We start from the raw sequence: 144,179 nt of genomic DNA, 5'->3' as shown, positions 1-144,179 counted from the left end.
GGATAGACAAAGCACTTTTTGTAAGTCGCTCTGGATAAGAGCGTCTGCTAAATGATGTAAATGTAAATGTAAATGTAAATGATTGTCCAATAGGAAAACAGGTAAGAGACATTACATTTGGACAGTCCTCACTTTTGGCTTATCCAGCTTGCTGAGAATTTCTGCATTTTGAAATATCCCTCAGGTCTTACTTGTCCTCTAGTTTGTGAACAAAACCTGCAACCTTGGACATAAAGATGTCAAAAGGGATATTTGGAGCAAAGAGCTATGTGTTCCCTAAAAAAGCTTTTTTGTATCTGAGATGTGCAAGTGTGCAAAAACCTTTAATGTTTTACCAGTTATACCAGTTAAGACATTTAGGAGTGTAGTCTATACTCTGGACTTTATATGAATCCAAACACTTGTAATAGTTGTGAAGATAGTATTAGCATTACAAAGCACTGGCCTGATTTACTCTGGTGAACGAACCCAGTTCAAATGTATTTTCCTGAAAATATAACACAGTCACGGTTAGAAAGTAATAACTTCTTAGCCCTCTGAGGTAAACAATGTAGTCTGAGGACAAAGTGGCCTGGTCTCATACACAGGAGGTCCAGCAGCGCTGCTGTATGCAAGACAGAACAGCACGAAGAGCCCAGAGGAAGAGCTGCACAATAAAACTCAGAGGAGAGCTCAATAAATCACAGCCTAACTGATCCACCACCTGTATGTGTGTGCGCAAATGAGTCCACCCTTTTCCCAGAAACACTCGCCTTGCTGCTCTAAGACATGAGTGCTGGAAATAGGTCTTCCAAATCTTAACCCTTTAAACCCTGTAGCTACATAGGCCCACAATTTATTTCCTCACTCTTATATCCACATAACTTGGTTTCATACAAGTTACTGAATAATTCATACTAAATCACAAGAATTAACACCTAAATATATTCTTAACATGTTAAGTATTTAATGTGTCCACCGTTTGCTTTTTACTACAGCTTGCATTGTTTTTGATTTGCTTTTAGTTTTTCAAACAAATTGCAGCAATATTTTCCAACAGTGCCAACGTTCAGTTTTAGAAGTTGGAAGGTTGCATTTTCTGCTTCTCATGATGCAAGTAATCCCAAACACATTCAGTGGTGTTGAGATCTGGACTCTGGGACGGTTAGTCCATTGTTCTGAGAACACCGGCAGCTTCTTTGTTGGATTTTTTTCTATTTTCTCTTTTCAGTCACAGCTTCTTGACAGCTACACATCCTTTCAGACCTACAGCATTGAGTTTTTGTTTCACAGTGGAAGGATGGACAGCAACACCTGTTTGTTTGCGTGGTTGTTAGGTGATCTGTTTTCTCTCTTTTAATCAAGTTTTGGAAACTCCTGTTGTTTTTCACTTACTTTCCTTTGACCCTACCCTTCCTTATGCAAGGGGATTATCTTATATATATAATCTTGAATTATTTCCTGAAAATTAATAACTTGTACCTATTTACTTTTACTTTAGTTTTTACTGGAAATTACACAAATGAAGGGTGTTCTCTGAGTTTTGCACAGTACTGTACTTTCAAAATTAAATATGGATATTCTGGTTTTAAAAATCAGTAGTGCCATGTAACCAAAAGAATTTAACATGAAAACGTTTTAGCCATACTGTTTAATCAGTTTTTTTTCTTTTACATTAGTGATCTTGACTTGAGAAATATCTCCTAAGAAAGGAAAAAAACTTGTACTTAATGGCTGTTTCAATTGGAAATTAAATAAATAAAGTGTGGTATCTGACTTTTACAAAGTACTGTATCCATTCTAAACAACAGACACAAAAACCTGTGAATAATGCATGTTGACATTAGCTGCAGTTACAAATTATGAAAAGTAACAAAGTCTGTAGATGCAGCCTCTACTGTATATGGTTAAATTGAAATTATAATTTTACTTTATTTAAACGTAAATTATGTTCATATAACTGTTTTGTTTTTTTTGAGTGTATGTGCCATAGGTTGTTGCAAGACAAAAGTCGACAGTCATGTGATGAAAGTTGACTATTCACTAATGATGTCATAACTAATACCACAGGAGAAGGGAATGTTTTGCGCTAAGCGACTTTAAAAATCTGTGATAAAGCCAAACTCCTCAGGTCAGTAGGAGCGCGATGTGCCCTTTCCAACAAGCCTTGCTATACTTTGCAAGCCTTCAGGGAACCGGGAATACGGACCCTGGAATCTCACAAATTTGTATCTGATTTAGGCGCACCCTAGGTGGCCTTGCCGAGGCACTGATGCCCTATCACACTGCTAGCCTTCAGGAAACTGGAGATATGGACACCGAAATCATCAAGCTCCTCACCTGATGTCTTCTCTGAGGCGTTCATGTTGTCATAGTGTCATAATCACATGATCAGCATCTATTCAACATCAAGCTTAAAGTGTCATCACCGAGCAGTAAAGCAATACTCTGCACAATCCCAAACATGCTACACACACATTGTAATGGATGTGACCCATCTCGGTGTCTTATTATTTACAGTAAAGCTGGTAATCCGGTCCAGGTGTGCCGACATCTTCCCATGAGCCAAAACTTTCCATAATCCATTACAGCTTTGACTGGAATCGAGAGTTATAATGAGTTATGGTGCGCTCCCCTTTTTGTCGCATTGCCAGTAAAAGGCATATCTGTAGTGGATAAGCGTGTTGGGGTGGGTGTATAGGGGTTGACTGGGTGTTTGTTTACTTGGGCGAAGGTTCAAAAAAGTTCTGCTGGCCGACCTCACTTCCTGTGCCTCTGCCGAGTGGACTGGATCATCTAGTCAACCATCCCAGGCTGACATACAGACGCCACGGTAAAATTATTATTACTGCAGTTCACAACCCACAGTGGACAGTGGAGAACACAGCAAGGCCCCAGAGATGGATTTTATTAATAAAAAACTTTCTTTGCCCTTACCTCTCCCCACTTGCTCTCTCTCTCTCTCTCTCTCTCTCTCTCTCTCTGTTCCCTATCTCTCTTCAAATCAAGGCCAGACCAACTACACAAAGAGTGAGTCACATTCTCAGGAAACACTCTGCCTGTCGTCTATTGGCTCTCACTCACAAAGATCTGCGGGTGAACAGCAGTAGACAACGTGTCAGGGTTATCAGTAAAAGATGCATTATGTAACCGTGGCTCATTCTCTGACTCTGAATAATGTTTAATTGGTTTCTCAGTGGCAGAAAGCTCAATAGAGCCTGCAAACACCCAGTTATTACTTATCATCAGCCTTATCTAAAGCCTTACTTTAGCTTAAATTTGTTTATATATTGTGTATGTCATGTATTACGTGTTTTGCATAGTGTCCGTGAAGTGTTACTGTAACTGTACCACACTGCCTTTGTGAAGTGACCTGGGATTTAAGAAAAACAAAAAAAAAAAAAGATTTATTTATTTATTGTCATGATGTCCTTCTCACTTTTTGACATTACACAAGATATTTTGGGAGTTGTATATAAGAGTTCCTCTAATAACACTTCTTACATAGTTGTCATTTATATTTTAAAAATTTATTTTGTTTAGTGTTCAGTAACAATTAATGATCACATATTTATCATTATTGGAGTATTTTGCTAAAATCTTTATAATGTAGATCAGACTAAGAATTTTAGTGACACAACGAAACAAAAAAATGCCAGGAATTTGCCATGATATTAATTTATGGTATTCCTATTATTTATTGTTATTTTATTAAATATTGAGATATTCATATATATATATATATATATATATTATATATATATATATATATATATAGATTGATACATGACATCAATATGATAAGTGTAAATAAACAGTTTAATTCTAAAATGCTGTATATAATGCTGTATATACAGCTGACACAATGGAAAACAAATATTTTTCTAATAAAGGTGATATTAATCATAATATAGCATTGATATTTCTTATATTAGAAAAGCCTACTCCCAGCAACACATATCTTGAAAAAACTCTTGAAAATTGTCTATAATACATTTTTGTTTGCACAGTTAAACATTTGAAATTGCTGTTTATAATCTAAAGCAGATTGCAGAAACTCTTATCAATAGAGACAGTATGAGAGAAAACCAAACGTAGTGCTGAGTTTTTCCCAAGACAGTCGAAAGTACTAATGTTACAATGTTGAACCCCAATCTGCAGCGCACATGGCTATGATGGTGCCCCCCCTTATTATGTGGCAATGAGTTATAATTCATGGCTCCACAGAGTCATGCCCAAATCCCTGTTTTTTATAATAACAAAAGCTTTGCTTTCAAGTTATCATTGTTTAATGTGAATATTATGCTGAATATTATTAAGTTGTTTTTCAAAATACTACATTATGCAATGTGCCATTTTCTTAAAGAGATTATCAGCGCTTTATAAGCGGGATTTCCAGCTAAGACTAAGGTGAAATCTCCACAGGCAGTCGGGACTGCATTAAAGGAAGCGCCCAAGAGCAGCGTAACTGGTGGAACCTGAACTGATCCACCAGCTGTATTTCCAAAGAAGGCTGAGTCTTGTCTCGCTGAAGTAGACCTTAAAAAATAGCGGCAATCATATAAAATACAATTATACATGCCAATCAGGAGGGCACCTGTACAGTTAGAGGGCAAAAGTGCAAACATTGAACATCTTTCACTCCAAAGGTGATTTACACACATTTAAACATCACAGAGTGAAAATGAGGGACATCACTTCGCTAATAACTGTGTGGGTATGGCATTATTCCCAAGGCAGCAGTGTCACAAACTATTTTCCTTAAAATAAAATTGTTTAGCGTTTAGTGTGTTAAGGTACTGTAAACAGACAAAAAACATGCTCATTTGTACTAAAAACATTTTAAAACGCTGGGTGTCCCTAGCTATTACACATCAGCTACTATGTAGCTCATAATAAGAAGCACTGGTTGGTGATAGATGACCTACTCTCCCAGAAAAAACATCACATTCCCCCATGACATAAGAAAACAGTATGCTACTTTTCAACAAATGCAAATGTTAGTAGCTGTTTTCATGAGGACTTGCGTAGGTGGAGGCTTGGGTCACGTTCCATTGTGTTATACTTCTTACCCAGTTACCGTGGGGGTAAAGGTCTGTTAAGCGGCACATGATCTAAGGCCATAGACCTGTAGTGTGTGTGCACCAGAAAGTGGATGAGTTCCCCTGATTTACACTGCTGAAAGCGTAGCAGCTTCCTGGACAGTGAGCTGGGCCTCCCCCTGGGCGCCAGGCAGCTGGGGCAATATCTGATACAAGCTAGGAAGAGTTATGGAGATCAGATTGGAGGGAAAAACCTCTCCACTGTGCCCTCCAGCTTTGATTTAGCTGGAAGAAAAAAAACATGGCATAAAAAAACAGAGGAAGGCTGTCTTGAAATGCACACCTTGGTGAAAGCTGCTGGTGTATAATGTATCGGAGGTAGGCCCCTCTCTGGACTGCTGCCAAGCCTGTGGCCACTATTGGCCATCTCATTAATCCAGAGCAAGAATAATAGCAGGAGAGGAGGGGCAGGGGCTGAAACATTACCTGACAATTACAGGGGAATGGTGGGGAGATGGGGCGAATAGGGGAAATGCACAACATATGGAAGGCAACGCAAGTTTGGACACCTGACCTGTGCTCCCATTATATTCACTCACGGCAATGCTAAAAGGCTACAGCAAGACCGTGGCTGGCTGTGGTCTTACATAATTTTGCTCATTAAACCCCCTCTGCCTCCACTATGTAGCACTATGCAGAACCCCTTTCCACAGCCCTGAACCACAGCCGGCTATACACACAGCCAACATACACACCGCAAACGCTCCAACTGATTGGAAAAGCTGAGAGGCGAGAAGTATTCTTTAACACATTGCTGACAGGCCACTTGACAATGTTCTGACTTGGAGCATGGAGAGGAAGACATGAACAGATTACATTACTGAATGTACAGTTGTGACAACGGTACAACTAACTGGTTCAAGAGGTGTGCGGCAACAGATGTAAAGCAATAGTTTGGTCAAAAGCCTAATTTACACAATTTTCCCCATTTTCAAGTGCAGCCAACCAGCCAAGAGCATGTTTGGTGTCTGAAGGTTACTTCTTTAGTTTTCCACCTGAGCCATGAGGCTAATCTAGCTAACAAGCAAATAAAGGGAAGGGTTATGGAAATCAGATTGGAGGGAAAAACCTCTCCACTGTGCCCACTGTTTGCTCTATGCTAGCTGATGGCTCTATGCATCCATTACTTGTTAGCTTACAAAACGCTTTAGCTTACAAAGTTGTTAGCCTTGTAGCTCCAGTACAATTCTAAACAAGACCCCGAACATGTCTTGATGAACTGACTACATTTAGGGTAAGGGGAAACTGTGCAACTTTGGTTTTTGTCCAAATTACTGCTTTTTCTTTTTATGTGCTGATGACCTGCAGACCTGCCATTCCTCATGATAAAAGCTGCTACATGGTTGTGAGTCTGCAAGCTAGGTCAACCAATAAACCTCTTACTTGTCTAGGCACTGATGTGGAGGTCTAATCTCTTACTGGCTATATTTTCCACTGGGCTAGTGCTTGCTCCAGCCGTTAGGATACAGAGGTGAGGGGAGACGGCTGGTTGGAAAGAGAACAGTAGAACTGAGGTTTCTCATTTATTGAGTGTTCCCACGCTCAGCATAAAACTTAAGAGAGTGGAGACAAATCTGCTGAACTCTCTTTTAATGCACTTAACATCTTGCTCTGACCTTGGCCATTTAGGCAAAGGGGAAACCATGAAAAACACATAAATACAGAAAAGCTGGTTAAGTGTTGTCTTATGCAGTTCATCTCTTGACCTGCTCCACAGAGAAGTGAGTTTGAGGAGGGAAAAACAGGCACCGAATGGGAAAGCCAGAGAGAGGAGGGAGGGCTGCTGATGAAAGCAGAACGGAGGGAATATAAACTGGAGTTGCGGCAGCTGTGTCCAGGGCTGCAGGGACGACTCTGCCGGCCAAGTTCCATGTCCGCTCTGATTATGGGTCTGGAACAATGCATCCCATTGTAGGCCTGCACTCGCGCTGCTCAAAAGAGGAGTCCCTCATCCCCAGCCCCCCAGTATAAACCCCCTGCCACTCACACACACACACACAAACACACATCGTTACCATTATTTGAAAGTTTCGATTTTTCATTTTATACTTTATGCTATTTGAAAACTCCAGCTGTCTTTCACATTGTATAAACATTACATTAATAATGGACCAATACAAATGGTCCAGATTGATTTTAAATGTCACTGTATTAGCATACAGTAAAGTAGAAAACTTTCCTTTCTCCTATAAAATGACCTTTTCTGAAATAACCTTTTGGGTTTTGTTTTGACAGCGACAATATACATCTTTACCTTCCATCTCACACAAAGATGCATTTCAATATATGAAGCAAAACTTACATATAGAATATTTCAATGAAAAAAGAACATAATAACTTTATTTATAGAGCACTTTCCATACTAATAATAATATTTTTACAATGATAAAAAGCTACTTCAGTGACTGCGATTACAAATTGTCCTTGTATTAAATGTTGTTACATTAGGATACATTAAAGTAAAAAACTTTCCCCTCCTTTCTCCTATAGTTACCTTTTCTGATTTACTCTTTTGGCTTTTGTTTTGACAGTGAAAATATACATAAATACACCGTCCATCTCACAACGATACACACGAATTTATCAAACAAAAATTACATATCTAACTATTTTAATGGAAAAAGAAGCTATTACTTTTTTTGAAAACACAGAAAGCAGGTGAAAAGCTGAGTTACAAAATGTGGGGAATGTAATGAGAGCACTGATTAGAGAGAAAGAAGTTAAAGGAACACCCTATTATTCTTTATATGGGGTGAATCAGCCTCTTCAAGGTGAGTCAGTCAAAACCTGTTTTAACTATCAGCTAACACCCAGAGAGAGAAAAAAGGAGAGAGAACCCAGACAAAACCAGAGAAGCCCACAGAACCCCTTGTGCTATCAGTCTACACTTGCACTAAACCCTTACAGAATTAATTTGGTGAAAAATCTCATTTTAATTAGAAGTCATCAATCAGCCAAGACATGGGCAGTGTCAGAGGTTTGTTCGATATCTGAAGCTTTTTTTTAGTTTTGCACTGGAGCTGTGAGGCTAATGTAAATGACAAACAATGGAAATCATTACATATGTGCATCAAGTTTTCCAGCGCAAAACTAAATAAGCAAACTGTGGGCATCAAACATGTGTTGGCTGACTGACTACATTTTAGGGTCTGAGGAAAACTGTGGTAACTCTAACGCATGTCAGTGCTACAGCAAGCCCTTCCACAGCTTGCTTTGTTGCAATGCTTAGCTTAACAGGGTTAGCATGTCAGTCCTAGTGCACATACTGGGGTCTAGAAAGTTATTCTCTTTTTTCAGTGCTTTCCCCATTCTTGATGCACATTTTCTTGTGAAAAGGCCAAAATGAGCAGTGTTGATAATCGAGTTGTTAGGCTAGGTGTGCTCCCGTAATGCATCTACTTATTCCGTAACCTGAAGAAAAGGCCACAAAGGGCTCACTATGGTCCTTTAGCAGAGGTCCTGTACCAGACACCAAACCCCAGGTCTAATTGCATAATGCGCACTAAGTCTTGCATAACTTGTGTTATGAGGGGTGGCTGAGGTTGTACACCTCAGCGCTTTAAGATGGATTAAATCAGGGTGGCTGCCTCAACCTATTTCAGAGCGTAACTTTGTTACAGTGTACACATAATTGGGCCAGGCCTTTGTGATCTTTGTTAACTTAGTTTAAACAGTAATAGAAGACCAAACCACCTTTGACACTGTAGGTACAGAATTAGCCCTGCTGGCTCTAAGGTAAGAGACCACCCCTTCCGTCCATGCGCCCACCAACCTTTAAAATGGCCCACGAGAAAAATCACACAGGAGCCTAATGAGGCTGAACTCCAAGGAAACCAGGTCACAACACTCTAATGATCATTAATCGGTCCACATCCTTCCTGAAATACTGCGACACAACAATGTATGTACTATAAAAGGTAAAATGTACAAACGTATAGATACTTTATTAATCTCAGAGGGAAAGTTTGTCGTTACAGCAGCAATGCAAAATACAACAAAGTTATCAGACACTACAAACAAAAAAGTAAACAGAATACAGTCTGGTGCAAATTAATAAGTATAGATAAGTCAATTGGATAAAAAATGAATAAATACAAACACAAATAGCTATCCAGTAGGCCTAGCATTTTACATTGTCCAGAAATGTAGTATATTGCATACTATATGACTAAAAGTATGTGAACAACTGACCATCACACCTATATGAGACCTTATTGGACATCCCATTCCAAAACCGTGGGTGTAAATATGGCCCCAGCTTTGTGGGTATAGCAGCCTCCACACCTCTGGGAAGGCTTTCCACAAAATTTTGGAATGTGTCTATAAGAATTTGTGCCCATTCGGTCAAAAGAGCATTTGTGAGGTCAAGCAGAAGAAGAAGATCCCAAAGGTGTTCAGTGGGGTTGAGGTCAGGGCTCTGTGCAGGCCACTGGACTTCCTCCACACCAAACCCATCAAACCACGTCTTTATGGACCTCGCTTCGTATATCCATAATCATCTATCTACCTGCCTAATAGTGAAATGTGATCCATCTCTCCAGAGAACACTTTCCACTTCTCCGAAGTCCTGCAGCGGCATCCTTTCACCACCCCAGCCGACGCCTGACGGTATGCATAGAGATCTTAGATGTGTATGCAGCTGCTTGTCCATGGACATCCATTTCATGAAGCTCCAGATGCACAGTTCTTGTGCTGATGCTGCTTCCAGAGGCAGTTTGGAACTATGTAAGTGAATAATGCAAAAGAGGCTAGGTGATTTTTTACGCCCTGCACTTCAGCATTAGGCAGCCCTGCTTTGTAAGTTTGTGTGGCCTACCGCTTCGTGGCTGAGCTGTTGTTGTTCTTGGGCGCTTACGTTTCACAATAATAGCACCTGCAGTTGACTGGAGCAGATCAAACAAGGCAGAAATGCCACAAACCTACTTGAAGCAAAGGGGGCATCCTATGACAGTGTCACATTTTGCTACAAGTCACTGTTTGTCAATGAAGATTGCATGTCTGTCTAAGTATTTTCCAATATGATAATAGGGTCTCTTTGTACAATGTCTATAAGAACATTTCTGACATGATTTGACATTTGAGTTTTTAAGCATTACTGGTGGAGCTGCTTCACATTTGGGGTGCTGCAATGCGATTGGATGCATTTGTAGGAGAAACCCAGAGCACCATGGGAAGTGAGAGCACATCTGGATTCTAAGCATGGTGTGTGTGTGTGTGTCATCACGTTTTTGCAAGTAGGCCAAGAGCGTCCTTGAAATGCATGAAGTGAAGTGTCTGTGCCTGTGCTCATTCATACACAAGCACCATGATTACACAGTTTAAAGTTTTACCCTGATCTTTGCCCTCTGTCTGTGAGAATTTGACTGTATGTGGCTATAAATAGACCAGCCATGTGCATCATGTGTCTCTCTACTAACTCATTAATCATCAAGCTAGAAACTTCCAGAATGAATGGCTGGTGTTTCCATTTCACCACTTTTGTGTCTCATTACAAAAATAAGGTGTGATAATGAGCAAGAATGTATCAAAGTATCTGAATCAAACTGAATCATGGAGAAATTTGAATATGGTTTCCAAAAGAATCATTATCAAAATGAACTGTTGTGAGGTCACAGCTTTAGACCCCTAGTAATGAAGCTGTGTAGTCTGCCTGAAAGTTGCAAAATAAATATGAGGGCCTTACAGCTCTAATGAACGTACCAGGTTAGCATGAAAACAGCCAAGAATACGTCTAGAGACCCATTGTGATCGGACCCGTCAGAGTGTCTGGTTCTTGGGTTGTTGACAAGTCTCCACAGGTTTCTAACCATATGACTGTACAGCCGGGTGAACTCTAGGTGTGAAATAATCATTTCACACAAGGGGAGGCCTGTGGAAGAATGCTGCAGGCTGGCAGCATTACAGAGGACACAGCTTTTTTGTGTGTCAGCTTCAGATTGTGCAAGACCTTCCAGCATCAAGAACCTGAAATAGCTTTGATAAGACATAAAACATGATAGACAGGATTTCTCGCCTCAAGTCCACAGAGCAGTTCATTTCAAAATAGACAGGATAAGGCATGTCTGAGGTTGCCAAAGCAAGTTTTACAGTGAAAGATTACTGTTGGTGGCACAATGGATATAACTGCAATACCGGCAAGTAGAGGAATATACACTAATGGATAAACACAAAGAATATAGTGCACAACAGAAAAGTGGATGATTAATGAATATACTAAAAGATTGTGAAATGAGTGTGATCACGAGGTTTGTGTCTGTTGATCTTGTGCACACTTATTCTTGGGAGAATGGCAGAGCTAAATCTTGCTAAACCTTGAAAAAGTAACAGAGCAAAAGAAAGAACATAGCCCTCCTCCCATTCCCATTCCAGCTTATTAAATGTGTGGTTAACCTAAAATAGCCGTCGGTGGGGGGAAGAGAAGTTGAGAATTCTTTTGCTCTGGGTTCAGTGGTGGATCTGGAGGATATGCTGAGACTGATTTCTTGGCTCGAGCTCTCACCATGGCAAATAAATAATGCTGGAGTGTGAGAAGTGTGTGCGGGGAGCAGATGGACAAAACAAAAAAGAAACAAAGTCCAAGGTCTTGGAGAATGGTATGGTTCCAAGGTGGAAAATTAAAATAAATAATGTTAGAAACAAAGATATTAGGAGAGAGTTTAGGAGGACATTAGGAGAGAGTGAAAGAGATACACAATGACAAAAAAATGAGGCAAGTACAGCAGGAGAAAAGGAAAGAGAGACAGCACTACAGAGAGAGGGAAAGAAAGAGAGTCAGGTGGAGGCAAAAAAAGAGAAAAAGAGAACAATTTAAGTTGTAGTCAAACTGTGCGACGAGAAGACAGTAAAGAGAAACTGTGCAACAGAGAGAGAGAACAAAAGAGACAAAAGAGAGGAGGAAAGAGAGAGAGAGAGAGAAAGAGAGAGAGAGAGAGAGGTACATAACGATATATATATATAAAAAATTAAGTGTACTGTAGTGTAGCTAGTGCAGCTAAAGAGCGCAACAGGAAGAAAGGAAAGAGAGGCAGCTCAACAGAGAGAGAGGGAAAGAAAGAAAGAAAAAGGGGGGGGAGAGGGAGTGACGGAGCATTGCTTTTCAAGAGCAGGCAGAACAAAGAGGGCTTTGTGTGGAGTGCTGAGAGACTGGATTGGAGCCAGGGTTTAGGGAGTGTTCAGCAGTGTGCACTAACTGCATTCCTGCACTGGGATTACAAGACTCTTCTCATTTAGACTGCTCCAGGAAACGCACTTAACCCTCTCCTTCCCTCTGTCTTTCTTTTCTCTCTCACTCACACTCTCATTCCCCTTCTTCATCTCTCTCAACCTCACTTTTTCTTTTTTCTTTCTCTCCTTCACTCTTCCCTCTCTCTCTCTCTCAATTCCACACTGTCCTTTCCTCATTCTCTCTATCTTTACTCTCTTTCTCTCTCTCTCTTGCTCCCACTCTTCCTCCTTTATTCTTTTTTTAACCTCTTTTACTCCTGGTTGGTCCATTCTGTTCCCTTCCTCCTCCTTTGAGATGACTTGACATGTTTTCTCTCCAAATACTAACTTCCCCGTATGACCGTATGAGTTCATGTTCGTAGGGATTTTGGACACTGGCTGTGTTGTCAGGCCACTTGTCCATAGTCTGTATATTCACCCACAGCACACACACAGAGGTCATTAAACTAATAAACATCTTTCTGGTTCAGTTTTGTAGCCCATCGGAAGGATCTAGGTGCACTAGATTAACCAAAACTGCTTCAAATTTTCAAATTTCTACATTCTTCAAAACTAAGCTGGCAAAGGCACATAAAGTGTTCTTTGTAGGGAAACACAACTTTTGGTTCCCCAAGACGATGAAACTGATGATTGTGAGCTGAAAGAGCATTCAAAGAGAACTCAGTTAAAACATGTCTTCCAAGGAAGTGAATTTTTTATCATATTTTCATCAGTGTTATGCTGATTTTGCAACTGAGGTCTAAACATTGAGCCGGACTTTCTTTTTGAGCCTGTTCGTGTGGCGTTAATATGTAAAGACGTATGATATGGTCCGAAAAACTCTCGCAAAATCCAACCTGATACCTCTGACAGCGCATACACAACATATTTTACTGTGTTTCTTACAAATCAGTCATGCTGCTGCTTTTATTTGTATATAAATAACAAAACTATATAAATAATATATAGTGCAGCTTTAAATAATTATTTTTGTAAAATAGATGTGCGATTGTGAAGAACCCCAACATAATAAGAGTGAACCAAATATTATCTCAGAATTATAGAAAAGCTAGAGATCCTAATATATATGCCTCATGCTTATCCAAGAAGATAGCCAAATCTTTTGTACTGATTCGGCAGATACTGCGGTACTATTTGGAAACGATTACACTGGCTCTATGAAAATAGCTTTAAACCATTTGAATTGGTAGCACCTTTGCTGTAATTCTCTAGGGGAAGATGTAGTGAGAGCTAGCTTTATGATGGTATAACTGAGATCATCATTGATATCATTTTAAATAGCATCGTTATGAGCATTTGTTACTTTCGTAAATGAGGGCTTTCATGTAGTGTAATCCCAGCATCAGCTCTTTGCTTATAAAGCCAAGAGAAATAAGCTGGTAAATGTAGTCCCCCTCTCTTTTTCCTCTGTTGTAGCTGGCTGAAACCTCACACACTGCGCCATTGTCCCACAAGTAGAGCGCTTCAAAATATCACGGACAGCCCTCGCTATCTAATTTGGCAAATAAAATTTGGGCGAACAGCATCTGACATTGCTTGGCTCTGAGCAAAAGAGAGAGAGACAGAGATAGAGAGAGAGAAAGGCAAAGGAGGAGAGGTAGGCCAGTCACCTCTGGCCCTTCGCAAAGCCAACATAAAAAGTGTCTGGAAGTCATCAGTACAGTGTACAATCCAGAGGAAACATCTGACACAGGAACATTTCATACTCCCACATTGCTTCAGCCTTCAACTTGAGTCTGGCCCTGTAACTTCAAACTTATATAACAGCAAACAGGCCACTCGCTTCCCCACTGTTTTTCCACCGCGTTTAGTGATCCATGAAAAGTGGTTTAATTCATGTCCGCTCTTTATGTCATAACAAAAACACTGTTACAAGGCTTTTCATGGGCTTGCCTCATATTTCTTCAGCTTTTTTACTCCACAGCTGTTTTGCACAGAAAAAAAACTGCACGACCGTGTCTCTTCCTGTTTGCCAAGTCCAAATCCAGGCCTGACCACGTAATCAGACTCAGAAAGATGAAAAAACGGGCCAAACCTCACAGGCCACCCTACTGAGAGGGAAAGCAGGTAAGAAAGAGAGCAGAAAATGAAAGGCACCAAGAAAGAAAAGGCCTGAAATGCTATTCAAGAGAATGCCCCCCTTCAAAGAAGACAGAATGGAGGCAGTTTCCAGAAAGACAGGAAGAAATGTAATTAGTCCTTCACCCCAACCCCCCCCCACACACACACACTTTCAGTCCCCAGTTTCTACTCTCACTTCTTTTTATCTCTCCTTTTAATTCCTCCACTCAGCACTTTCTAAACCCTCTTGTTCCTCCTCACCAATGCAATGCTCGCTCGCTCTTTGAAAGTCTGCTCTCAGGAGGGTACAGAGACGGAGACAGAGGATGAAAAGCATGTGGAGTTTTTAGGTGGTGTGTATGTGTGCTGTGTGCAAGTTGAATTTCAAGCACGGTGTCTTTAGTGCTTTCCCATTTGTACACAGAGACAGAGAAGCAGTTGGACTGGGGCCTAATCACTGCCTCTCTCTAACACACACCAGTTTGTTTTTATACCTTGTCAGGACGTGGTCTCATACATACAGCCGTATGCAAAAGTTTGAACACCCCTGGTGAAATGACATGCAAAAATGCATCCTCTACAGAGAACAGGAACCTAAATATATATATTTTCTGCAAATTTTAGAGGACAATTTCTATTTATATGCTGAACTTACCATAGTAACATTATAATCCATAAAATATAAAATGTGAAAAAACTTTTGCACAGGACATATTTTATGTTTTATTTTTTTTCCAACATGCTAAATTCAGTAAATAAACAGTAATTGCGCATTAAAATGTAAAGAAGTGTGCTCACTGTAGAGGATGTGTTAACTTATTTTCAATTGGAAAATCAACAAAATGTGATTTGACTGGGGCTTTTGCACACAACTGTATGTCCTATATGTGTTTTACGTATATGCATCTATTAGGGTTATAAATGACAAACCAATAAACTGTAAACAAAAAAAAATAAACAATTGTTCTACCAATGTTCAATCAGAAGCAAAAAACAATTTCATTTTATTTCATTTCCAATAAACAACAGTTCCTATTTGAATAGGAAGCTAAGGAACGTTTTTTAAACTGTATGCATGAGGGTGCGATAGGCAATTTGTTTGATAGTCCTACTAAAACCAAAGCATGAAGCTTAAAATAGTATTTGGGATCACTTTTCAAGAAGGCAACAGCACAAATATGACGAATCGAAAGCAAACATACATAAGACAGACACAGACTATCTGGTCTATGTTCTCCAAAAGAAAGTGTGATGCATGGTGGTGTGAGGAAATCACATATGGGTGTGTAAAGTTATAGAGATAGCAGTTTTAGAGAGCTACTGAGATGCACTGAGCCAATACTAACCCCTGTCATGGCATTTATGTTAATTTGGGCAGTAATGAGTGGTATATATAACTTTAGAAATTGAGAATATAGAGTTCGGTCCATCATATTCCAGTCATTTTGTCAACTTTACAGTTTTTGCTCATATAATCATGAACATGTTATTTGTCTGCCCCTTGATTAAAGTAAGTTTAACACAATTTCAGGCCTTTTACTTCATATATAGGCTTATGCCCGGCCCTTCCTATCAGTACGACGTGCCACATACAAGAAACATTTTTTAATATCTCGGTACATTAATACAGAATTCAGTTGATGTGTGTGCTCCTAAGTGTGCATACATCAAGTATTTTATAATGGTTTTGAATAGTGCTCAGCCAATTCTGGAAACTGAACTGTTTTTTAACTGATATCTTGATGGGCTGTGTTTTTTAGGCTTGCCCATTAACAATTAATTGCAGTCCAACAGCAGATGGTTATCAGTCAGAAGAGTTTGCCAAAATGTGCATCCATAGTATTTACCTATATATAACTATTAAACTTAGCATAACTCTATCCTAACCTAACCCTAATCTTAACCTTAGTAAGAAAATTTGCTAAATATGCTTTTTTCACTTTTAATTAAAAAAAATGAAGCTTTTATAGAAAGAACTTAACAAAGTCAGGACCATTCTGACACTGTAGGTTAGCTGTTTCTTTTTCATTTTTTCAGGACAAGTTAGTTCTAAAAATGTACAAAAACTATTACACACATGCATACACACACACACACAAACACAAATGAATTGCAGCTCAGTGGGGGTCCTTTAATCGAGACATTAAAAACCCACGTCTGTTCAAAAATAACTTCTAAGTTTTTTTCTCTCTATTGTTAGCATTAGCCTCCCACTCTTCACCTCACAAAACCCAATGTCAGCTGCACAGACGGGTGGATGGATTTTGTCAGTTGGAGGCCAGTGCGAAGTGGTTTGGTGGGTGGAGAGGGGGCTGTTGTAGATTTGGTGAAAGTTGGGCCATATGAAAGTCCCTCTTTCGTTCACATCAAAGTGCAGGCTGCCAGTTTGATTCAGCTGGCCGATCTGCATTCCCATAGGCTCCCCTGGTTTCCTGCCCCCACAGCCTCACTTTGCCCAACCCCCCGGCTCCCTCTGACCACACTCGTCTCAAACAGGACCACCATTGTCCTCTGCTCCCCTTGTGCCCTGTGGGTTACCGTTCAGACCCCCCCTCCTCCACCCCCACTATGCCGAACTCCATGTCCAAGCCCTCAAACCCTCTCCCTGCCCCTATCAGAGATACAGGGACAGAGGCTAGCACTGACAAGTGACCGTTACTCGCTGAATAAGAGAGTGTGGAGCGCAGAATCGCAGCATTCTCCACTGCTGTAGCTTCCTCCCAGTGTTTCTCTTTGTGTGTGATCTGTGAGAGATGTGAGGCCTGGTGAGAACAAGAGGGACCTGTGATACTGCAGAGGTCAGGAGATACAGGGGGGTACAGTAGGATTCTCATTGTCAGCAAAAACTAAACTAACGTGGAAATATAGGCTATTTGTACTCAAATAACTTATACTTGGCTTTACTATAAGTAAAGCCTATACTTTACTTGAGCTAATTTCTAACAAAATATTCAGGCTTACCTACATTGGTTAAGCTTGTTTATAACCATTAAAAAAAGTTTGGTAAGAGTTTGAAAAAAAAAAATCTCCAATCCATGGAAGAAATACTCTGGCTAACTAATCTTAGCAAAATGCCTACTGTGTTGTTTTACTATACACTTTTATTTTAGCATATTAGAATAACAAGCACGGCAGCTCTTTGATAAACTATTGCTTATGTATTCTTTTAAACGTTCCTGTTAGCTAGTATTTTAATTTTGCTAATACAAGCTAACATTAACGACAATTCAACGGGCCAATAAATCTAGTAAGTATTGGATCTTCTTTCTGTAAGATGAATATTAATTTAAAGCACACACATTATCTATGCTACTCATCCTCCTGGGTTGTGGGGGCTGCTGGTGCCTGTCCCAGCGCTCATTAGGTGTAAGGCAGAAAACACCCTGGATGGGTGCCAGTGCAACACAGGGTAGACACACAGATATATACCCTCTCACCTGGGGCAATTTAGCATCTACAATTTACCAAACAGCATGTCGTTGGACTATGGGAGGTAATCCATACAGACATGGGGAGAACATGCAAACTCCACGCAGAGAGGACCCTGGTCACCTGGCTGGGAAATCGAACCAGGCCCTTCTTGCTGTGAGCCGACAGCACTACCCACTGTGGCGCCCTAACTTAAAGCAATGCACCGTAATTACTTGAGTTGTTTCACTACAGTTATCACTACAGCAGCAGTAGCCTACTCTACCTTAAGCAGAGATTTTCATTCCTTTTTCCACTCCTGAAACTTACTTCGAAAAATAAAGAGAGACTGAAACGTTAGTTCACTAGTATACATGGACCTGTCTGAAAGATTTTGTCTGAAAGACATGTCAAGGAATAAGTCAAGCACAAGAACAGCCTGCATACACACATTAGTGCAAAAGGCCCAACACGATCTACCAATCTCTCCTGCTTGGTATAAAAGTCTGCTAAAGTTGAGTCAAAGACAGAGCCAACCTCAGCATTTTAAATGTCAAACTAAAAGAGCAGAATGCTTCGGATTCCAAATTACACTTCAAGGTTCTCCTGCAGATTTCCCAGTTGCTGGGTAACATTAATGAGAAGCAGGAACCATAGTGAACTCAGGAGGGGCTGGAAGGGTCTTATGGTCAGGCAAAACCGGGTAAGCTGGATGAACAGAGAGAAAGAGAAAAAGAAAAAGATGGTAAAATGAACCGTAATGACAGATTCACATCTTATTAGCTTGTTTTCCAAATAAAATTGAACGAGCCTTTGAGCTCAAAATCGTGTGAAAAAAACACTGTTGACCTCAAAGTACTGAGTCCAATAAGTTCAAAAGGCAGCTCGGACAAAAGCTCTAAAATCTAATACAATCCCTTTTAAGTCAGGCTTAACACTGTGCCTTAACACACGCTGCGGTGCGCGCACACACACACACACACACACACACACGCTCACACACACGCGCACACACACACACACACACACACAGTTCCTCTACTTTTCTGTTTATTGTGACAATAGAGGGATTTGGGGATCAGGGTGCACTTGCCTGGATTTCATGCTCCCTTACTCAAAGAGGGCTTTACTTTACCAACCCCAGCGTTGACACTGCGTTCAATCAACACGGCCCCCGATCATGTGTGATAGGACCTGCTGAGTGTGGCCCTCTCTTGCCCCTGACTTTCTCTCTCTCTCTCTGTTTTCTCCTTCTTTTCTTTCTTGTACCATTCTGTATTAGGACAGGGCAAGAGGCACAGTCCTGGACAGTAGCACATGGCTAAGGTTGCCATAGCACCTCATCGTCATGACAGCCAAAGTCCCTCAGCCAAAGTGTGCATACTGGCACGCTGACATTTACATTCTCTCTCTAAATATCCTACAAGGCTTGTCAATATCCCTATTTTAAAAAGACCATCAGTCTGTGCTTTACCTGTCAGCAAGTGGGGAAAAGGCAACATAGAGAAATAAATCTGCTTGTTTAAAAGTCTCCAGCTTCTCCTTATCTTTTTCAGACAGCTGTCGCAATGCACATCTCCCATCTTTCAATGTCTGATCGTTTTTGGTATCCAACATACCAGATGGTATTTCATTGGTGACATGTCGAAGCTTCATGTCATTCTTTTTTTTTCTCTGTTATTTTATTAGAAAACACTGGCTGTCTTATGTACTTAGTGAGAATTTCCAGAATGGACCAGTAGAAATGGTCCAAAGGTATTTTAGAAAAATCTCAGTCTATTAACTTACATTACAGTTAAAAGCATTTTTTTGCTTCTCCTATTAAGTTACCTTTATTGGGATACCAGGTTTACAATGACACTGTTGATAACCTTATCTTGAAAAATGGTTGTTTGAGTATATTTCAGTAATATGTAAAAGGTGGCTTAACATTTCCACCTCCAAGAATGTTCACAACATTCTAAAATGTGAGTCATGACTGTTCCTTGTTTTTGCATGAAGAGTCAAATTGCAGACAGAAAGATTAACCTGAATATTCTAATAATTGGTCACTTCCAAGAAGACGTCATGTCTAAACTGGCTTATTTATAGCCCTGAGATCGAATAGTGCATTCTGCGAAGGAGTGTGTGGTTTTAGTGTTGAAAGAGCTGTCAGTCTTTGGTATCATATGGGCAGAGCTGGAATGAAACAGGTCTGGTTACTCCACGGACACACAGCATTTCAGTGCAATCCTTTAACAACAGACCTAACCCAGTTACATAAACCCACGAGTGAATGAGTATGTATGTATATGTGTGTGTAAATATATATAAATACACACACACATACATATATATATATATATATATATATATATATATATATATATATATATATATATGCACTATATTGCTAACAGTATTTGCTTGTCTGCCTTCACACGCATATGAACTTGAGTGACATCCCATTCTTAATCCATAGGGTTTAATATGATGTCGGCCCACCCTTTGCAGCTATAACAGCTTCATCTCTTCTGGGAAGGCTTTCCACAAGGTTTAGGAGTGTGTTTATGGGAATTTTTGACCATTCTTCCAGAAACGCATTTGTGAGGTCAGACACTGATGTTGGACGAGAAGGCCTGGCTCACAGTCTTCGCTCTAATTCATCCCAAAGGTGTTCTATTGGGTTTAGGTCAGGACTCTGTGCAGGGCAGTCAAGTTCTTCCACACCAAACTCGCTCATCCATGTCTTTATGGACCTTGCTTTGTGCACTGGTGCGCAGTCATGTTGGAACAGGAAGCGTCCATCCTCAAACTGTTCCCACAAAGTTGGGAGCATGAAATCGTCCAAAATCTCTTGGTCTGCTGAAGCATTAAGGGTTCCTTTCACTGGAACTAAGGGGCTGAGCACAACTCCTGAAAAACAACGGCCCCACTGTGACTTTGCGTAGCTTAGTTGTTGCTGCTAGAAGGTTCCATTTCACAATAATAGCACTTACAGTTGAAAGGGGCAGATCTAGCAGGGCAGAAATTTAATGTACTGACTTGAAGCTCAGGTGGCATCCTATGACAGTGCCATGTTCAAAGTCAATGAGTTCTTTGGTACAACTCATTCTACTGCCAACGTTTGCCTATGGATATTGCATGGCTATATGATTTTGATTTTATACAGTTGTTAACAATGGCTATGTCTGAAACACTTGAACTCAATAATAAGTGTCCACATACTTTTTGCCATATAATGTATATGAATCACAATAAAAGCAATTAATTTACCTTACTTAAACTCTGTAATTTTATGATTGAATGATTTGTCATTCTGAATTTAACCAATCAAGTCTCTGATGCTTGGCCAAACACACAATCCGTGTTCAATGTGCCAAAATCAAGAAGTCAAATAATAAAACAGGCAGATTATGCGTCAAAATGGACCAAACTAAAGAAAAAGGCAGGTCCGCTTGGTGGGTGTGAAAGTCCCCTTAGTAAGGTGTTGGTCCACCACAAGCCACCAGTTTCAATAGGCCTTGGCAAAGACTCTACTGTACTCTCTGGAACTGTCATCAAGACATGGAACACTACTCTTCCAAAAGATATTCCTTCAGTTTATTTTGATTATGGTGGCGGAGAGCGCTGTCTAACACCTAATCTCCTATAGGTGTTCAACTGGGTTGAGATCTGGTGAGTGTGAAGCCCCTAGCCTATGATTTCCTTAATTTTCTCACTTATTAAGAAAATCCGGTGACCCCTCGTACCCTGATGATGGTCATCCTGAAAGAGATCACTCCCATCAAGATATAAATGTATCTTCTTAGCGTAAAGATGGTAAGCATAAATAAGTTTGCATTGCTCTAAGGGGACAATTGAACCCAAACCATGCTAACAAAATGCAATGCATAACAGAGCTATCGGTCCACCTCACTGTAGGGGTCAAGCATTCAGATCTGTACTGTTCTCTTGGTGTACGCCACCGATGCATTCCTCTTTGTAATGAGGGGTTTATGCACCATACTACTAGTAAAATATCCCTCTCTGTGTAGTTGTCTACATTATTTTCCTAAATTTCACCCTAATGCACGAGCATCATGATCACTGAACGTGTGCTTTCAACCATAATTTCCAGCCCTACTTACTGATGTCTTTCCCTGAAGCTCCTGTTATCTGTGCCCTGTTAGTGAACTCTCATGCTGAAACAGGAGAATGAAGACTATGAGAGCCAATACATACTGTAACTTCTTTCTACATTGAACAAGACTAATATTCACAGTATCACCTGAGTAAGCAACATAACCTATTATTAGGTACTATGTTATATAATATAATAATAATTATATAATTATTTAATCACATACTATAAGTAATATGGGTACATAGTAACACCTAATACATGTAGCAAACTTAACTACTTTGTTTAGTAAGAAGTGACTACCACAAACAGTGTATGAGGAAAGAAGTCTCAATGCACAGTACAGAGGGTGGAGGGGTTTGTTTACCTCTAATTTATGAGCCAACAACAAGGGCTGAACAAATAACACACAATAGAAACAAAGTAGCACACACACACTACAGGTGTCCATCATCTCCTCACCCCGAGCTAGCCAACGGCCAGACATCTCCTAGCACTTATGTTTACACATACTACCCAGCATAGCACATGGTCACTTGAGTAGAGCTACAAAGCAAAAAGCCTCAACATGAAATACTATGAAAGCAAAAGAGCTGACTAACAATGGTGCTTGAGTCCGATGTTTAATTCATGCAGTTGGCTGTATAATATGACCGGATCAGAGACAGGATGTCGGATAAATAAACATTCCTCTGTGGCACCGTGAGGCTGCAGCAGACGGTGGTGACTCTGAAGCCAAACCTGTGACAGTTCCAGTGGGAGTCATAGAAGAAGAGAAGGAAAGCAAAAACCACAAGTGTTTTGGAATATTGATGCGTAATGTGTAATGATAGGAAAGGAATATCAATTCTCTTCTCCTGCCTCATAATTCTGACCTTTCCTCTCTCGCTCTCTCTCTCTCCATCTCTCTCTATGTCTTTCTCATTCTCTCTTCTGTCTTATTCTTTCTCTCCCATTCACTCTCTGTGTTTTTGTCTCTCTTTGTTTCCCAATCTCTATTTCTCTGTCTTACCCTCTGTTTTTTTGTCTCTCTTTCTCTGTCTATCTATTTCTCTCTATAAATAGTCCCCCGTCTCTCTATTTCTGTTTCTCTCTCTCTCTCTCTCTCGAGGTGATCTGTGAAGAGTTGTAATGCTACATTACCGTGTGCACTCGAGCACATGTGCTATGTGAAGCTGTGTGTGTGTGTGTGTGTGTGTGTGTGCGCGCATGCCTATGTGTGTGTGTGTGTGTGTGTGTAACCACCTCACCTGGCAGTAATTTGAGATTGCTCTGATGACTGAGTAGGGAGGGACTGAGATGAATACAGTAAAATTACAGGAATTATAGGAGACTAGAGCTCAGGGCTGATCTGTAGTCACACTGTTTTTTTCCCAGTATGCATCCAGCTCTGACCCGGTGACCCCCGACACACATTGCTCAGGGGTCAGCAGTGTGAAACAGGCGCTTTAACGGCTAACTCAGGCTTTAGAGGCCCTCAGCCCTCCCACTGGGCTGCAGTGTTCACAGCTCTGAGGCCTATTCTCTGATCATTACTGCAGTTTGCACACACACACACACACACACACACACACACACACACACACACACACACACACACACAAAATCTCTCTCTCTCTTGGACATGGGATCATACATATGTCAAATATGTATTATATCTAACTTCTAAGTGCATTATATATATATATACACCGTACATTCCAAAGGCTTGGAATCACTTGTATTACTAATAAAATTTATTAACAATTTCTGTTATTTTATTCTGTAATAACTGAAATACTATAAGCTAGCATTTTAAAAATATGTCTCAATCAATATTTCTTTTGAGAACACTGAGAATTTATCAAATGATAGATAATACACTTTAAATAGGTATTATTTATTTATAGTGTTTTTTTTTTGAAGATATTTGATCACAACATTTCAAACTGAGATTGAGATTTGATCAACACATTTCAAACACAAGCCATTCTGGATGTTCATCATTCTAACTTCATTTTAATGTTATACAGCTTATTCAGTCATTACAGAATTATCTACAGCTATGTACAACACTCTAGACAGATCTAAAGTTCTGTCTTCTTTTTTTTTACATAAATTAGTTTTATACTATACACATTTTATAAACATGTATCATGAACAAAAACTGTGACTGAACTAATTCCAATCTTCGAAACAGCAATGCTTAACTTTTGAAAGGTAGTGTATGTAACTACTACATCTACAGCTTTAAACTCTAAGTCCTTAAAATCCTCTAAACATTTTATCCTCAGTAACCAAAAAGAAATGTTTCTGCCATTTAATTCTTTTAAAAAATGAAATGTGCAGTTTTTGTGAAGAAAAAAAACATATTACAAAGTCTGGAGCAATGTGTTGATTTCAGCACTGCCTGTATTTTCTCTGGTTATGACGTACTTGTCCTGAAAATGTACAAAAACAAACACAAACACACACAAATAGGGATGCAGACATCACCCCTCCCAGCTCAGACACACTGACACATACATGACACAAACACATTCACAGACACAAACATGCGGATCAACACACTTATGCACATATACACACTCACTTGCACATGCTTATACAGAGTACGCAGTAGGAGTGTCCATGCTGAACCAGGTGGATGTTTTTTTCTCTCACGTCTCATGCCGTTCCCTAAACTGGGACAAACTCCAGCGACACTTCAAGAAGTATTCTCGCCCAGGCCACACTGGAGCAAGCTGCAGACTTTTATAAAATCAGCAGCAGCCTGAAGAGGGGGACACTGAAGAAATCACAAAGCCTTAAGGCTCTCCAGGAGATGGGGCTGCAAATAGGCCTTTACAGTGCATAATTTTAGCAGCTTCATAACAGCATAGTTAACAACTAATCATTACAAAGTGTGTGTCCCTTAGATTTTGCGGCTTTTCCTCAGCGGGCAGTGCGAGACTGCATTGCCAGAGCCTGTGTAGGATTGTGTGTTGCTGATCAATAATGCTATTAAAGCCTAATTCATTCAGCGGGAGGCAAACTCAATTTAATACAGCAGCCTTGTTAAGAGGCAGGAAGCAGCAGCACATCAAAGGACGGCTTTGTGGAGAGAATCTCCAAATAGGGCCACTGACGCAGAGAGGAGGGAGGACCATTCAACACACACACATACACACACACACACACACACACACACAACACATCCCAGAGAACTGATAAACTCAATCACCATTCACTTTCCTCTCATTCACTTTCAGCACGTAGACATGACTGAAAAAGACAGCTTTTGGATTTCTCTCAAGGCAAATGTGGAAAAATTGTGCAGCTACAATGATTTGGCCAAAAGATTAATGGTAGTCCGGTTCACCACTAACATGTGCAGCATGGTACGATGCTGGATATTTCCTTCACAATTGTATGATGATGTTTGGGTTTCAGAAAACACATGCCAGACCAACTCATTTTAGTCAAGGATGAACCCTTGGATGAATGAATGTGCTTAGGAAATCCTCAATGATGCAGGCATTGTAAAAGGAAAATATATTCTATTTTCTTAGCATTTTCAAAAGCAAATAAATGTATTTATTCACTTCACTTGCACAACACAATATGAAAACATTCAATTTCCCTTCATTATGTTTAAGTATTTTTCCTTTCATCTAGTTCAGTATGCTGTTGAGTTACACTGTATTATTTACACTGTGTCCTTTTATATTTATATTTCATTTGGCAGATGGTTTTCTTTAAAGTAAGGCAAGTACAATTCAAGCATTTTATCAACAGTGTCTTTGTAAAGCAAATGAGCAAATGCTGAAAACACTTCTTAACAGACAGTCTGGGTCTATGTTTAGAGTTAGCAACTTAAAAGCATTTAATTTGATTAGAAATGAATCGCTGTCAGCTCAAACCAAAAGTAAACTAAACCAGTCCTCATATAGTGGCTGGCGATGTTAACTTCCCAGGTCTGATGGAAATGTAGACCCAAATGTGTAAACCTCCAAACAAAAAACATTCTATACCACCTTTCCCTCAACCATAATCCCCTGCTCCCCCTCATTCACATAGCCCTGTTACTTTACGATGCTCTGCTTCCTAATAAACTTTTGTGGTGTTTGGAATCCATTAGGAGCAATATCCCACTTTTCAAAACATCCTGGCGCATTCGTGGGAGGGGAGCGGGGGGGACGCAGACTGGGAGGGGCAGAGAGGGGCCGACTGCGGCCATTTCCACATCTATTAAACACACACACACACACACACACACACGCACGCACACTCTCACACACACACACATATAATAAACCTGAGCCAGAGAGAGAAAGAGAGAGACAGACAGAAAGGCAGAAGGAGAGACCGAGATAGAGAGAGATAAAGACATACATAAAGTGAGAGAGAAAGATAGTAAGAAAGAAAGAAAAAAAGAAAGAAACAAATAAAGAAAGAGAGAGAGAAAGAAAGAGCAAGAAAGAACAAGAGATGAAGAGAGAGACAGAAAGAAGAGAGAAAGTCAGTGGAATAAATGGAGAAAGAACTGAGACATGGGGGGGTGGAGGCTGAGAGATGGGGGGATGAAAAAGAGAGACAGAAAGGAAAGAGAAAGACAGAGTGAGGGAGAGACAGAGAGAAACATATTTAGAGAGTGAAAAAGACAAAGCAAGAGAGCAAAAGAGAAGGAGAAAGGGGGACAGACAAAGAGGAGGGGGAGAGATAAAGAGAAAAAGAGAGAGAGAGAGAAGGTTGAGGAGAATGAGACAGAGAGAGAGGCTTTTATAGATTGAAGCTGCAATAAATCATTGACACGATTGTTGAAAATACTCTTTCTAGAGTAATATCAGTGTCTAGGTTACGGACAGCTGGAGTAAGAAAATATATTAGGAAAGATATGAAAACATATGCAGGCCAGAGGAATGAGCTTACTAACTGAACGGGCACCAGACGTGCTTTCATAGAGTGCTCAGCCAGCGTCTGCACTGTTAACACAGGCCCTACGGTAGTGTGTGTCTGAAGGTGGTGTGCAGGCCCACACAAACTTCAAACAGCTTTGCACACAGAAGGCACTCGTCTGTCCCGCCAATTGTTCCCAGAGTGTAAGAGATGGGCTCTATCTGCCCTAACACTGGAGCTTTAAGACAAATAGCTGGCAGGGTGCCTGGGGAGTCAGGGAGGAGAGAGGCGTAAGATTACACACAAAGCTGGAGTAAAGGCTGCTTTAAGGAAAAAAATGAAAAGGAAAAGAAAAAAAACACAGTGCAGCACTTTCAACAATGCTGCTTCCCGCCAGAGAACACCAACAAAGACACTTCCTCTCTGCGTGCCCCTCGCATGCGTCCTCTCTTCCTGTTTTAGAGCGGGGCCAACGCTCAGCCATGTGCCTGACGCACACACTTCACCCTGCCACACACACACATGCTTGTACACCCATACACACTATGCACGACCCTCACTTAACCCTCGACCACCTGACATACAGAACATCCCACAACACAGTAAAACTCCCATGAGATACACACTTCCTTAAACAGCCCCCATTATATATGAAAAAAAAAAAAACACTGCACAGCCTTAATATAAATTAGTCCAAGTTTTAACTGTCCAAGTTAACATGTTAATAATTTATTAACGTCATTAACTGTTTAAATGCTGATATGTATCTTCCTAGTTTGACCCTTCTCACCTGTAGTAGTACAGCTGAAGCCCAAATGCTTGCACGCTGTATGTGGCTAATATGGAGTCCAAGGCTGTAGTCCTCTCGTTCAAATACAACTTTTAAATGGCTTTTAAAATGATATCTTCAGCATCTTCAGCAGACTAAGTTGGACAGTGTTCACTGGAGACCTATGGATAAATCAACAAGCAGCAAACTAACAGAAGCAATAGCAAAGCGGAAAAATACAGCACCCTGAAAGCATCCACTCTAACAATAATACAGAAATTATGTGGCCAAAGTGGCAGAGTAGTTGGAACCATTGTATATATAATATACACTCATTTTTCATTAGGAGAAACTATACTAATACTGGGTAGGGCCTCCCGGTATCAGTATTAGTATTAGTCCCGTTCTCAAAACAGCCTCAATTCCTTGTGGCAAAGATTCCACAAGATGTTTGAAACATTCCTTTGAGTTTCTGGTCCACTTTGGCATAATTGCATCATGCAGTTCCTGCAGAGTTCTCAGGTGCACTTTCATGCTGCGAATCTCCCGTTGTACTACATCTCAAAGGTGTTCGGTTGGAGTCAGATCCAGTGACTGGAAAGGCTACTGAAGAACATTAAACTAACCTTCATGTTCATGAAACCAGTTTGAGATGACTTTTCCTTTGTGACATCGTGCATTAACATGCTCGAAGTAGCCATTAGAAAGAGGCGTGATACGCCCCTTTTGAATGTAACTAGGGGTAAAGGGGATGTAACATGGAGTATGTGATGAGGGATGGAAGGGAAAGACACAGACAACAGCAGTACCACTTTAGACACTTTCCAGAAAAGAGTGTATAATACAATATTGTGCAACGTTTACCATACATGGGATTCAGTGGAGAGTGGAAAGTGGTATTAATGAGCCATTACACCACCTCCACCAGTCTGGACTGTTGACACATTGCAGGCTGGGTCCATGGATTCATGCTGTTCGTGCCAAAATTTTTCCAAAGTCTTCAACTGTACAGTTTTGGTAAGCCTGTGTTGACTGCAGCCTTAGCTTTCTGTTCTTGGCTGGCAGAGGTGGAACCTGATGTGGTCTTCTGCTGTTGTAGCCCATCCGCATCAAGGTTGTGCATTCTGAGATGCTTTTCTATTCACCACAATTTTACAAAGTGGTTATCTGAGTTACTGTAGCCTTTCTGTCACTTCGAACCAGTCTGTCCATTTTCCGATGACTTCTCTGATCAAAAAGGCTTTTCAGTTCGCAGAACCGCCGCTGACTGGATGTTTTTTCTTTATTGTATCTTTCTGAGTAAACTTTTAAGACTGATGTGCGTGTAAATCTCAGGGGATCAGCAGTTACTAACAACTAACTCAGGTGGCCTAAGACGTTTGCACACTACTGTATACTGTAGACCATAAAAGATACTGAAGGATACAGTGTTAATAACAACTGTTGCCAAACTCATTTTTTTCAGTTTTATAGACCATTACATCATGTAAATATCACATGTACTTTCCTACTTTCCTTCTGGGGCTAAAGAGTAAGACATCGCTTAATTATTGAGGGAAAGAAAAACAATTATATATATATTGTTTATGTTGTGTCAAAATTTCATGATGAATGGACCAACAGAAAATAAATTTCTCCATTTCTCCAAAATATCCCCCTCAGTTATTTACATTAAGCATTACAAGCATTTTTCCTTGTCTTCCTGTCTTTTGGAGATATGAGGTTTTGTTCAGACAACAGCACACACACACACACACACACACACATACATATGTATATACGAAGTGTTGTTGTGTATATATATATATATATATATATATATATATATACGACAACACTTCATGGAGAGCTTTCCAGGCAACAGAACTTAATGGAGGAGGGGGGCTCTTTGGCTCATAAAAATAAAAGAGAAAAGGAGAACACTCGGACTTGTGGGTAATTATGGCACAGGCGAATCAGAACATTTGAGAGTGCGTTGGAGGGCCAGATGTGTGAGGAATGTTTGTGGGCTGGGGCTGGAAGGGGGTTTAAAAGAACAGCCGAATCGCACCGCCTGCAGATCGTTAAAGAGCTGACGAGCCTCCAGCGGTCTACTGTGCATTTTATACTGTTTCACTGAAGGCCACCGGCTCCACAGCCATTATACACTTTGGAACTAAGAGCTATTTGCGAAGCTGTTGATTCCAAATCTAAAGTACAGGGGTTTTTCTAAAGCTGCCTGATAGCTGGCTAATGGACACAACAGAGCACTGACAGAAAATCGTCTGAACTACTTTGCGGCTTCTTAAAAATATATTTTAAAAATTAAGCCTAGATAAGGGTAATATTCTCAGGTTGAAGTTCAAATTCCAAAAACATGGCCATGGCCCAGAGGCTTTATTGCGATTGTCTGGCACTCACATGAAAAGGTTTCACTGAGAGAGGATTTCATTTTCTCCAAACACAAAGTAATGGATGAACCCAATGAATCCATAAGCCTTATCTTAAAAATCAGACACCTGCCTGACCCCATCGAAGCCCAATGTAACTGATCAGCCAAGACATGTTTGGTGTCCAAACTCTGATTCTTAAGTTTTGCACTGGAGCTACAAGGCAAATGTCGCTAACAAGTAATGGAATTCCTCTCCTGCTAGCATTGTGCAAACTGCATGCCTAAATCATCAGACACTTGCCTTAAACCATGTTGCATCATCAAAAAGTACGTTGCATAGCTAAAAACACTAGCAGCTATCTTGCAGCCTGAATTTTGCCTATGCCTTTGTCCCTTTCTTTAGGAAAAAACAGTTTGTCATGAAACACCGTTCTATGGAAAAAGCAGTATGTCATAAAGTGTCAGAAACCACATAAACACGTCTGTTTGAGATGAATTAACTACTTGATTTGGTTTTATCTCCTCCAAACACAAATCCAAGAGCCTTATCTTAAAAAATACAGTCCAGTACCTTGGACCCCCACATCCCCCCTAGCTGAACCCCCCTCTACAGGCCCATCAGTTATGAGATGCTATGCTGAGCACCACTCCAGAACTCTGTGTTTGTTCAGCTGTTTCAGGGCCTGCCACAGAAGCCCTGGGAGGCCGGACAGAATTCATAACCCCTACTCGTCACATGAAAGAAAAGAGAGAAATGCAGAGAAAGAGAAGAACAAGACACAGATGGAGAAGGGAGCAAGTTGAATGAGGGATAAAGATACAAAGTTTTAATGTTTTTTTTTTTAAATGGCAGACCAGGAGTTGTTACAGAAAAAAAGCAGAAAAATGCTTGGGATATATACAGTCTTTATATAGAAGACAAAACACTCTACAAGGACTTTACAGCTTGAGTTAGTGCTGTTAGAATTCACAGTGTCTAAGTTAACAATCAGACTTTTACTGCCTCTGATGAAATAGCATTTATTAACTGGAACTAGAGCAGACCTGGTTTTATAATGTTTTATTAAAGCAATAAGCCATGAGAGGCTGTGTGTTAGATTGACTGTGCCACGGTTAAGGAGCACTGTCACACACAATTCATAACTCCATTTAACCATGATAAACTCATTGCACTGCACTGTTTTGAGTGACTTATTGTTGGGTCTACAAACTGCCACACCTACTTCACACGAAGTTTGATCCAGTCATGGACTGCTTTAAAAAAAGGATCCTCCCTTAGAGTGGTATGGCACCACTGATGAAGGAATAAGTGCTCTGTACTGCTTTTTCGAGCGATGATGACAGATACACGTTTTCATAAGTGCTTAAAAGGCAATCTGAGTTCCACTGTGCAAGGCAAAATATGAGTCAATGTACCCATTGAGCGGTAGATTTTATAGGCTCCCAAACCTCTGAACCTTTCCCCAGTCACCCTGAAGGGCAATCCACATACTCTTTCTCCATCCTGTTGTTTTCCATCCTTGAAGCGAGGAGCGCAGCCTTACATAAGTGTCTTGTCAGCAGCACACACTTCCCAAAAACATTTCCTTGTGCAAACATGATGGGATGGCAGACCCTGGACGAAAACACCTGGGGTCAGACAATAAAACTCATCCCTGGGCATCTACTGAGTTCTCAGACCAGCTTGGCCTGCATTACAAACCAGCCAACCAGGTGGGGCAGTTTATACAGCCATGGACCATTTTGAGCCTAATATATTTACATAAGCACATCATGTGCTATTAAGTTAGACCTGTGGGTCTTCCAGAGTAATGGAAATGGAAAAAAAAGAAAAACATGAAAAAAGGCGGGAAACCCCACATTGTTTTTTCAAGAGCCAAATTGTTTATAGGCCTTGATTTGCAAAAAGGCTGAAATTTCAGCCTCACTTGAGTGGAGAAACTCGAACCCTCGGTCCAGCTGTCCGCATACTGCTATCCCTCAGAGCCTGACCATTCTGTTCACTCTTTCACTCCATTCATGCCTCCATCCATCCATCCTCATCGCTCCCCCTTATCAAGTCAGGTGATCGATTGGAAGACCTACCCAAACATAACATGGCCCTGAGTGTCCAGCAGTTTGCCCAGGTCCTCAGAGTTTCCCTCAACTCTTTTTGAATGTGCAGTTGTCACAAGCTGTATCCACCAAACAAATCTGTCACTGTGGAGAAGAGCTACAGTAGATTCCCCCAATACACAGTAAATCTAAATATACAGTAACATCAGGTTTATTTGCGCTGCATTATAGAAAATAAGCCACATGGTTCTCAATGTTCAGAGTTCTTCTGACTGGAATCCTGAACATAACCATAGGAAGGCATACAGATATCATACTCTCAACCTCTTACCATTGAAACTCTTCAAAAAATTCAAATATATAGGGGTGTCACAATGATGAATTTTTGTTGTCACGTAAAATAATTGTGATTAAAGCTGCAGTAGGTAGGATTGTGAAGAGAGTAGAGCTTGAAAATTTGAACGAGTATAACTTCCAGGTCCCTCCCACTCCCTCTTCGCTGTGTTACAGCCCTGCCTCAAAAGCCCATCCACACAGAGGAGACTGCCGTGCACACACAGGCCAGCAACTATGATAACTGAAAAGGGCCAGGTAAACAGAACAGCCAAAAGAGCCTGATTTTTTCACAGATTATCTGTCTCATGTACTACTGTCAGGACACAGAGAGCATGTTTTAGCAAATATGACAAAAAGTTATTTTTATAGGGGTTATCTGGATTTTCTTGTTCAACTACTAAAATACAAGGCTGAAATTGGCTGATTAGCCAGCTTACTAGCTATGTTTACCCACTAGCTAACACCGGTTGTACGTTTGAATCAATATTTCACACACAATGTTGTGCACACACACATAAATGTCTACAGTTACACAGAATTAAATATAGAGTAAAGCAAAGCTACATGTTCTTCACAAGAGTGAAAAAATAAGCAAAAAAAAAATTCATTCTGTCAGCATACATGCTAGAAACATTACAATTAGCTACATAGATAATAAATAAACATTTACTCAGTGCTGCCTTCTCAACATGTGAGAGCACGAAGTTAGAAGTTAACTTTTTGTTTTCTGAAGCCCCATGATGTGTCTCCATGAATTTCATTTACTTTAATGCTTTCTTTTGTTTACATTTATTTTCCTCAATCCAGCACATCCAATTCACATGTTGTTTGTTGCAGCACAATATGATCTAACGACTACGGAAAATTATTGCAGTTATGAACGAATTGAAATTAAGAATGAATTTAGAACCAGCTGCCTCCAAATAAGATCTTCATGAATAAAATGCAAAGCTTACAGAGCATGTAGTAGGACCTACAGTGGTAGTCAGGTTTTCGCTTCTTTGATGACAAGGTTTCACCTCAGTTGCTTTCTATTGGGCTAAATAATAGGTATGATCGTCCATTTGTCAAAATTTGGGTTCTACAACTTCTCACAATACAAAATGGTTAGCTAACACTGGCAGCAGCCACTGATTCTTCTCCTTTTTACGTCTTCCAAACAGTGCTATAGCTCCACCAAATTCAAGCTGCCGTTTAAAGGTAAGGGTGTTTCATTTGTCTGTTCTGAGCTACTGTAGAAACATTGCAGCACAATGTGGTGGCCTCTACTGGAAGAGGACCTGTAGATATGACTCATCATAAGCTAATGAAACACAACGCTTCGTAGTTTGATAGTGATTACACTAATGAAAAAATTACAGTACATTACACTAACGAAAAAATGCAATAATCTCAAACAACTGTGATTACAGACATACAAATATACACCGCCTTACTCCAAATGTAGTTGAGCAGCCAAGACATAAATCTTAGTTTTGCACTGGAGCTATGAGGCTAATGTAACTAGTAAGTAATGTAACCTTATATGTCAAACTGAGTTGAGTTGTTAAGTAATCTCAAATAGACTTGCTTATGCGGTTTCTGAAAGTTATCTATAAAAATGGACAAAAGTATGGACAGAAAGAACTTTTCAAGATGGCAGCTACTATTGTTTTTAGTTATGTGCCATTTTGTACATTTTCACAGACAACAATAAGCCTATTTGAGGTTACTTAAATACTTGGAACAGTGTGTGAAGCAGTTCGCACACTGCATATTAGGGAGTATAAGCCTCCGTTACATATTAGCTAAATCAGCCTTGTAGTTTCGATGCAAAATTAAAGAAGTGAACGTGTCTTTAATGATCCTTTGCATTTGGGTTAAGAGTGTGCAAGCTTGACATCTGGTTGAATTTCTTCCAGTCCCACACAAAATGGATGTGCGAACAGGGATCAGCTCCATGTGATGTACAGAAGCATATTGCACAGAGAATACAAGGCTAAAAGTCAAACACAAGTTCTCTATGCATTCGTCAGTAGTAGAGTTTCGGTTTTGAGTCAGATGAGAGGTTGGTACACAGTGACTCATAGCTGATGTCACCAGTCACACTGATGTTATTATAGCAGCAAAATGCTCAATTTAAACAAATAGTGTGCTTTATATAGGAAAACACAGCTCAGCAGAAGTCAAGGGTGAGCAACAAAATACTGCAAGTGTGGCAGAGAAGTAGGAAGAACTGTGTGCGAAAGAGAAGACGGAGAGAAACTGTGTATACAGGTTTATCAAATTCGAGTGACTTTTTGTCATCTGCAGAAGCTGTTACAGCAAGTTTAACGCGCACACATCTGTGCCTCTGCATCCGTTTCCTCTTGTGTGCAGTGTTGTGTGTATATAGCATGTGGTATCAAGTGTAACAGAACACACTACGGCATAGTTAAAATATCACATATGAAACTGTTTGGTCTCGTCTATGGTTTATGAATGTAGCCTTATATTCTCTCATTTTATCCTATGTAGCGTTAAAGAATAGTCTAGTATTTTCAACATATTCTCAATCACTAAGGACAGGCTTTCTCCACACAAAAAGTCTACTTTCAGTTTGATACTGAAGTAAGGGTGCAATCTGGTAAATTGTTTGACTGATAACTATCATTAGTCACAAAAACTTTTAACTGATGAGCCTAAAATCAACACTGGAACCCATCAAAACATCAATTATAAAACAATAACTTCCAGCACTAAAAGCAAACTGGCTAAGCTATGTTCCAAACCATCATAAAATAGTTAATATATGTACACTTATGACTACACATCATCTGAATTCTATTAAGCACCTAGACATTAAAAAATGTTTATTAGAGACAGGCATGTACATGAAGTAAATGGCCCAAAACTGTAATAAACATACCTTACATGTAACCCAGTTTTGTTTACACTGAGGGACTGACAACTATAATGTGTACAAGATTGTAAGACTAAAGTTCTAAAGTTCTAAAGCTGTATTCACTCATTACTAGCCCACGTTAAAAAGAACATTAATTTCATGACTAATGTCAGGGGATAGTGTCAGCTCACAATCTTATCGCTTGTAGATGTTTGCTTTCGATATGGTACACAGCTGTAGTTGTGCTTTCATCCTCACAAACACCACTATTTTTAGCTGCACACTTAATTTTTTAGTGGGTCCATCTAGTTGTACCAATTGTCTGTCACAAATACATTTTTTATTGACAGAACTGATCAAAGAATTGTTTTTTTTTATTATTTTACTTCCTTAGCTAAAAGTGCTTTTCTAACAAATATACTGTTAAACATATTATGAAATAACTTGAAGAACTTCATTAAAGGGCCCATATCTAATATGTTTTCTGTATTTAATTTCACAGTTCAGTCATAATTCATTTTTTCATGACCATTTCCCAATCTTTCTTTATCCCTTAGATTTAAACAGGCTGTTTTTGTTACTCTGCCTTTAAGTCTGATATATTTAAATGTTATGTTCTAACTGGCTGCATTGTACCATGCTTTTTTCAAAAAGTAGTCTAGGCTGAAACACTCCTGGTAACTTCAGCATAAATGTGGGGCTAAACTGCTATAGGCTAAAAAGGCATATAGGATGTTTTTACACCTGATTTTCAAATATGGACTGTATGGACTGAAGAGTGAACTGTACATTTTTGAAGCTTTAATGGTGCTTACATATTAACAACTTCAAAAAATGTCTAAAAAGCAAGGAAACTTTGCTTTTTCCATTATATGAGCCCTTTAAACATTAACAATGGTTAAATGGATAAAGTGTCCAATTACATTTTGAGGCCACTGTATGGGCAGATGGGCATCGGTTCCTATTATAAGTGTGTGAATCAATGGGTTTATCTGATCTCTTTTGAGCACAGGGAAAATCACTGAAATGACTGTCTGTGCTAATAGATGATACAATGTAGATGCAGGAGATTACGTGGAAAATTACTGGAGTACTACTTCGACTGTGGCAGAAAAGAGTGCAGCTACAAAGAAACCAAGATGCTGGTATATATGGAAACCTTCTGTACTTCTCAGAAATACACTCTCCCTCCTTTCTTTCTTCTTTGTATCGAACTCTAGACTATGAATGGCAAACAGTAGTTGCGTTATCAGGCAGTTAACTGGATGCCCATTTTACCCTCCCCTCCGTCACACACAGTGAATTAGGGACCTTGAGCCGGACAATGAGGAATTGTCTCAGAAGATTTATAATTGTCCTCAAAACAACCCCCGCCAGCAAATCTCAGCTGAGAGGCGAGAGCAGACGTATAAAGTATGGGAGAGCAGTGCTGATAGAAAAGCCTTATCTAATCTGTGTGTGTGCCTGTGTTTGGGTATGTGTGTGTGTGTGTACGTGACAGAGGCCCAACTTATTATTTCATCTGTTTAGCATGATGACTAAGCTGTTACAGGCATGAATAACTCTACTTTCAACCTCTCTCTCTCTCTTTCCTTCTGTCAGAGTAAGGGCACTTTCACATGGTGGCCGGCTTTGTGTGATGACAGACTGGCAGAGCTACAAGTGGTAGAGGGAGTGTTTGGAGGAGAAGAAAAGATGGAGACCAGCAGATGTTTCAGCTTTAGGTTTTTTGGCTGGAAAGGCCAATTATGAGCGACTCTTTAATGACACTGGCAGCCGCCCCATAAACCTGGTTCAGTGGAAGAGCTCCTCATTAGGGTGACCTATGAAGAAAAAAAAAAACACAGAAACCTGCCCAACTCCTCCACCCCTCCCTCAACGTCATGGCAATAGGACGTGCTGGTCCCGTGGAAGCTCAGAACATACAAATCCTTGTTACTGTAAGTATGTGTGCCTGTGTATGAGAGAGAGAGAGAGAGAGAGAGAGAGAGAGAGAGAGAGTGTTTGTGTGTGTGTGTGAATTAGTGGGGGTCTGATGTAACACTGGAGCTCTTTTGACTGAGAGCGAGTATGTGGTATGATTATGATGCAGCTTTTCCATTCTGGAAGTCTGTGCACAGGGATATTGGGAGCTGGCAGACCAACCTAAAGCAAGAGACATGGGAGAGTGAGAGAGAGAAAAAGAGAGAGAGAAAGAGAGAGAGAGAGAGAGACGAAGGGAAAGTGGCTTAAGGCAGGTGTTGGCACGTTAAACAACTGTGTTAAGAGCCCAATATAAGACATCCTGTAATTTACACGTCTGATTTTCCCCACCCGTTTGTATATATTAACCTCACTGGGTGTCATAAACCTTCACTTAATGGCTGCAGTACTGGGCAGAAAGCTGAGTTCTGACATGGCTGCTTCTGGAAAGGTGTCTGGAGATGGAGACTCAAAGTGATGGTTCGACCTGAAATCAAAATTACACAATTTTCCCCTTACCCCAAATATAGTCAATCAGACAAGACATGTTTGGTGTCTGGCGCCTACTTCTTCAAGGAATGGTTCAGCACAAAATTATATTGACACAATTTTCCCCTTACCCCAGATGTAGTTGATCAGCTGAGACATTTGGTGTCCAAATTTTGCTTCTTTCCTTTAAAACGGGACCTGTGAGGCTAACGTTGCTAACAAACACTAGCAGTCAACAGTAACCCAAATCTTTTCCGTAAATACTTTCCCTAACTTCTCTCAACCCGCTCAAACCGCACCCAGCTCTTCATTGAGGTCACGCAGATTTATCAATGTAGTTTACGGCATATGACTTACTGTAAAAGAAAAAATTGAACAAAACCATGTAAATAAAACCAAAGCTTAATTCTGCCTCCCCCTCACATTCATGCATGTCACACACACATATGGACCCCACATTATGTTGTGATTTCTGTTGTTTCTATTTAAAAACATAAATCTTCATTTAGAAAATGCAACATTAGCAGTTATTAACCCATTTATGCCCATACTGGAATTTTTACCTTTCCTTTATAACAGCAGTTCTTAGAGCACCACTGAGCACAAATCTGAAAACAAAATCTAAATCGGTCAAATGGTATGGCTACAGTGTCCAATTCTCTGACTGTACTTTTTTAAGTCTTTGGGCATCAATGGGTTAATAAAAACAAACAACAGAATTCGTGAATGAGTGCATACAAAGGGTCAGAATTTGGCACGGCACCTGTTGTCTAAAATGTCTGTCCACTGAGTTCATAAACACAGTGAAGATTTGTTCATTTTCATAGTTTACAATAAGTCATACTGTGTCATCTGTGTGACCCTAATGAAGAGGTGGATGAGGTTTGAGAAGGTTAAGAGAAGCTTTGGGGATGTATTTACAAAATTGATTTAGATGACTATTAACTTCTAGTGTTTGTTTGCAACGTTAGCCTCACAGCTCTAGGTTTAAACTGAAGAAGTAAAACTTGGTCATTTAGACACCAAACATGTCTCAGCTCGACTACATCTGGGGTAAGCGGAAGAAAGTTGTTTAAATTTTTCGTTGAACCATTCCTTTAAGTTTTATGCTAGAAGCTACAATGCTATTGTTGCTAAGAGGTAAAAGTTGCTCTCATGAAAGCTAAATTAAAAAAACATTAATAACAATTTAGATTTTTTGATATGCAAATTCTCATATTTAAGAACTATGAGATGTCTCTGCCCTCCACAAGAAATAAGTCTGTGTCTTAAGTTTTGGTCAGAATTTCTTACCTGTTTATTCCAAAGAAAGAAGCATGGAAATTCTACAGCACCCAGCGAAAGGCTACCACACACTGGATGAGAAGCCTTGCTTGTAATAGCAACCAGGTTAGCGTTAAATCATGTGTCAAGTTCTTATATTGATAAAGTAACTTGAAGCACTGTATGACATACTGTTTTCTGGACAACAGTATGTTGCAAAGCAAATAACAGTAGAAGCAGCGATGTTGAACCTGATTTTTTTTAGATAACAGTATATTATACAGTGTACAGAAACCACTTTAATAAGTCTATTTGAAATTACCAAACACTTTAACGTGGAATGAGGTGGGGTTCAGGTTCATTAGTGGGGTATAAGCCTTCATTATTTGTTAGATACATTTGGTTTGTGCCTCCAGTGCATCTTGGGTAACTGACTACATTTGAGGTAAAGGGAAAATCACATAAATTTGATTATTAGTTGAACCTTCGCTTTAAGCTCTATGGCAGTAGAGTTAACTGTATGTTTGCCTGGACCCCTCAGACCATAGATCTCCCACTCTCACAAATTTTGGCAAAGCTGGGCTTCAGACCTGTCTTTCTGGGTTAAACCGCTGGCACGCGGGAGCTCTTGGCATAGCGTCTGCTATTGAGTTTTCATGAAAGTAGGTCATTGCAAAGCTCCCGTTGGACGAGTGTGGGGGGAAGGAAAATAAACGAGCAGATGAATGAAGGAAGAGCTAGCTCGGCGCCCTATGGGGAGAGAAGATACCAGCAGCTTCCTGTCCACAGGACAGCAGGACACATAAGGACAGGATGTCGCCCACTATCATAATATCCCTCTTATATCCCTGTGTAGTGTCTCTCTCTCTCAGACACTCTCAGAATCACATGTGTTACTCATTACTGATAGTGTTCAGTCTATGGGTGGCCATGCTAGGGATTGCTCGTTGGGCTCCATGTCCTATTATTTTAATTTAGTTGTTTTCATAATTATGTTATTTTAGAAGAGCCACCAGTCTATTGGGCACTTGCGCAGCACAGGTGAGCTTTTCTAAAATTTTCCAGCCTCAACAATTTGGCACGGCTCTAGATTGTCAGCAATTCTAATTCTAGTTATACACATCTTTGGAGCATACTCCAAAATAAAGCTGCCAAATAGGGTTTGTTGGGAGCAATACCATAAAGGAATCACATTTGATTCCCTAAAGACCCCTTCAATTGAGTTTTTTAAGGATCTATTTATTGAGAGGTTCTTTAAAGAACCAAAAGTAGTTCTTCTTCTTGTTGCCACCTTTTTTAAGAGAGTAGCTTCCTTAACAGAGCTTATTAGTTTGGAGATGTAAATGCTTTGAACATACTCAAGACACTACACATGCAAGCAGTTTTCAAGATGACATGTAAGAACAGACGTTTACTGCCGACATACTTTCACTGTTGTGGTTGCTGAGGACAGATGTGATGACTGAATGATAGTTAGCAGGGCTTGATAAATCCAGCATGCACACTGGTACAGACACAAAAACACCCACACACTTATTTCACAGACTGAAAAAGAAAACAACCTAAAGAATTAAAAGAACTCATTTTTACAATACTACAAGCTAAAAGGACATCAGCAGTTACCAACATATTTTTAGAGGCCTGCAGTGTGCGACAATGGTAGAGGAGAGCCCGTTCTGAAAGCGAATGGCTTAGTCAAATGGTTTACCACACACAATCCGAGAGTAGAGGACTGATACATGTGTCTACCACATGTCCTGAAGGAGGAAAATGAAAGGGGGAGAAAAAGGTGTGATATATCTGTGAAATCATTTTCATCACAATCCAACCCAGAACATGTGTCCTTCTACTGGTGCGGTTTACCTAGCACTTCATTTCAGTCTGTCTGATCGCTACAGTACATGGAAGGTTTCCCAAATCACTCAGTGATGATCAACGGCCCTTGACGCAATTTACTAGAAAGAGCATAAAGGTGTTCTGACAAAGCTAAGCAGCATGTTCATCACAATGGGCTAGTCCTCCAACACCCTACAGCCCCCTTTTTAAAGCCAATGTGCTAGTCTCAATACCACATGTCTAGTGACAGGAAACTTGAACTTTGGAATTGAAAATCCTTGTATCTGATTGGGTCCGATGGATACTCTACCTACTACCCACTTAAGAGTCCACCGTAGTGAGCAGTATTAGCTTATGCCAAGACATGTACTTTGATACCTTGCTAAGTTGGATCTAAAATGGATACTAAAGAGAAAGAATTTGAAGTTGGCCTTTCATAGGTATGCCGGATTGCATCATTTTATTTATTCAAACCATTCAGCAAACAGCTTGAGTCTCTTTGGAATTCTTGCCTTGTTTTTAAATACAAATTTGTAGTGCGCTGTGGTGTGGACAAAATAATAGCATTATGTCTTTATTGCAACTTATTGTGATTGTGATACACCTCGCAATATAATAAAAACGCTTTTGTCCAACAAAAGTTGGACATGAAAGAGGAATTAATATATATGTATTTATTTTAGTACATGATATATACATTAATTGAACAAAACACCAACAGAAACACTCATTTGGAACTATGATTAGTCAAAATTCTCACACAATAAAAAATGTATTCATTGGAGAGCGTATTTGTATGCTGCAGCCTTCTGTGATATCAGTGGTGCAAAAGCTAATATCACCATACAGAATAACATCTGATATATTGCACAGCCCTAGTGCATACAATGGTAACCAGATGATGGCTGATATTTTAGCTAGAAAAACTGGTTAGCACGTCACTTTGTCTGAAAGAAGAGACCAGGGAGGAGGAAAGGAGAGTCACAAAGAGAGGAATAAAGGGGAAAAGGGTGGTATAATGTAGGAACAGATATTAATCAGATTATCTGATTACACTAAAATGAAAGCACTGAATTGGATACAAGCTATAGTTAAACTCCCTCCTGTCCCAGGACAGATGGGCAGAGAGAAAAACACTGTTTTTACATGACACAACCACGGGTTTAGATTACACACTACACACATGCTAACAGGTGTGCTTGATAATACTGTACAGAGATTCAATTATGTACTGTGTATGTGTACACACAAGTGAGCACATACACATACACACTCCTAATCACAGACTTTCATTCACATGTCTGTAACAGTGCTACTTGTTCCATACAATGCACACGGAAAGTAAGTACACTGGCCTCAGTAATAAAACGGGTTTCATATCCAAGCACAGTAAGTTAGTGTGACCAAAGAGCACACTTTCATCACAGTTTCAGTTCAGTTGACAACACAAAACAAATACTCATACACATAAGCACGTGAAAGCAACTCTATCTGTGCACACAAAAATAATCATTTCCTCCTCCATTACACCCACACACACCAAAATAGGCCTCAGCGTGTGTAGGAGCATCACAAGCGGTTTGGGTGCTTGATGCAGAGCGGCCAAAAAATCCCCCAACATTCACATGATTAAGGTTATGTTCTAACCTTACATAAACTGTGTGTCGTTATAGGGAGAGGGAAGTAAGGTGTGTGTGTGTTTACTTTCAAACCGGAAAAAATAGGGCAAAAAGTGTACTAAAAAGTGTTTAAGCTACACCAGACAAAAGAAATATTCTAAAAGAGATCTTCACTTAATCTCTTTTACCTAGAGATGGTTAAGTCCTGTTTGAAATCAGAGAAAGACTTAAGCCATTTTCTCCTGTTTCTGAAATCTGGCTCATGAGAAATAACTCTCAGATCTTATCACTTTGACCAAAATATTGTCATACATATGGACTCATTTTGTGTCTGACTCATCTCACCCCAGTCTCTGTTGAAAATTTCCATTTCTATTCTATATCACAGAACTCTTAGCCTTTGTCTCTTGCTTTTCTCATTCATTACCAGAACTTCTTACAATGAAATGTTGATGTTAATCTCCTCTTTTTCCCTAAGGAAAAAGTGGGGTTTAGAAGAAAAAATTCAGAAATCAGTGATCCTTTACTAATATAGTACTGAGATCTGCTTTATGTTGTTCAGCAATCTAAAGAAAGACATTTTTCTCTCCGGGACATGTTTTCAAGGTAGGGTTAGACTTAGGCTTAGAAACTGACAATTACATATATATAAAGTTCATTCAAAAATGCTGTATAGCCATTTGTAATAATTTTGGATCTATGTTTTTGAAAAGAACCACAGCTGACATGTAATGGAAAACACATTTTTATGTTTTTGTTTCTCTAATAAAGGTAGTATGTACACACACACACACACACACCACACACACACACACACACACACATACATACAGTACTCAGTATTTAGCTTAGAAAAAGCTTTGAAATCTAAGCACATAGACAAAATATAAATTAACATGAATACAGTAAAAATTAACAAGAAATTCTTGTTTTCAAAAAAGTTGATATCTTGTGAAGTAGTTTGAACAATGTTTGTTTCTAGATTTCTCCTGGGCACCCCCAGCCATCGCATGGATTTGTTCAATTCCATCACCATCACACCTGATTTAACATAATTAAGTACTGATTACTAACGAACACACTAACAAATAAAAAACACTATGTATCATAAATAATAACTTTTACATAGTGTTACGTATATATTTTATGTTGCATAATAAGTAGTTACCAATAATACATGTCTCACTAGTGTAAAAACAAGTATGTGTATGTTCGTCCATAGCCACTTCTGCCTCTTTAAATGTGGCAACCCATTAGTGAAAGAATCAGCTAAAAATTATTGCTCAACCCTTCCATCTGAGTCAGATATGAATAATCAGTTAAATGTGTAGACGCAGGGTGAAACTGTAGTGGCGAAGTGTTAAAAACAAGCCTTCAAGTGCAAAAAGAAGAAGGGAAAGAAGAAGTGGGGTGACAGTGTGATTGGTAAAAGGAACTGAGAGAGGTCCAGCGCAACAACATCTGCTACCGCTCCTACAAAAAACCCCATCCCCTAACACACCACTCTGTTTGTCTCTGGGTCACAAAGAGGGCCAAAAACACAAATACACACTCATACACACAAACACGCACAAAGTCACTCATGGAAATGTGCCTGCACAGAGAGCTAAGTTAATAAGTAAATAGGCTACGCTCCACATCTGATTTGGCGTCAGTGCGGCCGGCTTCGCAGAGAATAATAAACGGGAGTGACACGAATCAATATTATCTTTTCATTCACAGGGGAGAAGAAAAGAATTAAAGAGAGGCCACAAAGAGAGAGAGAAAGAGCGAGAAGAGAGGGAGAGAAAACCCCCTTCTGACTCCCTCTAACCCATCCACATCTCCTCTGCTTTGCCTGGCCTCTTGCTTGGCAACTGAAGGTCCCTCAAAAAGAATTTCAGCATTCGGCCAAAGGCAAAAGCCCAGCAGAGGCACGCCCCCCCCCCAACAGCGGAACGACTGGTTGCCCCTAGAGACCGCACTCCAATAGATTCCACCAAATTCTGAGATTGGAATACACTATGTAAAGTATTTGATTAATATGTGAAGCACCGACTGATGTTTGAGCATAAACACGTGCACTAGGAATGAATGTGTATGTATGAGCGTGGTATTCAGCAGCTAATGCTAATGCTAATGCTAATGTAGACTAAGATGCTTAAAAGGGTCTATTGAGCACATTCATGTCCCCAGCTCATTAGTAGTCACGAAATCCCCTTGCCTGCTGCACTGCTTTCTATTCTACACTCTCTGTTCCTCTCTCTCAAATGAACAAACACACACACATGCACACACACACGCACGCACACCACACACACACACACACACACACACACAGACACACACAAACACAGAATGAGCAAAGATTAAAAAAAATTTAGCCTGGACTGTCATAGAATGGACACTGAAGACCATATGCTTTACATACATACATACTGTATGCTACAATGCTAGCATTTGCTTGTGCTACCTACTTAAAGTAACTCAGTGGTAATGACATGCTAGTATCTTAGCCTTCTGAATGGTCATGAAATGTATAAAGCCTTACAATAGACACTGGATTCGCTCAATGGATGAAAATCTGACATTGGGAAAGAGGATTAATTTAATCCCTTAAACTGCAGACTTATTATTCCGTCTATATTATTCAGTTTTATTAATTATTCAGAACAGGGCTTACTATTTCAGTAACTACTATAAATTATGTGGTAACTACTATTACAGCCTAAACTTTACAATACCAAAGCCTCCATAACATCTCTTTTATTTTATCCTTTAAATACCAATTGGAAAACCTACTTTCTTTTCCTATCCTATCCCACTCCTCCTGCTATTGTGTAGCCTATTCATGTTAATCTTGCTGTGGCCACTACCTTTGCATTATGTGAAGTTTTGTAACTTTGTTTCCTTAAGATCTTTATTCTGTAGCTTTGCTCTTAGGATCTTCTTTATTCTGAAGCTTATTATTCTTTTGAATAGTGTTGAATGTTAACCTATTTTTGTTTACATTTGCTATCTTGATACCTGTTGCATTTTTGTTGTTTGTTCCATGTTCTATCTTTTATTTTGCAACCATGAATTTGGAAAGGTACTGGAAATAAATACATACATACATACATACATCATCTAAACCGCTTATCCTTCTGGGTCGCGGTGGGGTGCTGGAGCCTATCCCAGCTTTCGGAAATAAATACAACATTTTATAATTATTTTCAAACTAATACATACGTCATAAAGTTATGGAGTGACAAATGAATTGGCCCACATATAGACCCTGGCAGCTTAAGGGGTCAAATTTTTCCAGGCAGACAGACATACACAAAGAAAGAAAGCTCTAGAAGAACCGTGTGTTCTGCTCCAAAACTGGATTTCTCACTCATCTCTCTGCTTTTATCTGTGTGTTGGCAGAGTCATCCATCTATAAACAAGAGCACACCGCTGAGCACACCACTTTGCCCACTTCACAACTAATCATAGATATTCCTCAGTTCTCTCTTCCTCCAGCCATCAGGGCTGTGATGGGCCAAAGCCACAGGCGTGCAGGAGAACATGATAGTCGTGGAAGCCTCGCTGCTCGCTCTCTCCGGGCTGGAATGCATTTCTGCAGCACTGCACTTTTCAGCCATATCAGGGGAATGACTGCAGCTCCCCTCTGGAACGATCAGCTTCCATCTTCATCCAGACAAGCCACCCACCCACCCACACATACACACATCTATCCACGTCTGGACATGCATGTGCACACACACACACACATATACACACACACACACACATGGACACACAGTTATGCACACACGCACATACACACCTCAAAACTGCACAACCTCATCAAACTGAATATGCTTGAAAAATAACCACATGCTTGCAGAAAACAGCCATTTCAAGCAGTCTGGCTTTCGCTTCCTCAAATTCTAGTAATCTAACATTCTATGAGAACCACATTCATCTTCATGTTATCATTGTATACACACAGACACTGAATAAAGGAATAACTCAGCCAAAAATGTTAACATTACAAATTAGCCTACCACTTTGTGGTAATCCAACCAATGGATTATTCCAATGGTTTCCTGCTAATTGGTGATTACTCTCTTCCATGGTTTGCTATGTTAGCATGCTTGGTTGAGCTATTCCTTTAAGTAACTGACCTATGATACACTGTCAGTAAAAAGATACTGTGCTGGTACATTTTTCATTCATCAAGATACAAACAATATTAATGTACACTCAAAAATACATCAATGGTTTTGATGACAGTAATGGTCCAACTGTGTCCTTTACCTAAGTTTGTCTCACGAGCAGACCTTTTCATAATTTAATGTTTTAAAACAGAACAATAAAATAAAAAGTCTGGAGACAACACAACTTAAAAATATATATTTTCAATGGAATATGGTACAAATATGTTCCCTAACTGAGGGTACTAAAGACTACCATCCTAGCCAACATGACTTACATAGTGACCGAATCTGATACAATTTAATATGAAAGTCAGTCCGACAAATAACACGCAATGGAAGAAGGCTGTAAATCTCACCTTGCCCGATCTCCAGGATAATTTGATTTGCTAGAAAAACATGCGTGGCTTGTATTTGAAACGTGCCTCTTTCTCAATTGCAAAGCATAATATGGGTAGGTTTCTTCATGTGCAGACAATGATGATGCCTCAAAATCAAGGTTACCTTAATTGGTACATTCTCAAGAGATACACAATACAATATGTACCCCAGCACAGTACAAAACATGGTACACAAAGGAAAATGAACCCAAATAAATCCACTGGCATTTTTAATATAAATAGTGTGTGCTGTCATCAAGTTTTGTCAATATTAAAGTTGAGCTATAATATCGGGTAGCATGGAGTGATGGAGTTCAAAGACAACCATTTTTAAGTGTATTGTCCGGTGTACACAAGTGAGTTTTTCTTAGTTTGATGAGTTAATCCATAACATTATCCACAGAGCATGTGAGGAACTGCTGATTGGGCTGAATGAAGGCTGCATAAAAGCTGTGAGGAGTATGAAGTCAGAGAGTTTATAATTATGCTGTGGTATGTGAGGTCTAGACACACATCTGTGTGTCTTAAATGTCAGAAATGCTGTGCATGTGTGATGAGGGGTGTGAGAGGTTTGAGTGAGATACGCAAAGGTGTGAAATGTGGAACGTTTGCAAGTGTGAATGTGGCAAAACACACGCACTCAAAACAATATCCTGTTCGGACGGGTATCGTGAAGTCAGGCCTGTTGCAGTTGTTCTCAATTGTAGAACTGGAACTTCATGCACTGCACATTGTTGTGATATGCTGGCTCTAACACACCTGACTCAGCTCTTGCAGACCTTGATGATTACCTGATGGGTTGAATAAGAGCAGGAAAAAACACAAAAATGGAGAACAAGTCCACTGGTCAAATCCCTTAGGAAACTGTTATACTGCCCCCTGCTGGAGTAATGCCATTTGACTGCTGTAGACAGTAGGCGATTAGCCTTTTCTTCACATGGTAAACTTTGTTACAATCTAACCCTAAGTCCAATAACTGCTTTTTTACTTTCATTTTCCCCTCCTGTGTAATGAACAGGTAATATCCATTGGGAATACAAAGAACTACAGTTCATTTTTAGCCTCCTAATACATATCTGAAACTACAGATGCTCTATTTATAATTGTTTGTTTGTTAAAAGACTGAGCTCTCTCACTAATAGAACAAATTGTTTTTCCATCCAGTTATCAAAACAGTAATAAAATATTTCAATGGGACAAGGAAAACACACATGGCACATTACATAAGAGATGGATTATGTTTCACGTATGGTTTTGTCATTTCAGCTACTCTCCCAGTTACCTGAATATCACGTTTATTCTTTTCTCTATCTATACATCTCTCCCTCTCTTTTCTTCTTTGAGGAGGTAACTTGCTGTAACCTAATGCCCCCACACCCTATTTAATGCTGTTGTTCAGATTTCTTGTCCCAAAGGTAATAGATGGAAGTGATCTGCATTGCATTATAATGCTGGGATAACCACCACTATCATAATGGTAGTAGAGTTATCATTAACTCATAATGGACTTAATTTGATTACTTTGACTACTAAGTCTTAATTTCTTTCCAAATGTGATGAAATGCTGTTTACTGTCATTGTACAACAAAATATCGTTTTGCGACTTCTTGAGTACAGTGCTTAGCATCACTCAGCCAAATGGAAAATAAATGAAATCGTAAGATTTAAACAATCGTAAGTTCAGAACAGCATAAGATGTAGTTACCCAAGAAGAAAGGGTAGGCAATATGATGATATTTCATCGTTACTGTGATAAATTTTATCATGATAAACAATATGTTTTTTGAGCATATCATGTATAGCGTCAGCACTTAAAGAACACTGACTGCATGTTTCATTACAGAGAGCATAACTAGTCCTGTTTAACTGGATTTAGTGCGTAAAAGATAAAAATCTTTGTACCCAGAGTCTTTGATGGCAGTTTAAATGTGAAAATACTAATGCATTATGTCTGTGTGTCACAATATTGTAACACAATATTGTGGATCATGAAAATGTCTTTAAGTATTGTGATATGACATGTTTGCAATTTTAATTGCTCACACTACCTGAAGTTACATCAACCTGGAACCAGGAAATCAATTGTAAAACATTTTCCTTTCTCCCCTCTTTTGTCTTTTTGTTTGATAGCGCTTAATAAAATCAATCACATGACTGCTTTCATAAAACCCTTGCATGACAATTAACATAAAAATGTCTTTGTCATAAATAAACAACTGATTGTTTGCCATTGGACTTAAGAGGCTAAGTTTAATACAATACATACACAAACCCACACTGCTACATATTGAAATTGCATTAGTACCTTGCAATATATTAAAAATGGTAACAGGTTCAAAATTCACCTGCATTATTTTGACCAAAATTATTCATGAATGTTGGACCACAAGAACGCCTTAATTCACCAAAACACTAAAACACTCACAGAAATATCAGATGTTACTCAGGATGCTCACAGCACACAATGACAATGTATGATTTATTAGAGGCTAATTTTCAAATCACAGCAATATCAGTATCACAAAAGCCAATCTTGCAATGCAATTACCAAGTGCAATATTGTTCAGTGACTCCCATCTTCACTGTAGATATTTCCCCTTCTCTTCTTTTCTCAGATCTTTCTTTTCTGCCATTTCCTGAGCCTGCCTGTAGCTCCAGTAAATAACACTAGCAGTGAGTTCTGCCATAAGTTCTGCAGCCAGGTCCATGTAGAGGCAGCCTTATTGTAAAGCTTTTACAGGTCCAATTAAGAGCCATTAGGTGGGGGTAGGGGCTGTTACATGAGAGACCTTATTTAAACTGTCTTCAACAGGAAAACGTGGAAAAAAAAGAGCTTGGAGTGTGTTGGGCTTTTTCCCCTCTTAATATTGCATTCAGAAAGAAACATTATTACTGGCAAGCCTGGTGGAAAAGGCAATCATGAAGCTTTCTAACAAGCGAACATTTTCCCTTATTTAACCTACTTGTTCATCAGTAAGTTGTTCACACGAAACAAAAGACAGCTCTATGTCGAGCAGCTGGAGTTTCTGTACAAGCTGTGCTGTTTGGCTTGATGAGCATATTGTGGAAGAGACAATAGGCAGGAGAAGAACATTGCCAGTTAAGAAGGAAACGGCTCAGAGACTCTGTTTACCGAAAAAGCCCATAGTGGCTGTAATTCCGGGGGAGTGACGTTTTGTTGACAAAGACAAAATATTCAGTAAGACTTTGCCAAAGAGACACAACAGAACAGACAGCAGGCATGAGAGAATGAGGAAACTGGGAAAAGCATTGTTTTGTCTCATCAAACAGAGAAGCCTTCACATGCTCTCCACCAGGCTGAGGTACAGTCTGAGATCACTGAGTCATCAACCACATACTCATTTACCTCCAAAATAACCTTACCACCCACAAACTTCAGTACAGAAAATGTCATTTTTGTTTTGTTTGTGACCTAAATGGGATCAAAACAAAATAAAATGTACAAATTATCAGCTTTGTTAGATCATGTTCTTTACATATGAATATAAATAAGACAAGAGCACTAAGAAAGATTAAATAATAAGTGCTTTATAAGTAAGTGCTTTATACTATAACAAATAGTATCATGCATAACAGGCCAGACTCCACAGCACCATAGTCATGTCTCTGTGTTTTGTCTAGCAATCTAGTATTTAAGTCAGCTCATTAGCAGGTGTACCTAATAAGCTGGTAGCTCAGTGCCTTCTCAATCAGTGAAGTGTCTTACTACTGTACATGATTTTCCTTTGCTTTCTTTGCTATTTTCCTTTGCACACAGACATGACTGAAAAGTAACTTAATGCGGCAGGGATAACCATGATGGCCGAAGTTAGAAAAGATATTTCTCTGTTCACAATGTTACTTCAACAGACCAAGATGTTTCCGCATCATTTACTGAGCAGAAAATAATTTACTTCATTTAGAAGATGACTACTGTCTCTCATCTAATGTTAAACTGTTAGCTCTGGAATTAGATCATGTACTGATTTAGCGTACAGTGACTTATTTCCGTTTGCTTTTGAATAACTGAGGAAGTTTGCTTACTAAAAAAAAGTTCTTAAATATACTCCTCTGTGTGCTTCCTTTGTACATGTTTGCAAATGTTACTTGCCCTCGGCATTCGGGCAATCGTTAATGCCTTTCTGTTTGGGTCTTTAAGCTTCTTAATTGCTTCATGACATTCACAAATATTACAGGCATAACATTTCATTACCTCACTTTCCCATGGAAAACTAATCTCGCCGTATAGTACTTTAGTTACTTGCCATGATGAGCTACTGCCATGGATGCTATCTGCCCATGCATAACAGTTGTGCTGTCATGCCAGGTGAGTTCAGTTGTACATGATTTACAGGAAAACGTCTTTTTAGTTAAAGTGAGAATGGAGCTTATGGTATATTTCTAACTTTTTGAGTTATGCTTGACCTTGGACTGCAGTCTCTGCAATCTGTATTTTGTTTCAATGAAGTGACATTAGATGGGAAGTGTCCAGCCAACTAAATGATAACAAGATTCACTGTCAACTATTTTTTATCAATGCTGTGAACTGAATTGATTTGTGGCAGCTCTACTGCGTAGAGAAAAAAAGGCCCCTAAAAGTTGACATACCCCCACCCAAGGTAAAACACAGCACACACGTTTTTATATAACTTTGATATCTCTAGTTTGTGAATTGGATGGCTGTATAAAAATATTTTACTGCGAAATCTGTGTAATTCAATAACATTTGGATGCTTCCCAAAACCATAAAATGTGCAGATTTAGGCCTGGCCTAAAGGGTGAATGTCTGTATTATCCCTTATATTTCAGAAAATAAAATTCAGAATGTGGCCAACTTTAGATTTACTGTGCACAAACACATACTCTATGTCCTAAAGAAAAGATAACACCAAGCTTAAACAGGCCCTTAAACATATGTGTGCTGTAGCCAGAAATTGATTTAAAAATTCTATATCAAAACTGCAATGCATACATTTGTGCCATTGACATCATTATTATATTAAACACCAAGAAATTATTTTGTACTAGACATTGTTTTCTAATCATAACAACAGTTTTTAGGATTATACACTTAATCTTCACACATTAACAGCCCTTAATTCCTTCTCAGAATCAACCTGCACTGACTCTGCACTGAAAAATACCATAGGAGTCCATTGATTGAAATATTTAACACAAAATATAGATTAATACAAATTCTTAAAACAATTGTAATTCAAATATTTAGAATAATACATTTATTTATTTAATAATAAATAAATAACAATGAAACATAAAAATATAACATATGACAGGCCAACAAGAAAATCTGTGATTTAATTTGTAAAACATGTTAGTAAACTGTTTAACTTTTTTTTGTTCATTTTTTAAAGAACATAGTCCAAAAACAAACATGCACCCTCCATGTACCCTTTTTATGTTTTATGTCATATTTTATATTTTATGTCACTTTGTGCTGACAATGGTCCACCATCTAAATAACATCTGGTCAGCTGTGGTTTTAGGGTCCATTGATGGCTTTGGCACAAGATGGTCTGGTAGGAGTGCCTGATAAAAGTACAATATGACCAAAAGTATGTGGATATCCCTTCTTATTAGGGGGTTTGGCTATTTAAGCCATGCCCATTGCTAACAAGTACATAAATTGCTAAAAAGTTTTAGGCACATACGCACATTATGCAAAGCCATTTATCTGGGTAATAAGTATCTTTTTGCCTGTAAAGTCAACATATATATTATTAGAACCAGCAACAGGGTGTTAGGCTCCCAAGGTTCATCGATACCTAAAGGCAACAAAGGCTGTTCTGTCTGTTCTGTAATGATAGAAGAACTTCTGTGACACAGAAGTCACAAAATATGTTAATGATGGTTAGAGGAGGAATGTGTTACATTTGGTCAGCACAGAATACATCACACTGTGCTGCACATGGGCCTGCATAGTCACAGACCAGTCAGAGTGACCATGCTAACCCCTGTCCACCATCGAAAGTGCCTACAATGGGCACACAAGCATCAGAACTGGACCCTGGAGCAATGAAAGAAGGTCCCCTGGTCTGATGAGTCCCATTTTCTTTTACATCATGCAGACAGATGGGTGCATGTGTAGCGTTTACCTGGGGAAATGATGGTGCAAGGATGCACTGTGGGAAGAAGACAAACCGGTGGAGGGAGTGTGATACTCTGGGCGATGTTCTGGTCGACGCATGCAAGTGGACATCATTTTAAAATGTGCCACCTTCCTAAACACCATCACAGAGCAGGTACACCCCAATGACAGCGGCCTCTTTCGGCAGAATAATGCACCCTGCCACGCTACACACGTTGTTCGGGAATGGTCTGAGGAACAGGACAAAGACTTCCTTTGGTGTTCCCCTGGCCTCAAAATACCCCAGATCTCAATTCGATGAAGCATCTGTGGGATGTGTTAAAAATAACAAGTCCGACCCATAATGGCTCCAGCTCACAACTTACTGGACTTAAAGGATCTGCTACGAACATCTTGGTGCCAGATACCACAGGGCACCTTCAGAGTCCACGCCTTGTCAGGTCAGAGCTGTTTTCATGGCACGGGGAGAATCAACAGCATATTAGGAAGATGGTTCTAATGTTTTAGCTCATTAGTGCATATATAGTGTAATATTAACACTATTTGTTGTTCTTTGTTAATTTTTACTTTTGCAGGGAATTTGCTCAAATAAGGCTTATTCTTACTTATGTGTCTGGCCCCAGTTTTAGAAGTACAGCCAAGCGCACTGCTGAGTGTGTTACTCAGTCACTAAATGGGTCTCCTAGACAGATGCTCTTTTTGTTGGGTGGTTTTAATAAATGTAATGTCTCCAATTTGCCCACGAATGTTCAACAATATGTTGACCTTTGTTACTGTAATGTAATTAATGCCTTTATATCCAGATCTCTTAAGCCTCTGGGCTGATCAGACTGTATTTTTGTATTTCATGTGTTTCATTCATTTATTGTTATCATTTATTAGTTTTCACACAAGATATTTAAATGATCACTGTCATTTTTTGTTTTGTATCTTTGAATTACAATTCTTTCAAGGATTTGTATTAATCTATGTTTGGTGTTAAACATTTCAATCAACACACCCCTAAGGTATTTTTCTGGGTGAGAGTCGGTTGGTTCTGAGAAGGAATTAAAGGCTGTTAATGTGTGAAGATGAAGTGTATAATCCTAAAAAACTGTTATGATCAGAAAATAATGTCTAGTACAAAACAGTAACATTTCTTGGTGTTTGGCATCTTTCCGCCTACAGCACACATATGTTTAAGGTGTTGTCTTTTCTTTAGCATGTAGAGTATGTGTTTGTGCACAGTAAATATAAGGGCTAATACAGACACTCTCCCTTTAGGCCAGGCCTAAATGTACACATTTTCTGGTTTTCGGGAACATCCAAATATATGAATTACACAAATTTTGCCATAAATTATTTTTATACATCCAGCCATTTCACAGACTAGAGATATCAAAGTTATATAAAAACATGCTTGTGCTTTGTTCTACCTCGGGTGGGGGTATCTCAAAAACTAAGGCCTTTTGGGATTTTGTTCCTGTACTGGTATGTAAGATTGTATGAGATATAGCTGATAATATGAATGTGTGTGTGTGTGTGTGACACCATCTCTTTGTGTTTACAGGCGTCTTTTGAACTCTGACAGTCATAGCTTTAAACACAGGTAGGTTAAACATTGACCATTCTGAAATGACACTCCTATTAAACAAGACAACTCAGAGTCTTATCAGCAATAGTGTCTCCATTACTGCCACTCACATTACACACCTGCTCCAGACATCTATAAACACGTCCATACACACAGCAGTCATTTCAGCCATCAGAAAACACTCCAGCTGCAGCCATGGACCTTGACCTGCAAGGGCTAATAGAGCACAGGGCTAAAGTTCTTTAAATAAAAGATTAGCAAAGTATACTCAACCTTCTAAACCGCTTTGCCATTGACCTATTTTTACCTGCAGAAATAGAGATTTAAAAAAATAAAAATAAAAAGGCATTATGGTATGATTCAATTAAGTAAGAAAAGTATCAGGGTTTACTAACATGTAAATAGCTATTTGCTAACACTGTATATTTTGCAACAATCAGATGCATGTTCAAATATATATATATATATATATATATATATATATATATATATCATCACTACTGGAACAAAACTATTTACTTGTATCTCCAAACTGGTTAATTTACAGGAAAAGGAAAAAAAAACATCTCAACTTTAAATGAAAGCTGGTGGAACAAGATTTAAAAAAATATATATCTACTACAATTACATCATGAAACTGTAGTATAATGTAAAGGGCAGCTGGCATTTTCAAATTCTGTAAAATCCGAAAAAAATGTAAAAAAAAAAAAAAATAAAAACTTTGCAGGAAAAGGAAAAAACATTCTTAATTTCAGTGTACAATAAAGTAATGATTTTATTCCAAGTAATGTTTAACCATTTCTATGACTCACACATTGAAATATTCACACACTGTAAGGGCAGCTAGCTTCCTAAAATAATATTTAACAAATAAACTAATAAAAATAATAACGCTACAAAAAAGAAGTTATAAGTTCTTGTTATGACAGTGCTAGTATATATTCTTGTCTGGGCACTGCTGTGTCTCTACAGATTGATAGTAATGGGTAGTTAAACATAAAAAGCCACTTTAGCACAATCACAATCAGGCCCTTTTTTGTTTTGTGAGTATACTGGTGTGTGCAAGAGAGAGAAAGAGCAAGAGAGAAAGAGACTCTCCTCTTTACAAGCAGATCTTATCTGTCTGCTCTGCGCTTGGGATTACATCAGTGAGTGTTTTTATCTATCCTGAGTCATACAGTTACATGCACTGGTCAATTCTTCAGCTTTTATAATGTCACTCATTCTTTTCCTCCCACTCATTTCCAGAAGGGTAATCTGTGCTTGCCATCATAACTGGCCCTTTCTGAAGCTGAACCTCAAATGTGAGAGCTAAAAAGCTAATGTTTGGAACCCTAAACAGGATGAAAGGGGGGTCCTGATCCCTTTTAATGAGGAGAAAGGAATATTGTATTTCTTACACAAGCTCCCTTTATCCAGACAGGAGATACTAGATAGCACAGATACAGTGTCCTGTGTGATAGGGATCTGGCCACACATGCACACACACCCATACACATATACACAGATACACACGGTAACTGGTTGCGGAATGCAGCAGGTTAAGAGGAGTCCAGATGGGCCTGAGAGCAGAGGGCGAGGGGTGTAGGGCAAGGCATGCAGCTCAGGGTGGTCCGATATGCAACCGAGGAATGTTCGGATCGCAGAGGGAACAGACGCACCAAATGTCAAGAAAACTGAGGAGGCCACATCAAACGCGATGGCCAGGCCGGTCTGGTGTGTTAGGGTGACCTGATATAGTGTACGAGTGTGTATGCCACACATTGCTCAAGCTGCTGCTGGGCTGGATCACAGCACCGGCCCGTCAGATCCGTTACACGCTCTCATGGGAGCAGAGAGAGACAGTGCCCACACATACCGCAGCAGGTCAAGGGCAATGCCATCTTCTTCTTTTCTGCTCAGAGGATGAACCAGTGACACTGTGACCTTTGACCCATATATGCTGGAATGGGCATTTTAACCATTTTTGATACAAGAATTTTTAAACTAAAGTACTTGACTATCTCAATAAGAAAACATAAACATTAAAAAAAAATCTTTAACTGCAAAGGCAACATTAACATTGGTTTATTTGTAGTTTAATTTATAAGTAGTGATTTGTATCTGATTACTCTGTTACCTTAATGATTTTTACGATTTTAATACTTTATTCTAACAGCTCCCTACAGAATGTCTACTGCTCAAATTTGCTTTGTTTTTTTCACCTAATGTGAGCGCAATATCAACTGCTAGGACGAGTTCATCACACTCAAAAAGTGAACAGCAAGCGCTGAGTACTTCCACACAGACAAGACAAAAACTGACCTACATGACAACTGGTGCCAAGCTGACCGACCTACTTGTCTCACCCCTATAATGTCCAATGCTGCCTCTGAAACTGGGTCACTCACTGACTTGTCTTGTCCAAATAGTTAAAGCTATACTCATTATCTCGCTTCTTTTTGAGTTAACAAAGAGATCAGTATTCGCATGAAGGTCACAGTAAGAAGGAGGAGAATTAACACAATGGAGCTGATGACAGAGGGTCAGATTCATTGAATCTGTGATGATTCTGGCTTCAGCCCAATGTTTGTTAAAGTGCTTTAACCGGCCTGTCAGCTCAGCCTATACTCCTTTCACTGCCACTGGGGCATAAGAAGTTGATTGACATGTCAGAAGTGCAAGAATAAACACAAACAGGTAATGACAGGGTGTGCTAAATGTCAGTGTGTGTGTGAGTGTTTATGCTCTCCCGTAGATCACTGTGACAGGGCCTTGGGGGAAGTCCGCTGAAAGGAACATCGCTGTTACATCACAAGGCTTACAAACTCTGCCCTTTATCTGGTGACTGGCTTTCAGCCAATCGAAATCAAACTCAAGGAACCTTGCTGAACAAGACAGAGCTCAAGTTATTATAGTTCAGGCAGGTGTATTATTGTATCTAAGTGTATGATTTTCTCCATTCCATATAGCATTTGCACCTATTGTGAATTTCTCCATCACATAGCTTAATATATTCTGAGAACATAGCGCATTCTCACAGTGGTATGGACAGTAAGTGCAGAAGATGCTCCTACTGATCTCTCCGTTTGCTGTTGCACTGATACTGATTTTCACACACCCGTTCAATTCAGAAAAACTGATCATTAGCCTATTAACTGCAAATCCCATGACTGACTTCACATATACACCTAAATGCTTTGCTGAATCAGAATAGTTTTGCCTCCAGCAAGGACTTGAGATTAAACTTCTTTTCCAGTCTAGACCGTAGATTTCTATCATCATGAAATAGAATCTAAATAATGAGTGTTTTTGAAAGAACCAACCTGATTAATACACCTGTCAGCAAAGCAAATGAAATAAATGTAACCCATATGAAAAATGTCACACACTATAATATCTTTCTAATCTCCTAACATTGAAAGGAGCTTCTTATTAGAGGCACTAAAGAGGTGAAGAAAGTATAAATGCTGTGATAACATGTTGGTTGTTCTGTTCCTAATTGCAAATTGAAAAGTTTTTGCCCAATTTTAATACCCTTTTTAAGACCTCAGCATAACAGAGATACAATTTCCACCTCATAACAATGCAAACACTCAAATATGACATGTATTAAATATGTATTTTATTTAAACCTATTGGTTGAAAAAAAAACATGGTATCAGCTGATACAGAGTCTGATCTGCTATTTATGTTTTCATAGATATTATAGCTGCACAATTCAGGTAAGAGTATGCCACTCTGCCAATTAATATTACAGAAAAAAAATATTTTAATGTGTGTATAATGTGACATTCTGGACTGATATATTTTTTCAGCCTTCAAAATGACCATTGATCAGACTTTCTTACAAATTGTCTACCAGTTATTTTAATATGCATTCAGATCACTTCATTTTTATTCTATGCATAGTATTATACACTCTGAGCTGATATCTTTAGTTTTGTTGGACTTCTTATGTGAAATAACCATCTTATAGTGTGGTGAATATGCTTTGATTTCATATGGCTCTAATGCACATGCAGCGTTCTCTCCCCTTTGAACATGCTAATATTTCTGCCAACCTCAGATTTAGACCAGAAATGGTGCGTGAAACCAGTAAAGCACAATGTTTCCATGATAGTTTTCAACGGGTCATGGCTCAAGCGTGAAAAATACTGTGGTAGTGTATTTAGTACATAGTTAGAAACACTGAAGCTTCAGATATTACACAGTTTAGCCTTCCTCTTTAAACAGCTCAACACTGTAGACATTTCAACCACTTTGTGGCCTCCTGTAAATAGAGCACAAAAACAAAACGAAGGGCCAGAATGGAATCAAGCTTATTCTTGTGGATATTTGATCCATTAAAAAAATGCTTTGATGTTAAAATCAATAGTGCACAATTATTATCCATGTTTATGTTATGCACTACGCTGTCCTGTGAAGTGTTCTGAACACATGCAAATGTTTCTCAGTACATCTAATAGTGTTTCTTTTGTTGAAGATCACATTATGTTGTACATGGTGGCAGTGCCAGCATTTCTGACACTGCACCACTGAAAAAACATGGAACATCTGGTTTGCAGTTGTCTGTTTACAGACAGAATGTAAATGGGTCATTCTACAGACTTTTCTTCCACTTTTTTCTTCCACTTTTCTATCTGTCCATAGGTGTCACTGGTGTTACCAATCCTGATTAGTGTTACAGGGCAGAGAATGGTAACACCAGAAACAGTAACACCAGTGACATTTTTAATGAAAAGTGCATTTTGCTAAATGGCTGCTACAGAGCATCAAACCACATCTGGTCAATCATGGAATATCCACTAAAATATGTAATGTAATCCATTTGTATTCTATTTTTTCACAATTACTTAAGAATAAAGTAGGTAATACCAGTGACATCAACAAAAAGCTTCACATGAAATGATGAGCTAAATGAGAAAATTTCTGATAACTGAAAAGACACAGAGGACTTACCTTGTGCATTTTTCATAGATCCTCAGTAAATAGGTAAAAGGAAGTCAAGTGATGCCATCAGTGTGATTTTTATTTCAAAATAAGAGATTTTTTGTTACGGTAACACCAGTGACTGAGATTATTGTAGTTAAAATTGCACAAAAACCTTTTTTTTTAAAAAAAATAAATATGGCACTCACCCTTTACACATGCCTGTGAGGACAAGCACTTCTGTGGTGCTTGGAATTCTAGATGATTGATTTAAAATTGATGGCTCAAGAAGGTGTAATTGTTAAAACAAATTATTGTTTTATTTTAAAATATAAATAAACTGTCTGTAAACCCTAGGGACACAAAAATGGACATTTCTGTAGAATGACCTAAATACAACAAAAATTCTAAGACATATTTAAGTTGTACCTCGAGAAATTCCTGTAATTGAAATGTCTGGTAATGTCTCAAGAGATTCAAATGATACTTGAGGCTTTCAAAAAGATCTCACCTTAGATTTCACGTTTCTGTGGGAACACTATAGGCCTATGCTGTGTTGACCGACACATATAAGGTGCTATTTGTAGTGCTTTTTCTTTAGTACTTGATCAGTAATGAAGTTTTAAAGTCATGAAACAATAGCTAGATCTCAGACTCCTTGAGAAATTACAGAGAGTCTCTTGCTGCTTTGCTTTTCTTAGCTGCTATTCAGCCTCTACTGCTTCTTTATTAGAGTTTGCCTTATGCCTTGGGGCTTCACAAGGGTTGCAGATAATATCCACAATAAAAAGTATTTTTTTAACCTAAGAAAAAAGTAAGGAAGTAAGAAATGTCATGTTTAAAATATAAGATCTGCTCTTGTTATTCCACAGATGTTTTATGGTCAAATCAAACTGACAAGATTACATTTGCGATTTCAGAACAGATTTGCTAAAAGCAAAAGAGTTCACTGGGTTCAAACAACTCATATATCAATCAAATGGGAGTGAAATGCAATCCGTTAAGAGGCTGGTAGAAAGGGGTGAGGTTAAAAAAGTCAGTTATCTGTCATAGCACAAGCACACTCAGCTTCAGAAAAACTTCAACAGCTGGATAGGTGCACACCACAGGTGGTTCAGTCACTAGCAAGCAATCACCCACACCATTCCCATGTATATGTGTGATTTCACACCCTAACCCTGGTGCGCAAAGCTGCAGCAGCCACTCCTTTAATAAAGAGCACGATCGAGATGGGGGGGCTGGGCACTGAAATGTTTTGGAGTGCAGACATGATGTAAAATTACTTCTTCATGAGAAGCAGAGTGATGGAGGTGAAAGACCCTCCCCTGAGGAAAATAAGCCAACCAGGGGCCACAGCTCCACTCAAAAGCTCCAACTGAGTGCTGATCCAAAAACAACATGCCAGATTTCCCTACTAAAGTGTGTTTCTTACTATCCAACTCTTTTTATAGAAACCCAAATGGGCCTCTTGCTTTGGCTTATGTGGCTCCACTGGCTTTTACAGGTCCACAGAGAACTCTGCAAGCTCTCTCTGGTCTACATGGGCTCTTGGACCCTGGGGACAAAATGTCATAGAGCTTGTGGGAATTGGACATAGTTGTGTTCTGCTTTCAAAGTTGTCTCCAAACCTATGTGTATATTAGCATATTATAAAACTAACCAAACTTGCCTGGATTCATTATTCTGATTATAGGGCTGCAACTAACAGTTATACAATCAACTAACTTAGGCTGTGTTACATTACAGGCCTCCTTGCTCAAATCCAAATCCAAAGATTCGATCTCTCCAAAAAGGTGTTTCACATTTGTTTAGGTGTGTGACTCGAATCTGTCATTAATGTGAACAAACCAGCATCCTGAAATGACCCGCATGCACACATCCTAATGAGTAAAGTCACGTGAATGCATCACATGCTTAACGAACAGCTAACAAACTAACCAGCAGAATGAGCCTTCATTGAGAAGATAATTTACTTTGAACAGCTCTCGGCTGTTCTTTATTAGAACGAGACAAAGGCGAAAAGGTGAGCTGCTTTTTCACTGTTAACAGGCTTTAACTTCTGTTCAATGCTGCTGCCATGGTAATGCTGAATGATGGCGCATACGCAGTGGTCTGAGCGTCCGATCTGAGCGTTCTCATTAAGGTTGCATGGCCACGAATCAGATACACTCTGATCTAGGACCACATACGAAAGTGGCTCAGGTTGGATTTGAAAAGATTTCAGTGTATACACAGATCTGAAAACATCAGATCACATTAGGGAAAAATCTGATTTGTGCCACTTTAACCTGGTAAGGTCTATGTAATCTTAGTGGCTGTTGTTTATTTGTGACTTATCTAATCATTGTGCCACTGGCTCTCATTTTGCATGTGACAGCGCCACCAGTAGTTTTCTCTTATAAGGTGTAACGAAAAAACAAAAGCCTTATTGCTCCTCTGCTTCCTTCAGTGTACTACAAAGTGACTGAGTGTATCATCTCAACATTATAGATTTTTATGTTTTCCATTACTGTCGTAACTAATTAAAATAATCTAGTGACTATTCAATAAATCAGCTAATCTACCCATCATGTATTCTGCTGCTCCCTGTCACTTTATCTTGTCTTATGCCCAGTCTCAAATGGAGCTCTAAGCTCTATGGTCCTCCTCCAAGTCCACACTTTGGTTGATGTCAACAACGAGCAGAGTAAGGGTAAGAGACCTACTTGAATGATACTCAATGTATCATTCATTCATGAGCTAATTTGCTTATTTATAGTAACAATTTAAATTACAAGCATAATGCAGCTTAATGACAAGTTAAATTAAAATGAGAAATGGTAAACCCTACAGCCTTGTTGTTCTTATGTGTACTTGCAGTTGAGGACAGCAAGTGCGGCATGAACTGCGAGTGCAGCATTTGGAACTATGCCATAGTAGCGCTGTCAGTAATTTCTTCCTATGGTGGAACAAAACAATAGAAGCTACATCACCCCCTCTGCTTCCTGGTATAAACTGCAATCTGTCAGAGTGACCACATGCATCATATGAACATTTTAGAGCAAGGTTTGTCAACCACCAGGCCATGGACCAAAACTGGGCCATTAAGCAAGGTGGTCCTCAGGCCAATACTTTCCTTTTTTGTTTTGTTTTCCTTACTATTAAACATCTCGACTTTTGTCTTCCTGATTAACTACTCTATTTTAGCCATACTAGCCATACATCTACCTGATTAACTACCCTAACCCTAGCCATAGTTTAAATGGAATTTTAAATGTCCATTACCCTACGCTGACACCCTTTAGAAAGATATAGATCTAATCCAAAGATGTCATTTGTACTTCACACTGTGATTTGGTGCTGAGATCACAGATAAACACTTCACTGTACACCGCCTTGCAAATCCCACTTGGTGCATGAGCCATCATTCAGCATACATTTCTTTAAATAAAGCCGTACATCTTTTACATCTCCCTCTCTCTCTCCCCAGGAAATCATACTGTTTTTCTAAAACCTCAAAAGGCCACTTTAACACCATCTGAGTGGTTGAGAAAATAAAAGTAGCGAATGTCTCACATATTTCATAATCAGACGTAATATCGCATGCACCTGCAATAACATAGGTCACACTGTACCGTATGCCCCAGCGGAGCGCTCTTTCACCAAACACCACAGCTCAGACTGACACGCAGAAACAGACTCACTGCTTAACTAAAGCAGTTTCAATCTGAAGCAGATTAGGTACAAATGAGCACTGCTAATGGAATTACACAGAGACTGGGAAAGAATAGAGACAACAGACTGATACACATGTACACAGACTGTAGCTAATGAACAGCCTATACAGCTTGAACTAATGACTTCGGAGACTAAAGGCCACTGTCTGGCCGGAGCCAGTTTAGACAATCCTGGTGAGAAACATACACATCTTAAAACAGTTAGTCATTCTTTGGTTGCCAAAAACTCTTATTAAATACTCACACACAAAGCACAGCGCTCACAAATAATAAAGATTATAAAACCAGCTGCTGCTGGACTCTTTGAGGAGATGGCCGTCGCTGCAGATGTTTCTCATGGCTTTTGTTTCACGGCACTTTCATACGAAAGGCTACAGAATTAATGAACAGGGGTGAACAGATATAAAAATATTGCACTGGCCACTCCAAGCCAATGAATTAAGAATTTGAGGCCACAGTAGTAACACTTGTATTTACAAGTAGTAACAAGCAAGCTTCAGTGCCGAAAAACATTTAGGTTTAAAAAAGGAAATATATTTTTTTAAAAACAATTAACAGTAATAAGAACATTGCATATTAGATCTAGGTTGTGTCATTGGGTACTCTTTTTCTATTGCAGTGATAGCCTCTCAGTGTAACACCTTATTTAATTTAAGACTTTATTTCATAGGGTGATATTTGCAAACTCAGCAGGGGGGAACCACTATATCATACTGCAGTTAACACATTTCAACAGAATCTCCTTTAATTAGTTGTGCGTCCAACCAAACACAGCCCAGCTTCTCAAAAGCATCTTAAGATCATCTTAACTGGTTTAGACAGAGTTCAGTGTGATGCTCGCTGGACCATTTAAGAATCCTCTTTGTGCTTTTGGGAAACCCAGCCCAGGTTTGTTAAAAGGGAAAATGGCCAAAATGGTAAAGTAGTCACTGTCCTTGGCAATAGTCACTACGCCTGTTATTGACTACTTAAGAGTTTGTACTATCATCATAAAATAATTTAGCCATATCACTATTTGATCATCAGCTAAACAGTACACATAGATACATGTTACGTAACAGAACAAAAATCTAAGGAAATTAGACTTTACAATCATTTATTTAAAAAAAAAAGAACTGAGATGTCTTTTTTCTGTTGAAAAAGTAAGTACACCCCTGGCTTTAGTAATGGGTACTGCCCTCTTTGGCAGAAACAGCTTTATGCAAGTGTTTTCTGTAACTGTCTACCAGTTTCTGCCATCTACTGGGAGAGAATTTTGCTCACTCCTTCATGCAGAATTATTTCAACTGTGCAATGTTTGAGGGGTTTCTTGCATGCACAGCTTTTTTCAAAACCCCTACAGCATTTCAATGGGATTCAGATCTGGGCTTTGACTAGGCCATTCCAAACCCTTCATTTCCTTCTATTGAGCTATTCCTTGGTGGATTTATTTGTATGTTTAGGATCTTTATCCTGTTGGAAAATCCACTTCTTTAGCTTAAACATTTTGACAGATGGCCACACTTTCACATTCCTAAGGCACTCTCTGGAGAATTCATAGTTGATTCTATGATTGCAAGCTGGCCAGGTCCTGAGGCAGCAAAGCAATCCCAAACCATAACATTTCCATCATCATGCCTTACAGTTGGTCTGAGGTTCTTCTGATTTAAAAAACCTTCTCTTCTTGTAGATGATCTTCCAGGCAGTGAAAGGATTGATTTCTAATATTTTGTAAACACTTCTCAAACCCCCAGATCAACAACCTCCTTCCTGTAGGCCTCAGAGAGCTCATTTAATCTATATACATATATATATATATATGTGTGTATATATATATATATATATATACACACACACACACACACACACATATATATATATATATATATATATATATATATATATATATATATATATATATTAAGGGGTGGGAATCTTTTGGCACCTCACGATTCGTTTCGATTACGATTCAGAGGGCTGCGATGCGATTATAAAACGATTATCGATGCATCTTTTTTCTCTATACAGGATCTCTATCTTCCTACTGTCTGAGGACTGAGGTAGTTTTAAAGCAAAGTATTTGTAATGATCCATAAAGTAAATGCATTAGGGATCATTACAAATACTTTGCTTTAAATATCTAAAATATCTTTTATTAATAAATCAAATGGAAGTGATGTGGCAAGTGAACTAGAAGGCTCTCATTCAGAGACGCTGCTGCCACTCATCTGCGATAAAATGCCCTGTCACCCTGAAATAAGATCCAGTGGTAATGGGTGTCCACGCAGCACGTTACAGCCAGGATTTTCGAGACTGGACGCTGAATCTCGGCTCCAAAGTGTGCAGCATAGCGCGAAAGCCCTGGTTCTCAACGACTGAGAACAGACAGCAGGTCACACAGCACCGAGGTCTGGCCTCGCCAGTAGCGAACGAAAAAACAGAGATTAAGACGAACATTTGCATTTGGAGGACTTATTCCCATTTATAAGCAGCGCGGTTGGTTAAATCTGCAACGAGAGTTAAAAAAAGCTGCGAAAATGAACTCGCTTCTCTTTCGAATTTTCCCGTTCCACCTTAAATGGTGCCGCAGTTACATTCGGCGAATAAGGCAGAATTTACGGTGAAACGGGAAAATTAGAACGAGAAGCTGGCGAATGAGAAGCGACCTCAGCTTCGTAAAACAGCCGGATGCTGAGACATTTTACAAGAAACTCTTCTAGTTTTGAAGAAAGGTTTTCTGGCGGAGATGGGAGGAAAGCGGCTGTAGCTGAAGCTTAAAGTAGAGCGAAGTAAATCTGCGCTCTCGTTTATATTTTTAGCCCATACTACGACATTTACACACACTGGACATTAAATGTTGTGGCTCCCAAGGTGGTTTGACTTTGTTGAAAGGACAAAACGGCTCTTCTTAACATTTGTGTTGTGACTCCTGATCTAACCTGGCTTTAATGCACAGTGTGCCGGTAGGATTTCTCGCTCATCCACTTGTGTTTTTGTTATGTGCCGCCACAGACTGTCCGGGCGCTGCACTTACCCACTTCCAAATTCCGCCTTTTGCGTTCCGTCAACGTTACGTTATAAATTAAATATTTAGTAAATCGATTTTTGACATTTGTGAATCGATTCAGAATCGTTCACGTCCCCATCGCGAATCGAGTTTTTCCCGCACCCCTAATATATATATATATATATACACACACACACACACACACACACATATATATATATATATATATATATATATATATATATATATATATATGCGTATTTACTTTTTCAACATTAGGAAATTACGGATAATTTAAATTATGTAAAGGAAGACATTTTTTTTTATTTTAGATACCACTTGTTAAATTATATCACCTTTATCTATCAACATTGTTTAAATGAAGATCGGATATCTGTATGTCCAAATATGCTGAAAAAATTAAAACTCTTCAGGCGATATACTTTCTTCTTCACATGACAGTATGTCATTAATATTGTCAATTTCTTCCTCCAAAAAGAAAGTCCCACAGCTGAGAGTAAAACAACTACTGTTGTTACCTTGCAAACGGTGGTCAGTGAACTGATAAAGGCATGATGAAAAAACTGTGCTGCTATCATATATAACATGACTAGAATGCTTTTCAACCAATCATATTGTGTGACTGGAACTAACCATTGTTAAAAATCTTAACTCAAAGAATATAATTTCTCAATAAAATTGGTGAATAATTCCACTGAACCACTGACATACAAGAACACAGAGTGTAATGTTTTTGTTGTCAAGTTGTCTGCCTGAATATAATTTAAATGCACCAAATTAGGCTACTATATAATCTTCCAGAAAAACAGAAAGTAAGACATCAACATGTAGTGAACCAAAGGTGGGCCAATGTCTACAGCTGTGTCTTGAAAAAACAAAGAAAGCATTCTGGTAGTGAAATCGTAGTGGCTGGCTAGCCTATACCTTGCCTTTTATAGGTGTTTTATAGACTGCTTTGGACAAACTGAATAAACCAATTTGATAGGCCATTCTCAGTCCCTTGGTTGCCATAAACGAAGGGCTAACCGGAGACAGGTTTTGTGGCTTGAATCAGTCATTAAGGTAAAAGAACTAGAGTGTGACAGGAGCTGGAAATGGGAGGAAAAAGGAGTGTTTGTGAGGACGCTTATATAGGCCAGTGAGACAGGACTGCAGAACATGGCTTGGCCTTTAGGTCCTGTCAGAAGCGGCTATTACGTCAGACCCTGCTGAGCACTAGGATTCCCACTTCAAAGCACAGAGTTAGAGGGGAAAACTTCAGAACTGAGACGCGTCTGTCTGCAGCCCTGTGGACCTTGTTAAAGATGTGAGGCAAAAGAGGGCCAGAAACCTCAATAGTTGTCAAGTGCCTGGCACATGGCCTCATCATGCCAATACACTGGCCAAACCATCTGAGGGAAGGTTTCCAGCAAGAGAGGAGCTGTGACATGTAACTGGAAGGAGTGAGGGAGGGGATCCATGAGGTCTGGCTCTCCACCCTCTACTCCCCTGCCTGGGGGCTGGACCGCAGGACGAACAGCAGCCATTAATTTTAATAACTGCACTTATTTTCTCTCCTGCCAGGAACCATTACCATAATTCACACTCTGCACAGTACCTGGCTGTGGTGTGCTTTAAAAACCCTGGATCTGATTCGGAAAGGGAGAGCGAGTGGGGAAAAACAGAAGAACGGGGAAGAGAGGGAGAGTGTCAGCAGAGCTCTACCAGGCATACACTGAGCGGTTTTAGAAATCTGGTTCTTTGGTGACAACTCACACTGCATATTTGGATAGACCATCATGTATAGCTAAAGCCTACAAATTATGTGCTTACAATGTACAAAAAACTAAAACTGATATGCTGCCAAGTGGGTGCTCATACTGCATGTGAAACAAGCCTACAGACAGTTCTGTCTATGCACAGTTCCAGTAAGGCTGCTTCCTTCAGGACAACACACTGTGCTTCCAAGCGAAAATGTTCAGAAAGCATGCTACAGCAGCTTTCATTGCTAACTCGTGTCATTCTGTGTACTGAATCTAAAACCAGCAAATGACGTACATAGGGAGGACAATGTGGTCTCTCTATAGCCTATTATGCAAAGACAATTTAAAAAAGTTGCATTAAGTTTTATATCTCACAATTTTAATCAGACAGAGCAGAGGCAGTATAAATGGACTTTGTTACCACAAATGCAGACTTTTTTGCCTAATCGGGCCTTAAGGTTTTAGAGGGTTTAGAAGTGACATGACACAACTTCTTCTATTCCAATACCATTACTAAAACCTTGAGAATAGGCTGATACTTGTCCCAATATTTTTTCTTTAAAAACTACTAGACTTTTACTGAAGTGTTAGAGATGGCACTATACTACATTTTCTTTCCTGATTCCAATACTAAAACCTTAAGTATCAGATGATGTCAATTACAACCCAATAGGGTAATTCTCACGAAACAGCCTCACACTATATCAATAAACATTTGAGTGTCACACAGTTAAACAATTTTCAGATAATTTAGTATGTCAACTAGGGAAAAAAAACATTATTTACAGATTTATTTTCAAATCTTACTGTGCAGCAGTAAGGAGAATTTGGTTACTTAAAATGAAAATGTTGCAAGAAATAAATTTAAAATCTATTAAATCATTCAGGTTTAATTTTACCTATACAACCAGGCATCACTGATTGTACATCTAAAAAAAAACATTCCTTGGTATTAATCATGATCAGGAGACTAACTCAATATTTTTTTTCTTTATTCTATTTTGTTCTCTGCTTTAAACTTTAAAGTTTTTTTTATTGAAGCACTTCACTTATGATGGCCACATACAAGTTCGACGCTCAAACAAACACTGTAGCCAACAATGACTTCTACTCCACTTAAAAGTCATGCTTTCACTAAAAAAGAAAACAAAAAACAGAAATATCTTTTGCAAATGTTGCTATGCCAAATTTAACCATTTCATGATTTGTAATTCTAATATTATGTTCAGCAAGCTACTCATATTAATGTTAATGTGAAAATATTAAATGTGGCAACTTCTGTCATCATGTGACTTTATCTCATTTTACATTGTATTATTTTAAAGGTTTTTCTATAATATTTTTAGTCTAAATTTGTTGCAAAATCTGACTTGATTTGTTCTTTTTCCTTCCAATGTCTGATTCAGCATTTTCTGCCAGTATCGGCCCAATAGCATTAGAAGAGCCATTCACCAGAGACAGGCCTTAACATTAGGAGTACTTCCATGAAGTACAGTACTTCAAAATTGATCCAGCAAAAAAACACCTAGAGCCATACTTCTCCAAATTGCAGCGAGCACAGATAAAGCACTGTTTCCCTTTCTGCTTGTACAAATCCCTCTGACCCATCCTCACGTACACACTGTGAGCTCTACAACTGCCACGCTAACACGTAACAGCTTCTAACAGTTTCCCATCATGCCTCACCCACTCATGCAATAAGGCGCGTAACTGAAAACACATGAAAGATAGAAAATGGCGGGAAAACAATTTTTCTTATCTACGCCAAATAAGAGGAGAGCCTGCTGCTCAAACGCTCCTGTAAAAATGCAAAGCAGTGTGGGAAACCTTCACGTCTCGTTATGCAAAGCTAGTCGAGAGATAAGCCACAGCCGTTTACATAACGGCAACATGCTACGAGGGTGCGAGGTACAGCTGTCCACCGTTTAAAAACTGTCATAACACACACCCTCCCACAGGCTCATGTTTGTTTTGGCTTTTGGCAACAAGATTGTTGGGGAAATGTGCTGCTACTGTGTATGGAGAGGTGCAGAACGCACCAATGGAAATGCCAGCTAGCGTTGAGCGGAAGACAGATGGAGGAGTAAGATCATAAAATCAAAAACGTATCAAACTGTTCTTGTTTGTATGTTTATACAGGAGAAACGACTCACTTTTCTTGCCCAAAGCTTGTGACTGAATGTAACAATTTTATGACTTTGTTAGAGGAACTACTTTACATTCATTGAAGCCACAATCAGAGATTTAAAAACAGCATGACAGTCCCAGTACTGGATATTATAAAGTACTTAAGGAGGAGAACAGGCCATGTTGAATAAAAATTGCAGACAGGGTGCCAAGACTTTGAATGAAAGAACAGTCTAGCACATTAAATTATATTTAATTTAAAAATATACAAATTAAATATGAACAAATCTGAAATACTAAACAGCAAAAAGACTTTAATAATCGAATTGTTTTCTTCACAATAAGGTAAGAAGGTTTAGGTAAGCAGATGTTGATAAACAGTGTGACGATACAAAGCTATTGTCAGGTAATCTGATCTTTCAAGAGCCTTTCTGGAGTTTAATGTTGAGGAATGTTTTTTTTTTTATCAATGCTCATTTTATCTAAATATGTGTACAGTGGACTATTTGTAGGCAGGGTTTGGAGGGTTATTTTAAAAATCTATTCCATCATAGTTTGCTGATTACTCATTAAAATGTACTAAATTAAAATGTACTGAATACAGTACTAAATGGCTGTTTCTGGTGCATTTTCACACTGAAATACAACTTAAAATAATCACAGATACTTTTGTATTTGTAGATTTTTATGAACCAACAAATGCTTGAATGTAGTGCATTTCCCGCATAATACAGCTTCTGTTCTACCTATTACTCTTTTGTCCTTAGACGCTTGCTCTCCACTCCCTGTTCTCCTCACACCTCTCATCTTTCTCTTCTTTCACTTTTTGTCAGAGCTGAAAGAAAAACAAATACTCAAAATCTGCACTCAAACCATACTTTTGCTTGTTACAAAATAAATCTAGATCTTTATCAAGTCTAGACATTTTCATTACAGACTTCACAATCAGCAATGCCCTGATTTTATAAACACCATGAATTCTAACATACAAAAAGAGTATAAATTAAATCTCAGTTCTTAAACCTAATTAATTTTTTTTTGTAGCGAGGACACAATTTCTGTGGGAAAAGAACAAAATGGTCTCTTTTGATATGTTAGAAAAAAAATAATTGGTTCATAAGATGTAAGTTATAAAGGAGTTAAACAAAGAACAGGCCCAATGTAAAACATCTCCTGAAGGCTAATGTTTATAGCCACTTTCACTGAAACTACTCTTACCAAGCTAACAATCCAAACAAGTTCTTCAACAAGGCAGAAGAGGCCAAGCTAAAGGTCAAACATGTGCAAAACAAGTATTTCTACAACGGAAATACAAAATAACCTAGTTAATATATATGATGTGACCTACTGAACTAGAACGACAAAAACGTCCAGTGTGCAATACGTTGTCACATATATTTAGGTAAGTTATCACTCTCTGTGAATTGCTCAGTTAGCAGGCAGGCTAGCATAGCAGCTAATGTTACCAATCATTACCTTACATTCGGGTCACGCAGGCTAACATGCTAATTTATTGTGGACATCTTAAACGAACTCACTAATATAATCTCATAACGCAGAATATATTTTTAAGAGAGTGGACAGCGTCCGTTGTGGAGTTTTCTAACCTAAGTGGTTTTAACGTAACATTAACGTAACTTTTAAAACAAACCGCTTGATGACGGACTGCTGCAAAGGCTAAGTTACCACGGCGACTGAGTGGGCGGACCCTGCAGTGCCACGCATTTACATTTGATGAATGGAGACGTAAGCAGAGCCGGGCGCGCCCTCTAGCGTTTGAGAAATCCGGAAGACATTGCAGAGTGGTCTCAGTGGTCTATTAACGTTACGTCAGTTCTCTAACATAAGCCTCTGCAGGACGGAGTAGTTGGCTTGTGGAAATGTGGTCAGTATTGACCCTTTTCACAACGTGTTAAGCATACTTCCACATTATATAACTAAGGCAGATAATGTAAACATTATATCTTAGTGATTTGAAGAAGCAAATGGAAAGTGTTTATTCATCTGGAAGCACATGATCAAACCATAGCACAAAAGGACAACTGCACAGGAATTTAATATTGGGAATCAGTTGGTTACAAACAGTAGCACATGAATTCAATAATTTCTGTATTAGATCAGTTGAGGAACTTGCTAACAATTTCAAACAATCAAATACTGATAAAAACGTTTGGCAAATGGACAGCACAAATTCATTTCTGTTACATCAGACGCAAGTTTTAAGTATGACAGTGAAGTTTATAACCACTTATTCAGAGGATCTCTCTGGAAATGGCCTTTGTTAAGAGGTATTATATTGTTGCTAACCCTCTTACTGATTTGATTAACAGTTCTGTTATCAGTGGAAAGTTTCCAGAAGCTTGGAATCAAGCTAAAGTGACGCCAGTTTTTAAATCTGGAGAGGCTGATCAGGCCAATCAGTATACCTCTAGTTTTATCAAAAGTACCAAAAAAGGCTGTAGCCACTGAGCTAATGAACTGGATGAATTAATGGAAACCAATAACTACTTGCACTCGCATTCATTTGGTTTTTGTTCTAGATGCTCTCCAGAGAGTGCAAACTGTTTTCTTATTGAACATCTCAAACTATCCATTGATAAAGGTAACGTGGTTGGGACAGTCTTCCTGGATCCTAAAAAACATTCGACACAGTTAATCACGAGTTTCTTATTATGTTCACATTTAGCATAAAGCATACAGAGTATTTAATTAGTGTCATAACATATTTATATATATATATAAAGTGGTTTGTGGTCTGAATGTAATGAGCTAATGTAATGTATGAAGCATCTCCAGGTCCATTTATAAAAAGTTACTAAATTACCTTTTCAGTTGTTACTATATGTTTTCAACTGATGCTGTACTGTATAAATGTTGCATCAAAACATATCAAAATAATTACTGTTGTAATCCCATTTTTTCTATTAATATGTCTGTCCCATATTTACGTCTTTACTGCGACACTGACTAAATGGCCTAAAAAAATGTCTGTTATTATTTTTTGGTTAGAGCTAAAGAAATCTACTTTCAATGAAAACATAAGTTTGCTAAAGAGTAATAAAAGTATAGGAATCCTAGTCTAGATACTTATAACTAACCTAATCATTTATTTAACTAATCTAATTATTTTATTTACAGTATGAAAACTATTCCATATACATGTTAAATGCAAATATATTAGAAGTTGCTTTTTACCATTTATTCTCAAAAACAGTGAAAATGTCTATCACGATATAAGCTGAGTGTTGTGGTATAGAACCCGTCACTGTAAAAACTAATTCAACTTAGATGATTTTTTGATTATAAGCAATTTTGCAAAGCTCATTAGTTATTACAGATCACACATGCACATTATCCATGCTGCTTATCCTCCTGGGTCATGGGGATGCTGCAGCCTATCCCAGTGGTCATCAGGCAGATGGCAGGAAACACCCTGGACAGGTCACCATTCCATCACAGATCATATATTATATTACAGACCAGGATACTTAATTTTTGCTGAGGTTCATTTTCTGAACATCTGGACAACCAGAAGTACCTGTATTTGGAGAGACACTCACACACACTTCAACCAACACTGTTCAGTTTGTACTCCCGGATCAGCATTCTGCTGCATTCTGTCCCATTCTCACCTCTACATATAATTAAATAAACAATTTTAATGAGACAACTTTAACTTAACACAGCACTCTGTTTTATGTACCAAAATGACACAGGAACTGACATATTATACTCTTTCTGCCATGTGTACATCCATTTGAAAATGTTCTAAAAATATTTTGGTGGAGTTAACTGGGTATTCAGATAAGGCAAGTACAGGATTACAACAAGTAAGTATTAAGTAAATAATGTATTTTTCACTCTGTATGATGTGGGAACAAACAGAAGAAGTGGACATAAGCAGCTGATGTCATCTCACACAAACAGTGATCGATCTCATTTTAGTGAATTGGCCACATCCAGGCAGGGGCAATATATAAAAATGTTCAAAACTTAAAGACGGCAGGTTCACTGTGTAGGCCAAAGGTATTCTGTTAAATTACTTATGATTAAGTGGCTATGCCTTTAGCTCTCCACAAGGGGGAGATATTAGCACTCAAGCAAGTTTTTTGTGCATCACTGAAGGAGAGACAGACCCCTTCAATAAAAGGTAAGCCTTAAAGGGGAATTCCATCCAATTTTCAAAGTGTGTTTAATTAAATGTTTAAGAAAGTCATACAGAGTGGTTTGATGTGAAACGCTTACTTCTAGAAAAAAAGTCAGAATTTCTTACAGTAGTCTTGAGGAAGACCACTATAAGATTTCTAGTCTCTAAAAGCCTCCTCACAGAAAGTTATTACTCAAATATGCTGCCTGATGTCTGAGACACTGTTTTGTTAGCTTTGTGAGAAGGTTTTAGCCTAAAACGTATTTTTAAAATACATGCAGACCGATGGAAGGCAAAAAAAAATCCCTCAAAGAAAACTTTTTTTTTTCAGATTTTCCACTATATCATTTTCAATGTTACATCTAAAAACTTGTGTTCGTTCACAAGTCATTTTGAACAGTAAATAAAATGGCTATGCTTGCATGGTAAACATTGTGACCCACAATGTTTCTCCACAATGAACCATTTCACATCAAACCACTCTAAATGATTTTATTAACACACATTTGAGTTACACAGTCGTTTTTACAACTGGGTGGAATTCCTTTGGAATATGTACTTAAGTATTCATCGTGAAGCTGCAACATAAAGTAAAGAACTTGCTAAGTGAGTGTCTTACAAGCTTCAAATGTCTGCATTTAAGCTTCAGCTGCCATTAGTAATATTAAACCCAGTGTGAGAAAGTGCATGTAGAGCACCGTTTGCTTAGGGTTAGCATTGCAAATCCCATAGAGGTACACAGAAATTAGGGGGAAATTAGCATTATTGTAATGCTTATAATTGTGTATACAAGGGCTACTAACAAAGTGGAGATCTGTGTTGTGTAGATGACCTCATGAAAGAAACAGCACCTAGACTGCTATTAGGAGTGTTTTTAATGTAATCCTGCTAGTAACCACCTTATTTTCCTAACATATCTGTAATTTGATTAGTTTTTTCTCTGTAAAGAAATACTGTTACCTTTTTTGTATCCTAATTAGCACTGTTACATGTATTCTGTTAAGACCCAAGTCTGTTTATTGGCACAACACAACAGAAAATATCATCACTGTTCCCAGATCTATAACTGCAGTTTGGCTCCACAGGACCAGCCCCTCACTTGAGGTAGGCCACTTTGCAAAGGGGGCTTTACACAAAAGTAAAATGAGAGTTTTTCCACAGCCTCTTCTGACCGGTGCATCTGTGCTTACACTTCCTTGTGGTGTCAACCTGCCCGTCAAGCAAGTTTTGTCCCTTTGTGTGCTTCTCTTTTTGCTCTCTGTCTTTTTAAACCTCTTTCTGAGGGACCATTCAATAGCCCCAGGCCTTGACGCTTGAAGCTATTCACCTTAGCCTGCTCAACACACCCCTCAAATGCAGCATGACGGCATCCTTCGCTCCACTGCTTTACTCTGACAGGATGACAGCCCTGCTGACTGACACATTTTAAGAGCACAGTGTACCCCCATACTTGATCAGGCCCCGACCCAAAGATACACATGTAGTTGGTTCCCATGTGACTCTATTCTCTTCATTCATGGCCTCCTAAACTCCTTGCGGTTAGGCAGAAAAGTACGTGCTGGCTTTGGCTGGGGCTAGCGTCTCCAAATGTGTGTTTCATTGCTGCTTCATTAAGTTGGAACGGATTCAAGAAAAGCAAAGAACTTAGAGAGCAGGGGGAAAAACATCTACACTCAAAGACAGGCTGACACACATGCTCAAGCATGCGAGCACACACACACACACACATACACGCACCTTTGTCATTAGAAAATAAAATGTCCCCTCTGGGAGTGCCATCTATGTTTCAACCACTGTTACGTTACAAGAGAGGCACCTGTCCATATATGGAGTGCTGGCACCTGATAGGCTGACACATGCCACAGAGTAGTAGGCATGGCCTAAGCTGTTTTCACAGGCACTGTGGTGAACAGAGCCACGCCCACCGTCAGGTGAGCTCATACCACAATAAAGCAATGAGAAAGGAGCAGTGCCGTGAGCAATTAAAGGATTACAGCTAATAGTAATGACCCAGATAACATTTTTGACCGAGAGAAAAAAAAACAGGAGCTGACGAAAAGAGAGGAAAGTAGAGTGATTAAAAATATTGTGAGGCTATTTAGAAGCACAGGTAAGAAAGTACCTCAAAAGAACGTGAAAGTGAGTGGGAAGTTAGTAATCTTCTCATATGACTCCACTGAGATCCTCCTTTGTTTTGGGCTGCAGTATGGGTGATGGACTTGGGAAGACTTTCTCAGTCAATAGGTGTCAGTGTTATACAACGTTTTAGCTCTACTTTCTGATTCATTCAAGTTCACTAAAAGAGAGGCAGAATCTGAAGATAAAATGGTCTACTAATGATCTACTGATGACGAATACTGAACCACTGTGCATGATGGATAACATTACAAATAATTAAATAAGGATGGTTAAAAAAAGACAAAGCATGTGTATGCAAAGCATATGCTCATATTCTACATTTTTCTTATGTAGTATATTTCCCTGACTATTTCACTTACAGTGTGTGCTTTAATGTACCAACACAGTTGTAATTAATTTTTACCTCACCATTTTCCAGCCTCTTTTCATCCCTTAGAATTACCACTGCAAATGCTGTTTTTGTCACTGTTTCTGTAAGGCTGATATGTAAATGACCTCTGTTCTGACAGGCTGCCCTGTATCATGCCTCAAAAACCAGTCCAGGCTGTAACACTTATTTTAACTTCAGCATGAATGGGTCGGGCAAAAGGGCTGTGGGCTGAATGTGTGTATGTATGTACATGTGAGTGTTTTTTTTTTTACATCACAAAAGCAGTGCATTCAAAACGGGCTGTTCTGCAGCTTAGTTTCCATGTATAGTCTGTATGAACTGGTTTTCCATGATATTCTAAACACGTCAGAATGGTGTTCAGTCTGGGCGCAGGCTGCAGTACCTTTTTGTGGCGGTGGGACGAGGACATCTCGTGGACAAAAGGCGGAATCACACCCTCAGGCTTTTCTTGGGTTTCGCGTAATTGGAGGCCTCGCTGAGCCCTTACTGGAAATGGCAATAGAAAAATGAGTCATTTGTGCGGAGCCTCAGTCTGGCTAATCAGCCCTATGAATCACAAGCCACTTTTCACAGAAAACAGTAACAATTGTACTTGGAAAACAACGTGTGGTAATGTGAGAATCTCCAATATGCTACTCACCTGACTTGTACACCATTGGCCACGAACAAGCGAGGCTTCTTACAACCGTAAAAAAAATAGCCTTTAAAAAATGATAAATCTTGTTAGCGTCTAAATGCACTCCTGAAGCTCTTCGTTTAATAGACGTTGGCTAGTTCATTTGTCATATGTAAAGACAAAGCCCTGCAAAACTCAAATATGACGGCCAATGAGTCGTTTAGTGATAGGCTATGGTAAAATTAGCAAGACTATTTTGACTCTAGCACCAGCTGTATGCTTCGGGCTAATGCTAACAGCATGCCCATAGACCACAGTGGTAGGGTTTGGGTTTTATTTGTCACGGGGGGATATACTTCTCCAGGTCTATATAACTTCTCCAGGTCTTTTCTTCATGAACTCATAACTGTCCCGGACGTAAACATAGACTGAATCCCAAATGGGTCTTTATTGAATACAACGTATAACGTTTGGGAGTAGAAGCCGTATTTCAAAGCCTTGTGATGCACTTCTTTGCTGGGAAACAGCACAGACCAGCAAGCATTCTAGGCCAGTCTAAGCAGGTTATGCTGGTTGACCAGCATACCCGCACCAAAAACACAACAAATGCTGTTTTTGCTGGTGATCAGCATAATAACTTCCATTGCTGGTGACCACCATACTAGCATCCAAAAAAAAACATTTGAGATTCAATCTTAGCTGCTGAGAAATAAAGTCTGCAGTGTTTTCAGTGATTCTACGCCGATTTGGCAGGATTCAGACAGGGACACAGTGCCTCCCAGTTTAAATCCCAGGGGAATTAGATGCATCACCTGCCCTGGAATTATCACTTGACCTCCTGCCGAGGTAAAAGGAAATCGCTGTGACGTCGTCACGCAGTACCATATCATCCACCAGGTGGCAGTAACCAGCACATATATATCATACACCTTTTTTATGTAAAAAAAAATAAATAAATAAACATAATAATAAAGGGTGATTACAGCATAGTTAAATAGTTGAGATGTAAACAAGGTCATGTGAAATGGTTCATTGTGGAGGGATGCACTAACAGCTTACTATACAGTAGTGCTAATATACTACAGGAGTCAAGTATGCAGCAGAAATATAGTCACATTAATTACTATCTGTTTTTATATGTGATGGTCATGGTGAAATAGTGGTAAATCTGACAAAAAGGTTTTCTTTGGGTAAGCTCTTAAATATGGTTCTTTAGTAAAGAAAATGCTTCTATATGGAACCATGACCACTCAAAGAAACCTTTGCATGATTAAAGGCCCATTTACAGCACATTCTATATCAGTCTGAAGAATCCTTTCATGATGCAAAGAACCCTTCAGTTATGCAAAGTTCTTTGAGTGGTCATGATTCTATATAGAGCCATTTTATTTACTAAAAAACGCTTGAAGAACCATCTTTTTTAAGTGTGTATACTGTTTCCCTTACAATGCCTTGCCTCTCTAGCATGCATTTTAATAATATGGCTTAGGCCAAGACCTTATCACCAAACTATAAACAATGTCTTAAACATCAGGCCAATGTTTTTAAGAGTTGTCAGAGGTAGTCTTTCAGGGTGTTAAGCACTTTGAATGTTTGGTTCCTATCACCACTATTGTGAACAATTCTGACTCTAAATTTCTTTAGAATGGAATATTTCACATCAAACCACTTTAAATGACTAATAAAAAAATAAAACAGGGAAATTCCCCTTTAATTAACAAGGGAATTATTGAGGACAGATCCTGGATTCTTAATTAAAAACAGATGCACATGATCATTTATTGGATTTGTATGTGGTGCTAAATAAATATGACCTATCAAACTGGTGCAGTAATGGCTTTATTGAACAGATGAGATACTCAGATTGTAATACAAAATATATCATCAGCCACTTTCAACATAATCAGAAACAGCTGTTCAAAGCTTTGTGACATTATCATCAACCATAATTTACCATGCAGATAGCAAGTCTAATCAATGGACAGAAAAGTGACTTGTTAACAAGGTGTTCTTGACACATGTGCACTTTTCATTCTAGGGCCAAGCCATTTTTCTAAGTATCAGTTCTTTTACTTTGGGGGCCTATGATGTACCAAGTCTGGACCCTTTTAAATCCATACAGAGATATTTTGTGCGGCCGAAGTGAGAACGTAGCACCAGATCACGATTTTCACACCCCTCTAAAACACTCTCTCCAGTGTATTCACAGGATATTTTGATCTATCCCATAATTCCATACTGACAAACAATCAGCAGCAGGCATCATTACTACAGTACAAGTGAAAACAATACAGTATTCCTCTGTGTGTTAGTCCATATGGTTAAATAAAAATACACAATTCTTTTTTACAGAATACATTTCAGATTTGACTCTGTATGAAAAAATCTGGAAGACGCTCTTCATGCATGTTCAAGCACGGGGGGTTTTCTCGTTCGGTATAAAAACAATAGATTCAAGTACAATGCATTGCTTTCGGGCACAGTATACAATATTCTATAAGCCTAGATTATACTTAACTTACTCAGCTATCTTCAGATAAATATTAACAAAAAAAACTTAAAGGTAAGTTTTCCTACTCAGTTATTTGTTTTTGCTACTATACACTGTTGACTTTATTAATATGCTAAAAATCCTTTAAATAACATTTGATATTTTCCGCAAAGGTGTTCCTTTTCTTCATATTTTAAGACAGCATTTTCTTAGTGGAACATATGTTCTTGTGGCGTTGTTGTTTTCTTTCTCTCCCCCAAGTCTGACGTGGATGGACTGGTCTGGGAAGTATTGTGCAGTGATGGGAGGAGGATAAAATCTCAACTTGCCCTAGCATGCTCATCTCATGTATCATCCCTGGTCTAAACAGCTGCTCGGAGATGAGGGGCATGGGGAGTTGCACAATAGCGGAGTGACTGCATACTTCTCTGTGTGAACAGAGAAAGACCGTTAGATTGACAATAAAACCACACACCTCTTCTTGGGTTTGTTTTTTGTCCAACTGGTTCTTCTATGGATCCACAACGTGTCCAAAGGCCTTACTCCCAGGGAATGATGTAGGAGAGAGCTGGACAGATGTGTGGAAACATCTGGGGGTAATAGGGATAGATTCTGGGAAAATACACCTTTCAGATGGAAAAGGGAATGATTGCACCCTTAATTCAGTCCACCTTCACGTAGCCATTGGCGTTGGTGGCCAATCCTCTGGCTCCTCTTCCTCTCCTACCTCCACCTCTTCCACCTCTTCCACCACCATCAGGCTGTCCTCCAGTCCGGCCAGGCTCCGCCCCCTCATCAAAACGTAACCGTAGTGTGTTGCGGATGACCAGGCGCTCCACGATGAAGGATGCGCAGAACCAAGGCACGGCATACTCCGCTGTGATCAGCCCCATGAAGTTGTACTTAAACTCAGAGTAGTCCCAAGGACAGGCATTGAACTGCCGCAGCAGCAGACCTGTGCCAAACTCCCATAGATAGGTCCACAGTGTGTAGATGATGCAGCGCAGCAGTACGTTACAACGGCCCCGCAGGCACAGGTACATGCGCTCTACGATGAGGATGCATGTGCCATAGATGAATAGTGCCCACACGCTGGTCACACCAGGAAACTTCCAGTTACAGTTGACTACGAACTCCCAAGCTGCCGTGAACATCACTTCGCAGAAGTAGCCGTGGATGGCGTACAGGTACCACCGCGACAGGGCCGTCAGAGGCTCGGGGGTCATCGCTGTTGCCATGGTGACCATCCCGGTCACTCTGTTCCAAACAGTGGGGAGGACCCTGACTGGAGGAGGGGAAAATAGTGAGAGAAATTTAAGTAGGCTGCATATGTAGAACCTTGAATGCACTAGCAGAGCAATGTTCAGCTCAAATGAAGGCTTGCAGAGTATACTGACTGCCAAAAGGGTTGTTTTGTAGTGATGAAGCGAGTCCTTCAAACACAACACGAAAACCTCTATAATATGCACAGGGGCTGTACAAGAAGGCTGTTCTGTGGCGGAAAACTGACTCGTCAAGTACGCTATACTCTAAATCCTTTTTACACATTCACACATACACCCACTTAATCACATGTCAGGAGGCCACCAAAGGGCTGTGTCCTTCAAACAACTCAAAACAGAAAGGAGCAAGTACTCCCTTTAGATTGTCAGTCAATGCTAACTCATTTTTAAAAAGACAATTAAGGATTGAACTGTCTCAAGAGAAGTCTGATGAATGACATTAGAGCAGAATGTGGTAACAGGATCGCAGTTCACACTACTAGTTGAGCCTAAAAGCGGAACTGTGCGCTGTGTGCCATTTTTTTTTTGACAACAAGCTGCTTTTGCCTGTAAGCAGACATGCCAGGCCAGACCACTGAGGATTAGCTAATTTCTCTAAAACAAGGAACAAGGGTTTCTTGTAAATAGCCAAGCCAACAGCCTAGGCTAACTGACCCTTAGCTCAGCAAAACAACTTCACCTTCACCCACCTACTCACCCCAGTCCAGCTGTCTGTCTGACCTGAACATTGGGTGGAGGTGTTACATTTGGGCAACATTCAAGGATGAGGAGGAGAGGGCTTGATATTGGAGCAGCCTTAATTAAAGAGGATTTTAAGGCACCCGACTCTTATTGCAGTCTCAAAGTCCCAACTGTCTGTTAGGGTTTGGGAAGTGGAACAGTTCTGTGTAGTGAAGATGGGAAGGACATTGAGGAGCTAAAATATACAACCTCAAACTTGATGGTGTGGACAGTGAACTTCAGAACAATTTTAGTTATTATGCTGAAAGGAATCCACCAAACACACAAATTATAATCAGCTACAGTTCGTTTCCCATGCAGTGCATCTTGTAACACACAGTGTGGAGGAAACAAGTGTTAAGATTTTTTTGTTATTTACTTCTAGTTCACATATCACTTCAAATTTACACAAACAATGTTTTTTGACTTTGTACTTTTAAATATAACAAAAAATGAACTATGTATTTATAAGCATAAACAATAGACCCAATATATATAGACACTATATGCAGTCACTGGAAAAGAGTTGCTGGACAACCTGAAAGCAGCAGGAACAACAGTTACACAAAGAACAATAAGCAATGAATTGCAACACAGTCATCTCTGTTCCACTCCATGCAAAACAACTCTGGTAAAACCTCTGGTAAAAAAAGATGATGCACTGTTATATTCATCTAAAATTTGAGCATTTAGACAAATCAGAGTGCAGTGTACCTTAACATTTACATAATTAAATTTAACTGAAAATTTGAAATGATGGTTTAAGATGAGGATGATGATTATTTTGAATGAAGCGCATTAGCTAGCTATACAATATTATTCAAATGCTACCTTGGATTGAGTAGCGCTGCAGTGGAAAAGAGCAAGTTTTGTTCAATGTCAGAAAACCAATTCTGTACAACTGTTGATTTGCTCCCCATCTGTCTTTCAACATCAGTCTCTCAGTATCTCTGTGACAGCAAGAATCACATTCGAGACTAGATGCATCCTAGAAGCTTACGTGTGGAGCGTGGAGAACTGTTGCTGAATGTCCTCTAAAGCCAGACACAGACTGTGATTTTAGAAATCTTGTTCTGACTCGCACTGTAAGTTTGAATATCTATCCATCATGTGTGGACAAAGTCTGCAATTTATATACTCACACTGCATGAAAGCACTCCATCCATTTACAGACAGATATCTATGTCTAGGAACAATTTCAAATAAAGCTGTTTCATTCAAAATAACACTCCGGATAATGTAGGCTATAATAAAAACTGCAGCTCTTGGAATTTAAATTTTACTCTTTCAAACTGTGATTTCTGTATAAAAACAATTATTCTTTCAGCCCTGGTACCAAGACATATTAGAGTATAATTTAATCTCATCACCCAAGATACCGAATCAGGGTAAAAGATGAAAATCTAACAAGACAACGACCCTAAACATTCAGCCAAAATAACTATATCTAAAAAAGAATGTGAACATGCTCGTATGGCCTAGCCAATCTCCTCACGTTGATTTCAATGAAAATTTAAGGACGTTGAAATTGTGAGTAAATTTGAAGTGGATAAATGTACTGGAACTTCCTAACAAAAACAAGTGTCTGGACTTTTTTCCTCTCACTTTATTCATTAAATAACCCCGTTACTTACCACCCTAAACTAAACCAATGTTCTTTAGCCAGGTGAAATCAAGTATTTCACGAAACACAGACTGTAGCTTATGTCAGATTTGTTTGTACCTTGGCTTCAGGGAGAGTGATATAAGCAAACAAAAAATAGACCTAAATCTGAATAGAATTAGAACATTACTTTTCTTGATATTTAGGGAGATACTAAACAAACTTTAAGTTTTGAACATGTACGGTGCAGTGCACAACCAGAGTATGCAGTTAAACAGATCCAAGAAGAACATGCTTTGGTCACCTTCTCCATAACATTCTTTATCTGTGAATTTTTTACAGCAATTGGACACATTTCTCAAGACCAGCCTTGAAGACCATTTTTGAAAGTAATATTTACCATTGTAAGTGTTTTTTGTTTACCGAATTGTGTGTCACAGAATTCACACCTATATTATTTCAATTGGTGGCTATAATACAACACCATTTTGAAGCATGTAAAGTGAGAGCCAGCCAGACTAAAGTACAGCCTCCACATGGTGGAGTTAGTTTAACACAGTGCTACAACTAGGTCTTCTGAAGTAATTATTTATAATAATTGTTTAGCACAAAACAAAAATGTTGCGCCCTGCTTTCTCCTAAATAATGCTAATAATGTATATTAAATTGGACATTTTAACAATGTTAAAAACTTCCCCAAACGACAAAACAGTTATGCTGCCAAATGACAGCACAATTTACCAAATTACATATGAATTACAAATTACAATTTAAATATACTGCATTATATACACCAATATCATTACTACAGTAAAAACAAAAATGTCCACCAACAGACGAGCAACATAAATGCTTCAACAGCTGTTAAGACCCCCAGATTTAGCACTTTAGTTATAAAAAATAATAATTAAAAAAAGAACATCCAGAATTTACCTTTATAAACGGTTCCTCTGATTACTGTTCTTTTATTCATAGCCTTTATATTTTTGCACAAAAAAAATATAAGATCTCAGATTTTTTCTGTTTTCTGAATAATCCAAAAATACTGCATGCTTTCTTTAACAAAGATGTTATGCATAATTGCATCTTAAAATAAGTTATATACATAATTGCATCTTAAAATTAAAGCTTTATACTGTAAGCACAAAAAAGGGGTCATGACATTGAGCTGTATAAATATTTCCACATACAGAAGAATTAGACTAAATAACATGGTTTTTCAAATTGTGTCCGTAATGTAAATAAGTACTTTAAAAGAGAACAAAAAGGTTAATCCGTTTTTTGATAACATGAGAATGTGTGCAGAAATTGTTTTGCAGAAAGTCACAAACACAGACAAAAATCTGTTTAAAAAAAAGTCTATGAAGTGATGAAGCAATAGTGCGCACACATGGCTTTCTTTTAATAAGAGCTACGTGATGTACGTTTGCCTCTGTGGGTTGTTCTCGTATCCCCTCCCCCTAGCAGTTTGCTCTTCAGTCAGCATTGGTATTGATCTGTACCCAGTTAGACCTCTATTGACCCTCCCAGGAACCCAGGCAGACCAGAGTCAGATACGAATGCTCTCTCAAACACAGCAGCAGCTGCTGAGTAGGCAACACAAACCCAGCTAGCCATGCAGATTCATTATGCATGATAATGCTGGTGCTACCTTCATATCGACTAATAATTCCTGAACAGCAGTCTTGGTTCAATATTGTGATTTAAACAATATTCAGGCTGGGTCTTTATGGACTGGACTATTGCTTGTACCTGCTGCTGTGCTCTCCGTTAAAGTGTAGCATCACTGGTACATGCTTTCTTTTAGACATACTGGCTGATATGTGGTACTCAAATACAAATCTGCCAGCCTCAGCTCAGAGTTTCTGATGACAAGAATGGTAAGCTTTTATAACCTCCTCGTAATGGGTACATTAAAAGGGGGGTAACTGTCATCTATCAAGATACAAGCACCAAAAAAAACCACCCAGTTGATTAATGGATGTATCAGAGCTGCTTTGCATATTTACGGCCAAACATCCAGCAGTTGCACCAGAATGCTAATGTTTCCATATGATTCAATCAAATATTACATTGAAACATCTATATTGAATATGAGAGAAAATCTCTTTTCTAAACATTATTTCCAAACATGGGTGGAACTTCCAACATGGTATCCATCATTAAGATGTAAGACAGGATTTACTAATAAATGCTTTACTGCAGACTTTGTTTAATATCAATTTTGGTGTAACAGCAGGCAGTTAGCATCAACAGACATGTATCACGGTAGTGTGGGATGAGATGCCTGAGCCAAGCGCAGTGCAAGTTTATAAAAAGCTGAATGTTTTCCCTCTATTTTTATAAATCAGACAAGGATTTATCTTACAATTTTCAGCATTTAGCAGACTAAACACTGAAGGACAGAATGAAAAGATTCTTAACAGCACTGAAAAGAAAAAAAATGTAATCCATCAGATGAGCCGAAGTACACATACTCTAGCACGTGAAGAAACTTTACAAAGGACACTGAGCACAGAATTTGGAAAATTAATACAAAAGCTCAGTTCACTTCAAATGTAGGTGCGTTTGAGGTCTGTATCTGGGCAATATTCCCTAATCCTCATTACTACTGCCAGAAAAGCCTCAAGCCTACCATGTGTATTAAGTTTTAGTTACCTTTAGGTTTGAGTAATGCCAATAGCTCTTCGGAATACTCCCAAGAAATATTCTGGATCATGGCAGGACTACCTGTAAAGAATATTAAGCACTTGAAATTCCAAATAAGAGGAGAATTTTGCAGTAAATTTGGAGACAAATCCAGATTTTCTAGAAATACATTTAAAAAATGTACAACAGGGGTGAGCATTTCTTTATGTATTATTATTAACATAATATTGGACAATACGTTTTGTTTTTACCTGATGTTATGCACAACATTATTGTGATAAATTATGCCATTATATGTTTTTCTGAGCATATCATAGGTGTCATCAGTATGTCTTAAAACGCTGAACTGCATGTATCATAAGGGCAGATTGAGACCAATCACAGAGAACCTTTAACTACATGAACTATTAACAAGGTCTTGAGATTTTAGCCCATTATTTCATTAACTTCCTGTTTTTATTTACCTTCCTGTTCCTTCTTATATAGCTTATTTTTGCAAACACTGAATGCAAATTACTGCATGCATGGCTTTTTATAGCCTTTTGTAACTTATTTTAACTACTTTTAGACTTATTTCGGAACTAAGGGGTGGAGCCCAAACCCTGAAAAACAGCCCAAGATCATTATCACTCCTCCACCAAAATTTACTGTTGGCACTTTGCATTCCAGTATATAACGTTCTTCTGGCATCTGCCAAACCCAGAAAAATTCAATCACGTTTCTACTGTTCCAGAGTCTTTTGGCGGTGTGCTTTATACCCCTCCAGCCAACGCTTGGCACTGTGCACAATGATCTTAGGCTTGTGAGCAGCTGCTCAGCCATGGAAATTAATTTCATGAAGCTCTTGACACAGAGTTCTTGGGTTTACGTTGCTTCCAGAGGCAGTTTTGAACTCTGTAGCAAGTAGCGCAAAGGAAGATGATTTTTACATGCTTCATGCTTCAGCATTCGGCGACACTGCTCTGAGTTTTTGTGGTCTACTGCTTTGTGGCTGAGCTGTTGTTGCTCCTAGACCCTTCCCTTTCACTATAAAAGCACTTAAAGTTGACCAGGGCAGATCTAACAGTGCAGAAATTTCACAAACTGACTTGTGGCAAAAGGAGAAATCCTATATAATATGGCCTACAATTGCATTTTGTTTCCTGCCTAGTCAGGATAGCTAGAATCAGTGTTAACCAGAAGTGAAAGAGAAAGGAGTTATAATATGACCGTTTCCCAACTGACCCAACTGTCATTTAAACTACCTTTTCTCCTAGGAGAGCCACAGACAGCCCACAGACAGACAAGTGCATAGAATGCCACTTGTTCAAAGCATGTGTGATAAAATCCTTTGTATGAGGGCCACCAGTCAAAAGCCCATTTCTGCAAGAGAAACTATATAAATGCCCTCTTCACTACTTTGTAACTTTGAAATTATTGACTACGATGCATCTTTGCTCCCTCTATTTCTGGAGGTGGCTGATGGGATCTCTGGGTCCTTGCCATGAGGTCACTCCACTCTGCACAAAATTAATGGCAGTGGATCAATAGCGGAGACAGCTCAGTTACATCACTGCAGCATCTTAGCTCTCAAGCCCAAAGATCCTTCATCCTTATCATCAGGTATGATCATCACTGATAGGCCTCTAGAGTAGAGAATCAGGACCTGGGGCTCTTGTTTCTAATGGAAGAGGAAGTAGTACCTTTTCTCACATGCATATCAGCATTTCATGTCATATCAGCATTTGAAAGGGAAACTCCCTTGTTTTCCACTCCCGTTCCATTTGACTGGACTGATGTCCTTGTTCAGTTATAAAAACTTATTTAAATGCATCCAACCTGCTTTTCATGCTTCAATTAGTTCTTGTATTGAAATCCTCAGCATGATCTCAAAGGGAATTTCTGCCAAATTTTAAAGATTTCTGCACAAATAATGGTTGTATGATGTAAACAGAGTTAGGTTTAAATGTTTAATGTGAAAGGCTCAGTTTAAGAGTAACTTATCATGGTTGAAATGTTCCCCTACAAAATGGCACAACCTTCAAATTAAAAAGAAAACTGCTTCAGAAACGTTAGTTCACGCCTTCATCACGTCCAGGTTAGATTACTGTAACGCTCTGCTTTCTGGCTGTTCCAGCCAAAACCTTAACAAGCTTCAGTTAGTCCAGAACGCTGCAGCCAGAGTTCTCACCAAAACCAGGAAATTTGACCACATTAGCCCAATTTTGTGTACCTTACATTGGTTGCCAGTTAAATTCCGCATTGAGTACAAAATTCTTCTACTGACATATAAAGCTCTGAATGGCCTTGCTCCTCAGTACCTCAGTGACCTTATTTCCTATTATCAACCGACACGCCCACTTAGATCACAAGGTGCGGGCTCATTATTAGTACCCAGAATAAATAAAGTTACGTCAGGGGGAAGAGCCTTTTCATACAAAGCCCCCCAGCTTTGGAATAGCCTACCAGTCTGTGTTCGGGACTCAGACACAGCCTCTATCTTTAAGTCTAGGCTAAAAACTTACCTGTTTAATCGAGCTTTTGGTTAATTTGTTTTTCTAACTATGTCCCTCTCATCCCCCCTCCCCTCTCAACCTCACTGCTGGTCTTTAGTTAAATTTAGGCCATGATATGCCTTCAAGAAGGGGGGATGCAACAATTATTTATTATCACCCACCCCTAATTCTTCAGTGATACGAAGCTGAAGTCAGCTATTCACCAGCTTCTTGTTCGAATTTTCCCATTCCACTTTAAATGGCGCAGCATTTCTTATGCCTGATGCGCCAGAATGTAACTACTGCACCATTTAAGATGTAACAGGAAATTTAGCTAGCTAGCTACTGAGTCATCACCATACTACTAGTGATGTTTTAAGCTTGTTATGAAGAAAAGGATCATAATACATTAAAATGACATTAAACTAAGATAATACAATGGTTACTGTAATTTTTAAGAGATAATACTCACATTTGTGGGTTTCTTTGGTTGCTTATACAGCCATCTTGACGGTTTTTCTTTTTTCTCATAACACTCTGGAGTGTGCTTCTCAAAAAACCCGTTCAGAGGGCCAAGTAGCCCTAACACTTTGCCTTACCCCTCTATCTTAAGAAAACCCTACCCCTAGGCAGAATGCACACAACGGAAGGGTAGGGCTAAGTGGTAGGGGCGAAGAGGTGGAATAGGATTGGGCCCTAAATACACTGAAAATAAAACTCAAGGGGGTCAGCCAACCCTCTCTACAAGATGAGTCTCAGCCTCAGGTCAGTTTCTTACACTGACCGAGACCCAGAAAATGCCCTAAGCCCTCAGACTGCATAACATATAGAGATTAGGACCTTCCAAGGCTTAAAAAGACAAGGTTTAACAATGTGGCTATAGTAAAGTTTATAGTGAACATACTCTTGAAAACTTAATCTTATCTTAAATCTTATACAGCTGGTCTTGTAGAACAGCATGAGATGCTTGGTTGCTGTAAGACTGTCAAAAAGTTAAAAGTATTGTATGTTACATTTAGAGCTACTTTATAAGAGGACTCTGACAAAAAGGAGGCTATTTGTGGGGTTTTTCAAGAGGCAGGAAGGGATCATGGCACTTAAGGCCTCTACAGCAATCTCACTTCCACCCTCGCATTGTGTAGTCATCCACCAGCCCTGTGACTGTGGTTGTGCCAAAATGTGTGGGTAAGACTTCAATAAAAGCACCTTTTTTTTTCTTTTGACTGAAAGAGCTTTATTTCCACCTCATGACCTAAGGACACAGGGCCTCTTAAAAAGCAGAACTGTAAACTAGATTATAGTTTAGCTTTGGGTCAATAATTTTTAGTTGAATATTATTGATGCACCTGATGTAACTACTTCTGTTCACACAGTAAAAAGGTAATTCAAAGAGGTCAAACAACCTTTTTTACAAGACACTCTTCAGCTCCTTGCACTGAGCATGCTCTAAGCCTTCCAGACTGCATAACATATGGGGATTAGGACCCTCTGAAGCTTAAAAAAGGCAAGGGTTAGCAATGTGGCTGTAATGAGCCACGTAATAAACAAAGCAGCATGAAATTTCAGCTTCAGGAGAATCCTCGCAAAGTGTCATTGCACTGTAATGATCTCGGCCTACTGTGTGACCACTACACAGTTTGCTAAGACAGTTTCACTACTGGCCAATTTTCCTGACACAGATTAAAGCCAATCCTCACACTAAATTACAGAGTTAGTGGAGACTCTCCACTGTCCATTTTTGGCCAAGGACTATGTAGTGCTGGGCAATATACCTTATAGCATGATACAGATATTTCATAAAATAGCTGTATATGACACTAAACCAAGCTGTCCCTGTTACCAGTCTGTTTGCTTTTAGTTTTTCCATTTGAGCACTTCACTCATGGTATCATTTACTGGGTGCTTCAGTATGGCTTCATTAACTTTGTTAATGCAAATCTAAATATCATCTGATACTGTGATACCATGACATATGAAGAAAGTATTAGAGATGCACTGATATAGGAATCTTGGGCTGGTGCTCATGTCTGATATTTTTTTTATGTGTATATCCGCCATTGTCGATATGTAAACGTTTATAAAATCTTGAAATTTAGTTTAGCCTTTAGTGTACCTTCCTAGCATCACAGAGAAACATTACACTTATTTGTAGAGGGTTACTAATGCGTGACAAATCAATAAATATAATAAATCATCAAATATCTGTTTTAAAGCATCGGTCAGTCTAGGCATCTGTGCCTTTCCAATATATTTTTATGTATATATCTGCCTATAATGATATGATTTCAGTATGACTGTGCATCCCTAGAAAAGTAGAAAAGACTAAGATACTGAATTTCATCAGTGCCATCCTGCACTAGGAGCAGTGTTATCTGTGGGCTGGAAAAGTGACCATAAATGGTTCAGAATATCACTTATGGCCCGTCAAAGAACTGAAATGTAGATATTTAGATCTGTACTGGTAACATGACCTGCAATGCAGTGGAACTTTCTCCACTCGCGCCAAATCCCCCGTTTTAATCAACTGTGCTCTGAGGATCAGTGTGTCTTTGATCTGGTTCTCTAGTGATCTCGTTGGCGTAGGGGACTTCAGTTCAGAGCACAAGGGCGAATTGTAGACTTAAACACACACACACACACGCAAAAGATCCTCGTTCGACCTCTTCACCATCACGAAATCCCCGTTTGCCTTTGGCTCCTTTTGTATCCGCGGCTCTCTTCGTGTGAAGAATCTAAAACATTTAAACTGACCGTTTTTTTTTCCTCAGATACGTTTACATGCCTGAAAGCCGATTTCGCTCCAAATGCGGAAGCCTCAAAGCACCCATCCTTCATACTAATGTCAACACGGGCTCCATCCGTCTCATCTCCGTGATATAAACGTGAATTTGCTCTGGTTTAAGGTTCTCCACCGCAGTCGTGACGGCGCAGGCCCTTAACCGTTCCCGTCGAAGCTGAAGTAAACGCTCATTCCTGTTCTTAGCTTATTCTTATTCCAGTTTTCCGTTCCACCTTAACTGGTACAGCAGCGGCGTTCTGGCTTCTGTACGGGCGCCAGAATGTAACCGCAGCACCATTTAAGGTGGAATGGAAAATTCGAATAGGAAGCGACTTCAGCCTCGTCCGTTCCGCAGCGACACTCACTGCACCGGCTCTCTGCCTCTCTCAGCCGGCACCACAGTCAGCCGCTACCATCACCTCTCCACATCCACAGCCCTCAGCAGAGCTCGGGACGCAGCTCAGGCTCTCACATCCACGATAAACGCCGAAGCTCCGTTTAAACAGCACGAACTCAATTCGTTAATTATAACGCGCGTGCAGTTTAGCTTACCCTAAAATCTCGATGACTCCAGAGCCGCTACACCGCTGTTCTGGTACCAAACTGGTGATTTGTAGCCTAAACATGGCCCGTGGAGAGCAATTTATGAGCTGGACTGACAAGGAAAGTGATGTCAGGCCAACAAAAAATGAAAGAAGCCGGAGGGCAAAACACCTGAGCCCAACACGGCTCTCTAAACGACTGAAGAGAAATGCTCTGTGATGGAAACGAGGCTACAAAAGCGACATTCTGAGGCTGTTGTAATGCTGGTTTGACAAGCTAGCAGAAATGTAGGTGAAAGCCTGGCATTCACCCTAAGACAGCCTACAGAGACATCCTGAAAGTGGCTTACCGTGTGTTTACTCTTCGGGTGTAGAGCGGCTGGGATCAGGCCTTTGGAAATGCATTGTAATGTGTGGACGGAGAAGCTACATAACAGGAAAATCGTCGTGCCGGTCCCCTCTCAGTCCGCATTTCCCCCGGCTAACCTCTCTCCACTGGTAACTGACACATTTTACTTTACTGCAGCAGTAACAGCACATGCTCAGAGGCGAGCTTGAGCATCCAGCACCCAGCTCCAGCAGCCGGAGTTAACCGCTTCATTGCTGGTTTTTTTTTTTTCGGTCGTGTCCTACAAGCAAGACTCGACTTGAGAGGGAATGCCAGGGAATCAAAAGAAAGAAAAAAAAGACAAAAGTGATATGTTAAATTGCCACTGCCCTTGACTTAATGTTATGTGATATTGCCTAGAATGTGTAATATATATTTAAATTCCATCAATATTTAAGAATTACTGGCCTTGGATATACGAGACCCACCCGCCAAATCCCACTTGAGGTCTCTTTTTTTCCACAAACACTGCATAAAAGCCCACAGCAAAACTGCCTGTTAGTCTGGGTGAAAATCTGAATAAGATGCGAAGGACCTCAGGACCTGGGTTGTAAATCGCTCATGTTCAGCAGGCTGAAGATTCTCCACAAGGGGGCCTATTAGCACTCAAAGGGCTTTTGGTGCTTTGCATCAATGACACCGTGTCCTCTTGTTTATTAATCCATTAATGCCCATATCTTAAATTCAAAATTATCTTTGGTTCAAACTGAGGCTAAAAAGTGATTTATCCAAATGTGACTGTGAATAAATGTAATATGTAATACATTAAATCAAACATGGGTTTTTTTAACGGGGTACTGTAAGATAATCTAAGGTATAACTATACAATTTTGAATGGACAATCACTTTCAACCTAACAGAACAAGCTCTGTGACAGTTTTCCTAATCATTATGAATTTAGTTGTTAGACATGAATTGGTTAATAAGGAAGTCCCTCTCGCTCAGATGATATTATGATGCTAACACTATAATGCTAGATGTTGTAAACCTCCTGCAGTGTTTACTTAATGAAGTCCTACATGTTTTCTGTGATCAGGGTTAACTGTGCATGCCCTCTGTGAACTGTTTGATTTTGAGGAGAGCCGTGAGTGCAGCTGGCAGTTGTTTGATTTTATTTGACTTCTTTCTTACAAAGCACTGGCTAGCTGGTCACAGTCTTCCAGATTTGACCTGCAAATATCTAACACCAAGGGACATCTTTCTCATGATCATTATTTGAATGTACACCTACAAAAAGCCTGACTGTCATTCTGATTAAAAACATGAGGCATTTAGTGAACGTGATTAAGATGATGGGAGGATTTCTATTGCCACATGCTCTCTAAAGGTATCAATATTTAATAAGCCAACTGTGGCATAAACTCAAGCATATCACGTATCACTGCAAGGTTTTCAGTGACTTTCTTGGCAGGATGTGTGTAAGTGTGAAGAAATGTATATACACATATAATGGTATCATTCTTAAGCAGGTGCATTGTATTCACGGAGCAGTACCCTTTTAGAATTTCCATCATCTCTGAACAATTCTCCATTTATGCAAGAGTTTCCTTACAAAAAGAATATGCTGTACATGACAAATTCATTATAACAAGCATTGATAAACACTGGAGGCCCAAAATGCACCACTGTACAATAATGCCTCCGTAATGTTTTCATTTACATATTCACAAAAGAGAAACAACTTTTGTAATTACACCATAGAAGCATAGATGCAATACTGTGGAAAAAGGTAGAAAAAGAGCACATTCTGTCATTTTTATCAATAAGTTAAACGTCTGTGGCGTCAGGGCAGGACGGACTGAAGAAACCGAATAATACAAGCATCCAAACAATCAAAATGATAGTACGGAAAGAATTGTCCATCTCTTTTCTGAGCAGTTTTGACATGTTAGAAAATAATGCAAGAGGCCAATACAGCAGCTTGTCCATGTTTTCCCCTCCCTCAGGGTTTGTGAGCAAGCTGTTTCAAGAAACATTTTAGTTTCTCTGCTTTATCAACATTTAACTAAAAGTGATTACATTTGATTAAAAAAAAAGATAGCAACAAGACTTGTAATAATAATAATAATAATAATAATAATAATAAACAGAAGTAGCAATACATGGTAAATATTGAACACAGTCCTGTACAGACAGGTCAGTCCTATCATTGGCCAAAGCCCAAAGTTCAAGCCCAGAAACATTTTTTTTTGGGGGGATTTTTTTTTTTTTAAGTGTCTCCGAGTGACACAAGTTCTAATATTGCCCAGGCTGAGCACAGATCCTCTTCACAGGTCCTTCCATCGCTGAGAATTGGAAAAACACCTCCATCTTAATCTGCAGAATAACAACCAGGGAGATGCCATCAGTATTTTTAATCGATCATGCTTTGATGTCCTGAAGCTGACAGACAATACATAATAGGGATTGCTTAGACTAGGAGACTACTAATAAACCCACTAGTCATCACTTCGGGATACACTCGACTAGCTGAGCACAGTGCCTGAAATACAGAAATGGTTTAAATAAAAAAAAATATATATAAAAAAAAACCCTTCAGTGAACAGGCTGGAGGACAGAACAGAAATCAATTTTCTGCTAAAAACTCAAAGCCCTATGTACTTTATTAATGTGTAAATACTACACAAGATGAAAACAATTCCACTGCAAGCTGTGTAAAATTGCTCTGAAATTTGTGTTGTAAGCCAGAACGAGTAGGTTTTGAGAGCTGCCATCTCTGATAGGGAAAGGGCCATTTGACTGATGACCAGTCAGAGAAAGTCTAGCACAGAAAGTTTAGCATGACATACCCATAACAAAGCAAAACTGTTAGAGATGGACCAATCAGTGTTTCTGCAGCCGATACCTATTGCCAATCACCTTTCAACACTGTCGGCCAATAGCCGATACTGATCGAGGGTGGGGCTGGACTGATAAGGCCTATTCACACCAAGTATGATTTTTTTAAATTGCGATTTTAACGTAGTGGGACCTTCACGTCAAGTCTGAAGGGTTTTTCTGTCTAAACAATCTGAAAACTTTTTTCCTGTTAAGCATTGTAACATAGACTGGGTACATTCCATTCTACACAAAAAAATAAACATAAAAAAAAAAAAAAAGAAAAGAAAAATGGGGAGTCCTACCACCTCTTATAAGAGCTTTAGCTGCCTAACAAGCAATTCTGCAGGTATTTTATATAGGTTCACATTTTTTTAGTCAGCGTTTACTTGTTGTAAAAGCTTTTGCGCCCTGCTACAAGAGTTCTGCTGCCTTCCTGATGCACATTTGTTTGGGCTGCAACCATGACAACAGGGCCTGATTTTAACGCATTTTCCAATTAACAATGTATGCAGCGTCAACATTTGAACGAGGAACTACAGGATCCTGTGACCAAGGAGCCTTGCACAGGGCTGCAGCAATCCTGAAATAAGTTTTACATCACTGATCAGCTGTCAGGAACGGCTAAGTTAGAGAAATCTCGGCTGATTGCAGATACATAGCCGATCAATCGTTCCACCTATAAAAATGGCATTAGATAAAGTGGAGCAGCAGTCACCAAACTTAGCACCTACAGATTCAAACGAAAATGGCAATAGCATGAATCTCTTCTGGTTCAGCAACTAAGCCTATATCTCACTCTGAAAAGCTTGTCTATAGAGATGCAACTGTTTAGCCTGATAAACAACTGTCAAAAACAGTATCAGAACATTAAGCACGGATAGCCAGTTTAAAATCTCCAGGAGAGGATTATAAAAGCTGTGGTGATTTTAGCCTGAGGTTTACATCAGATAGTCAGTGTATTACTGTGAAGCAGAGTGCCTGAGGCTGAAACTTACAGAAATACAAAAAAAAAATAAAATTAAAAAAAAAAGAACCTCACACCTCAAACCACAGTATCTGCCGCTCCAGCCCCTATTAGCATGATACTAACAAATGACTATTCACAGACCCACAGAACACTGTGTGCATGGTAATGACGACTAGTCAACTAGTAAAAATGAATAGTCATGCAACCCAGAGAGTACATAGGTTTAAAATGCAATGCAAGCACACATCAAGACATGTTTATGTGCACATATAGAGTCCCACAACAGTAATACAAGTATACCTGTTTTCCGTGCTAAAGAACAGCAGGCAGAAGCCTCAGAAGGGGTCAGTCAAGCTCATGAACTTCGTTGTCCTGCATGGCAGAGGGGGGACGGCCCTGCTCGGATACACGCTTGGACATGATGTCCCACTGAGGGCCCAGTACTTTGGGTTTGGATCCTGAAGAAAATGGACACAGAGTGCAGGACAGAGCTTAAAGCGTGTGCACAAGAGTGCAGGACAGAACAAGCGTGTATACGATCCAAAATCCCCCATTGGATCTGGCACCTATTTTGGTGGATCCTGCACCTTGTGTGCATATGAAATTAAGGTATTGCAATGATCTGTAAACATTTCATGAAAAATAACAAAAAAAAAATCCATATATCAAGTGATGTATTCCTATAAAACTGCTAATTTGACTAGTTTAATAGTCTGTCTTATGAGTTTGAGAAATTCACATACACAAGAAGATTATTTCCTTAAGAACTTTGTTATTACACTTAATCCTAAAAATCAATGATTCCACGAAACCTAGCACTGAGCTGCATGTTTAATGCATCTTTTTAAATCTTTTAAAACGCACACCTCCTTCCCCCTTGCACACCAATCTGGCGCATACGTCCTTACTTAGTGTTCAGAACCTCAGAATTTACCTATTAAGCACTGATGCATGCACATCGATTCACCAAAACAAAACGTTATTGCACTTTCCAAAAAGAAGCCTTCATCTAAACATATTGGTCCAAGCTGAATTACACACTATTCTGCACCTTGTGGTCAACAGGGAGGAATCAGAATTTGAGAAAAGTCACGAAAGTTTAGATAACTTGTATAGTAAATTGGAAATTCTGATAAAATATTTAGCTTCTCATATGAAAAAACATGACATGTCTAAACTCCATACTCCATTGGAGGGCACTGTAGAGCCTGTCTTTTACATTTAGACCAAAGACTGGCTGTGTCCAATATAGCATACTCTGTATCTTATACTGCACCCATACTACTCTTCTACATTAGTATACAGTATAATCACACCCAACTCCTGTATGAAACATGAACGGGGTGTTGCTAGACTGCCAACATCAAAGACTGAGCGAATCAGGCCTATCTCAAGACCCCCCCCCTATTTTCCTTAGCAACCTTTACTGGCTGCTTTTTCAGCTCTTTAGCAGTGTATGTGGATATCTTTTGATTTGCCTGGATGACTCCTAAAAGACAAATACCACTGCAAAGTGGAGTGTGTATTCTATGGATCTCCAAAGCCACAAATACAGTTTAGAAATGTCAGCTTTGAGTTTGTCTGAGTGGTTAACCTGTGCGGTTACCAAAGACATCCATGTTTTACAGTGTTTGTTAAAAGTTGAGTGATTTCATTTTCATGACACTCATGGCTGCTGCTATGAGCTAGTCTGACTGAAAAATAAGCAGTGTGACTGAACATGACTGTGAAAAGCTGATGCTGTGGGAATTGTTTGGCTGAGACTAACTTTAGTGGACCATTCCACTGAATTAGTTCAAACAACAACAAAACACTTAAAAAAATTAAGTGTTCAGACCTTGGACATTTACAACAATTATTGTATATGCACCGTCTCCCCCTATTGGCTGTAAAAAATGCTGTTCACACTTCCGGTGTACTCGCTTATTTTTTCTAGGTGCTTTTCTCCCAAGCTGAAACACTAAGCCACCCATCTAAGGCCAGCTGTAAGTGAACTGCTCAGAGTGATCAATGTTCAAAAGGCAGCTGTACCAAGAATATCAGGTCCAAGGAAATCTGCTAAAGAGGAGACAGGGAAGAAAGAGAAGCAGCACTGCTCAGAACAGAATGGTGTCAAGCTCATCACAGAATTATATAACTGTAGAATGGTGGTTTCCAGACCCTTGAATAGAGTTTATAAGTTAACACAGCGTAACATGACAGAGCGTACACAAGGATTTCTGAAGCGAAACAAACCCAAGGCTATTTGCTACAAGCTTGTTGTCTACAGACTGTAGACAATAAATGTGTTTGCTGAGCTCTGACCAGAAACACTCATGTATGGCTGTGACAGTGTTCTTTTCGGGGTCTGATCCTGCAGGAGATCCATGTGAGTCATTGCTGATCTGTTACCATGACAACACTGACAGCCATTCAAAGATTAGAGATAAAGAGAGAGAGAGAGAGAGAGAGAGAGAGAGAGAGAGAGAGAGAGAGAGAGAGAGAGAGAGAGAGAGAGAGAGAGAGAGAGAGAGAGAGAGAGAGAGAGAGAGAGAGAGAGAGAGGGGGGGGGGAGAGAGAGAGAGAGAGAGAGAGAGAGAGAGAGAGAGATGGAGGGGGGGAGAGAGAGAGAGAGAGAGAGAGAGAGAGAGAGAGAGAGATGGAGGGGGGGGAGAGAGAGAGAGAGAGAGAGAGAGAGAGAGAGAGAGAGCGCGTGCGATGGAGAAAAAGATGGGGGAGTTGATGGGACACAGAATAGCAAGAAGAGAGAGTTGTGGGGGCAGGACAGAAGAAAGCAGGATAAAAACCCTAACAGACAGAAAGGGAAATGGATCAAATATCTTAAAAAAAAGCTTCTACACTGGCACATGAAGTGCACATAAAAAAAGAAAAACATATGAAAAAAGGAAAGGAGTTGATTATCACAAACAGAACCAGAGCTGACCGGTGACACTAAAGTCTCTCTCACCATCCAGGCCATTGTGCTGCTCATAGGTGCGCTTGCCCAGAATGGTGGGTGAGCCATTGTTGAGGATGGGGGAGGACTTGATGGGCGTCAGGCTGCCTGTGGAAATGGAGGCTCCTCGAGGGGGCTCTGGTTTAGGAGGGCATGGATGGGCCTCTAAAATTAACAAGCAGAGAAAAAGGGTCTCAATGCTAAAGGTGACATGACTATTCCCAGACCTGCACTATTTACTATTCAGTTAAAATCTGATTAAATTGGACCTGAAGCTCTGCATGTATGTTTTGTATACACTGACCACACTACAAATGCATTCCTTAATTATTCTGGGGCTCTTAAATGAAATTACAGAGCCTATGGGCTCTGTAATTTCATTTAATACGGATACATAAACGAGAATACCATACAGCTTCCTAGGCTACTTAATCCATTTCATCACATTAAGCCTTATTCTAAAGCACTGCTACAGCTTCTGACAGACACCACAATCAACAAATGCAAATTTTGGTTGTTTTGCCTGTGGCTGCTTCCTCTTCTCACCATGCTGAGCTCAACAGATCTAACCACTCTGGAACACTCCAGCCACCCCAGAATGAGTTCCAATTGCCAGGTATATTCTAAGACACTATGGCACCATGAAGAAAATATGCACCAAACATTTGAAATGAGAGAGGAAAAATGAACAAGGGAAAGAGTGCAGATGTCATTTCCACCCACCAAGATATCTAACCACAGACTCTAGAGGCTTCCGTACTGCCTGTTTCAAAGCTATGAGCTTTTTGGACATATCTGGCAACCGCACTGCGCCTATAAACACACAACAAACAGGCAGTGAAATTTCAGTGCATGTACGAAAACCCACAATATGTACAAATGGACTCAGTCAAAACAAGAGAATTGTAAATGAAGTGATTAAACTGTATCAATTACAAACTATATTTATATATATCTTAGAAGATGGTAGTGTACAGACTGTCAGTAGATCAGTAGTGACTGCCCACTCACACTCTGCTTTGATGGCTGCTGTGTTGACAGGTAGGTAGGGATGTCTGGCCAAGTAGCGGGACCTGAGCAGGTCCTGGCAGATTCGACGGGCTACTCTGGTCAGCTGAGTGGTCTGCAGGTAGAACGCCTGCCTGGTCTTCACTGCAAACTTTGGACTTCCACTGTGTCTCACCGGCAAGCCATGAGGACTCTACCAAGCAGACAGAGATTAGAGTAAGCATGACAGTCTTATAAACACACAGCGTAGCTGAAAAATTAATAAAGCAGTTATTCTGTTATGGCAAGGAATTCTAGTGTGAATGTAGCCTTATGACCTATTCGCATGGAATTAGTTTTACTTGGGGAAGTGGGGCAATGTAGATGTTTCTCAGTGATTTTAGTCCTGTCAGTCATTTTTACTTTCTGTGCACTTCCACATAAGTAAAGATTTCAGCATCTTTAACCTTCTGTAAAACAAGCAGTAAAAATAACCCTAGGGTATATTAATCCTGAGGGAATCAACATGTTGGTGGAAACGCTATGATATACATTACTGTTCTATCTCAAGTGTACAACTCAGAAAGTAAAAATTACAAAAAAAGTTTGATTTTAGGCAGCAAAGACTGTTTGCTGAGAATTCCCAAGCTAATGGTGATGATAATGGCTCAGTGCATTCACTTAAAACAAGACAAATGGTTAAGGTAATCAAAATAATGGCTAAACTATTGTTTTTTACTAGAGTGAATGCAGTGTGCAAATCGAGTAGCCACTCCCATCTCTGTCATTCATACAGAGACTTCTTATTCCATGCAAACTGGACATAAACATTATAGAAGTCCTGTGGTAAACTGCCATTGCCCCACCCCCTCGTAGAAAACTAATCCTGTCTGAATAGGGCTATAGAAGAAGTGCTTTTACCTTTCTTTGCCTTATTTATTATAACCCTATTTCTCTGTGTTTTTTGCTTTGCTTCTGAGACTTTGGGACTGTTCAGTGGCATTGAAGGTTGAAATGGTATACAGTTTTTTTGGCCAAATGGGACCCAGATCTGACACAGAGCTTATTCAGAGGTAATTTCAAGTCAGATTGTAACAACTTTCCTATGTGGTCTTAAACCTGATTTTTTTAAAAGCACATCACAGATATGTTGGAAATACACCCACCATGTTGTTGCGGTTGGGCCCAGGCCGCTCCCCATCCAACCTCGTGGGCATCTTTAGGCCCCCATACTTCTTCCAGTATGTCCAGCAGGAGGCGCACAGCCTGCACTGCATGTTGGATGGACCCCATGAGTACCACTGATACGAGCTGGTGGCTACACATGCACACAAACACAGAAACCTTTCAGTTCCTTCTCTCTTCTGCTCATCTTATCACTCAAACAAAAACAGCTTTCTAAAATTTATGCAAGCATTAGCTCTAGAGCTGTCCCCTAATCAGTGCTAGTGTTCTTGGCCGATTATCATTACCCAATTGCATTTATTTCTGTATTATTTAAATCTTATTTATATTTATTAGTGAATTATAGTAAAAACTGTAGTTATTTCTGCAAATGGAAGTGGACCATGTAGTTAAGGACCCTTATTATAAACTTAAGCATCGTTCAATTTTACTAAACATATTGTTCATGTGCATCTGTTACGCCATCCACTTAGTACTGTAGTGCGAGGCAGATGCGATACGTAAAAATCTTTCATGTGGGTACACTTCAAAATTTGCAAAGATAATTTAATTATTATACAGTCATATGCAAAAGTCTGCCCCAGTCAAATTACCGGGCAATGTTTTGTTGATTTTCTAAGTGAAAATAAGCTAACACATCCTCTACAGGGAATAAACGTAAAATATAGCAAATGTTGGTGCACAATTTATATTTATCTGCTGAGTTGCTTACTGCAAAAAAATAAAACATAAAAAATTTTCTTTTGCAGAGGCTGCATTTTTTCCACTAATATGTTAAATTTAAACAAACATGTTAAAATGTGCAGAAATTTGTTCTCTGGAGGATTTGGACTTATTTAACTTCAAAAAATAATAATAATATTAATTTGACCAGGGACACTGACATGATTATCTCTACACAGTCCTACTCTGAATATTATTTTAAACCTTGAAATAAGCTTATAAGGCATCGTCATGCTAAAATGTAACCATGCTCAAAAAGTGTAACAAAAACATTGTCAATACTGCAGCACAGCAAAATAAAAGCTTTTATCTAAGGTGTACAGCAGTGTTAAGGTCTAGAATCCAGTATTTTCTGATTGCATGTTATTTGTTTATTAGACTTTTTTCAGTGGGAAGAGTCCATAGTTTGGAACAGTCCTAATTAGTTTTTTTTCCACAGTCTTCCAATACTGAGTGAATGTTAGATGAAAGTGTATCACTGGTCTGAAGCTGGACAGACTCACTGTAGCAGCTTTCACAGGCCCGGCCCAGTCCGGCTGGCTGGCCCGTTGCCCCCGGCAACACACCGGCCCCGTTCACCAGCCCTGGCTTCACACTGTTCACGCTCAACTGGTTGGGGTTGGGCTTGTTACTGTTGGCAAAGAGCATGAGGGTCACAGAGGCCACAGGATTACACATGATCAAAGAGCAATTTACCCAAAGCTTATGATGAAATGGTTGCGAATCTAGAGGTACCCTCCAATCTGTACACAAAGACACTCACTAGTTAGGGATGTAAACCTGCTTCAGCTTGCTCTCCGCCTCTGCAGCTTTTAACCGCTTCTGTATGAGGCAGACAAGGCAGGAAATTAATTGGCAAATAATTTCTACTTTATTTTACCAGTTGTAAGCAGTTTCATAATGAACAGATTACTAAGAAACTTACCTGCTGAACATATCTGTCTGTAGTTTTCCACATGTAGTAATACTCAATTATGCTAGTCAGAGACTTCCAGGGAAGCTGAAAAAGACAGAGCGTTCAGTGTTACTTTCAACAGGAACACTTTCTTAAAGCGGAATTCTATCTATTTTTCTAAATTTCTGAATAGTTAAAATTAAGATGTAAACAAATTTAGAGTGGTTTGATGTAAAACGCTGATGTGTGCCACTCTAGTAAAACTTCGGGTTCAGCTCCAAGTCAGAATGGTTCACAGTGGTGGTGACAGGAATCAGATGTCAAAGTGTTTCATGTCTCTAAAAGCTCACTGGCTATGTTTGTAAAAGCTAAGTCTCTAAAACTTTACTGGAGGTTATTTTATTAAAATGGTCAAAAAATGCACTACTTGCTGCCCGAGACATTGCTTTGGGGATAAATTTTGGCCTAAAACATTTTTTGTACATTCATGGGGGTGTTCTAAAGCAAAATAGTACCCCAAAACATTTGTTTCTTTCCCCAAGCATTTTGGATAGTAAATAAAATGGATATATTTGCAATTTAGACATTGCCACCCCAGTTCCTATCGGCACCATTGTAAAGAATACCAGAGTTGTTTTAATGCACCACTTGGACTCTATCTGCTATCCTCTACAAGGACAAATGTTTTAAATTGAACCATGAGAAAATACACAAGCAAATTTGAAAAAACAAACAAACACTTTAGTCCTTCTTCGCCCTGGTTAAATAAGATGGCTTTACTTTTTCTGTAACAGTGTGTGTGGGTATGTTCCATGAGTGGCTCCTCCTTGTCTCTCTGGGCTGGGCTCTTTGGATTAGGTCCCTCACTATGACAATACATGTACACTAAATCACCAGCAGATGGCAGAGTTAAACATATCTAGACACACTTTACTGCAAAAGGCATTCTATTTATATTGGATTCTAATTATGATCTTTATTGCACAACTTTTAAAACTGTGTATTTTGTCTTAAGCGTTGTTTACTCGTTCTCTCTGGAGATGCTTTGCTTGTCTAAAACTCACAAAGTCTTGCTGGATGTCTGTAAAGTCTTTGCCGTATTTCTCAAGCGCTTCCTCGAACAGATTGGCCTCTGAGGCGCTCCACTCCTCCATTTCGTCTCTGCAGAGCACAGGACCACCTTGTGGCACCAGTGCTGCGATAGCCCGAGTCATGTCATAGCCATTCTTATGCAGCGTGTCCATAGCATGGAACTAGGGAGAGAGAAAAGTCCATTAAGTACACCACAGGGAATAGCAATCATCTTCATGACAGTCTCAGAGGTTCATCAAGAAAAAGCACTTTTTTTTGTTTAATCACAGTAGGTCTGAAAAATTACTTTCAGTGAAGCTGTGAGTGTATTACAATAGCACTTTCCAAGTATATTCAAAGCACAGACAGCCCTCGCTTGATAAAAATGTATATGAAGACTTGCGATTCGAACAATCAGAGCATACAACAGGAAGATCTGAACTTAGTCAGTGGAATTATAGCACAAGCAACCAGGAATGTTTGAGGGTTAAGGAAGCACAGTACTGCTCTGCAATTAACTAAATGTACAGACCAAAATCAAGATTCCAATTAAAATGCAATCAATTATGCAACATTTGCATCAAGCCAAAGGACATCACAAATGAAAGATCACACGGATCACCACTTATTCAATAATACTAAGACATAATAATTATACTTTTCCCCAAGACTTAAAAGAACTAAAAGAAGTCATGCATTTGTCAGGTGAGGCACTTCTGTGTCATACAATGAGGGCATCAGTGATCCTCTGGCAAAAGGGCCTTTCCCTCATTTATCAAACTACACCTTGTCTATTCAGCACAGAACTCAATTTATTTCCACAAAATTAATTATGTCCAAATAACAAGCCAACCAAAGTAGTAGTACAGTACTGCTCAAATTTTGTACATACAAAAATGCCATTTTGCATCAGCTACCCCTACATAGACAAAAGCAGTCTGTGTGTCTCAGTGGTTCAGAGTGTGTTTATGCATGTGTGCAGTGCCCTCTGGCTCTGGTGCTATATGTTTTATAAATGAGGGGCAGAGTCAAGCAGAAGGTGGTTGTGGTTGAACATCGTTCCTACTCTCTTCTATTCTGACTCCACTGTGGCCCAAAGGCAAAATGAGGCCTGTAACCTGCTTCTACTCAGCCCAAAACAAAATTTGATTCTAGCTTTCTATGAGACTTTGGCTGGTTAGACACAACTCCTGAAAGGCTTTTTTTATGAAGCAGGTGAACATAAGAGCCATATCAATGTAAAAATATATAGATCTTTGTCCAAATAGTGTAAGTCAGCACACAGAGCACACTATTTGGTGATATTAAATCAAAATTCGAATAAAATTTATATGGCAGCCAGCCCTTAAATTGTTAGATATGTTACATGAGCTGCAAATATAACTTGGGGTAAAAGACAAAAATGCTTTCTTGCCCCTTAATGCACAAGCACAAAATAACATGTTATCAATGCAATAAATCAATACAGATAACCTTATAAATGTCATAACTCCATGTGAACGTCAATATTGCACTAAACACAGCAGACACCTGTGTTCAATCCTCCTTTCCACATCAGACATCATTTAACCAGTCAATTCGGTTCATTTCCAATTTATTTGTATAGCACTTTTTACAACCAGCATTGTCACAAAGCAGCTTTATAGAAATGTGGGTCCAAGCTCGTAGACAAAAAGCTAAGTGCGACTGTGGCAAGGAAAAACTTCCTAAGAGCAAAAGTAAGAAACTTTGAGAGGAACCAGGACTTAAAATTGCAAAACAATGCCAAAAGAACTACCACACAAGTTAAGAGAATAACGAATAAGAAATGACTAAAGAATACACTATTGTGAATAAAGAATAATAAAGAAATTAAATCTACTCATTCAATAAACTGCTTAATTTGTACATGTTCTGTTGTTGAAAGATTTAAGATTAAGTTAATACGATATTTTGTATATTTTGCCAAAAGTAACTTAATTTAAAATGTCTCTGAATCTTAATCAGTGAGGGCAAAATTGCCCCTTAAAATATGTTTTCCTACCATGCCTTTTGTGAATAAAAATCATTAGAATGTAAATTCCTCTTAACACTCATACTGCTACACAGCATTATGACTAATTCTGCATGGTCAATCAGCAAAGCACAAGAGAATATTACAGCATATTTTTATGAGCCAGACCAAAGTGTGAAGTAGTTCTGAAGCAGGATGTAGTGTGTAGTGAATGTAGGTGGTGCCGTACCAGTGTGATGTCTCTGGAGGCTGCTGCAGCGCTCATGTGCAGACTGGGCTGCCGAACTGAACTACTGCAGTCCAGAGCCCGCGCAAATGTACCCACGGACCTGCGGGAGGAAGGAAAAAGAAAGAGATGAAAAAGAAAAATGAAAACAGAAAAAACAGACAGCAGGAAAGATAGAAAGAACGAAAGAAAGAAAGACCACAACAGACAGATCACATGAAAATAAATAAATAAATGAGTGGTGCAAGTCGCTTTGAGTTGTACAAGAAACAGCAGCTCACTGTTCACACATCAATAGCTCCACAGTCAACATACATGAGCCTTGAATACCCTTAACTGATTACTGAGTTGGTCCTCCTGCCTGAAGGCAAAAACATCAATGGAGCAAAACCCTTAGAACTTGCGGCGCTTACCGAGCAACTACGAGGAACTGGTCAATCTGTTTCTCTGTGACAGGACTACTGGGGTCCCACACTTTCTCCTCCAGTTTGGCCTGCTCCCTGCCATCATCCTCACCTGATTAACCAAGAGGCACAAACACAGCAGAGAGGTGAAGAACACAACTGGAGATCAAGATCACCTTCCCACACTGCTACTAAACCGAACTCTACATGGAGTCCAACCACTATAAGATGGAGTTCAAGCTGTTCATCTCCACCATATGAGATTCATCCATGTCTACCAAATGACTGCATAAACTAACCAACAGAAATTTCTGGGATTGAAAATAGCAGGGGTATGGCTGTATGCACCTTTCAGAAAGCGGATAATACCATGTTACAAGGGTACAGATTAGAGGTGGCACCAATCCAATACCCAGTATCAGAATTGGGCTGATACCAGCACAAAATATCACAGAATTACTTGTAGCGTAACTTAATGTAGGGCAAAGTACAGTAGGTTACATGATAACAGGGGTCACAAGTAGCCTAATGTAAACATTAGGGCATTAAATAGCTTGATAAGCATTATACTTGAGTATAGCAGTATAATACTGCACACATTAAAGAGTGAGAAATTGACTGAATTAAAATAAATGAATAAATATATACATAAATAAAAAAAAATCATGCCTTTAGCTATGTAATCGAACACTAGTGGTATCAGCTACTAAACATGGTTTTAGTATCCAAAAGAGTGACACACTGCCACATAGCGCAGAGAGAAAGGTCAGTGGTACAGTGGTACAGTGTAGGCCGACAACTATCAAGGATTTCCATAATCAATCAGTTCATTATGGCTTCAATTAATCGAGCGGCCAGTAGTCTGTCAATAACTAAACATTTCACATCATACACAACATTTCTTTTAACAAATTAAAACACAGATTATTCCTCTATTTGCAGAATGTTTTTTCAAAAATAAAACACCCACCCTATCTCCTAAATAAGACTTTTACCAAAATCAACAGCACCACAAAATGTCTGCTGCACAGCCCTTTTTTTTTTTACTGTGTGAAAGGTGCAGAACAAACCCATGAACAACTATTACATGGCTGTTGAAGTCTGATTGTACAACAACTTGCTATTTGAATTATTTCTACTCTAATGTTAAAGAAAAGATAAATTCATTAGTCTGTGCGCTCAGTAACATCACATAATCAAACCTGATATTGCCAAGCACACAGAAGCTGCCCGATTGTCAGTCATGGCGGTCATGCAGGGCCATACGGCATGTACATCATTTCTGGACAGCAAGAACTATGCACAAGATGTCAGCATTTTCTAAAACATCTGTCCACATGAAAACAGAGAAAACTGAGTTTTTAGAGAGAACAAACAGGTATGTGTGCATTAGCAAGCTAGCAACAAAGGAGCATAATTTAGCCATTCAGTTTAGACGGAAATGCAGCTCATACTTTGCTAAATCAAGGCAGAGCTAAAAGTAGACAATGCCACACTTTACTTTTGACTACAATTTTACTGTGGTTTACTCACTATGCTAAGCTTCTGTCAGTTCCCCCTGCAAATGAGTTTTCTAAAGATTGTCAGACGACAGTCATGCTACCATCAAAGGTAAGCTCAGATTTTCACATCTTACAGGACATAGTCCTTTTAGAAGATTTCAAACTGCAGTGTTCCCATATTTATGACATTTTTAGCCATGCCTAACTCTGTACTGTAATCTCCAACATCTGTCCAATCTCTCATTCAAGTGATGTAAATGGGGAGCACAAACAGTATCATGGCAATCAATTGATAAGTTTTGTTGCCAATGATTTTATCATCAATAATTTTGATTAGTAGCTGCCCTACTACAGTGGTGGTATGTTTTAAGTATGACCGATTTCGAACATGTAGCCGATGTGGAAGTCCATCAGTAATTTGCTGGGGCTGTACCGAGGCAGTTCAAAATCAGACCTACCCTCTTTGAGAAGGTCGGTAATTTCTGCCTGGTACTTAGTCCCCACTCTGATCTCCCCTTTATCAGCCAAGAGAGTCTTCTGCTGAGGGTCGTACACCAGTGAGTAGAAAAATGCATCCTGCAGGCAAAGAACAACATAAACAAAGAACAAGTCAGAGACACAGATGCAAACAAAAACACAGCCTCATATACTGAGAGAGGGCTGTGTGTGTGTGTTTGGCATGACATTGAGTGGAGTCTCCAGTCTCCTCATTACTAAATGCGAAGAGAACATTCTGGGTCAACACACTGAATTATTCATTCAGAATGGAGCTCAAAACTACACACGTCAGATAAACACATTCTTCATCTCTAGCTTGTATAGGCAAAATACACACTCATACAGAGCACTAGGACGAAAGAGCCTCCGGACTGTAGCAGCACTGTATTTCACACAATACACACACCACATCACACTCACCTCTCTGTCCAGGTAAGACTTGAGGGTTTCTGTCTCGTTGAGAAGTGTCACACAGCACTTTCCCCTGAAAACAGTCATACAACACACACATTAATTAACAATGACCATGTCGACATCCACAGCATCAAACCTTACTCACAGTTAAATGGCAATACACATTTGGCTTTGGTGGCTTGCAGCATTGCCAATTTTTGATAACCTGGGCAAGAGAGGTCTTTCACAATATCAAAGCTCATGAGGATACAACAGAAAGGTGTAATAGTAATGAACTCTGAGAGGCTTTAACACCAGAACACAATCATTTTTCTTAAAGCCGGAGAACTATATTTATTATAGATGCACCAATATAGAATTTCTGGGGTGATAATTACAGGTAACTGGTAAGACCTTATTGTGACCGATACAGATATCAATAACAATTTTTTTATGCAAGTTTACACTACAGCTTTCCACATAATTCAAACACTTGAGCATTATTTGTATTTGTTTATTTAGTATTCGGAAGCTTTGTCTTTTTTAAAGCAACAATTGTAGTCTAAAGTAAATCTCATCAGCAAAGGTCTTTACATAGAACAATGACTGATTTACATATATGGATAGTATATAAATACTGTAAATTACAGCTGGTTTAGCTTAGAATACAGTCTAAATTCTTGCCAGACATTGATGCCACCTCACCTCATAGCACAACAAGCTGCACCACTTTCCATGTGGCCACTGAAGCTAGGAGACTAAAAATGCCCAAGAAATCATGTCAGGGAGCACTTTAAGAGTTAGGTATACCATGGAGGTGCAATTTTGATGGATCATCTCAAGTAAGTAAGTACAGTGATCCTAATCCAAATACCATAGCCTCCATCACAGTAACCACTTACTAAATATTAACCAGTCTTTTTCATTTTAAATTTACCAGTTTTACAGCTGATTCAAAACTTCACAGCGTAAAATGCAAAGATAGGGTTTCCTTCCCTGTTCCCTGGAAATATACACCTGAACAATATATCAACATGTATGTAAATAAATAAATGAATGAATGAATGAATGAATGAATAGCCCACACTTAATAAAAATAGGCCTATCTCTGAGAATGCTCTTTTAGTTGTTTTCAACAACAATAACAGTCTGATTAAAATAGTGTACAAAACCAAGTGCTAGCCGTGCCCCTCCCAGGGGCAGGTATATGAGGAGGTATAATTTCGGCAGGTTACCGCATTACCAAAATTCTACTCCCCCCGATAAAATCCTCCCAGTTGAACTTAAGACAGTTATGCTTTACATGGTATAACCTACACACCAAGATAAGCCACCAGACTAAGTTTGATTTGAATCACACCTTGTACCCCAGAGATAAGGGGTAGTATGAATTCAGCAGGTGATTAAATACCCCCCTTACTATGTAAAATCTACAGACATTTCATCCTAAATGAATCTTAAAAATGACTGCCATTTTTAATCACAACACCAAACTTACTTACGCACTACAGTGTACGTGTGTTTATAACCCAGTTCATTAAGCACTCTAGATTTGAGCTAGATATCTTCGCTAATTAAAGATAAGAAAATTTGTTCAATATGGCATTTCCAAAATCTCATTAAAAGACAAATGAAAGTCACACTGCCCAATAATGAAGAGAAAAAAGTAATTCTGCAACATCATGTGGTCATATGTGAACTTTATATATACACGTTATAGTGTGTTACTCCATACTTGAGAATGAATATTGTTTAGTGTTCTCATAATACTTATTGCTATAACTGAAAAGCATTCGATTCACAGCTTTTAGTTAATTACATTAAAATACCACTGTGGTTCTGTTGTGCTGTTTGCTGTAAAGCAATATTAAAGACCATAATTTACACATGGAAGCAACCAAAATCGCTAGTGTAATCTGTAGCATCCATATGCCTGTGTGACGTGCACACACGTGAAGAGGTGTCGGATTCTGCCAGTTTGCACACAAAGGGAGCATCAGAGAGAAGAGATGCAAACACTGGCACGGCATTACAGAAGAAACTGATTATGTAGGCTATTATAATGCACCACCAAATTGTATTGATTCAAATGGTATTGTCTCATTCCGTATCTCATTTGAAAATATCTCAATATAGAGTAAAAAGTCAATACAACACCCAGCTCTAATTTAAAGCCTATAAAATGAAGAACTCTAAAAGTTTGCAGTCTTGCCTTCAGACTATTACTGACACAGCATTGGTATGCCTGCCTGGACAGGGACTTCCAGTCTTCCACGTGTGGGAGGGCTGTGGTGTTTTCCACTATGCTCTAAATCAGTGAGTCTGAGAAGAATGGAAGGACTGGCACCAAGTGATATGTGGTAATTACCAGGTGTAATTCCAAACTGGCTGGAAAATAACTACATTACAATATTTACATGTTCCTATTTATTAGTGAATAAGACATATTCCATGACTATCATGAACCATTCGTGTTTGTGATATGCTGAAAACAATCTGAAAATATCTCTGTGAAGTGTCTGAGTCAGCAAGGGCGGTCAAACTACACAGACTATAGAATCTAATTCCAGGATCATTCTTCAGCACGACAGTCTAAGATCTCACTAGAGATCTGACCCCATCATTGTCGGATATGTCATTTCACACCGCAACGCTGTTTACACTGGAGAATCCTGACAGCGACTTCTGACATGTTGGAAAATAATAATGTCTCAGACACATCAGCTGCTTGCAAAAGCCAACTGTGGAGTCTTTCACACACTTGCAGTGCAAAACCTCAGCTGTGACAGCAAATTTCACCACAATTATAAGAACTCATCCGAGATGGCACGGACACAGTGAGGTCGAAGTGTGTTTTAGTGTTTTTACCTGATATGTGTAGCAGGCAGAGACTCCAGCTGTCTGGACAGGAAGAGCTCTCTGTGTCTCAACTGATGTTTCTGTTTCTCCGGCAGGTCCGCCATCTCGGGGTTCTCCATCTCCTCCTCCAGCTCTCCTGAGGGTTAAAAGTCAAGTACAGCTTCTGTAAGCCACCAACAGATGCGTATTGATGGAAGACGTATGACCACAAGCTCTTCCACTCTATAACAGCAGCTGTAAGACAGCAGCAATTAGCCCTCAGAAGTGTACAATTATTTCATTTTGCTAAAGTATTGAATTGTAATTACTTAATTACAAAGTTACATATGTCCTCTTCTACTTACAACCCAAACATTACATATTATGCAGTATTAAACATTATATTATATAGTGGTGTTAAAAAAATATACATAAAAAAGGGAAAAAAATTAGACCATATAAACTTAAGTGCCACCCCCTCATTCAATTCACACATGAGTACTTCATCTCTGCTCTTCAGTATTCTCCTTTTTAGAGGCACAGAGAGAAAATATCACTCTTACTCAGTCCTACATGTATGTAGTGTATGGAGTGAGGGTGCTGAGTGGAGAATGATAAGTGGGAGAGAGATTGAGGAGCAGGAGGGAGAGCGGGGGAGAGGAAAAGAGAGACAGAGAGAAACGGGCAAGCGTGCTCCAATTCATTTGGAGTTTCATTAGAGGAGAGAGAAAGTGAGAGAGAGCAAGAGGAGGGAGAGAGAGCAAGAGAAGAGAAGAACAAAAGCAATCAAGGGATTTTCAGGGCGGGAAAAAAAAAGGTGTGCCTAAAATCAATACATACTCCCTCCTCTTCTTCACTCCAGCATTCTGAGCACACACTACACACTCTCTGTTTTTCTTATCTTCAATTTTATCTTCTTTTGCAAGAAACACACACATACACACCACTCCACACAGAAATATAACACAAAACTCATAACTCAGCAGCCACTCCATACAGTACATAAGTAACTGGTTTATTATAGCTCTATCTGAAGTATTGACATCCACTATACACGAGTATAAAGTGAGAAAGCAAGAGCATGAGAGGGAAAGACTGAATGGAGCAACACAGACAGTGGTGGGGCGAGAAGCAGACCCCTATGGCTATGAATGGCCCACTGCGTCCTTGAGAGAGCCAGCGAGATAAAGCAAAACTCGCTCACCTATAGCCTCAGTCCTGAGAGAAGGAGAGAGAGAGAGAGAGAGAGAGAGAAAAAGAGACAGACCGAGAGAGAGAGAGAGAGATAGAAAGACAGACAGACCGAGAGAGAGAGAGAGAGATATAGAAAGACAGACAGACCGAGAGGGGGAGAGAGAGAGAGAGAGAGAGACAGACCGAGAGAGAGATAGAAAGAGAGACATAGAAAGAGAGACAGACAGAGAGAGAGAGAGAGAGAGAGAGAGAGAGAGAGAGAGAGAGAGACAGACAGAGACAGAGAGATAGAAAGAGAGACAGACCGAGAGAGAGAGAGAGAGAGAGAGAGACAGAGAGATAGAAAGAGAGACAGACCAAGAGATAGAAAGAGAGACAGACCGAGAGAGAGAGAGAGAGAGACAGAGAGATAGAAAGAGAGACAGACCGAGAGAGAGAGAGAGAGAGTGACAGGGAGACAGGGGGAGAGAGAGAGAGAGAGAGAGAGAGAGAGAGAGAGAGAGACAGAGAGATAGAAAGAGAGACAGACCGAGAGAGAGAGAGAGAGAGAGAGACAGGGAGAGACAGGGGGAGAGAGAGAGAGAGAGAGAGAGAGAGAGAGAGAGAGAGAGAGAGAGAGAGAGACAGAGAGATAGAAAGAGAGACAGACCGAGAGAGAGAGAGAGAGAAAGAAAGAAAGAGAGAAAGAAAGAGAGACAGAGAGAAAGAAAGAGAGACAGACCGAGAGAGAGAGAGAGAGAGAGTGACAGGGAGACAGGGGGAGAGAGAGAGAGAGAGAGAGAGAGAGACAGAGAGACAGAGAGAGAGAGAGAGAGAGAGAGAGAGAGAGAGAGAGAGAGAGAGAGAGAGAGAGAGAGAGAGAGAGAGAGAGAGAGAAAGAAAGAAAGAAAGAAAGAAAGAAAGAAAGAAAGAGAGAGAGAATGAACAGAACACCGCAGCCAGTCTACTGGCACTGCACCCAGCCTATACTCTCCACAAATTGCCTCTCCATCTCACCTGTCCCAAGCAATTATCAATTATTGATGAATGAGTCGCCTTACCATGCAGAGAGCAGAGGAAGAAGAGAAGAGGAGAGGAACAGGGACCTGCCCCCTGACTCCAAAGGGAGGAGTGTAAACCCATGTGTAAAAAAGCACACTACGAAATTGGTCATTTATAGACGGTTTCCATCCTTGGGCCACTGCACTGAGCCCATACACATCCAACACACTAGCAACTTTATTTAGTTATTCAAACTGTTTAGGAGTGTCACACTCTGACCTTTAACATAGCACTAAGATGCATGTCAGTGTACTAGTAAACAACAATACTGATTGATATATAACTAGCATCATATTTACAATAACGATTAGTAACATTCCTGTTTCCATGGATCAATGTTTGTCATTTGCTGGTTGCTTCAGATTTTTTATTTATTTATTTTTTGAAAGAACGGTTTTAGACATAGGAAAAACGCGAAATATTTTTTTTCTGGAAATTTGTTTTCTATGTGGTTTACTTTACACAGTATTGTAAATGTTCCCTTTGGCATAACTTCAAAAGAAGAAAACAGAACAAAGCAGTCAAATCAAACAAGCCATGTCAGGCTTGTATTCTTTTAGCATAGAGTTGTGTAACTCCAGAAGCATGTCTTCATTAACTTTATTAATGCAAACCTTAATACAAACAAAAACTGCAATATTATGATATAACTGTAAAATACTGTCAAGCTGAATTTTATCAGCATTGATCAGCACTACCTTGAAGCATGACAGCACTGCATTAGCCTGTTCTAACACATGCAACTCTGCTCACGAGGGGCTCGGTAATTAGCTGATGAGTTGAATCAGGTGTACCACATTAGAGAGAACACTAAATGCTGCAGTGGTGCAATCCGAGAACAGCCCTATGCACTTCTGAGATAGTCTGACACTACACTTTCACATATGGCTTCCCTCTTACATTCACACAGCGTCACAGTCTAGATGGCAAACAGCATTCAGCTAAATAAAGCTGCTTGAATTGTCAACCTAAAGTCAAATTTGACATTTTTAATGTTTAATTAGTTCATATGCCTGGTCATATTAAGCACAATTCTTTATATTCCATCATTTAAAACAATGGTTTTCAACCCGGTGCTCAGGGACCCCAGATGGTCCACATTTGTGCTCTATTCCTATGCATTGCAAGTTAGACTGGAGCAAAAATTAAGCACCTATGGGCCCCTGAATAACAGTAAACGACTGATTTAAAAGGTAAAAATCTTGGTCAAAGTCTAGTGACTTTTTTCTCGCTTTTAAAAGGTTTTCTGAGTGTATATTACATCACCATGCACCAGCATACGGAAATACGTCAGAATATGGAAGGAAAAAGCGTTATGATGTCTGATTCACGTTAAGTGTGGAATGAAAGGACTGAAAACAGCACTGAACTTAATTCTAGTTTATAGTGTTCCTGTGGGACATCCTGTTTATTTGCCTGTATTATTTCAAAGTGTGCCAAATCACGATGAGTTGTTGAGTAATCTTAAATAGTCTACTTGTGGTTTCTGACATTGTCTGACCACTATCTAACAGGAGTGGACAAAAATGTTAGAGCAGTAGTAGAACTCTCAATTTTGGCCATACCTTTGTCCATTTTAATAAAATAAAAACCAATACACAGTCTCAGAATTTAGCAAATCTACATGAGTTTACTTAATTTTGTGGAGTTTGAAGTTGGTGAATTATGCATGCAGTTTGCAAAATACACAGGCATCTATAAGCTTCCACTACTTATTGGCTGTGTTAGTCTAGATACTTCAGTGCAAAACTAAAAAAGCAAACTTAAGATGCAAAAAATGTCTTGGCTAAATGTTTACATTTGGGGAAAGGAGATTGATTTTTGGCTGAACTATCGCTTTAAGACACTACACTCAGAAGACTCATTCTGAAAGTCTTGAGATGTTCAGTGACTCAGAGTTGTTCCTCCTTGAACTGAGAGGTCAAGCTAGAGCCTGAGCATAAAGTGCAAGCTACGCTCAGGCAGGGTGAGGGAGGAGGCTACAGGGAGTGGTCAGTTCAGTCCAAGGCCAAGTCCCTCTCCTTCTCTGCCTCTGCACACGTGAAAACATGGCTGCTGCACAGCTCCCAAAGCTTCGGGCCTCGGCAAGGAGGAGCCAGCATCACAGAGAACAAAATATTTAATCTGTGACTCACCACAGACACACACATGCAAGTGTGTGTGTGCACGTACACTTACACACAAACACACACACACACACACAGCTGAGTGACTCCACGAGCAAGCTTTGACACAGGACAGAGGAAAGTTTATGCCAAACAACCTCAGCCTGGCTGAGTCAGTGAGGGTCAAGTGGCTCCAGAAAAATGACCCATTGGTTCCAGCTCTTATATGAAGACACATTTGAAATACTTCAATCCAACTTTTTCCTTTCTCAATACTGATAACAATATATAAAATTAGGTACCGACCGATACCAAATACTGATCCGATACCAGTGCTCTGTTAAGGTACTTGATTTTCAAAGTAGCAAAGTGCTTTTTCTTATAATGTGGAACATAAACATTGAGCCTAACCTATTAACCATATTTTTCAAGGTGTCCTCAATTTCTTCATATTACTATTAGTCTAGGCCAGGAATGGGAAGCTGATGGGCCAGAGTCCAGCACATTTTGGTGACTCCCCTGCTGTAACACAGTTGGGTTAAACTGGAACTTCAAAAGCCCATAACCTGAGGCTCCATCTCAAAGTTCTTTAAAGGAGCAATATGTAAGATGATGGAACCTGTCAAATTCACACTCCACATAGTGCCTCCTCCTCTCTCTTTACTCCTCCCCCTGTTTACTTAGCAGTCTGAAGAAATGCTGCAGGTTCAGCATCAAACATCATCCCTGTACTTGCCAAGAACTGTCTGCAGTGGTGGAAAGCAACGCCTAAGTTAACTTTTATTTTACTTCGATTTACGTCACTTCTTCTCCTTGTGGTTTCTTGCCAGGATTGGGTGTGCTACTTCTTCATACTCTCATGTTGGTCTGATGATGACTCGACGGTACAGTGCCTCACTATCACCTCTTGAGGTACAAAGCAGTACTAAAAAGATAAGATGGACTAGGGCTAGATGGTTAGCATCCTAACTTCAGTAGACATCTCTGCAACATGACACAGACATGGCTGACATAACATCAACACTGTTATTTGACGTACACTGCATTTTGCAATGACTTCCATTTTAGAGCGACTTTTACTAAAAAACAATATCAATAGTAGATCAGTCAAACCTGAATGGTCAGTATCAGTGCTGATATCGGTCTTGTGTATTGGATCAGTGAACCACAGTGAAAATACACAATTCTCTAATTCACAAGGACAAATCAGACCAAAGAGAAAGAGCTACAGAGACAGTACACATACACATGAACGTGTGCTGTGGCAAATGGAGTAAAGAAAAAAGGCTAAATAAAAATTTATACAGTTTTATACAGTTTGTCTGACATCTGATGCATCCTATTATCAGTTTTGGTGATCCAGTATATTGGATCTGTGCATCACTAGTTCAAATTCAGCCTCTTATCTTCACGATTCTTTTTTTTTTTCCATGACTTTTCTTCGTGACTCGCCTTCCCTTTCTGCTACACGTCTTCACATTCTGTTTTTGCTTCTCCCCTCCTCTTTTCTCCTTTTCCTTTTCTCTCTACTTTTCTCCTTTCCTCTCCAAAGCACAGTCAGGATGTAGCCCACACCCATGCGGTCCATAGCCATTCCTGCCATGCATTTTTCACATATTGCAAATGTCTGAAAGTCCATAGAGGGACTACTGGCACTGCAGAGGCCCACAATCCACGAACTAACACATACACACACACACACACACAAAGCAGTGTACAACCCCAACACCACTACCACACATACCACGTTCCTCCTAACTGCTTCTGTGTGGTCCACATGAACAAACAGCTCCACCGCCTCAGGATTAGACTAGTGGGCAGCGTGGGCCACAGATGAACCGCTCATATATGCACATTTCACATTTCTCTTTCAGACACAAGCACATCTCTTCTACATTCAAGCACTGACACACTGCTTTCACACCAGTGCTGCTGACAGCCGCTCACACCATGCCTAACCCCCACACGTATGAACCACACGCTAGAACACTCGCTGACACGATTTTATGGCAGCCATTTTGGAGACGGGCCCTGCTTACAGCAGGAAAGACTGGATATTCTCAACCGGCTCGCAGCTCCAACTGTATAAGTACAACAGATACTCCACACCGTGCAAGTAGTCACACCAGATTTGACTAAACTCCTCATCAACTAAATAGAGATACAAAGTTACGTACCAACAGGTTTAAAGAAAAATGGTAACTGCCGGCACAAAATGGAAATGATATACTCAATTATAAAACTTCTCCTTCAAAAACAATGACATGAATTAACTGTAATGTAATATTCAAGATATATTGCATTCTACATCAAAATTGTATTTAGAAATTTTTAAAAATGTCAGCACATTTGAAGTGATGTAATTTAGAGACTTGGATAACAAGGCCGAAAATAATAGGGAGACGAGAGTAAATACACCCCCCCCCACCATTACCGATTCCAGTTCCCAAACTTCAGGATATCTATTGATACTGAGTACAGAGTTCAGATTTTTTTTTTCTTCAATTTAAAATTTCATTCACTATGCAGTTACAACTGAAGAGTTCACTCCAAAATATGATACATCTGCTAAATTTTGGTAATTAAGGATTTTTAAAATGAGGCACACTAAACAAGTATTTCATATTCAAGAACACTCTTCTATTCTTCTAACTTATTTTAGGATTATGAAGTCCAGTTGATCATTTCACACATCTGTACTATCACCTTACATCAAAATCAACCAAAACCTGAAATGTGAATTAAAATGTTTAGACTACAGTAGGAGTGCAACAATTATTTGACTTAGTCGACTAAAATTGACGAGCAAATTAGTTGGCAACTAATTTATTAGTTGATTAGTTGGTGACATCACGTGTTCCTTGTGCTGACTAGGAATGTTTTGACATTACCGCTTACTGGAGAGTTGACAAAAGTGCAATGTCAGCCTCAAGAACAAAATCCTGAAAAGTGTGGGAGCATTTCATGCTCAACTCAGAAAAGAAGGCAGTCAGTTGTGCTATTTGTAAAGCCAACCTTAGCTGGCAAGGGAGCACATCCTCCATGTCGGAGCGTCTGAGACTGAAACACGACAGCTCACTTAAACATTCACTGCGGTAAGTTAGCTATGCTAGCTAGTTAGCTAATGTTAACACTAAAAGCCGTCTTACTTCATGTTATGAGCATGCTGTCTGGAATCGTTAATACTGTTGGAACAGAGAAGCAAGTAACTATTATTCACAGCAACCCTGTTCACTTTCCTAATAACGTTTACAGTTTAAAACATTGCACCATTGTCTTAACATTGAGACTGCCAGCGCGTTCAAATTCAATCAAAATAGGAGAATGTTTGTGAAGTTTTCTGTTTTCTGCGAACATTTGTGAACGCTCGCAAACAGTTTCTACGCGAACACACAGGGGAGCTGGACAAAGGTTTGTTGTTGAAATGAAATGTTTACACAAAAGCATTCAAATTTAACTGTTCATAGAAAACAAGTTTGCCACAAACATTCGCCACTTTCCCATCCGCTCCATCAGAGCGCATCTTCTCTGCAGCTGGGAATATCTGCTCTCAGAAGATAGCAAGCCTTTCACACGAGCCCGCAGAGATGCTGACTTTCCTCTGTTTCAATAAAGGCCTGTGATTGTAGAATTTAGTTGTAACAGACTGTTGACAGACAGCAGAATGTTACTGTTTAGACTGAGTTTTTAATTTACTCAATTAAAGAAAAACAGATTTAGTTTTATTCTATTGCTACTACTTTGCACATCCTTGGTTTTCAATTTTGACAGGAAAAAGATGTTTTATCTTTTGTATTAGCAGGAAAGTTCATTAAAGTATTGCATTTTTTAAAAGGTTATTCATCTTCATTGTCTTCATTGTTAGTTAACAAATGCATAACAGTCTCAAGCTAAATTTAAAAGCTAATAGCTACATAAGAATAGATAGATTGAGCTATTTGTAATCCGAATACTGGATTATTCGTTTCAATAATTGATAGATTATTCGACAATGAAATTAGTCGTTTGTTGCAGCCCTAGACTACAGTAAATTGATAAAACATGGAAGTCTGGAATCGTTACTTGCTGACCTGGTGTGAAGCACAGCAGAATTAGAACTTTGCTAAAAGGGGCTTTTATTTTGACATGCTGCAGCACTTGAGAAACACATGATTCATTTCACATTCGCAGAGAAATGCTCCATCAATCTCTCACAAACAATCTTTCCTGTAATGTGCCCATTCATAATTATTAGCTGTATATTAGTGTAACAAAAAAGTGAGAACTTGATGTACATTGCATTTTGCAATGACCAAAGAGAAAGAGCTACAGAAAACAGTACACATACACATGAATGCGTGTTGTGGCAAACGGAGTAAACCGTAAAAGACAAAAGGCATAATTTAAATTAAAATTATGTATAAATCATTATCCAAAGTCAAAATTTAAAAATGTTTCATTTGTTTGTTCTTTCTTGATTCTTTGCTACAATTGCTTAAACCCATTTTGAAAGCTCCTTTACTGAAACTGTATATTTGTGTTGCCACTGACTGAGTCTCCACTACCTCTATGAACTGTGGGGACTGTAGTCTTCCGCACTTCTGATACTTACGTGCGTGTTTGTCTGCCAAGGCGATAAGTGTGGCGGAGATGTCTCTGCGTCTGTAGAAACACACCACTTTGGCCTCCACGTTCCCATTTGCTGTCTGCAAATAAGAGAAGTTGTCAAAGCAACAGCATAAGCTGGCTACCACTCAGCTTTAGGCCAATGCCAAATATGCGGATGAGGACAGCGTCAGAACCACAAACGTAAAACTCTCTGCCGTTCCTGACTGAAACGAGGCAGGCTCAATGCCACTAGTGATGGAACGAAGACCATTAAGGTGAGTGGGGTGGAATATGGAGAGAAAGGGATAAAAGGTGGAAGAATAAAAGCTGGAACACTGTTGCTGGCAATGTTCGAGATAGAGATAGGTAGAATGCATGATGCACAAAGCACTGGGCAAATGCTCAGAATAAAGTTTGGCAACTCTCTTTTGCGAGCACACACACACAAATTTTCACCACTCACCTTGTTGAGTTCCTCTATTCTCCTGATCAGCAGTGGGTTACTGGAAGAATTTTCAAAGTAAACATAATCTGTGGGGATAGAAAGAGAGCAGTCATCAATGACAGCTCACAGACATCTCACAAGATCCAGGCAATTTCTCCTGCTGAGAGCTGCAAGCCATTTTCTATGAGAGACATGGATTCTACAAACTCTTTACAGTTATCAATATAATGGCAGCATTGGCCTGTACTACCTAGTAGTGAAAAACTAAACTTACCACTACTGCTATGAATTAAGTTCAGATCCTAGCTGTGCAACATGCTATCTACAAGCATCAACTGTCAAGATGGCCACTGGCTGCTTCCTGATTAAAAAATAGTTTAGCCAAGTTGTGCTCCTTCCCAATTATAAGTGACTTTAAAACATTCAGCAATGTGTGGACACTGTACAGCGATTCAAAAGATGTGCTTTGTCCCTTCAAATACATCAAAGCACTTTCTACATAGACGCAGGGATGTCCAATCTTATCCACAAAGGGCTGGTGTGGTATTAATTCCAAGGAGTAGCACACCTGATTTGTTTCAGTTTTTATACCATATAGGTCTACTACAATGGAAATGCCTACAGGTACCTATAGCTAAACACAGGTGAATGAACAACAAGGAAAAAATATTAACAAAATAAACAAATATATTAAATCCTGACCACTCAGATACCCAGAACATCTGATCTGCGATATCTGAACCACTAGGATCCACATGGAGCCCATTTTATTCATATGCCATGTTCTCTCCCATTCCTCTATTGATCCTTATTCTTATTCCTGCTCCCCTTTCCCCTCGTCTCTGAGCGTGTGTGCATGCCCTTGGCCTTGCTCCAGGCCGTGTGGGCTGTGTTCAGGCTTATGGCTCAGTGGGACGTCCCTGCAGGCCTCAGGCTTGGTGGGGTGCCTGGTCTTAACCCTGCATGCGCCAGGGCCTCTGGCAGATTACACCCCACACATGGTGGGCTGCATGCATACACACATGCGTGTGCACACCTCTCAGGAGTAATCCTCACCCCCTGAGAGAGAAAGAGGAGTCCGGGGACGGAGCCAAAAACACATATCCAAACACACTGTCTGTTCTGATCAGTCTTTTCGTGCATCCAGTGAGAAAGATCCTCAATCAGGCACATTATTGTGTGAACAAGAATGTAACTGGGCTCCATACAGGAAGTTATGGTCCACTCTTAGAGTTCCAAATCAATCAGGTAACTGAAGCATTAGAAGTCTCAGTTTAGTTAGTGCTCTCCATTGAAAACATCACCAACCACATGGGATGCTCCACAAACATGCAGTTAGTGGAGCAGGCCCCTTGTAGTGCCGTGTTCGAAATATTAATACGGGTACACAAATCTACAGAGTGATAAGTGTATCAGTATTTCTGAACACAAAAGGTTGTACATGAGAGAAACAGCTACTGCATTCCAATCTGAGAGTGTGATATTTATAATGTATAAAAACACAATGGAGCAGATGCCCCAATCTGACATTTGAAAAGCAATGCCAGTAGCAAATGCAATGCTCAGGTAAGATACTTCCGCAACACAGCAAAACTTCATTCTAGTATGCTTAGGCACCATTTGCAAGCTACAGGTCAACTGATTTACTAACTTACTGTTAAGTTGCTGTCAACAATGTCTTGCTGTAAAGTTGCTGTCCTAGAGACTTGAACTTGAAAAGTAAAAAAAAAATATGACTGAAGAAATACTGCCTAACTCACACTTTCAGACCGTGTTATTTTGTACGAATGAACTTTTATGACAAATGAAGACACGTGCACATGCCCACGCATTCACATCCACAAACACATTAAAATATTCAAATCATAGGTTTTGTCTCAAGTGACCGAGCCTGAGAGTGAGACATTTTGCTGCCCTTTTTAAACGAGCACAACTTCTACCCAAGGCCTCTCGGACCTGAGCAAAACCGGACATGGGCTAGCACTAGCGTCTCCAGAGCCCTGTGTGGCACATGCTGAGGAGCCACAGAAGACCTGAAAGCAATGCCACTCTGTCTCTCATGGCTCGTCATGCCAGCCCTCCCACCATCTCTGCCTGTCTGTCTGCCTGTGCCCACAGAGCCCCATCCCCCCACCAGACATGGCCAATCAGCACACAGAACAGCCTGTGACATCACTGTGCAGTCGAATTTCCTGCGATCCAATACGTGCATGTTGCTGAGCGTTACTGTGTGTGTGTGTGTGTATATGAGAGAGAGAGAGAGAGAGAGAGAGAGAGAGAGAAAATTCTAACCAGGCCAGAGGTGGAGAGAGGGACAGAGACAAGACATTACACAAAAAAGAATTAGACAGTGTAGTTGTAGTGAATGCATATGACAATTTAGCCAAAAACAGAGATTCCAACCTAAAAAGAAAAGGAAACAGCAGTAAATTACTGCACAACAAGAGAGGAGGGAACGGGAAAAAAAGTCAGGAAGACAGACTATAGAGAGAGACAGAGTGAGACTACAGAGAGACCTGACCTGGCCACAGAGGCCACAGCCTGAGCAGGTCTAAGTGCACAGACTGCATTCAATCCTTACCTCAGGACAATTCAGACTGGGACCCATGGGACATCCGTTACTATGGCAATATCTGTTCATTTAAGCTTATGTTACCACCACACACACATACAGACTTCCAGTGTTTCTCTTATTTTCTGCTCTTCTTTTCTAATGCATTCCTCAACTCCATCAGATGGGTAAGCTTTGTCCTTCTCACTCTTTACCATGTACTCCAACAGAAGCCTATACGAGCTGGGTATTTAGTCAACACTGCATTCTGTGCACACACGCAGGCACAGATACTCACTAATGCAGATACAGCACATCATAAGTACGAAAACAAAAGTAGTGGGGTGGGGAAACTACATGGGTCGACATGATTTGAACAAGTGGAAACTTAAACTGAAGGGGCTGGATTATCAAGGGCTGAATAGACTTATTAAGAGTCTCTACCAGCTGAAGAACTATTGAATTAATGATAAAGTTGCTGTTTCAACTGTCAATCAACCAAGTGTACTGGTGAGATAACTGCTGATAGGGAGGAGCTGTGGAGGGTGGTCACTGGGCAGAGCATCCTGGCCTGATGCTTCTCTTGGCAGACAGCAGCCAGCAATTTCTCACATAGCATGCCAATCGTCACTAACACTGAGACCTCATCAAACCTTCTTAAACTACAAATCCTACAACACAAAAGCCACAATAATTAGACAGTCATTGTTGTCAATAGAAAGCAAGCAAAGATGGCACAACACCCCCTTTTCTCCTTCAATGCCATTATTGAAACCTTATCAGTGAACACCAATACCATTTCGATACTTTATGTTAAAACTACTAAGCTTTAAAATTAGCCATTTTTAACTGAAGCACTTTACTTAAGATGAGCATCTAAATGTGGGCTCATACATGCTCAAACTACTCAAACACTCTACTACCCCAAAGGATGAAATACACAGCTAATAACAACACATCACACAATGTGAGTATGTGCTTATTCAAGCTAGTTTTGTTAAAGGACTGAATTCATTCTTTTTCCATCCGAAATGTGAGCCAGCATCTTCTGCTGATATCAGACCTGTACCAGTACCCACTGATATGCCATGTCCAAAAGAATGCAAACATGTAATTTACTTAAAAATAGTGTTCTATAAAATTTATAATAATAAATACCGTCATGTTATTCCAACAGATTACAATATACTACAGGATGCACTGACGGTGACAGATATTTTCTTGTACCTTAACAAAAACACTTCTCACACAGATGATATTTTGAATTATAATTGTGCTGTGATGGGGCAAAGCGAAAGGAAACTGCCAAAGCCATAATGATGTGTTTAATAAATTCACAAAAATCAAAAAATCAATCTACTTCATCAAATCATGTGTTCTGGGATACCTGGCAGCTGTGCTCCTCGAGCAAAGGTGTACAAATGGATGTCCTTCCTTCCTAGACCAGACCAATCCAAAAGAACTTGGCCACCGAATTTGTCAAAGCAACAATCTTTTCTCTATTTCCCCATTTACACCTGGTTGTTTAATGTGCCATTAGTATCAGGATTATATCTCTATATAGAAACAGATTTCTCACATTAAAATGCAGGGCTAATTGCACCCAAGACGCATTTAAATAGATTTAAATCTCATCTTTCAAGCTAGGATGTAGTTAGAGATGCCATTTTAGCCAGATTCTATATATGTGTGAACGCATCAGTCTCTCCCAGCCACTTTTAACCAAAAACCCTCCCAAGAATCTATTGCAATATTGTGACAATGCCTTCCTCTGCTATTCTGCTTATGGTTAATGGACTGGCCCCTTGAGAAATCCAATACTTAACAGAGGCTGCTCCTTCAGATCAGCTCCTGACAGGAGTTTCTCCTCCGAGTTCAATTCAGTAGCGCATTTAGCAGCCTGTATACCGAGCTAGTTAGCTTATAAAAGCTACAGTTTGGCTCCTTTTTAGTTGACCGTCATTCTTCACCATCTCACCACAATATTATGCTTTAATGCATGCATGGCAATGAGAACTAACACACTAGGCTAATTACTCTAAACAGCAATCTTCTTGTATCAACTGCTGGCATAAGAAAATGAACAGTGGCATGCAAAATTCTGATTTTTGAGGGTTCAAGGATCTTTTGAACATAAGAGAACAAATGAGGAACACAGGTAACTGGCTGTTGTATATGAGCTAATTTGCATATTACTCTCCATGCAGCAATAGGATTTCAATCCAATGAATTAAACACACATTTGACTATGTAAAAATGAAAGTGGTTAAGATCTTAACAGGTTGCAATCTAGACACTAGTTGCATGAAATGGCCAGATGTACATAGGGTCTATGGTGTAGCAAGAGTATGACGCAGCCAAGATATTACACGTGCAATGTATTGCTGACAGGATCGCTAAGGAGGCGTAGAGATGAGAAGAGACGACTGGAGCATCTGAAATCCAACCACTTTGAGCTATCTGTATTCTTCACAACTTCCAGGGCCAGCACGGTTCAAGGCGATCCACGTACAGGAGCAAAGGTCCAGTGGACCAAAGCTCCATGTGGCCTAGTCCTCCACTACCACAGACCTGTGACATGTGATCCTGCATATTTTCATCATTTCTGTGGTTGATCATGGTGGTCTGCTTGGGGCTCTTTTTTCCCCCCCGATTTTCTTGGCACGTTCTAGCCTGCATTGGAGTTTTGGGGAGAACCTCAACTCCTGGGAGAAGGCAAACAAAGCCAAGGCAGCACAATGAGGTCTGCAAGAGGAAATTCCGCCAGGCTACCTTTGCCATCGTGTGCAGGAAAGACAAAGAAGAACAGAGAGCACTCAGACAGGCTTTGTCTCCTCTCCACAAGGCATTGTTTTTCAATGATAGCTCTGCATTCAAATACAAAGCCTCAACATTTAGGAGAGGGAGAGTGGCTTTGTGCAACTGATGGCACTGTGGCTCAGATATACCTTGGGCATCTTCACTAATTCAGCACTGAGGGGGGATAGCAACAGAACAGCTTTAACTAGGACCAAGCACTCAGGCACTTCAGCGAGGGCTGTACAATTAGCGGTGTATTAATCACTATTAGCAATTTTGGGCTCTGCGATATGCTAATCACAAAAGGCCATAATTAATGCATCCATTTAGTAGTACGCCCACTGCATCAAAATCAAGCATTCATAGCTGTAAACAGCATTAGCCACAAATTGAGAGCTTTGGAGCTGTAAAGAATTCAGCTGATGTCCAATCTACAGTGTTTCCACTCAAACACTGTGAAAGACTGTACTCTATCTGCAGTCTGTCAAACAGCAGGCATGCCTGCAGAGTGTGTAGAGATTGTGTATTAAAATGTGCCACATCTCAACTAATGAGATTCACAATAGCTTTAAAAAAATAAACAAATAAATAAAACTAAAGTCATAAACATGCAGCCCTAACCAGTGACAATCTTCTGATTAAAGTTCACAGAAAAAGCCCTAGGGCTGTATAACATAGATAAAGTATCACGTTTTGATTATATTGCTGCATGTTGCAAATACATTATACCTTGGAACATATCAAAAAACATGCTAGTGTAGACCACAGTTAAAGACTGGCCCATATTTTTACCAAATTTATTTGTATTTTTTGGATCATATAAATGTACTGATTCCTCCAAACACCCCAAAATAAAACATAACAATTAACAAACAATATGTTAGTGTGCCTAATCAGTAAGCGTTGACTATGTCTTACAAATTAACTTAGTGGAAATCTGACTTTGCCATGGTTTTCTGTTGAATTTGAATGCTTGTTCATGCATTGCTGCTTTGGCCCGTGGAACAATATCAGGGCAGAGAGAGAGATAGAAGTCGTCGATATGGATCAGGTGTTGCAGAGGCTGAAGGTACAGCGGTCCATAGAGGTTGCTTGCTGGTCTGAGAGCCTGAGGCCATTTTCAGCCTCAGCAGCACAGGATGGCGCAAATACTGGGAGAGGAGTGCAAGTGAGGTCCCAAGCCACAGCCCAATCTTTTCTAATCCCTCACTGAAAAACCATATTTTCAAATTCACAATGTGACCCAAAAGCTCCAGACACCCCTCCAAATTAGTGAGTTCAGCTGATTAAGGTGCACCCATTGCTTACACAGGTACTCGACTGCACTCATTGCGGAATCTTTGAGGTGACTGAGCCCCGCTGAATACCTTTGGCATGAGTCAGAGTGCTATTTGTGAAGAACTAATCATCCAACATCAGTACCTGACCTCACTAATGCTCTTGTAGCTGAATGGTACAATCAAAGCATGTGTGTGGTGGCGGCAAGCAGGGGGTGTCAAACTCCCTATTAATAATCTTTGATTCTGGACAAAATGTCAGATGCGCAGGTGTCTACAAACTTTCTGACATCGTTTACTCACAGGGCAGGGAGCACTAAAACATCTGATCCTCTTATGAATGATATTGATGCAACATGGCGCTTATTCAGCAGTGCTAAAGTTCTTTTTGGGGTCATCACTCCTCACTTAATAAGCTGTAATGCTATATATTTATTTGGCAGATTTGCTCTGAAATACCTCTGCATCTTATCAAGGAGTGTCAATCCTGGGGGTGCCCATTGCTGCACAATTTAGTCATGCCTCTGCTTCATCACATCTGATACTAAAACTGATCCTAAGATCTGCTTGCTATGAAAACAATTCATGAGACACAGGTAAGGGACAAAACTGTTTCACTGTGGGAGGAAGACAGACGCCAGCCAGTGAGTTCGGGGGGTCCCCCAGGAATGAGGTGGAAAATGACATATCAGTCATATTCCCCCAACAAGCAACTGCACTCTTAATGGTCTACATACATTTGGATAGATGCATGAATTAAGGTAGCAGTTAATCATGTTCTTTAAAAAAAACAACCGAAAGAATGAGACTTCATATCCACCTTCATCAGTGACCAATTCAGCCACAAATTAACTCTCTAATATTTAAATTTGCCACTGCAGTTTACGCCTTGACTCATGAAGGCTAACTTAGCTAGGACAATGGCTCACATCTTACCTCACTAGCTTTTCCAGCAGTAGGTTAAGATCACTAAAGTCCCCCAGTTTATAGGCTACTGCCTCGGTCCAACTTCAGTCACTTTACGTTACTTCATGTCACTGAAAAGTATCACTTGGCAGAACGTGTGACAAATTATGTGCATCCCAGACCTTCTTCAAAGCAGTTCAGTTCCTAGCTAGCTAGCCATCAACGAAAACCTGAGGTTTCCGAGCCACCACGAGCACGGAGCTAGACGAGCTTAACTTTAAAAAGCTTTAGAGAGGTTTACTTTGGCAGAAAATAAACGCTGCCTCCTTTCTAACAGTGAATGAGACTCAAGACTCGCTACAGTAAAATGCTAACACGCTCGAGTCGGGCGAAAGTAGTTAGAAGGGAAAACCTTGGAGGGGTCTCGAAACTAGACTCTTCGTCTTCATCCCGCTCCTCAGTCACCATCATCATCCTCCTCCAGTCACACAGCGCATGAGGCACTTCAGCTTTAGAAAATAAAGAGGAAGGACAGACCGCGCTGCTAGCTCTAAGCTCAACAAAATAAACGAGGCCGACGCGAAGGGAGGGGGGGGAGAAACAGAAAACACACAAAACGTGCTCTCTACCTCCGACCCGGTACATGTTGGCTGCCATGCCTGCCCCTGGTCCTGGTCCTGGTGGCTCCAGGTAGGGCTTCCACACGCCGCCGCCGCTAACAGTGCCGCCGCTGAGTGAGTGTGGTGGAAAATGGTGGATTGATCAATACGAAGCGGACCAGTCAAGGGATCTTAAAGAGACAGTGCGTATATTTTTGAAGAGTTCACTTTCCCTCGCGCGGTCAGTTTACCGGAGCTCGCGGAACCGTGAGCGGGACTCGTTTAAAACTCGAGACAAAGCGGGGTGGTCAGGAAGAGAGGCCGGGGTCAGAAGAGAGCCGAGGGTGGAGAGGAGGTGGAGAAGAAGGGAGGAGGAGGAGGAGGAGGAAAGTAGGAGAGCAGAGCGCGAGCATCACCATCTAACTCAGTCTCCGCCTCCCTCAGAAAGACCGAAACAATCGCTGTTGTACTACTTCAGACCCACTAGAGGCAAAATAACAAAGTAAACAACTGTTGCTTTCAGAATGAGCACCCCAACGAGTCCTCTCACGGCTAATAAAGACACATGAAATGTACAAGAGCGAATGGCACGGTGACAGATTTCTGATGTATCTCACCTGAGACACGCTCTGATACCTCTCCTTTTAGAGAAAATTAGCTTGGTGTAAACACGCACTGAGTCAAATCAAACAAAGGCTCTGTCCAGGCCTGGTGGGGGTATATTTTATGATATATGCTTCATTAGCTACTTTAGGCCATGACCATTTTTGAGAAGATTTAAAAGTTGTGAAACTTCTAGCCTACTCCCATAAGTCTCAAGTCCAGTTTTAACACTGAAGCTTTTGATTAAAATTCACTTTTTTATCATGAGCATCCCCACATCAGCACAGTCTTTACCAAAGTCTCACCACACTTATAGTTAAGGAAAACTTGAATCACTGTTTTTCAAAAATCGACACTGTGGGTGGTACACGTTCCAGAGTTTTTTTCTGTAAAGAATGAGTCAGCATGTGAATAAACCAAACAGAGGAGACTGGGGCGACAGCAGGAAACACTTAGCAACTCTAAGTACAACTGGCAGAAAACAACATTAATACTGAAGATAGCTACAGTGCGAACGTTAGGCAGCCAGTCGCAGAGTTGTAAGACGTTCAGTGAATTCTCTGTAATCAGAACAGAGTACAAGACATTGATTCACACAGTTTGTACTGTTGTGTTCTCAAACAGAGGTGCTACTCCACTTTTTCACTCATTCCTTGCAAGCACATGGCCTACCAACAAGACTTATACATTGACAATAGCACTTAATATAAAAATATGTATTGTGTAATGTAAGAAATGCTGTGAAAACCTAAAAATATGAGATGTGCATTAACTGTGTTCAAGTGCATTCAGTTAGAAGTTGTAGTTGCTTGATCTGGCTAGGCCTGGGTGGTAGGGATGTGATCTGGGGAAGTGGGATCCTACAAGGGTCTTGGTTTTAAGGCTGAGAAGCTACTTTCGTGGTTATCGTTAGCGTAGGCTGAGTGGAATGCTGTGGTGTGTGTCTGATCTACACCATATGAAACCCCAACAAACAGCTCTGCCTCCAGCTGTAATCTGCAGTCATGTGATGAGCCTCAGCCAATGGCAGGTTTTGACCTACCGTCTGTGCAGGCTCAAAATGAAGCCAATTCCATACTGCTGATCTGTGTGCATGTGTGTGCATTCAAGCAGCTATACCCTTCATTTAGACAAAATTCTTGCTGTTTAATCATGCAGAAGGCCTCCCTCTTACTTAAGTCCATGACACATTTACTCTGTTAGGAGTGAAAAACATAGTCTACTTATAGGCCCATTGTTGCAGCACTTAACTGGAATTAACCTACTGATTTTGGGGAACGCAGAATGTGTTTTAAATGTAAGTTAGCTCCTATCACATCATATGACCTCAGGCATGGTGGGTGGATTTACTGTCAGTCATGCCTTTAACCAACAAAACGTACTCCACTCAATTGTGCTTTGATATGGCTTTGGATCCAGACATCACTGTGGACTTGGAACAAAGTGACTACTAAAAGCACTGCACGGCACTGAGGCTTTTGGTGAAATTTTCAAAATGTAGTTTAATCTTTGTTTAACCAGGGCATTCACACAAAGATGAAAAGTCTCTTTTCCAAGTGAGCCTTGGCCAAGAAGGCAGCACGCAAAACATAATAGACAAAGTGGTAAAACATAAAATAATTTGTTTAAAAAATCACTGAAGATTAATTGACCCATTCATGTCTAATAATAAGGAAAATGCCTTTGTCTAAAGCAGTGGTCACCACCCTGGTCTTGGAGATACACTTACCTTGAATTCACTTCCAACCCTAACTGAACACATCTGGCCCATTTCATCATTCTACTTAATTAGTTGGATCAAGTGTTTTAGATTTGGGCTGGAGGTGAATTCTGAAAGAAAGTAGATCTGCAGGAGCAGAGTTGGTGACCACTAGCCAAAAGTGATGAAATTTTGTATAGTTACGTCTTGGATGAACATTTTCATACCTTAATTCACAATCAAATTTAGACTTCCTATTGTTTAAATAAAATATGACCAAAAGGCTGAATATTTCTCAGCACCATCGGTTTAACAGAATTCACAATTTTGTATTCTTTTTGCATTTTTTTCCATCAACGTTCTTTCACTGCAATACCCAGGGTGCATTGTGAAAAGAAATCATACATCCATTGAAATTAAAACTTAAAATCTTACAGTGAAAGTTGCCCAAGTTTAATGTGTTTCTGTTCAGTGATAATGGGGTACTATAGATAAAATCTGCTTTGCCAAATTCACCAGAATGTGAATGTAAATGCTCTCTCTTTCTCTCTCTCTCTCTCTCTCTCTCTCTCTCTCTCTCTGTCTCTCTCTCTCTCTCTCATATGAACATGTACAGCATGTTTGCATATTGTGTACACACACACAATACCAATGCTCCATCTCTCTCTCTCTCTTGTTCTCTTTATGCTCCAGTACAGCAGGCAAGGGCAGCAAGAAACACAGAAGAAATCAATTAAAGCTTGATTAAGCCCTCTTCACCCTCTCCTCTTGTTCTTTGTAATTTATAATTACATATAAGCTGAAGGGTCAGAAAAGGTAGATGTGGTTTGCCACAGAGTTGTTTACTTTACCCAACCACACATATGTATGTACATATATGTATGATTTATGAGAAAGCTCTCAATCACCCTACGGGTGAGCGTTGAATAACATAATTGCATCTGTCCAGAAAAAGAAATTCACTCGGAGTGATATGAATGACAGATACACTGCGAATAAAGAGAGAAATAGTCAAGCCTTCAGAAGGTACCACAGTGAATGTGTTAATCAGATATGAATTTAAACTTCTCTTTAAAGCAGAGTAAAGCTCAGTAGAGTTATCCCTCTATCCCACATTTTTTTTACGATCAAACACCAGTTTTCATGACTGATCACAATGCGCTGCAAAACAGAAGCCAGAGACAAACTGATAGCATTGCTTAGGATAATGGTAAGATAGCTGAGATAATGGTTTAACAGTAATTACATTTAAATTTTCATTTTGAATGGGCTGGCTGGAAAGGGGTAGGTGGATAAATGTACACTATTTTCCTCTTCCACCCAAATGTAGTCTATCAGCCAAGTCATATTTGATGTCTAATGTAGGCTAATGTAGCTAACAAGTAATGGAAGCTTATACTCCACCAGTTAGCATAGTTAGCAAACCACATGCCTAAATCATTACACAGTTGCCTCAAACCATGTCAAATTCTTATGTCATTTCAAATAGACTTGCTTATGACATTGTAAAATACAAATTGTGAAGAAATGCAGTCTATTTTTGTCTTGGCTGATCAATTATTTGTTTTTGCCAAACCATCACTATAAAGTCTTATCAACTAATTGGACAAATCTTTCATGCTTATTTTTCTATTTTGCTGTATTGTTGGTGATTTGCCATATTTAATGACAAATTACCAAGTATAGCTGCCTTGTGGATAAGAATTTATTTTTAAAAATCAGAACCTACAGCTTGGTTTTTATATGGATATATGTAATTTTCTGCATGTCTCAACAAACATGTATTTTTGGCACAGACTGTGAAATGAATTTCTTCTCACAGGACAATAAAGAAGCAATAAATCTATCTATTGCTTCTCAGTGCTGCAAGCATTTTACACTTTTTATTACCATGTTGTGTTTTTCACTCCTGCTGTGTATGAGCAGAATATTTGAACTTACAAGTTTCTACATTTATGACATATAAATCAGTATAAACTATGGAACCCACAGCACCAGCTTGTATGAAGACAGCAAATATGTCATTACATATCATGCCCACTGTACCCAGTATGCAAAGCAGTTGTATGAAATAGACAGGAAACTAAAAGGATGTTCTTTGATTTTTAAGGGTCAGGGAAAAACAAATTTTTGTTCACATATTATATTTATTATACAAACATCATAAGTGGACCTCAGAGGAAAAAAATAAATTCAAGAAAAAGGAATACGGACCTATGAAAGGATTCAGCCTGATTTAAAGTGTCACCAGGTGGCAGCATTGACCTTAACTGCATTGCCCAAACCACAAACTAAACCAGACTGCGTGAAACAGATATAATACACAGAAATAATATAACACTTAACAATTTAAAATAATATCTCCAGGCAAAAGATCATGATCAGACCTGATGCCAGCCTGTATGACCCTTCTTAAAGTCATATTCACATTACTGAAGTACTACCTATTAAACACAGGCTATTTCAGCTATCAGTGTAAAGATGTATGGTATGTCCTTCACCAGCAGAGGGTGCAGTTAATTCATTTTATAGTCTAACCTGGGTTTTGTCCCCATGTGCTCTCTACAGCGCAAAGCTGGCTCACACAGCCATCAGCGGCCTGCACTGTTCTGACTGCAGACGGCGAAATGGCACTGAAGTAATTGGTTCATCGCGTCTCTTTTGTCACTCAGGTCAAGAGATTAGATTTGGTTCCAAGAAAGACTTTTCCACTGTCACAAACATCGACACTGACATCATCGCATTCATTTTGTACTGAGCATTTTGCCCCCAGTAGAACTGCTTTGTTCTGCAACATGTTCTATTAGATTAGGAATAAGATGGCTTTGGGAGTGTGCTGTATACACTAAAATACACACTGTCTGTCACCTGCATGGGAACATCTAGCTTTTCAAAATGGTCTCAATAAACAAGCATTTTTCCTTTTCTTGTTTGCAGCAACATAACATATTAAATATGGTTATAGGAGATGCCATTGTTTTCTTTGTAAAAACTGCAAAATTGAAGCAACAATAGACAAAGGTGCTGCCTAGAGAATCATGTCCTAACCCACTTGTTTTATCCCTTGCTGTAATGTCGGCACTCAAACCCAGGGCAAAATCTAGATCATATAAAAGGCCTTAGGCAAGATTTGGCCCCACTTTATATGACGTGTCACTAATAACTATCTAGTTACATGTTAACAATACATGCAATAACAATGTAACTACTGGTGATGTATTCACTGTTACAGATGGATTACAGTTGTATGGCTTATATAAATACACGTGTATCAACTTCAGTTTTTACTCATATGTACACACAAGTGTATCCTGATAGTTGTAACAGCATGTTTTTCTTATGTAATTACACATATGTAATAGAGTGAAGGTAATTGCATCTGTTTGAACTGCCGTTTTTGCTGTTTATGTAAATACCATCAAATTACAGATTCGTATAAAGCCAGAACTTTGGTTCGCTTTCCATGTTACAACACAGACATAATACTCTAGCTGGCTAAATGTTATGAATATGACTATTTCCTGTGCAGATGCAAAGTAAGTACCCTCATAATATAGATAATTACAGACCTCCTGCTATAATCAGTCTTGTTGGAAAAACAGCAGTTCCCACAAATGTAATTACCCTGGCTCTATTACATATGTAATTACATAAGAGAAAATATCCTGTTACAACATCAAGATACACATGCGTAAAAACTGAAGTTGATACACGTGTATGTACGTACACATACGTTGTACTACTTTAATCAATCTGTAACAGTGAATACATCATCAGTGTTGTTGCATGTATTGTTGATGTGTAACTACACTGTTATTAGAGACACGTAATATAAAGTAGGACCCAAGATTGTAACTGATCTGAACTTGGAGTCCCCTTAGATGAACCTGATTTAGTTTTATATTTGCTTACTTATTCAGTTATTCGAATAATGAAAAAAATGCTTTTCTTGTAATATTGTGTAGCATGTGCTATCTAAACACAGCCAGCTAATACGTGTCTCAGACTGAGCAGAAAAAGGCACATCCAAGCAAAGCTACATGTAAATATGTCATAAAGAAATATAAAAAATTGGTAGCTCCCCGAGTTATCAATCTGTAGGTAAACTGATACCGGTATACTGCAAGTGTATCTCAATCACATTTGCCTATATCACATATAAAAACCAAAGATAAACCACTAAATCACACAAAGCTTCCTTTAGCTCACTCATACATGTTTGGTAGACAGACACATCTCCACAAGGGGGAGATATTAGCTCTTAAGTAAGTTTTATGTAGATTATTGAAAGAGGAAACTCATATCACTATTGCGTATCGTGTTCAGTGCAAGGTTCTTCTTATTATATATAAAGCTCTGTAAGGCCTGTGTCCTGATTACCTGCTGAACTTCTCCATTTATACGTCCCATCCTGCACCCCACGATCAAGTAATTTAGGCATTCTCCATGTTCCAAAGTTTAAACTGACCTCTATGGGTGGTTGATCATTTAATGTAGTAGCTCCAGGGCCAGAGTGGGACTTATTTTCAGACCAGGACTTACATTATTCAGGCCAGCCCACCCCAGACTCTAACAGTATATCCCCTGCTACACAAACACACACACAGCATTGCCTTTGTGAGAACTTTTTCTAAAATCTGTGCATTTACATGTTATTTATTCCTTACTCTTGTCTTCTAGGCTTACCGTGTTTTTTTTTTGCAGTTATTGCCGCTGCTGTCCATCTTCACATGATTTATGAATGGCACTTGCTTACATCGATATTGCATGAATATAACATTTGAATTGAATGTAATCAAATGTTGAATGTAACATTTATAGTTTCTCTGAGCGTACTAGTGCTTATACATTTGCTCACAGTGATCAGCCCACAATGCTACCGGCCCTGTGGGAATTCTACCGACTCTCCCGATTACACACTCTGGCTTTGAGTAGCTCCCACATTATGGAATACTCTCCCCAGATGTATTCAGGAAGCCTCCTCTCTATCCTCATTTAAATCTCTGTTAAAGACACATTTGTTTTCACTATGCTATCAATGTTCCTCTTATCTTTGATTGTAATGTCCGCAAATGTTTAATAGTCATGTTTTTGTTGTTTAATGTGTTCATGTTCTATGATGGTAAAGTGGCTGTAAGCATGGGAAAGGCACTTTAGAAATAAAAGTGATGATGATGATATCAACACAAGCTCACAAACATGGTTCCAGTCAGTTTTTAAATAATAATAATAATAAAATAAATGGTATGTTGCTTTAATAGTAAGGCAGTGAGACACTTGGTGCACTTTTTAAAAATGTTTTTACTCTACACTTTCACTTAATGGCTTAAGTTGCAGTTGATCTTGGGAGAAAATGCAGGAAACTAAAGGAAGTAATGCAATGATTAGATATGATTAGAAGAACTGCACTTTTACAGCAAACTATTGTTGACACAGCTAATGCAAAACATTGCAGGGAAATTAAATCATGGCAAGTAATATGACTAATAGTTTATTGTGCAGCTCTTTGTACGAGCTTGTTTAATTTATCATTTTGCAGTGCCTCATAAATGTTCCTGCTCTGTAAGCACCATCATAACATTAGCAGTAATGTTATAGTCATAAAACTAATCAATGCCAGTGATGCAAGATGGGCTCCACCTTCTTAATACGTGAAGAGATTATATAAACTCACATAGTGCAAAGACCCTCCGCTCCCCCCCATGTGAGTTTATATAGTCTCTTCACGTATTAAGAAGGTGGAGCCCATATTGCATCACTGGCATTGATTAGTTTTATGACCAGTGACAACCACCCAACATATCCAATATGAAAACTGATTCATTTACTCTTTTCATCGATGGAGAACAATGAGGTGGAGGCCCCCCATAATGCAGAGTCCCTAGGGAAATGCCTATTCTGCCTATAGCTGGCACTGGCCTTGCTCATTCTCTAAACAGGGAGCATTTGAAATGGAAATATCATCTGTCACTACTTTTAATAAAAGCAGCTTAATGTGCAGTGTAATTTTAGATATTTTATTGAGGATTCCAGCATGTATGTCACTGGCATTTTCACTTTGAAAGTTTCTCAAAAATAAAAGGTTACTAAAATTTTTCAGATGAATATATTGATGAACAATGTATATTGACCATTTTCATTGTATGATTTAAAAGCCAGCAATTCTTTCATAAACTATCATCCTTCTCTCTCACTCTCTCATTAAAATGATCAAATCTTTGTAGGGCAAGTATAAAAAATGATCAACATAGATTTGAAAAAGTTATAAGACAATTTAAGTAATAGTTTACTTGAAAACCTTTCAGGTAGATCACAGTCCATCAAAAGCAAAAGAAAATTTTCAACACAGAACTGTTACACCAGAGACACTTTGTAAACAAAACTGTTACACCAGTGACACTGTATAACACCAAAACAGAACTGTTACATCAGTGACACTGTGTAACACCATCACAGAACTGTTACACCAGTGACACTGTGTAACACCATCACAGAGCTGTTACACCAGTGACACTGTGTAACTCCATCACAGAATTGTTACACCAGTGACACTGTGTAACTCCATCACAGAATTGTTATACTACTGACACTGGATATCACCAACACAGAACTGTTATACTAGTGACACTGAATAACACCAAACTGTTACACCAGTGGCAGAGTAACACCAACACAAATGCTGCACCAGTGACACTGTGTAACATCAACACAGAACTGTTATACTAGTGACACTGAATAACACCAAACTGTTACACCAGTGGCAGAGTGCCACCAAAACAAATGTTACACCAGTGACACTGTGTAACACCAACATGGAACTTTTACACCAGTGACACTAACACAACACAACTGTTACACAAGTGACACTGTGTAACACTAACACAGCTGTCACACCAGTGACGCCATTTAACACCATCCCAGAACACTTACATCAATGACACTGTGTAACACCAACACATCTGTTGTACCAGTGACAGTGTAACAACACCTTTGTTACACCAGTGACATTGAGTTACACCAACACAGAACTGTTACACCAGTGACACTGAACAACACCAATACAGAACTGTTACACCAGTGACACTGAACAACACCAATACAGAACTGTTATACCAGTGACACTGAGCAACACCAATACCACTGATGACATGACTGCTTTTTTGGAACGCAAAAGCTTTCACTCAAAACAGGAATACTGTTAAACATTCAAATACACTTCAGTAAATATACACCATAAATTGATGTGCAGATTAGCATAGCTCTGTCAGACGGTTAGATCTAGATTTTACATCGTGAAAGTTCTTTGGCACAAGTAAAAAAAAAATAGATCGGACCACGGCCCATGTCTCCCTGCCAAACCCCTGTCCTGTGGTCCAGCAGTCCGTGTGTCAGTCTACAGTATTCTTGGATCCCTTCAGCTAAGAGTCAACTGCCTGCAGCAAACTGTCAGGGCTGACTGATAAATCTGCTGCCCTTTCCTTGATGATCACTGTGTGTGCCACTATTATTTTCATGAGTTGTGCTGCACATGGATCTTCAAACCTTCAGCTGTTCCAATCAGGCTGGTGCTATGTGTCCATCTTTCCTGCCCTGCTGGGGAATTCCACCACTCTCCTTCTTCTGTAGAACCAGTGAGAGTGGCAGGAATCCACAGAGGGAAGTGGGCAGCACAGCCGCTATGAGAGGACAGCTGCCCCCCTGCTCTGCACTGTCCGTTCTGCTGAGCAGGGCTTAGACAATTGGCAGTAGAACAGTGGAGGCATGAAGAGAGAAGTAGGCATGGGGCAGCAGCTGGCCGAACAGACCAGAAGGATTGAGTGCGGCTGGACCTACTGGCTCCAGAATCCCCCACTTACCCCCACATTCAGATCTCTCCATCAGGTCACCTGTGTACACTGAAATATATGCATCAGTGGGGTGTGTGCAATATAATTCAAACATGTGACTGAATGTAATGTAATGTGTGTAATATAATTTCATAATAAATTAGAATGTTATAATTAATGTTATGATAAAAAATTACTATAAATAGAGGGGTGTAACAATACTGTGCATATATATATATAAATGCAATGCCCACCACAATTATTGGCACCCATGGTAAACATGAGCAAAACAGGCTGTGAAAAGCATTCTTTATTGTTGGTCCTTTTGATCTTTCACTCAAAATATGAACTAAAAATCTAACCTTTAATTTAAGTACAATGACTGAAAAACACCCAAAACTAACACCTAAATAAAAAACACCTAAATATTTATCAGGAATTAAATATTCTCAAATCAAATTTCTCAAACCCTTGTGTGCCACCATTGTGTGGCACCTTTTGATTCAATACTTTGTGCAGCCTCCCTTTGTAAAAATGACAGTCTTCTACTAAAATGTTTAATGAGACTGGAAAACACATAGCAATGGATCTGAGACTATTCCATGTTTAATGAGACTGGAAAACACATAGCAATGGATCTGAGACTATTCCTCCATACAGAACCTCTCTAGAACCTTCAGACTCAGAGGTTCACGCAGTGGACTCTCCTCTTCAGCTCATCCCACAGATTTTCTATGGGATTTAAATCAGGGACTGTGGTGGCCATGGTAAAACCTTAATTCTTTGGTCAGTGAATCATTTTTGTGTAGCAAATACTGCATGAAGCATGACTATAAAAAAAAAGCAAGTAGGAACAGCACACCCCTTATAAATACATATTAACTTGTAGCTAGCACATTAGAATACTTTGACTCCACTGTTGTGTTGTGTTGTATTGAATTGAACAATGAATACTGTGAGTTGTTACACTCCTAATAAATATAGTATGTTATTTAGAATTATATTGATTTTTTTTGTTCTCAGAATACTCAAAACATTAATTAAAATATCTTCTATAAACTGTCTAGTTTACAATATTTTAAAATATACTGTATAAGTTCTTACTGAAAAACATAACAACAGTAAATCATTGTCATTACAAAACCTCCAAAATGGTAACTTTCAGAAGAAAAAAATATATATTAACTTGTAACACACTATATGTCCAAAAGTATGTGGACATCCTTTCTTGTACAGATGCACTGTGTTCTCTGGAGTGATGGAGCTCCATCCAGTACCTTTGGGATGAGTTGGACTGATCCAGAACTGATCATCCAACATCAGTGCCTGACCTCACAAATGCTCTTATGACAGAATGCAATGAAATCCTCACAGCGATGTCCCAACATCTAGTGTAAAGCTTTCCCAGAAAAGTTGGCTTTTACTGCAGTAAAGGGGGTCAAACTTCTTTTAAATACTCCTGATTTTGTAAGAAACATTGGACAAGTGGGTGTCCTCAAACTTTTGGCCATAAAGTGTATAAGTTGATGTAAAAAGAGTTTGTTTAGTGTAATTTTGGACCATTTCTATTGGTCATTTCATCACAAAATGTTCACAGTGTAAAGGGCAACTAGAATGTAATGGTGTAAAAATGTTGCCAAAATTTGACATAGTGATGCAAAGGTTTTGGCACCCTAGTCAAATTACATGTTTTGTTTTGTCTAAGTGCAAATAAGTTCCTCTATAGCATTCTCTACAGAGAACACACTTAAATATGTCATTTTTCTGCAAAATTTAATACACAATTAATATTTATTTGCTGAATTTAACATGTTGGAGGATAAAAATAAAATGTAATATATAAATATAAAATGTACCATAACTTTTGCACAGGCCACAATTTATGTTTTTTTTTCCACCAACATGTTAAATTCAGCAAATAAACAGTAATTGCACATTATATTGTGCAAAAGTGTGCTCTCTGTAGATGATGTGTAAACTTATTTTTACTTAGAAAATCAACAAAACATCCTTTGACCATACAACCATGCGTATGGCTGTATGTCAACGACATTATTAGTAAGTGAGTTCAGACCTTTGAATGGTAGTGCTAATATGTCATTTTATCCAGGATGTCTGGTTCTGTTGCAAACCGCTTTATAGACCACTTTAAAGAATTTTCTTTTTTTTTCATGATCTATGTCATTGGGAGTGGGCTTTACACATACAAGGAATATCAGTATTATATTATGATCAGTATCACCTTCATTAGAGAAATAAAAATGAGTTAACATCAGCTGTTATTCTTTTCAAAAACTTGTTACATACAAAAATGTTACAATCAGATATACAGCATTTTGGAATGAAACTCTTCAATTATCACTGTAGTAGCAAATGGCAGCATTTGGTTTTGTGCTATCAACCTGGACAACCATAAGATTTGTGTGTATACTCTACGTCTAGGTAAATATGGCACACATACTAACACAAACACTGCACATAAAGTTCAGAATTCACAAATTCCTGATTTTCAATATCATAAACTCTGGTTATAAATGATTAACTGTCCAGGGTTTAATCAATACACAGAGAAAATCAAAGTATTTCTGGAAGTCTGCCAGCAAAAAACACCTACTACACTGATGTATCAGAATCAAAAGCTGTGAGGTCGACAGAAGCAGCTCATTTCATCCCAAGAGAGATGATGGATCTTTTGAAAGAAACGTTGGAATAAGGGTGAAAAGTCAGACAGCAGAGAGAAGACTACACACAGAATATCAGCTTTGTTTCCAGATTTTGAGAGAAGTGGAAGACTGGTTAGGTCTGAAATATTCCCTGAAAGGTTTAGGCATCCACTGAAAAAAATAATTCAATTTGCAACAATGTTTCCAAAAAAGTTGTGACTCTGTGAAAAATGTAAATAAAAGCAGAATGCAATGATGTGCAAATCATTAAAAAATCTAATTGAAAATAGTACAAGGCAACATATCACACATTGAAATTGAGAAATGTTATTGTTTTTTTGAAAAACATTTGCCTATTTTGAATTTGATGCCAGCAACACATTTCAAAAAAGTTGGGACAGGGGCATTTTTACCTCTGTGTTCCATCACCTCTTCTTTTAACAACACTCTGTAAGTGCTTGGAAACTGAGGTGACCAATAGCTGCAGTTTTGCAAATGAAATGTTTTCCAATTCTTGCTTGATATAGAGTTTCAACTGCTCAACAGTTCATGGCCTAAAATAACAGGACACTTTTTTACTTTGCTTCAGTACATATTAAATGAGCTCAGGCCCAGAGAAGGTGGCAGCGTTTCTGGATCCTGTTCATTAATGTTTTTTTTTCTTTGCATGGCAGAGTTTAAACAAGCATTTGTGAATGCAACAATGAACTGTGTTCATGGCCAATGGTTTCAGAAGTATTTGTGAGCACACGGAGTGATTTTTTTAATGCAGTGCCACCTATGGGCCTGAAGATCACAGCCAGCCATTATTGGTTTTTGGCCTTGTCCCTTGCATGCAGAGACTTCTCTGGATTCTCTGAATCTTTTAATGATATTATTTACCATAGATGTTAAAATCCCCATATTCTTTGTTATTTTACCCTGAGAAATGTTATTATTGAATTGTTGCACTATTTGCCTGTGCGATATTTCCCAGAGTGGTAAACCCCTCCCCACTCTTACTTGTGTAAGACCCAGCCTCTCTGGTATGCTCTGTTTATGTCCAGTGATGTTATTGACCTGTTGCCAATTAAACAGGTGTTACTGACCTGTTGCCAATTAAACAGGTGTTTTTCTTATTTAGCATTACACAACTTTACCAGCCTTTTGTTACCCTGACCCAACCTTTTTGAAACGTGTTTCTGGCAGCAAATTCAAAACGGGCATATATTTTTCAAAAACAATAAAATTTCACAGTTTTAACATGTAATATTTTGTCTTTGTACTATTTTCAATTAAATATAGGGTTTAAATGATTTGCACATCATTGCATTTTGTTTTTATTTAAAATTTTCACAGCATTACAACTTTTTTACAAAAAAGGGGTTGTACTTGATTCAAATGTGTAAATCATGTGCACATAAATGAAATATTTTACATTAACACAATTATTGTCAAAAGTAAGTAAACCCACAGGCAAAATACTCTGAATGCATTCGTTTTTCCAGTGTTGATATCAGCAGTAAACAGCATATATCTAATGTTAATCCAAAGATTGCTGACCATTTCTTATCCTCTTTGGTGTCCATATCAGTGTGTTTATGCAGCCAGAGGTCAACAAAGCCTATTTTAGTCTCTCTGTTCCTTCAGAGATGAAAAGTTCAGATGCAGTGACGCACTAGCTTGACCCTGCCTGCATTGCGTTTGCTGTTTGTACTGTGTTGTAGAGATGAAGGCCTCTGTTGGCCGTGCATTAGAGGAACAGCTCTGAACCTCTAATAATCTGAGTCATCTTCATTTTAAAATAGAGTCAGACTCTGGACAGGTTCAGGTTAAATGTTACAGGATATAACCTCATATGGTAACAGAGTCAGGAAATAAAAAGTGAAAAAAGTCATTGAGAAATGTTTGTCGCATTCATCTTCACATTTATCACACTAGTCATCATGGTTAAAGGGACACCCTGGCCAAAATTAAAAATGTAGCCATTGCTACATCTGTTGTAACTATGCTTACTCACATCTTACAGCAGTGTCGCAGTAGTCTCCAGAGTGATATTTTCAAGTTTAAAGAATAGGAAAGTCCCGTTCTGATAATGTAGCATTAAGGTGGAGGAACTGGGATGTTTTGAAAGGTTTATAATTTTTTTCTTGTCTGTAATTATTGAAACCATTTAACTGTAATAACTGTGTTCAAATCATCATCACAGTGGAGAGAATAGATCA

General features: G+C 39.3%; 2 protein-coding genes across 7 annotated transcripts; both read right to left on the bottom strand.

Annotated features, from left to right (window-relative positions):
• Positions 1 to 79,137: 79,137 nt before the first annotated feature.
• tmem229b (transmembrane protein 229B) lies at positions 79,138 to 92,436 on the bottom strand. Of its 4 annotated transcripts, none has more exons than XM_036593971.1 (3): positions 92,206 to 92,436; positions 86,070 to 86,141; positions 79,138 to 81,090 (listed from the first exon to the last, which is right to left on the bottom strand). In XM_036593971.1, exons 2-3 carry the CDS (start codon positions 86,128 to 86,130, stop codon positions 80,468 to 80,470), a joined length of 684 nt encoding a protein of 227 aa, XP_036449864.1. In that variant the 5' UTR covers positions 86,131 to 86,141; positions 92,206 to 92,436; the 3' UTR covers positions 79,138 to 80,467. The 4 variants fall into 4 exon arrangements, with proteins under 4 accessions (XP_036449864.1, XP_036449865.1, XP_036449866.1 ...); XM_036593972.1 differs by lacking the exon at positions 92,206 to 92,436 and adding an exon at positions 91,866 to 92,020; XM_036593973.1 differs by lacking the exon at positions 86,070 to 86,141.
• A 1,262-nt stretch (positions 92,437 to 93,698) lies between these two features.
• Positions 93,699 to 129,539, bottom strand: mta1 (metastasis associated 1). 3 transcript variants are annotated; one of them, XM_036594196.1, is made up of 18 exons: positions 128,998 to 129,148; positions 121,071 to 121,138; positions 120,612 to 120,705; positions 111,711 to 111,837; positions 108,870 to 108,933; positions 108,410 to 108,527; positions 106,459 to 106,561; positions 106,049 to 106,148; positions 103,820 to 104,008; positions 102,786 to 102,860; positions 102,624 to 102,682; positions 102,364 to 102,491; positions 101,119 to 101,270; positions 99,977 to 100,166; positions 99,689 to 99,778; positions 98,978 to 99,130; positions 96,331 to 96,488; positions 93,699 to 94,559 (listed from the first exon to the last, which is right to left on the bottom strand). In XM_036594196.1, exons 1-17 carry the CDS (start codon positions 129,032 to 129,034, stop codon positions 96,376 to 96,378), a joined length of 1,860 nt encoding a protein of 619 aa, XP_036450089.1. In that variant the 5' UTR covers positions 129,035 to 129,148; the 3' UTR covers positions 93,699 to 94,559; positions 96,331 to 96,375. The 3 variants fall into 3 exon arrangements, with proteins under 3 accessions (XP_036450089.1, XP_036450091.1, XP_036450090.1); XM_036594198.1 differs by lacking the exon at positions 128,998 to 129,148 and adding an exon at positions 128,616 to 128,647; XM_036594197.1 differs by lacking the exons at positions 93,699 to 94,559; positions 128,998 to 129,148 and adding an exon at positions 129,215 to 129,539 and having other exon boundaries at positions 96,376 to 96,488.
• Positions 129,540 to 144,179: the final 14,640 nt, after the last annotated feature.

This window comes from Colossoma macropomum, unplaced genomic scaffold, assembly GCF_904425465.1.
Source record: "Colossoma macropomum unplaced genomic scaffold, Colossoma_macropomum, whole genome shotgun sequence".
Classification (NCBI taxonomy): domain Eukaryota; kingdom Metazoa; phylum Chordata; class Actinopteri; order Characiformes; family Serrasalmidae; genus Colossoma; species Colossoma macropomum.
The sequence above is the reverse complement of the archived record's forward strand: the minus strand, read 5'-3'. Positions and strand labels throughout refer to the sequence as shown.

Excerpts from the sequence above, each read along its gene's own strand:
- tmem229b (XM_036593971.1), bottom strand. The coding sequence starts at position 86,130 with ATGATCCAGAATATTTCTTGGGAGTATTCCGAAGAGCTATTGGCATTA. Across the intron at positions 81,091-86,069 it reads GGCATTACTCAAACCTAAAG|TCAGGGTCCTCCCCACTGTT; the intron begins GTAACTAAAACT and ends CCCCTCCTCCAG.
- mta1 (XM_036594196.1), bottom strand. The coding sequence starts at position 129,034 with ATGAAGACGAAGAGTCTAGTTTCGAGACCCCTCCAAG. Across the intron at positions 104,009-106,048 it reads CCTCCAGAGACATCACACTG|TTCCATGCTATGGACACGCT; the intron begins GTACGGCACCAC and ends CTCTCTCCCTAG. Across the intron at positions 102,492-102,623 it reads CAGGTTTACATCCCTAACTA|TAACAAGCCCAACCCCAACC; the intron begins GTGAGTGTCTTT and ends CTTTGCCAACAG.